The 135,020-nt window shown below is 41.3% G+C and overlaps 7 protein-coding genes across 8 annotated transcripts; 4 read left to right on the top strand and 3 right to left on the bottom strand.

Moving 5' to 3' along the window:
* Positions 1-2,714: 2,714 nt before the first annotated feature.
* On the top strand, positions 2,715-11,842 carry spsb3a (splA/ryanodine receptor domain and SOCS box containing 3a). 2 transcript variants are annotated; one of them, XM_080446353.1, is made up of 7 exons: positions 2,715-2,863; positions 4,924-5,068; positions 6,549-6,729; positions 8,727-8,914; positions 9,066-9,168; positions 9,272-9,415; positions 10,602-11,842. In XM_080446353.1, the coding sequence occupies exons 2-7, from the start codon at positions 4,943-4,945 to the stop codon at positions 10,982-10,984; spliced, it is 1,125 nt and encodes a 374-aa protein (XP_080302479.1). In that variant the 5' UTR covers positions 2,715-2,863; positions 4,924-4,942; the 3' UTR covers positions 10,985-11,842. The 2 variants fall into 2 exon arrangements, with proteins under 2 accessions (XP_080302479.1, XP_080302480.1); XM_080446354.1 differs by having other exon boundaries at positions 9,290-9,415; positions 10,602-11,839.
* Positions 11,843-24,482: 12,640 nt separating this feature from the next.
* Positions 24,483-26,099, top strand: LOC308099541 (globoside alpha-1,3-N-acetylgalactosaminyltransferase 1-like; the record flags this gene model as incomplete). Its single annotated transcript, XM_080448279.1, has 2 exons — positions 24,483-25,508; positions 25,599-26,099. 2 exons carry the CDS (start codon positions 24,483-24,485, stop codon positions 26,097-26,099), a joined length of 1,527 nt encoding a protein of 508 aa, XP_080304405.1.
* Positions 26,100-32,988: 6,889 nt separating this feature from the next.
* On the top strand, positions 32,989-40,149 carry mrps34 (mitochondrial ribosomal protein S34). Its single transcript, XM_080447780.1, has 5 exons — positions 32,989-33,089; positions 36,560-36,776; positions 37,413-37,525; positions 38,962-39,004; positions 39,248-40,149. Exons 2-5 carry the CDS (start codon positions 36,572-36,574, stop codon positions 39,547-39,549), a joined length of 663 nt encoding a protein of 220 aa, XP_080303906.1. The 5' UTR covers positions 32,989-33,089; positions 36,560-36,571; the 3' UTR covers positions 39,550-40,149.
* Positions 40,150-45,888: 5,739 nt separating this feature from the next.
* Positions 45,889-53,901, top strand: nme3 (NME/NM23 nucleoside diphosphate kinase 3). The gene is made up of 5 exons (XM_080447765.1): positions 45,889-45,993; positions 49,791-49,921; positions 50,498-50,599; positions 52,550-52,662; positions 53,379-53,901. Exons 1-5 carry the CDS (start codon positions 45,948-45,950, stop codon positions 53,494-53,496), a joined length of 510 nt encoding a protein of 169 aa, XP_080303891.1. The 5' UTR covers positions 45,889-45,947; the 3' UTR covers positions 53,497-53,901.
* A 6,030-nt stretch (positions 53,902-59,931) lies between these two features.
* LOC308099540 (tryptase-like) lies at positions 59,932-63,661 on the bottom strand (the record flags this gene model as incomplete). Its single annotated transcript, XM_080448278.1, has 7 exons — positions 59,932-60,336; positions 60,768-60,845; positions 61,119-61,359; positions 61,450-61,592; positions 61,820-62,076; positions 62,456-62,648; positions 63,592-63,661. The coding sequence occupies 6 exons, from the start codon at positions 63,659-63,661 to the stop codon at positions 60,796-60,798; spliced, it is 954 nt and encodes a 317-aa protein (XP_080304404.1). The 3' UTR covers positions 59,932-60,336; positions 60,768-60,795.
* A 3,477-nt stretch (positions 63,662-67,138) lies between these two features.
* Positions 67,139-71,546, bottom strand: LOC308099175 (serine protease 27-like). The gene is made up of 7 exons (XM_080447795.1): positions 71,418-71,546; positions 70,327-70,507; positions 69,693-69,949; positions 69,323-69,465; positions 68,420-68,660; positions 68,063-68,128; positions 67,139-67,567 (listed from the first exon to the last, which is right to left on the bottom strand). Exons 1-6 carry the CDS (start codon positions 71,488-71,490, stop codon positions 68,091-68,093), a joined length of 933 nt encoding a protein of 310 aa, XP_080303921.1. The 5' UTR covers positions 71,491-71,546; the 3' UTR covers positions 67,139-67,567; positions 68,063-68,090.
* Positions 71,547-75,696: 4,150 nt separating this feature from the next.
* Positions 75,697-134,043, bottom strand: mapk8ip3 (mitogen-activated protein kinase 8 interacting protein 3). The gene is made up of 33 exons (XM_080447323.1): positions 133,497-134,043; positions 119,613-119,733; positions 117,640-117,710; positions 115,772-115,863; positions 115,339-115,362; positions 111,650-111,704; positions 109,879-110,116; positions 107,779-107,881; positions 107,287-107,405; positions 104,945-104,956; positions 102,315-102,372; positions 101,002-101,154; positions 100,701-100,758; positions 97,035-97,186; positions 96,505-96,561; positions 95,677-95,847; positions 93,785-93,944; positions 91,496-91,546; positions 90,580-90,669; positions 90,208-90,360; positions 89,131-89,296; positions 86,705-86,902; positions 85,286-85,457; positions 84,852-84,971; positions 83,934-84,014; positions 83,431-83,498; positions 81,414-81,562; positions 80,693-80,864; positions 80,219-80,332; positions 79,426-79,464; positions 77,059-77,223; positions 76,517-76,663; positions 75,697-75,878 (listed from the first exon to the last, which is right to left on the bottom strand). Exons 1-33 carry the CDS (start codon positions 133,800-133,802, stop codon positions 75,751-75,753), a joined length of 3,963 nt encoding a protein of 1,320 aa, XP_080303449.1. The 5' UTR covers positions 133,803-134,043; the 3' UTR covers positions 75,697-75,750.
* Between the last annotated feature and the right edge of the window lie 977 nt (positions 134,044-135,020).

Raw genomic sequence — 135,020 nt, 5'->3', positions numbered from 1 at the left:
AGTAAACAAGTAGGATTTTAGCAGCAATAGAATATACAGAAATTAAATAATGGGAGAAGAATTTACAACCAGGATAATATACATAAATGCAGCAGTAAATGTATATACACGTGCAAAGTACAATATACATTATGCAGGAGATTTGACCAAAGCAAAAAGTAACCCACTCATCACTGGGTTGACGTGAATGCCTTGATTCCTGATATCTCTTGATAATTTTGAGTAGCTATTCTATTCTAAGAGATAACCGGTAAGTATTAACAAGGATGATTTTGCTGGGCCTGTCACACATTATACTCTTAATATTTTCTTAATAAAAGAAAAATGCAAACAAGACATTTACTTCTTCTTTTTATAATAATTCGTTTTTCTGTCTTTTTCTTCTTCTGTGCAGTTTTTGTGTTTTTATTTCTTTATTGCACTGCTGGTTCGCTTGTAAGCTTGTATTATTTTATATTGTCCTTATTGAACTTTTAATGTATGCTATTTAATGACCCAGGATTCCAAATAAGCCTATGTATTGTTTCTATTGTATATAATATTACAATAAAATTGTAAAAAATAATCAAATCAAATAGGGTGTTGGGGTTCAAGTGGTAAAATTACTCACTCACATAAGAGATCCATATGAAAGCACTGTCCCAAACACAACACAAGTGTAGGAATGTAATAGTTTATTTGACGAAAGAGGGCAGTGTAAAAAATAACAGGTCACAACATCATCAGAGTGCTTTGGATGTGGGGGGTTGAATTTGCTGTGTTCATTGAATAGTCATTAGTCTCTCTCCCTGGCTGTTTAAAAAGAAAGTCAAACACTTAATTAATAACTGATTTGTTCTATTCTATTTGTTTTATTTGTTGTTGTGTACCTCCAACTCTATTTAAACTATTTAAACTCAAACTGTAATAATAGATTGGGGATAGAAGATGACTGAAACGTTGAAATCCTAGACAGTGTGTGGGTGTCCTTAATTATTATTTTTTCCCCCAATTTTTTTATTTTAGGATAATTCTATTTTCACAGAATTAAAAAAGGTATTTTTAAATGGCAAATCTATTTCAGACATGCAATCTAATAATATTTTTAAAATGAAGATTCAAACAGGATCAACGTTTTATGTGTCATATACCTTATGGCAGGGGTCTTCAACAGGGGGTTATCAGAGTCACTACAGGAGGCCCGCCAAATCTTTGTGATAGGATATATTTGTTTTACCACCTTAGCATCCCTATTCTGAGCAGAACTTAAGGTGAAAATAGCCGATCTACAAGCTCACAACGCCTCGCAGTGCGAGGCGTTGTGAGCTTGTAGATCGGCTATTTTCGGCTAAAGTGGTTGGTGTGTAGAGGGGAAAAGGAGCAAACCAAGTATGGAGCCAAAGGTCAAGTTTACTAAGTATTGAGGGGTTAAGTGGTTAATTGTCTGAAATAAACAAAAAACATTTACACAACATTGATTATCAATGAAGCTATCTATGAAAAGTTTAATCTGCAACACAATTTTATACAATATGTAGTGGGGGTCCCTGCTTCGTCTCTTTCTCAGCTAAGGGGTCCTTGGGCTGAAAAACGTTGAAGCCCCCTGCCTTATGGTCAATGAATGTTCCTGTCTTTAGGTGCTTTTCCATTGCATAGTCCCGGCTCGCCATGCCACGCCACGCCACGGCTCTACCCTCCTTTTTTGCTTTTCCATTAGGTCTCTTTTTACAGTGTGTGCTGCCAAAGGGGCCATCCATCCAGATAACAGGGATCTTCTGTATCTCTATGTCTATGTATCGCTGTATGTATCTCTGTCCCCACAAACAATATATGGCTAGCGTACCAGGATGTGCAGCAATTAATTGGTAATACAACAATTAATTGGTTAGCTGTCACTCTGTCTTGTTTTTCTTCTGTTTTTGTTTTCCTTCAGTCCTTTTTTGTATTTTCTCCTCTTATAATAATTTCTATTGAATAATAATAATTATGATTCCCTTATTGTTGTTGCAGGTGTATTTTTTGTCCAGTATGTATACACATTGCACATACCTGAAATTCCTCCTCTACATTTGCCCATCATATTAGGATCAGTGGTCGACTATGTTTTACTGCACCTGGGGAGCAATATATAGCGGTTAAGCAAGAGTCTTGCTCAGGGCATATATTTTTTTATGTTGCATGTGATGTCGATGTCTAAATAAACTATTACAACAGTAAGGAAATATTGATTATAGAACATAGGAATTTCACGTAGCCTACAGTGACAAAAAAAAAACACCCCAAGGAGGAGTGGGAGTGCAATCATAGCACAAAATAATAAGATACAGGCTACTACTGTAACTATAAGGTCAAACGTTTGCTGTTCTTATTGTTAGTATTGCCTTTTTTTTAAACAAGTATTAAAATAACACGGATATTAATGTAACTTCTGTCATCATTGAGTTTGCCCCCGTCTGTTATTGTTTACAAAGATTTGACTGAAATGTGGGTCAGCCAGGAAGAAACAAAAATAATCTCGCGGGATCTGTCAACGCGAGATTTGTGAAAAGTTAAGCTTTTTTTTAAATTTATTTTTAATAATATGGATTCATTTCTGCTTCGTCGTAAGACGGTGCCACGCGCCGACAAAAATAGCCGACCTACAAGCTCACAGCGCGTCGCGCGCTACGCGCTGTGAGCTGGTGGGTCGGGTATATCTATTTTTTCAGGCGCGCGGTACCGTCGTACGACGAATTATCTGGCGTGTAGCTATAGCTTTTATTTGGCTAGCAGCAAGTCGACTTGTCGTGCGGTGGAGTTTATTGGCAGCACTTGTGACACCAAGTCCGGGGTTCAAAAGGAGCACACCTTCCTAACGCCGCATTATCGATTGGTTGAACAACAGGCACGTAAACCTAAAGCTAATGCTAACGGCGACACCGTCCGAGATAGCGAGCTACTAGTTAGCTTATCTAGCTAGCTAGCTTGTGCAGCTAACTAGACTTGAAGACGACGGTAGCGATAGCGAAGTGACTCCACTTCCGGTTAGCTATCGTCAGTGTTGCCATGTCGGCTTATTATAAGCGACATTGGGCTTCTTTTTCTGTAAAGTTGCTGGTAAATATTGGCAGTTGTGGGTTGCGGTTTTTTGGGGCTTGTTTCTAAAGTGTAGTTGCTTATTTGGGCCCAGTGGTTCTCAACTATGTTCATAAATGTTTTGTGCCCAGGGGAGCATTTGTGTTGTTAGAACGTGTTCAAAAAATATTCCAAATATTCCACATTTTATTTCAAGAGTTTTTGAAAATAGCAGATCTACAAGCTCGTAGATCGGCTATTTTCAACTAGCCGACGCATCTAGGTTTCAAGTACTCTTGTGGCCTAAAAGTTGCTTCTTTTGGTCTTGTTTTCCTAGACCTGGTTGCTTAAGTCTCTCACAAAATCTGGCAACCCTGGCTATCGTTCGTTGATCTTTATAGCTATCCTACGGCTAACGTATAGTAACGTTACTGGGGTTGATAGAATAGCCCGTTTGTCACTGAGGAGTGTGATGCTGCTCATTTTATCCAGGGCTAAAATAGCGTTTGAGGCTGTAAAACTGACGTGAAAGGTTGGGTTTCTGACCTTGCTTTAACGCTTTGGGAGTAGTTTGCTATAGCTAGCTCTGCACCAAGCTAAAATCCTGCTAGTTTAGCTCAAATCTAGCTAAACCCAGTTAACCCACCCTAAAGCGTGCTAAGAACAGAAAAACAGATGGTGAATAATGCATGGATCATACATCATACCACAAGTGTACCTTGTTAATAATATAATAAAAAAACAAAACATAAGTGTTGCTGTTTTTCCTTTCTTTCTTTTTTTTTTATGATCTAGGCATATCTTGAGGAGCCGCAGTATCCAAATAGTAATTTGAACATTATTGTCTTATTGCCAGGATAAATGTGTATATTGTTTGCAAGGCTACCTGGATTGTCTCAGCAAATTCCCAGTACCGTCCTTGCTACTTGCTTTTCTTAAACTTAAAACCTAAAAAAATCATCAGAGCAGAATGTGGGTAATGGGTCTTTTTCTTACTAAAACCACTGCAAATCGTTAGGGCAGACCCTGTAGTTCAGTGGTTCTCAGCTGGGGTTTGGGGACCCCCAGGGGTCCTTGATTGAGGGGGTTCCAGGGTGTCCCCAGCAAAATAAGTTAATATAGGATCAAAACATTATTACTACGTTAAACCCTATATATAAGCTAAGCTTGAATGCATTGCAATGTGTTGTAAGCTTGTAAATTATTTAAAACATCTTGAATGAAAAGTGAAATGTTTTTTAAACATTTCTACAAGTCAAATCTTTAATGGGGGTGTCGGCCACAAAATATTTTCAGATGAGGATCCGCGGCCAAATGCATACAAATTTGGGAGCCCTTGACATGAAAAGATTTGAGAACCACTGCTGTAGTTGACCCTCTTTCTTTGCCTCAACATATTCACCAATGTTAGGGCTGTCACGATTATGACATTTTACTTGACCATTAATTGTCATACAAATAATTGCGATTAACGATTTAATTGTGTGGCTTTTAGGCCAGATATGACAAAACACTGAATGACTGACCGATAATCAATATCAATAATGTGCGAAAATCAATAATATCTTGTATAATAGCCAAAATACGCCATATTTTACAAACTCACAGCAAATCTGTTACAAAAGAGTGAAAATAGCAGATCTACAAGCTCACAACGAGTCATAGTGCGACGTGTTGTGAAATTGTAAATCTGCTATTTCCACTATTTCTGAAAATGTTTCCTAACATTTTTCCACATAAACAATTATGACGATTATGCTAAATTTAATTGTGATTATCTCAAATAATTGTATTAGGCGATTATGTGATAATTGTGACAGGCCTAGTATTCACCATATGTGGCAGTTGAGACTGAGTATTCTCAGACTGACAATCAGGGTTCCTTCACAGGTGAAGTTCTGCTGATGCCATGTCCAGGCGGAGCAGGAACAGCCGAGCGTGGCGATATGTGTGGAGTGGAATAAGACGGGATGCTGATGCCCGGGCACTGGTCTTGGCCTCCCAAAGTGAAGAATGGGGTTATGAGCGCTTACAGGTAAGGACCCCGTGTTGCCAGATTTATAAGAGAAATAAGCAACCAGGTCTATTAAAATAAGCCCAAAAGAAGCGACTATTTAGGCCACATGAGCACTTTAAACCTATATGCATTGGCTATTTTAAAAAAAAGCTTGAAGAAAATGTGGAATATTTTCGAAACATTTTAACAACACAAATCTGGTAAGGGGAATAGGGATCCCTGACTCCCTGGCATAAAATATTGTCAGATGGGGGTTAGGAACAAATCGACAGTATCAATACACTAAATTATTTGCATTGCAATATGATACAAATTAAAACCATACGATATGTTGCTTTTTACGTATATATATAGTTGGATCGTTAAAATCGATGCATCGATAGTTACTGTATCGTTACACCCCTAGTTCGTATAGGCCACTGTTTCCCCAAACAGTGGGTTGGGACCCATGTTTGGGTTACGGACCAATTTTTATGGGTCACAAGTAAATATCCCCTTTTTTCCTTTCCTACATTTAAAAATATATAATTTATATATTTCAAAAGATTAAAAAAAGTTTAAACAACAAAATCTCAACTTTTCATCAATTAAGAACCATTAAAAAAATGTCAAAAGTATTTTGTGACTAAAATAAAAAAAATCAACTAATTTCCTTAAATAAAAACAATGTTAAAGAAATATTGAAAATAGAAGATCTACAACCCCACAACGCGGCGCAAAGCAACGCTTTATGAGCTTGTAGACACCAAACTATTTTCACTAGTTTGGGTCCTGGGCCAACGTCTTATTTCTCTTTTGGGTCTTGAGCTAAAAAGTTTGGGAACCACTCGTTATGTGCACGGCCCGCCGTGGGGGCTCAACTCGAACCGCACTGGCCCTGCCCCCCCCCCCCCCCAGCCGCGACCGGAAAAAAAAGTAAATTTCTCTGTCTGGGCCATTGTTCTAGGTGTTAACGGCGCGTTCACCCATTGAGGCCTGAGGTTCCGATTCTGCAAAATGTCTTCTAAATCCTAAACGGTTTTCTGAAAAACGTATGTTTCTATATCAGTGGTTTTCAAACTTTTTCATGTCAAGGACCCCCATCTCAAAATATTTTGTTCCAGGGACCCCCAGAAGCAAAGATTCGAGTTAAAAATGTTCGCTTTAAAACAATATATATTCAAAGATTTGCACACGTTTTCGCGATTTTTCAAAAATAGCAGATCTACAAGCTCGTAGCGCGGCACTCGGTGCCGCGCTACGAGCTTGTAGCCTGGTAAACCCTCCCTCCGGAAATCTCATTTCTATTTGATTCCTGGAATCAAATAGAAATGAGATTTCCGGAGGGAGGGTTTACCAGGCTAACGAGCTTGTATATCTGCTATTTTTGAATAGCCAAAGTGTAAAATAATGCTTTTTTTTTTTGCTCAAATAAAAAAAATGCGACACAGATGCGTTCCAGGTCTTAAAGGGTTTTAAATGTAAAACTTGTTTTGCTTATTCTCTTTTGTCATTCAAGTATAGTGACTCGGATTCGGAGGCAGAGTACCCGGCAGTAGTGGTCCCTCCAGTCCCCAGTGCGGTGCCCGTCACAGGGGAGTCCTACTGTAGCTGTGACTCCCAGGCGGAGAGCACCTACAACCCCCGGCTGCGGGGCTTTCACCGGGTGAAAGACTGCCACTGTGGAGAGGATGATCAAGGTACTGGACAACCACTGCGTTTCAGTGACATCTCACCTTTATTGTTTATTATTAACCACTTAAAGTCTCTAAACTTGGTAAACTGGACCCGAGTTGTCTCTGTACGTGGACCGCCTTTTTTCTGTCTACACCAAATCTCACACGTTCTGAGCTTGTAGATCTGTTTTTTTTTTGGGCTAATGTTCCCCCCCAGAATATGGATGCTGGGGTTCAAGTGGTTAAGTAAGTGATAATAATACATGATGTGAGAAGTACATTATTATTATTTTTATTTTTATTATCTGATGTAGTGATTTGTGTTGCATTTTGCCACCTGTGATTTATGAATTACTTTGAACGATTCACCTATGTGTTCAAGTAAAGTGGCAATCAATTCTAGTTTTAAACTTTTCAGTGTTTCGCCTAACATTGTCTTATTTTATATCATGTCAAATCACCACAGAAGTTATCTAAAGGCACTTTTCATATTGAGAAGGTCTATGGCGTTTTCTTTAATTAAGAAAACACAATATGTTTATGTTATTTACTTATAAGTGTCCCTGTTTAGTCTCTACTGCATTGCTTTCAGTCTCACGCTGTTCCCTCCTCATTTCATGAAGAGCAGGGCTCAGCTTTCAACACACACAAAACACAATTAACCTAAAGTTTAAAGAACTAAAACTAATAAAAACTAACTAAAACTATTAGCATTTTCAAAAATTAAAACTAATAAAAACGAGCTAATCTGCTCTAGAAATGAATTAAAACAAACTGAATTAGAAAAAAAAAGTCAAAACGAACTTAAACTAAAATGAAAAATCCAAAACTATTATAACCTTGACACACACACACACACACACACACACACACACACACACACACACACACACACACACACACACACACACACACACACACACACAGTGGGTATTCAGGGCCTTAGCTATGAATGGTTTTTGACTAGCAGATTTCTTTTGACAGAGGAAATGATCTATAATCATTCTTTCACAACCACCCTCAGTGCTTGCTGTGTGCTGCATGCCGCCGTGCATGGAGACGGCTTCAAACCACGGCGCCATTAGATTTCCTATGGAGGGAGTGTGCCCGACACTTGTATGCGAAGCGCATGCATGAGTGCAGTGTACTGCTCAACATTTTTTAGATTAAATGGTTTGGGCTAATTTATGGTGACCAATTTTGTTAAGCGTCCCCTCCACATTTTCCTGTGCTGTGCAACATGAAATCTTAAAACATAAAGCTTTGGGGAAGAAGAGTGTTGCTTGGAGGCAGATGTGTAGGGCATAGTTCGTCATTTTCACATGTATCCTGCTTTCAGACTGCTGAACTACCAGCCGTTGTTTTATTCAACGTATCTATTTTCTGTGAACTTGATAGGACTTTAATTATATGACGCATTCATTTGAGAACCCATTTTAATTACCATACTTACCATATTGTCTAAAACAAAGATGCACATTCCGTAACTATTGTCCTGAAATAACTATACACAGTACCATTTATAACTTTGCTTATAGTGTTATAGGAGCAATAGGATTTGTTAAATGAGTAGTGACAAATAGCCAGACCATTTGCTGAATGTCATTCCCTTGCTTTCTCTCCACATTTCCTATCTGTCTCTATGCTGTCAACTAAAGGCTTAAAAAATGCCCCAATATAAAGATGTCCCAATATAACTTAAAAGGTTATTACTATTTGTAACGAAAGGCTTTCACTCACCTTCATGTCATATGGGTATTTCACCCACTGAACATTGGTACTCCATATATGGAGCTATCTGACATCTTCAACTAACCTATCTAAGTCTGACATAACAAACTCCATATTTGGGCGTGGTTGATCTAGAGCTCCATATATGGAGCCGGCAGAGACATTTAGTGCTGACATCATTTAGTGCTCGGACAACCAGTCCCTTTGAGTAGTATTTTATACTATTATTACATTATCCTTTGTCTGATTTTTTTACTGTTTGTGCTCACAAATTCCCTCTGATGTTTTAGACTTTGACTGGGTCTGGGACGTCAACAGCCGATCCGCCGCAACACTTTTAACCTGCGAGAATCGCAAAGTCAACTTTCACACCGACTACAGCTGTGGTACAGCAGCCATCCGTGGCTCCAAGGAGCTGGCCGAGGGACAGCACTTCTGGGAAATCAAGATGACATCCCCGGTGTACGGGACAGACATGGTAAGGATATATATATATATATATATATATATATATAAATATATCCTTCTAGTCTTTTGCCATGCTATGTAAGATTCTCCAGAAAGCCGTGCATCAAACAGATGTTTAGTCCAGGTTTTGAAATGGCTGGTATTCTATTTTTATGTACTAGATGGTTGGCATTGGCACTTCTGACGTCAACCTAGACAAGTACAGACATACTTTCTGCAGCCTGCTGGGAAAGGATGAGGACAGTTGGGGTCTTTCTTACACTGGTAAGAACTATGACTGTTTGTTTTCGCAAAGCATTGATGGTTTAGTTCAGAGAATTTCACCAATGCTAATGATTTGACTGTTTACACTGCATATCCTTAGTAGTTGTTCCCTTCTCCCCAGGGTTGTTGCATCACAAAGGAGACAAGACAAACTTTTCTTCGCGATTTGGCCAGGGCTCTATCATTGGAGTACATCTAGACACCTGGCATGGCACACTTACTTTCTTCAAGAATCGCAAGTCTATAGGTTAGTACTGTAACGGGAGGAGGGCTGGTTTGATCACCATGGTCAATAAAGGCAATACATACTGATACTATACTGTCTGATTGTTGTAAAGGATTGTTTGCTCTGTTTGAGCTTCAAAGCTTTTAACCATTTAAACCCTATATCGTCGCTGTCAGGTGGAACCAAAACCGTTGTATTATTTAAAAAAAAAGTTAAATAGTGAAAATAGATGATCTACAAGCTCACAACACTTTTTGATTAATTATACAATTAAAACATTTTAAACATGGCGAAATGAGGTTTCTGCCCGACAGCAATGATATAATTCATTGTATGTCAAATAGTGAAAATAGGCAATCTACAAACATGCTCACAACCTGTCATTTTGTAAACTTGCATTTTGCCCGGATGTTTAGCTGTTTTCATGGAATGTTCGCGTAAATGTTTGCCTGTTATGAAATGCCCAGAATAGGAACGCTAGGATTCATGTGCTAGGATTCATGTGAGTCCAATCTTGCCCTTTTGAAGTCACACAGGATAAAAGTGTTGGCTAAAAGTTTTAATTGTAATGTCTATGGACAAATTATGCCTTTTTAATTTAGGCAAACTTGAACAACTGCGTCTCAAGATTTTCAAAAACAAGCAGTGAGTTTTTATTAGAGATGTACCGATACAATTTGTTCCTTCCCGATACCGATTCCGATTAATAACTGTTGAAGTGCAGCTACAAGTTATTAATATAATTATGAAAATAGTACAGTAAGAGTATAAAACAGTAGTGAACTGAAGTATTCAAAATATTGCTGTAAAATAAATATCATCATGTGATAAATTATTACATGGTATCAGAGTGGCATAGACTGGCATACTCGCCGATACCAATGCCAGCATTTTATGCAGTATCTGCAGCTTTTCCGATACTGGTATCGGTATGGGAACAATTCTATGTCTTTATACAAGTTTGCGGTCACACCAGTGCGAGAAAAGAAAATTCATCTGGCTGAACTTTGACCTGTGAAACTATGCCACTCACCGATGCGCAACCAGTTTGAGAGAAAATGTGGGCTCGACCTCTCGTTCTTACCAAACTGAGAATAATCATCTCCTCTGAGCAAAACTTCCAGTCAAGAGTCAATTTAGCCCCATCAGTCATGATGTTCTGTGTGTGCGATTGGAAGAAGGAATTAAAGGTGTTTTCTCTTGTCAGGTGTCGCCACCACTGAGCTGCAAAATAAGAAGTTCTACCCGATGGCATGCTCCACGGCAGCTAAAAGCAGCATGAAGGTGATCCGGTCCTGCTTTGCACCCACCTCCTTGCAGTACTTGTGCTGTGCCCGCCTGCGTCAACTTCTGCCTGACTGTACAGATACTCTTGGTGTGTTGCCCCTGCCACCGGGTCTTCGTCAATTGCTGCAAAACAAGCTGGGCTGGGTGCTCAGTCTCAATAACGGCACCACAGGGGAGGGGCCTGAGCGACCCCCACACTCCCTTATTCCTGCACTGGCTGGACCCTCCTCCTCTGAGAGCGACTCCGAGGGCTGCACCTCGGACCCCGAGGCCTGCCAGAGAAAGAGATGTCGTTGGACATGACTCTCTTGACACTCTGACCGACACCTTGTCTCACAGACTGCCACGTTTCACTCTGCCCAAAACGCACTCATTCTAGTGTTGACTCCCTGCTACTGTTGAAGGTGCAATATGTAATTTCTGTCCGCTAGAGAGGGTGCTTGTGCTGTTCAGTTAAAACAACTATAGTACATAACAGCAAGTGAATACAAGCGCCCTCTAGTGGCTAGAGGTTACACATCACCAGCCGTTTAAATGCACCGTAAAATCCTGAGTGTTAAGGTCATTACACACCAGGGGCGTCTTTATCGTTTGAATTAGCCTGAAAATGTATTTTTTTAAATTGTTGTCATGATTACACCCAACCAGAATGCTAATATTATATGGTGATAAAGCTACATAATTGTTAATTTGGAACAAGGTCAAATTTTCACAGCAAACAAAGGCATCATCAACTATATGAATAGTTGTGATGCAAAATACTTGACGCTGAGTTTCGTATTGTTTATTCGTCATGCCCCCCGGTGTGTAAAGACTTTTTGTTTAACCACTTAAGCCCTATTCAAAAATTATCAAACACATTGTTTGAAAATGTTTGAAAAACTTCGCTTAGAATGACATGCCCAAAATAGGGATGCTAGGGTGAAAGTGGTTAAAGGAGAATTCCGGACAAATTAAGTGTTATCTTTGATGTCTCGTTACTCACCTACCGATGTGAAAAGTAGCGTTATTTTTTTTCATATATTCCCCTGTCGTCATTTTTTAAACACCCTCCGTTGTTATAATGGGAGCGTGAGGGTTAGTGAAGTTCGTCTATTATAACCGACGCAATGTTATTTTTTTCTCTACTACGATTCATTGTAGAGTCTCATGATAGTCAAACATGCGCTGAAAATTCCTGCGAGCCTGCCGTTAATGGCGAACGATTTAACACTGGTTGCTTGTTTCCAGAATCTGGCAACACGAGTTGCCAGGTTCTGGAAGAAACAAGCAACCAGTGTTAAATCGTTCGCCATTGACGGCAGCCTCGCAGATAGTTTCAACGCATGTTTGACTATCATGAGACTCTACTATGAATACTAGTAGTGAAAAAAACAACTTTGCGTCGGTTATAATAGACGAATTTCACTAACCCTCACGCTCCCATTATAACAACGGAGGGTGTTTAAAAAATGACGACAGGGGAATATATGAAAAAAAAAAACGCTACTTTTCACATCGGTAGGTGAGTAACGAGACATCAAAGATAACACTTAATTTGTCCGGAATTCTCCTTTAAGTGTTCTCAGAGGGTAAACGTGGATTGTATAATCACAAGTATTCTACCTGCATATTTCAGATGTGTTGGGGCCGGCTCTTACCCCTTGAAATCACTTCACTTACCTTGCAGTTTGTCTCACCCAGTGACTGAGGCCGTACCATGAGTTTCTCAAGGGTACAAAGAAAAAAAACTCTGTGGTTCTCAAACTTTTTAATTTCAAAGTCTCTCTTAACCAAATGGAACGCTTACGTGTCCATTTTGTTCCATTTGTACACTCAGAGTTTCAGACCTGTTAGGGTCTATTTCGAACCCCCTCAAAGGTACCCTGACGGTCCCCGGGCCCCACTTTGAGAACCAATGCTCCAGACCACTTGCCGATGATGATGTGGTCAATTGGATTTTGCAGTGTGTCACCAATTAGATACATGTCCAAATTTCAGCGTACATAAAATATTTAAGCAAGAAAGGGTATAGAGCCGATGTTTCTCACATAACTATTGAGTGTGCTTGTCTTGTCTGGAAATTGTTTGTTTTGATGTCAACCACAATGCTAGTAGCTTAATCAAACCATGATCCACACAGCTTACGTACGGTATGTATGTGTACTTCTTATGGGTTGCTAAAGCATGGATATCAGTTGGGTTGCAACCGTTTAATCGAACTAATCGATTTAATCCATTCTAAAAAATTATTGTTAATCGATAGGTTAATACAAATAATCGATTGATAATGGATCCCTATTTTGACCTTGTCATTATAGGAGAAACGTTTCAAAAAGTATTATTTTTTTAAATTATAATAACGCATTGTAAGCTTGCAGATCTGCTATTGTCACTACTTTTGCGCTACTTTTGCTTAAGTGGTTAATAGATCGGTTAATGTGTAAAACAATTTTTAAAGATATATTTTTAAACACACTTCTTGATTATTCCATTAATCTAAAGAATTATTGGATAGAATTATTGTTTAGAACATAATGGATAGTTGCAGCCCTAGATATCATGAGAGGACATCCTCTCTGTTCCATGCAACTGAAACAAAATGCAAACAAACAAGATGCATCCTGTCAAATCACATTCTGTTGATTTGTCCCCAGTATCTTCTCTTGACACTTGTCTGGCACTCGGAATGGGTGAGTAGCTCTAGAAATATTACAAGGAGATTGATTTTCATTTCAGTACAATGCGTACAGTCTTGTTTCCCTCTTCAACTGACAGAGTGTTGTGTTGTGACTGGTCTGAAAATGCTATTATGTCATCTGCAGGCAGTGTTTACACCTATTTATCAGAGGTTTTTCTTTTTCCCACTTGACAGGTTAGAGCAGTGGTTCTCAAAGTGGGGTCCGGGGACCCCACTGGGGTCCTTGTGGAGTTGGGGTCTGTAACTCAGAGAGCGCACATGTGGAACATTTGTGCGCTCTGAGTTGTATAGTGTACACTGGGTTTGTATAGTGTACACTGGGGTTCCAGAGATGGAAAATGATATCAAACCTTGAAATTAAAAAGAACTATTGAGTTAGACTAAAAATAAAACTCATTCCACAAATCTGCTTTGTTACTATGCTGTAACCAGAGTTCAGTGGTTGTATGAATACACATTAAATCCACTGCTAGCCGGCCTGATACTAGCTATTTTTAAAACAAACAAAAGATGTCAGTACTGTCTTTATTCAGTGTTCTCCCATAACTCTTGTGTACAAATGGACTCGGGTCCATTTGGTTCCACTTTGCACACACTCAGTTACAGACCTGTCGGGGCCTAATTAGAACCCCCTTAAGGAACCCGAGGGCCCCTGGACCCCACTTTGAGAACCACTGTTGTTATTCAATTAAGCTTTGATAAGTCATATACAGGAAACAATCAAGTATTTATCTGTGAACTAAGATTGTAATCTACTTTTAAGAAAGCCATTCTGTTACGCCTTATCTGTTGTTTTTGTTTGTTGTTTTTGTCATTTCTTTTTTGTAACCAAGATGAGATTACACAGTTCTTAAAAAAAAAAAAACATAGTCCATGTTAAGAAGCATTTAACTGTATTTCTATTCCCATGAGGCTGTATTGTATTCCTTCCATCGCCTGTCTTACACAGTAAGACACAGAATGTTAATTTAACCCTGAGAGTGTAAATTGGACACTTAGAGGTGAATTTCTACACTGAGTTAAGCTAACAGTCCTGATTTTACTGTGGTAATCTTGGCTCGTGGGCTGCTGTTGTTCGGCTATCAGAAACCACTGGGTTCGGTTGAAGCCACACTGTATCTGGGTCAGATGGTATTTGCGAACCATTCGTTCTGTTTTTAGAAAGCGCTTGTATGCCAGATACTGTAGGTTTACTACTACGTCTGGCAGTGGGAACTACAGATAACATCAAGTAACTTGGTCACTCACAATTGTGTGTATGAGATGTAAACGAAATGACGTGATTAATTATTGTCCTCTTTGAGGAACTGAAGTGGCACTGATCCAAGGCAAAGGAGAAACAGTCAAGGGTTTAGCTAATCCAGTTTGATCCGAGATTTCATTTTCTATGCAATGTTATGCATCATGCATGCAAGCATTGTCTGTGAAACAGATTTCAGATGGGTGTAACAACTGAAGAAGCAGTATGATAGGTCACTATAAAGGCAGGACTCAATGAAGGGGGGCAAGTACCAACCATAACATTGCTCTCGGGAAGAAACCTTGTATTTGATATTTTTTCCTTTTTTCCCATAAATTAATGCCCTATTTTATACTTTGTCTCGCAAACGTAGCGCAAATAGCTGATAAACAAGTGCTTGTAGGTTGGCTATTTTTGCAATATCTTTTAAGATTGTGAAAATGTCCAAAATAGGGATGCCAGGTTGAAAGTGGTTAAGTCTGTCTCTTGGTTTTATAAATATTTAACAAATAAAGTATTAACAAGAGCTTGTGACAATTGGAACACAGGTTCTTATTTCCATTTCCTGAAAATAACTGTTTTGTACATGCAAGGTTTCCACCCGACAGTGATGATAAGCAATTTGTTATTTTTTATTCTGAGCGAGACGGTTACAATACATGCTATTAGTTCTGCCAACTTATGGTTATAATATTTGTTTGCACTGTGATTTGCTAAGTGGGAGCCCCTCCCCTACAAATCCAGTCATTTAACAGCCAAGTAACAGTGAGAGGTGGCTGTTACTTAGTTTTAACAGATGTTTTATATTTAATTATTTTACTGTATATTTTTGTGGTCACTTATGTTATGCATTCAAGCACTTTTTGCTTACTGATATACTGTAAATAGGAAAATCTACATGGTTCTTCTGTACTCTGTCATGTTAATACTGTATGTGTAGGCCTTTATTCTCTTTTTCTGTATACTTAAAGCATGGCCTTCTGAAAATAAAACGGTCAAATATGCACAACCATACGGCTATCTGCAGACATTCTTAGATAGATAGACTGATAGGGCACTGCGTCAGTCACCCGGAACTAGAGGCAAGCAAACTGACACTATGGGAGCCAACCCAGGACGAAGCCAGGAAAGGAAAGAAGCGCACCACCTACGTAGATGCACTACGGTGCCACAGCTTAGCTAACAACACTGCAAGACCCTCATGCTAGATAGTCCTGAGTTGGTGTTGGCTAGAGTCCACACTCTCACTCACATCGCATTGCAGACTGATAGATGGATGAGCCTACACAGTGTGTACTGTGTATATAGATAACTTACAGTCAGTCAACCGCACAATGTGCAAAGAGCAATATAGCATCTGAGCAATTCAACATTTACAGCAGTTAATATACTAAGTAGGCAACTGTCATGGTAGCCTACTAATGTGAAGATGTATTATATTACTTGGTAAATGGTGCATTTATATAGCACTTTTATCGAAAGCTCTTAACATAGATTGTGCATTACATTCACCCACACATTCATACACCGATGGCAGAGGAAACCATGCAAGGCACGAATCTGCTCATCGGGAGCTCAGGGGGGCTAGGAGTCTTTCTCAAGGGGCACTTCGACACTAACTCTGGGGGGCCCGGGATCAAACTGGGAACCTTGTGGTGCCCATCCGGCCACTCTACCCCTGAGCCACTGCCGCCCCATGCTTGAAATGACATTGGCTTAAAATCGTTTTTTAAAATGTTTTATTCTCCTTTAGGACTTTTTTTATGTCCATCTCTCTACCAATAGTGAATGGCATGTCCTATGGAAGATTTTATTGGACTTTATTATCTGCAAAGATTTTTTCGAACCTCGCAAATATTTTGCATTCGTCACTCGTATTTATATTGAACCTCGCAAATATTATGCATTCGTCAGTCGTATATTTTTTAACCTCGCAAATATTATGCATTCGTCTCTTGTATTCTGTACTGTGATCACACAAAAAAATCAGCATTGTAAATATAAAATCAAGCTCTGTAAAAAATCAAGCTCTGTAGTTATTATTTACACATTTGTCGCCTGCTTTTTACAAGTGAAGCACGAATTTCACATTATTGCAATAATGTCCAATTCCTCCCTCTCCAACTTTGTAATTTACACCTGGCAAATAATCTTTATGGCTAATAACTCGCAAATGAATTCACAAATGTTTTGACTGCTTCACTCGTGTTTTCTGGTATCTGCAAGTAAAAAAAATCGAGCTCTGTAACTACGAGTTGTTGTTGTTTACACATGTGTGCATCGCCTTTTACAAGTGACGCACAAATTACGCTTGTGGATCTGATTTCTACACTTGTGTGACTCCTCTTTTTCAGCTTGTGGCCGTGTGTCATTTGTGACTTATTTTTGTCCAGTCTGATGCTAGCGTCACTTGCAGAAACAGTGTGTGGCGTGTAAACAGTGCGTCGTGTGTATCAGCCCCCCACCCCTTCCCGTGGGCTGCAGTTATTACACAATCCAGCAGGTGGCGCCATTATGTATACAATAGGGTTTAAATGTTTAACGTATGGTTTTATAATATAATAATGTATATTTGCAAAGTAACTAGTAGGCCTAACTAAAGTTTTCAAATAATTGTAGTGGAGTGAAAGTACAATATTTGCCTCTGAGATGTAGTGGAGTAGAAGTAAAAGTACTGCAAACTGGAAATACTCCAGTAAAGTAAAAATACCTCAAAATTGTAATTGTAAATTAAGTACAGTACTTGAGTATATATATATATATATATATATATATATATATATATATATATACATAATAATATAACATTATGGCTACGTCAATGTTAGACAGATGGACAGATATATCTATCTATAAAACCGCTCTAAAAGAGCACTTATAGGTGGCTGCAATTCGAAACTGGCCCCTGTATAAAAAAATCTCATTCTTTGTGCTTGTGCTCTAATTTGTGCCGTTGAAATTGTGCTACTTAATTATTTTGAATATACATTTAAAATAAATAAAACTCCTCGGTCTCTGTGCAGTGCGCCGATTACCTCTAAGTATGTTCACCTGCTGTGCCCTAATTTCCCTGGTACAGTCAGTCAGTCAGTCAGTCAGTCAAATACAGTATAAGCGTATACAGGGTATCTTCACATTTCTAAAGTGATAGTTTAAGGACTTTTAAGACCTTTTTAATACCTCTAAATCGAAAAAAGTAAAAAAATATATATACTATAAAAAATATTATAATATTATAAAATAAAACTATACAAATTGTCAAATATGACCTAAGAAAGAGGCAAACATTGTGAAAATAGCCGATCTACAAGCTCACAAATGCGAGGTGTTTTGAGCTTGTAGATCTGCTATTTTTGCAATGTATTTATCTGTGGAGCCGAGTCAAACTAAATTTAACATCTCAACTCCTTTTTTTGGGGATTATTTTGGGGGGTCACGGCCTGAAAAGTTTGGGAACCCTTGTTATAGGCTATAGCTATCACAATATATCAACAATTAAAACTAGACTTGTGCTTACAGGAAATGTATAAATTGGTTAGTTTTTTTTTTTAGCACAGTAACAAAATCTCTCCTCACCTTAATGTTGGTGTATCACACAATAAATGCCCAGTTAGAAATTAGCATGATGTCATGTCACATATCAACATGGTGAAACAGCAACCTGTGTTTATTAGCTGTAAATAAGCACTGTGACACCATGATAGATATTCAGATTTGTTCAGATTTTTATTGTAGGGATAGCCCTTTGGGGTGCAGCATCTCATTTTCGAGGGGGTCCCATAAAAACATTAACAACAGACAGATACACACATACAATACAAGTATACAGATACATTCAAACACAGATAGCTTGCTCACCCTCTTCCACCCACCCCACCAACCACCACATCATCAGCTGTTAAACAACAGAAGAGAAGGAAGGGCACAGTGCAACTACTATCAGTGTATATATCCCTACAGGTACAGTCAATTTAGAAGCATAAACAAGTTGTATCAAGGGAAGTCCTGAGGGGTCAGAAGGAGGAAATGGAGCTATGTAGTAGAATGACCTTCGTCCAACCTCTTTAAAGATGTGTGGGACATCAAAGTAAGGATATTGCTAGTGCCTAAGTGAATATGATGATGTATATTGAGCTAATACTGTTTCAAAGAAGGAAGGGCAACTAAAGTAAATGCATTAACGTTTTTAAAAAGAGAAACCAATGTACAGTAATTGCCTTCTTGATTTAGGCTGCAACCAATTGAGTGAGGTGAACATGAGGCAGTGATGAGTTCCATATAGACCTCAAGACAAACCGGCACAAGGAGTCATATAAAACATTAAGAGGCTTAAGATGAGGTTCTGTGGTGTTCTGCATACACAACATCAGCATTATCTATAATAGGAAGTAACACTTGAGAGATTATTATTTTCCTAACTTCAAATGAAAAGCAATTAATTGAACGGTAGAGTGAACTCAGGCAACCTAGCTATAGCTACTGTATACACTACATTATTTTGTGAAAAGAATAGACAGACAGACATAGATTGTCTGCTGTATATCTATGTCTGTCTGTCTGTCTGTCTGTCTGTCTGTTTTTTTTTTTTTGCGGAATGTTGTGGAATATTGTGGAATACACCAACATTAAGGTGAGGAGAGATAAACAAGAAATGACAAAGTCATAATATACCCGCTTGCGGCAGGCTGTTTTTGCCCCAATCTGCAGCACAAAATGTAAAAGTTGTCATCAAAATAAAATCTCAGCCATTCGAATGCAACAAAAATAACTCCACAGAGGTTCATTGGTTGGCTACCAATATAAAGTGTGTGTGTGTGTGTGTGTGTGTGTGTGTGTGTGTGTGTGTGTGTGTGTGTGTGTGTGTGTGTGTGTGTGTGTGTGTGTGTGTGTGTGTGTGTGTGTGTGTGTGTGTGTGTGTGTGTGTGTGTGTGTGTGGTGTGTACAATATCAATGATAGTGAAAATAATTGATTTACAATCTGACAGATCTGCTATTTTCACCAGCTGATATAGTTACTTCATAATGTAGCCTACCCTTAGCCAAGTCAAAACTACAGTGTTTCACTTAGAAATGTATGAACAACAAAAATGACGAGACACACACACACACACACACCCAGGAGGACTGGTTGATAGTGTTGTATGCATTGTTCCTGGACAAAAGACCGGTGGTGACCAGTTAGTATTCATTTATGTATGAGAGAAATAAACTATTTTCAGAATAAACTAAGTGAGTCCATAGAATACAGGTAGCATAAGGGCAGTCATGTTAAAAACATCAACAGTGGTGGAAAAAGTACTGTAATGTTTTACTTAAAGGGTCTACACCATGAAAATCACTTTTTTCTTGGTTTTTTGTATTTTTTGGGGTCCCCAGTGTCTCTTGTACCCCAAAAAATGTTTTTTTTTAAAATTCAGTCATTCCTTCTCATTTCATGGATTTCCAGAATGGGCGTGTCTGAACAGGCGATCTCAGAATGGAAATGTTTATGAGGTCACAAACATTATTGATGGCAAACCCAATGTTAAATGAAAAGTGCCCGAATCGCTCCGAAACTTTTTCTACCCCCCCCTAAGTGGGGGTCTACGAACAAATACTTCGGGCTCGGATTTTGGCTCCGCCCCCCGGAAGTGGGTGAAACAGGCACCTCAAACACTTGGTGGAATTGTTCAAAAATATTCAAAGTGTTTTTTTTTCGATTTTGTATTTTTCTTAGATGCTTCTTTTTATGCAGAATTTTCCCATTTTTTTTCTTTTTTTAAATATTTTTTTAAAATATTTTTTTGTATTAACAGACAGAATTGCTCAGTAGCCCCCCCCTGCCCAAGAGGACGTTTTGGTATTGCAGCTGAAAGCGCTGTATAAGCCAGAGACAATTGACTTGGGATGAGTATATCTGAGTGATGATTTAGGCTCAAACCTTTTGAAAAAGGTTTGAGGGACATACACCATATGATATTAAATATCAAATTTTTTTTTTTAATTCATGGTGTAGCTCCTTTAAGTAAAAGTATCAATACTGCAATGTAACCCTAACCCTTTATAAAAGTGAAGCGCACAACGTGTCTTTTGATTTCACTGTTTGAAACAGCTAGGCTTGAGTTGTAATGCCTAACTGCAAGTTTGCCCTTTTCACTACTGGCTTACATGAATGAAAAACCCAAATGGGTCCATTTGGTTTCATTAATGTCTTTTGTAAATGAAGTATTCAATAAAACGTCATAATAAAAAATAGCAGATGTACAAGCTCACAAGGCGGCGATGCGTTGTGAGCTTGTAGATCTGCTTTTTTCTGATAAAATGCAGCTGATTTTAGCGTCATACCTTACATGAAAAATGTTGCTACAGTAACCTTGGTTGTAGTGTGTATTCATTCATGTGTAAACAGGGCAGTCATGTTAAAAACAGCAACAGTGGTGGGAAAAGTACTCGTACTAGTGTTGCCATGTATACTAATTACCGCCGTCCGAGTTATGTACCGATAGGCACAGAATAGTAAATGATGTTGTGGGGACTGCGTTTGCCCCAACTCGTTTCACTCAACTCGCCGGTCTCTCCCCGCACCCGCCCCGCCCCCCGCTACTGAGACCGGGGGTAAAAAGGCAGGTCGCGTGAAAGACAGTATTATGTTGAGAAAATATGAAGTCATTACAGCACCATAACATGGTGAATAAATTTTGTTTTGGGATGTACAATACATGAAAATTACGAGAGTAATAACGCGACTTGCGTCGATAACTAATGGGGAGCGGACAGTAGCGCGCTTGGCTAAAAACAGTTAGTTAGTAACATCATACAAGCTAACTATTAGCCAAATTCGGCTAGCGCTCGGAGGACTGCATAGTCCCATAGCTTGGGAGGACGAGGCCGCCCGTTCAGAGTATGGGAAAGTATCCCATTGGCTTAAACGACAGCCAATGACGCAAATCTGTCGAACAAATCTGTCGAATGCAAATTTATCTGTCGAATGATGAGTCGTAGGTCTGCCTCTGCATAGACCCGCCAGCTTTCAGCAAGCGGGTAAAAAGGGGGGAGAAAAAAACACCTAACCCTCCTGCAGTGTTCGCTGCTGCGAGCGGGGATGGGGCGTATGGGAGGGTAATTCTCCTGGACACTATTGGTTGAATGTCTAGGTTGGAGTCTTGTTGTGATGCCAATTACCAATTCCTCCATGACCACTGCTGATTGGTCTTGGGTATTAGATGAGTCATCTAGCTTGGTGTCTCCCCCAATGACCCCATGTGACCTAGGCAAACATTCAGCAGAATAGAAGATCTATAAGTTCATAGATGGAAAAAGAAATGGACCACGTATAGACTCTGTTTTTCAGACCAAGGACCCCTTAGCTGAGAGAGAGATGAAGCAGGGACCCCCACTACATATTGTAGTAAAAATTTAATTGAGTTGCAGATTAAACTCATTCATTTCATAGATAGCTTCATAGACTTGTTTTACAGCACTCATCAGTGTTGTGGAAATTAATATTCTTTATCTGTTTACATATCTTTTCTATTCATATGTTGGAGTCATGCTAATGTGTATTTTCAGACATTAACCCTCAGTACTTTGTCTGCTCTTTTTTCCCCTCTACACCAAACCTGTTAACCGAAAATAGCCGATCTACAAGCCCACGTGTCGCAGCGCTGTGTTGTTGGCTTGAAGATTGGCTATTTTCAACAGAGCAGATCTACATGCCCACAAGGGGTTGCAGCACGTGTTGTTGGCTTGTAGATCTGCTATTTTCTGCAAATGTTCCCCCCAGAATAGGGGGGGGGGGTTTCTTTTAATCATCTGGGGACCCCCCAAAATAATTTGGGGATCCCCCTGGGTGTCCCGACCCCCAGTTTGAGAACCACTGACCTAGAGGATGTTAGCCTTATTAATCTGGTACTGATAATTGATTTGATTTTCAACATTCTTAGTACAAAACAAAATATTTTTTGGTCTCTTTACTTACTGTATGTGCATTGTAGAAATAGCTTTTTCAATCTATGTTCCCATCATGTTAACCTTTCAGGTCAGAACACAGCTCATTAACTTGTATATTTGTAAAATGTATAGCAGTGAATTACAGATTTATATTTCAAGACACAATTATATGATAACATAAGGTGCACCTTTATTGACTCCCAGAGGGGAAAATTCAATATACAGTATTATAATACATTTCAGTATGAATAACCTACATGGTTATCAATTACTACATAATTGATAACCATGTTTTGCATTAGTTCTGTTATTAGTCGTCTTGTCTTTTCCCAAAAAATAGTGGTAAGGTGATCTGACTGCAAATACAAATACAAGCCTATTAATTTATTCAAATACACTGGCGTGATAGCTTGGCACATGTGCTCATTTGTGGTGTATCCCCCTGGAGACAAATGCACCAATACAAGGCTATGGTAACAGTCATGTATACTGTTCACTTAATATCAGAATACTGATTGATTTAAGCGGTTACAATTCCAAACATGCAAACATGACCCGCTTTAATTACTTCAGTCTATATTAGTGACTAGTATTACAATATTATTGTCTTTTTTGTGTCCAATGTAGCTTGTAGATTGGCTATTTTTGCTACTTTTGTGTGACATGGAATGGCGAAGTACAGCATCAATTTAAAAGAAAAAAGTTTAAATATGGAGATAAGAGGTGACTGCCCGACAGTATATGCAATGTGGCTCTCTGGAGTCAGTGTGGAAATATAATGGCCCTCTCCATCATCAAATTTGGATGGAGGTTCTGGCCAAGCCTGCCTTGGCAAAATTCATGTTTCACCAAAGTTGAACTCAAATGCAAGGCATGTGATGTGTATTATTTTCATCAGCTTCACACCTCCTGCATAGTAAAATCCTCAGTGTTAATTTAACCAAATTTAACACACTTATAGTTTAACACTGAGGATTTTACTATGTGATTGGTAGAATAATGTTTCTCGTGTTGTTCCTGCAATCACACACTGTTCCTACAGCCATAGAACCATGTCAGTCATAATTATGTGGGGTTGGGGGTGCATTTAGGCTTGAGAGACAGGGACAACGTCACACAACGTCCTGCTCCAGAACATCTACTAGGTGGCTGGGATGAGTGTAGGCGCCTGGTAGGTGCTCTATGGTGTGAGAGGAGAAACGAGATGTACATCTGTTCGTCAGAGGACAAGCAGCAGGCCCTGAATGCAAAAAGGATATGTACATATAAAATATTAGATTTTCATCAGTCTATTTTGAACATCACACATAAAATCTGAATTATTTATTCTTCTCTGTACACCGTCTTGCACACAGAAGTACATTTGACTTGGTGAGGTTGGTGTACTGCAATAAGCAGACAAACGTGACGTTTTGCTCATAAAATGTCAATGTCATGAGAATGGATTTTTATTGCATTCATGTGTGAAAAGCTTGACTTACAAATATATTGATCCTAAATGGAAATTTTGCTCTGGAACCAAATGGACCAGTAAGCGTTAGAAATGAAATACAAGATGTGATATAATACAACACAACACAATACAATACAATACAATAACACAAGACATACCTGCTACTGGTGTCTGCAGGCTGGTATCCACGCTGTCCGGTTGTCAGTAAGTAAAACATTTGAGTACTTTTTCCACCACTACCCATATATGGCCACACTGATAGCATCAGGGAACTCCATATATGGGCACAAAAGGAACACAGACAGACAGACAGACAGACAGACAGACACAGAGATATCCATATATGGGCAGGCACATTGACATCAGTGAGATGTCATCCAGCCAAGCACTATATAAATGGTGAACACAATATATTGAATTATTGAATTATTCAACTTATTCAATAATTTAGTAAGTAATTCACTCTTCGACTATCTTCGACTACTAAGGAGAATCCAGGATGGCTCGCCCTCGAACTAGCTGGTTCTGGCCACCAGACAAAAGAAGGGCCATTTGTGTAATATTCGTGGGAATTCTGGCCGCCGCCGTGGTTAACCTAATCCACAGGTCTTCGAATTGGAAGAATGAGGACCTACCTCCAGCTCTGACAGTCCCGTGTCCGAGAGGAGCGATTGCACCTGACCATCTGCGCTACGACAAACCCAGCGCCCTGACTGGACGCACCGACGTTGTCGCGGTGACGCCCTGGTTGGCTCCCATAGTATGGCAATCCACATTCGAACCTGCGCTGCTGGACGGCATTTACAAACCCTGCGACATAACCGTAGCAGTTACCGTTTTTGCAGTTGGTGAATACATCCAATTTCTCAAGGATTTCCTGGAAACCGCAGAGAAACACTTCTTTGTGGGATATAAAGTCCGTTATTACGTCTTCACGGATAGGCCAGAGCAAGTCCCCTCCGTTAAGATGGCTGCAGGACGGGAGTTGTTCGTCAGGCCGGCGCCAAACACAAAACGCTGGCAGGACATCGGAGCCGTCAGGTTCAAAATCATTGCCAATTTTATCGAAACAGAGCTGCGCGATGGCGCCGACTACATCTTCTGTTTCGACGTCGATTCGAAGTTCCATGACCGCTGGGGATCTGAAACTCTAGGTAAGCTGGTCGCCGTGTTGCACTTTAATCACTTCGCCCAAGAGCGCAGCCAGTTCATCTACGAACGCAGGCCGGAGTCTAAAGCATTCATGTCCGCCGACGAGGGCGACTTCTACTACTACCCGGGCGCGTTCGGAGGGGAGCCGGAGGCCGTCCGTCACATGCTGTCGACGTGCAGCGACAACTTTGAGCTGGACGCCCAGCAGGGCATCGAGGCAGCGTGGCAGCAAGAGTCTCATATGAACGTTTACCTTTGGCTCCACAAACCCACCAAGGTTCTGTCTCCAGAGTATCAGTGGCATGACGTCCACGCCAGAAAGCCAGAGATCAAAATAATCAGATTCTCTGCAATCATTAAGGACTACCGTAAGGTACGGCCAGGATGGACCAGTTGCGCGATTGGTACAGTATAGAGAGTCATCAGCAGGTCCTCAGCAAGTAAGATCTACAACATCACGAAGAAACTCAGCGGCAAGTACACCAGCCAGTCAACCCCTGTCAGAGACAAGGATGGCACCATCCTCAGGACAGAGCACGAACAGGCCGCAAGATGGGTACAACACTTCAGCGAAGTACTCAACTGTCCAGGGTCAGATGACCCTGCTAACCCTCCACCAGCAGAGGATGTCCCCAACATCGACACCAGTCTCCCAACTCATGAAGAGGTAAAGCGTGCTATCCAAGCCATGAAGGGTGGGAAAGCTGCCGGCCTAGATTCCATCCATGCCGAGATGCTGAAAGCTGACCTTACCACTTCAACAAAGGTGCTCACGGAACTCTTCAGAAACATCTGGGAAGAGGAAATAATACTAAATAAGACTGGGACAAGGGTTAAACTGCCCAAAAAAGGCAACCTCCAAAACTGTGACAACTGGCGGGGATCACACTGCTGTCAATACCATCTAAAGTCTTTTGTAGGATTCTACTCGGCAGAATTGAAGCCGCCGTCGACTAAAAGCTGAGACAGGAACAGGCAGGATTCAGGAGAGGGAGGGGCTGCACAGACCAGATCTTTGCTCTGAAGAACATCCTCGAGCAGTGTGTAGAATGGAACGCCCCACCGCACATCAATTTCATAGACTTTCGGAAAGCCTTTGACAGCCTGCATCGTGACACCCTATGGAAGATCGCAAGAGCATATGGAATTCCTCCAAAAATGGTCTCGCTGATAGGGTTGTTCTACCGTCACTTTGAATGTAGTGTCATTGTCAATGGAAAACCATCTGAGCGCTTCAATGTAGAGTCTAGTGTGCGGCAATCTGGGAACCCCGAGCCAAATGAGAAGGAAAAACAGCACCCTCTGCTGTTTGTACTATCTCTATCTGGCTCTGGGACAATGACGACGCAGCACCTATGCGCAAGGAAACCGGGGTTTTGGTCTGCCTTCACCGCTCCACTTCCGGGTGGTGCGACTATGTTTTCATTCCCACTAACAATATTTCTACACGGAACACTAAAACCACTTCTCCCAGAGAACATGGATCGTTTTGGTTATAAGCCCACTTGTTTCTATATGAAAGAGCAAGTTAAAATGTGAATATCTTTCCGTGGTTTTGTCTGCTCCGCGGACGCTATTGTTAAATTAGTTTCGGCTTGTTTCGAGTAGGGAAGGATCGGCGGACACGTAAATCCCGCCCACTACATTTGATTGGGTAAAGCGCGGCCTGCTTCCTGATCTGAAGGCACGCCCACGCCCACACAGTGCGTACACGTTATGACGAACCTTCACGACAGATTCCAACGCAGAGCAGAATCTGTTCTTGAGAGATTAGGTGTGCGGCAATGTCTCCCATTCTCTTCCTGATGGCCATTGACTGGGTGATGAGGATGACCACGGCCGATAAACCAAGGGGCATCCAGTGGACTTTGTTCTCCCAACTCGAAGACCTAGACTTTGCCGATGACCTTGCTGTTCTCTCCTCCAAATATATCCACCTGCAGGAGAAAACTGACAGACTAAACCAGTATGCAAAACCAACAGGGTTGAACATCAATGGTTCCAAAACACAAGTGATGTGCATTAACTCATTCAGTGCCAATGACGTCTGAGACGTCACGTTTTTCACATAAGCCCAGAGTGCCAATGACGTCTGAGACGTCATGAATACAAAATAGATAACTTTTTTTTTTATTTTTTTTTTAATTATTATTATTAGCCTATTATTTTTTTGAAAAAAAAAGTTCAGAACCCAATATATCATGGTTTGAAGATTTGCTGCTCCATTCTCGCTTCCTAAGCACTTTTTTTTAACAATGTATTTTTGGCTCTGGCACAGGGGTGATATAGCCAGAAATATTTTTGGCACTGAATGAGTTTTAATGCCACTCCAGATGCACCAATCATTGTGAATGGGCAACCCCCCCCCCCCCCCCCCAGATCTACAAGCTCATAACAAGCGCACAATTATATGTCTCATTTAATGCCCTAATGCAGGGGTCTTCAACGTTTTCCAGGCCAAGGACCCCTTAGCTGAGATGAAGCAGGGACCCCCACTACTTATTGTATAACATTGTGTGCAGATTAAACTTTTTCATAGATTTCATAGATAGCTTCATAGACTTGACAGCAATATCATCACTGTTGGATTCATGTTGATGTGTATTTTCAGACAGTTAACCACTTAAACCCTAAATAATTGTACGTAGCCTACTTGATCTGCTCCTCTTCCCTCTACATCAAACCTCTTTGCTAAAATAGCTTATCTACAAGCTCACAATGTGAGCTGCTATTTTTGGCTAATGTTCCCCTCAGAAAAAGGAATTCTAGGGTTCTGGACTGGTTAATGTAAAAAAAAAAAAGTTCCTATCACACAAACATCCCCCCTGTAGTAACTCTGAGGACGCCCTAGGGGTCTCGGACCCCCTAGGGGTCCCGGACCCCCTGTTGAAGACCCCTGCCCTAATGTAATGGGTTACATAAAGGGGAGCTAAGTTGCTAAAGATGGCTAACAACAACAGTAAAATCGTTTTTACATCCGCCGACGAGGGCGACTTCTACTACTACCCGGGCGCGTTCGGAGGGGAGCCGGAGGCCGTCCGTCACATGCTGTCGACGTGCAGCGACAACTTTGAGCTGGACGCCCAGCAGGGCATCGAGGCAGCGTGGCAGCAAGAGTCTCATATGAACGTTTACCTTTGGCTCCACAAACCCACCAAGGTTCTGTCTCCAGAGTATCAGTGGCATGACGTCCACGCCAGAAAGCCAGAGATCAAAATAATCAGATTCTCTGCAATCATTAAGGACTACCGTAAGGTACGGCCAGGATGGACCAGTTGCGCGATTGGTACAGTATAGAGAGTCATCAGCAGGTCCTCAGCAAGTAAGATCTACAACATCACGAAGAAACTCAGCGGCAAGTACACCAGCCAGTCAACCCCTGTCAGAGACAAGGATGGCACCATCCTCAGGACAGAGCACGAACAGGCCGCAAGATGGGTACAACACTTCAGCGAAGTACTCAACTGTCCAGGGTCAGATGACCCTGCTAACCCTCCACCAGCAGAGGATGTCCCCAACATCGACGCCAGTCTCCCAACTCATGAAGAGGTAAAGCGTGCTATCCAAGCCATGAAGGGTGGGAAAGCTGCCGGCCTAGATTCCATCCATGCCGAGATGCTGAAAGCTGACCTTACCACTTCAACAAAGGTGCTCACGGAACTCTTCAGAAACATCTGGGAAGAGGAAATAATACTAAATAAGACTGGGACAAGGGTTAAACTGCCCAAAAAAGGCAACCTCCAAAACTGTGACAACTGGCGGGGATCACACTGCTGTCAATACCATCTAAAGTCTTTTGTAGGATTCTACTCGGCAGAATTGAAGCCGCCGTCGACTAAAAGCTGAGACAGGAACAGGCAGGATTCAGGAGAGGGAGGGGCTGCACAGACCAGATCTTTGCTCTGAAGAACATCCTCGAGCAGTGTGTAGAATGGAACGCCCCACCGCACATCAATTTCATAGACTTTCGGAAAGCCTTTGACAGCCTGCATCGTGACACCCTATGGAAGATCGCAAGAGCATATGGAATTCCTCCAAAAATGGTCTCGCTGATAGGGTTGTTCTACCGTCACTTTGAATGTAGTGTCATTGTCAATGGAAAACCATCTGAGCGCTTCAATGTAGAGTCTAGTGTGCGGCAATCTGGGAACCCCGAGCCAAATGAGAAGGAAAAACAGCACCCTCTGCTGTTTGTACTATCTCTATCTGGCTCTGGGACAATGACGACGCAGCACCTATGCGCAAGGAAACCGGGGTTTTGGTCTGCCTTCACCGCTCCACTTCCGGGTGGTGCGACTATGTTTTCATTCCCACTAACAATATTTCTACACGGAACACTAAAACCACTTCTCCCAGAGAACATGGATCGTTTTGGTTATAAGCCCACTTGTTTCTATATGAAAGAGCAAGTTAAAATGTGAATATCTTTCCGTGGTTTTGTCTGCTCCGCGGACGCTATTGTTAAATTAGTTTCGGCTTGTTTCGAGTAGGGAAGGATCGGCGGACACGTAAATCCCGCCCACTACATTTGATTGGGTAAAGCGCGGCCTGCTTCCTGATCTGAAGGCACGCCCACGCCCACACAGTGCGTACACGTTATGACGAACCTTCACGACAGATTCCAACGCAGAGCAGAATCTGTTCTTGAGAGATTAGGTGTGCGGCAATGTCTCCCATTCTCTTCCTGATGGCCATTGACTGGGTGATGAGGATGACCACGGCCGATAAACCAAGGGGCATCCAGTGGACTTTGTTCTCCCAACTCGAAGACCTAGACTTTGCCGATGACCTTGCTGTTCTCTCCTCCAAATATATCCACCTGCAGGAGAAAACTGACAGACTAAACCAGTATGCAAAACCAACAGGGTTGAACATCAATGGTTCCAAAACACAAGTGATGTGCATTAACTCATTCAGTGCCAATGACGTCTGAGACGTCACGTTTTTCACATAAGCCCAGAGTGCCAATGACGTCTGAGACGTCATGAATACAAAATAGATAACTTTTTTTTTTATTATTTTTTTAATTATTATTATTAGCCTATTATTTTTTTGAAAAAAAAAGTTCAGAACCCAATATATCATGGTTTGAAGATTTGCTGCTCCATTCTCGCTTCCTAAGCACTTTTTTTTAACAATGTATTTTTGGCTCTGGCACAGGGGTGATATAGCCAGAAATATTTTTGGCACTGAATGAGTTTTAATGCCACTCCAGATGCACCAATCATTGTGAATGGGCAACCCCCCCCCCCCCCCAGATCTACAAGCTCATAACAAGCGCACAATTATATGTCTCATTTAATGCCCTAATGCAGGGGTCTTCAACGTTTTCCAGGCCAAGGACCCCTTAGCTGAGATGAAGCAGGGACCCCCACTACTTATTGTATAACATTGTGTGCAGATTAAACTTTTTCATAGATTTCATAGATAGCTTCATAGACTTGACAGCAATATCATCACTGTTGGATTCATGTTGATGTGTATTTTCAGACAGTTAACCACTTAAACCCTAAATAATTGTACGTAGCCTACTTGATCTGCTCCTCTTCCCTCTACATCAAACCTCTTTGCAAAAATAGCTTATCTACAAGCTCACAATGTGAGCTGCTATTTTTGGCTAATGTTCCCCTCAGAAAAAGGAATTCTAGGGTTCTGGACTGGTTAATGTAAAAAAAAAAAAGTTCCTATCACACAAACATCCCCCCTGTAGTAACTCTGAGGACGCCCTAGGGGTCTCGGACCCCCTAGGGGTCCCGGACCCCCTGTTGAAGACCCCTGCCCTAATGTAATGGGTTACATAAAGGGGAGCTAAGTTGCTAAAGATGGCTAACAACAACAGTAAAATCGTTTTTACATCAAATGTAACCATATAAATCTTAATGAAATATAAAATATAGTCTTTCTCAGGATCTAATGAGCATATATAGTGATCGGTGATAATGTTATTCATGCCCCACTCAGCCTATAAACCATGATGATGCTAACGCGCTAGCATCGTTAGCATGGTTCTTCCTTTAATTTCTACATAATAAATAAGCTAAATATTATTTAAAATATGAAATATAGAATCGGGTCTTATAGGGTCTAATTGGAGCATAATAGTGATCAGTGATTATGTTATTCATACCCCACTCAGCCTGTAAACCCCTGTTAATATGACGTTAGCATAGTCGTTATCATGGTGGTCCTGCTACATAATAAACTAAGCTAAATGTATTTCAAATAATATAAAAATTTAAGAATATATGATGAGTCTTTCTTAGGTCTAATACTGTTCAGTGTTTGTGATTATGCCCCAGTAATCATTATAGGCAATTGATTATAGGCACTTTACCTGTATGCTCTGCTGCAGTGATGTCCTCACGCACTGTTTCTGCAAGTGATGCTAGCCTAAGACTGGACAAAAATACGTCACAAATGACACGCGACCACAAGCTGAAAAAGAGGAGTCACACATGTGTAGACAGCCTGATCTCCAGAGAATACCGTAACATTGCACGGAACGAGTGCACTTCATTCCGTGGATAGTCGCCTCGGAACTCCCAAATTGCGTGCATATGTACGGCGAGTCCCACGGTGGGCGTAACCAGTCGCAACACGGAAAAACCCGGAAGCAGAGCAGTCCGCACAATAACATTTACGATTCTGTGCCTATCGGTACATAACTCAAACGGCGCTGAGTAGGCACAGGCGAATGTCACACCGTTCAGGACGGCAACTCGGTCGCCTTAGCTCCCTCGGTGGTCCTTCACGGGGTGACAATTCGCCTGTGACTGCGCGCCTCCGAAATGGTTTTGTCACAAAGGGAGCGCCGTACCATATGCACGCAATTCGGGAGTTCCGAGGCGGCTATCCACGGAATGAAGTGCACTCGTTCCGTGCAATGTTACGGTAATCTCTGGAGATCGGGTTGGTGTAGAAATCAGATCCACAAGCGTAATTTGTGCGTCACTTGTAAAAGGCGATGCACACATGTGTAAACAACAACAACTCGTAGTTACAGAGCTCGATTTTTTTTACTTGCAGATACCAGAAAACACGAGTGAAGCAGTCAAAACATTTGTGAATTCATTTGCGAGTTATTAGCCATAAAGATTATTTGCCAGGTGTAAATTACAAAGTTGGAGAGGGAGGAATTGGACATTATTGCAATAATGTGAAATTCGTGCTTCACTTGTAAAAAGCAGGCGACAAATGTGTAAATAATAACTACAGAGCTTGATTTTTTACAGAGCTTGATTTTATATTTACAATGCTGATTTTTTGTGTGTGATCACAGTACAGAATACAAGAGACGAATGCATAATATTTGCGAGGTTAAAAAATATACGACTGACGAATGCATAATATTTGCGAGGTTCAATATAAATACGAGTGACGAATGCAAAATATTTGCGAGGTTCGAAAAAATCTTTGCAGATAATAAAGTCCAATAAAATCTTCCATAGTCCTAGCCACCAATTGTCCTAGCTGGTGATGAGACTAGGCACCTCCTCTCCTCTTGCTGAAACTCTTTTAGAAAGGCCACACAACTGTGATGTGGAATTATTCTAAACAAGCCTTAATTTATTCAAATAATTGCAGTGGAGTAAAAGTACAATATTTGCCTCTGAGATGTAGTGGAGTAGAAGTAAAAGTACTGACAATTGGAAATACTCCAGTAAAGTAAAAGTACCTCAAAATTGTACAGTACTTGAGTAAATGTATTTAGTTACTTTACACCACTGATTTTGAGTAAAAGCCTCCTTGGAGGAACTATAACAGATTCTTTAAACGTTATTTCGAGGGAAATGTACAGTATGCCTCACACACCTATAAGCGGAACAAAAAACGAATCATGTCATCAGTTCCACTCGGAACACTTTGCTAGACGCACCAGTGAGCGGAAGTTGTGATACTTGTGCAATCCGGAGGTCAAGTGGAATAAGATTCTTGCACAGCAGCACAAGTCCAGGTATTGATTTAACCAATATTTTACTTTACTGTGTGTTATTGTGTACATGTCAGTCATACACCACCTAATGTAATTATGCCAGGGAAGCGTCAGTGTTATATAAAAGGCTCCGACTGTTTCACCGTGCCTGTGGAGGGAGCATAGACCTGGAGGGAGGAGCAAACCGTAGCAGCATATTGGGAGAATACTCACTTATCTTCATTCATTCAGTGGGATGGAAAAATTACTAATACATGTTTTACTTAAGGAAAAGTATCAATACTGCAATGTTGCAAGTAAAAGTCCGGAATTCAAAATGTACTTGAGTAAAAGTACACAAGTATCAAAATGTACGTAAAGTACCAAAAGGAGATAGTGCTCATTATGCAGAATGTTACATTTCACAAGTTTTCAAATGTATAAAAATCTTCTGAAAATAGCAGATGCGACGTATTGTGAGCTGATTGGCTATTTTCAAATGGCCGAAATGTATATAGGGCTGAAGAGGTTAATGTATATTTTGCAATAATAATCAAAATCTACAAAGTAACTAGTATCTAAAGTTTTCAAATAAATGTAGTGTAGTAAAAGTACCGTATTTGCCTCTGAGATGTAGTGGAGTAGAAGTAAAAGTACTGAAAATTGGAAATACTCCAGTAAAGTAAAAAATACCTCAAAATTGTACTTAAGTACAGTACTTGAGTAAATGTGCTTAGTTACTTTACACCACTGCTTATCTTCATTCCTTATTAATTCAAAATGTTGAAGTTAATCAATCGCACTTGTTCCATATGATCAACTGGGCAACCTTTTCCAGGCACATGATCAGACGTTTTCCATGGCTATAGCGTGATCACCTAGTGCCAGACCGTCAAAACCAGTAACCACCTTTGCTTTTATCGCTTATTAATTATTATTATTATGAGCTGCCAATTACAATATTCCAAGCATAGAATAAGTAAATAATATAGTAATAAAACCTTACAAAGAATGACTGAATATGTCAATATGAATAAAAAATCACACCCAGTGTGAAGTGGGCGGTGTCTTGCTAGATAATCACAATATTGAATGGAGTCAACCAATCATGTACAAAAAATAAATACATTTAAATCTTAAGTTTAGCTGAAATTCTTTTGTAACCTTGGCCAGATCTGTGCTTTGTCACAATTCTGTCTTTAACCTTTTCTGATATATCCTTTGATCTGAAAGGGCCAGTTCTAGGAAGACTTTCTATTTTCTTCTCAATATCGGTTTTCCCTTTTCTCATTTCAGCCATAGTGATCTTTGAGTTCTTTTTTACTCCTTTTTACTTTTTAGTCCTATTTATAGGGCTATGCACATGTGTCATGTTTCCCTAGCCAATCACAGTCCTGAATAGACTGTGATTGGCCAATCACGGTGCAGGGTTAGGGGGGTACACTGGTGGCCAATCACAGCGCAGGATTTGGTGTGCAAATATCCAAACCTCACTAGGGGCGGTTTCACCGCCCAAAAAAGGGATACATTCGGAATATCTGGGGACATTAGGGAGAAACTTATCAAACAATAATGGTTAATAATGGTTGTTTTTGATCAACTCAATTGATCACCTCCAGCCCAGTTTGATCACCTGGTAGATCAAAAAGAGGTGGTGCTCAGCTCATGTCCGAGATATACCTATTGGGATCACGGATCAGGGCAAAAAGGAATTATGAACTATTAAAACTAATAGTATATTTTAGCCCCATTACGAACCTCTCACTCCGCTAGACAGCTCCGAGATGAGGTCCTACTGCGAGGTCTCCCAGAATCGGTTGAACGGCCGCAAAGGGTCCGCTGTTTACCCTTTTCGCCACATCGTATCCAAAAACTAATGGTAGATTCCAAACTGCACAGATGTTTAAGGTATGGTCCGGCGTCATACATTTTAGGTTGGTGACGAAACAACCCGTTTAAATCGCTTATTTAGTCAGCCTGTGGCCATGTTTCCCATTGTAGCCGAACCGGGAGCAGTACTGGCACCGGACGTAGGGGGGTTTTCCGGGTTGAATGGGAAACATGGCCACAGGCTGACTAAATAAGCGACATACCATCTACCATTAGTTTTTGGATACGATGTGGTGAAAAGGGTAAACAGCGGACCCTTTGCGGCCGTTCAACCGATTCTGGGAGACCTCGCAGTAGGACCTCATCTCGGAGCTGTATAGCGGAGTGAGAGGTTCGTAATGGGGCTAGGCATACTTGCCACCATTAGCCATAGATGGATACCACCGCAGGGTGGACCATGGCAGGAGGCTCGGAAACCAATATAAGGGGATGAATGGCCTATGCAGTCCCGACCTTTAGTGACCTATTCGACCCCAACCTTCCCATATATGGAGATCCCCATAGATGGAGACAATCAACATCCCCAAGTCTGACATCATAGAATCTCTCCTAGACGGCTATACATGGAAATACCTAACATACCTAGCTCTGACATCAGAGAACCCCTCCTGGAACTTCATATCTGGAGATAACCGAAACGTCCAGGACAGACATCACAGTCCAAGATTTTGGCATAACTGACATAGCCCCTCCATATGTGGATATGCCTGACACTACCTGACATCACCGGAGGGACATCAGGGCCGCAGCCAGCAGTATAAAAGGCCTCGGGATGCCTTGGTTATGTTGAATTCCATCCGCGACTCCGAGAGACATTAACTCCTTCCAGAGAGATAAGCATCAATACAACTTATCAGTAGTTGGTTTCCACAGCCTAAAGCATTAAATATCGATTTTTACCTACTTCTCATAGCGGCTCTCGGATCTGGTTAAAGTTATCAGTTCAACACTGAATGTTGGTGGATCAGCCGTAAGTTATACCAACCTGACGAATGTCTTGCTCACCCCCCCTCCCCTTTCTTTTTATATCATCGACCTTGACACACAAATGTATTTAGGCTTTTTTAGTTTGAAAACCAACCCAGTCACTAGATTGATTCAATGATCTATGCGAAATAACCATCATTTGTGGCTTGATTCCTTCATATAAGCAACACAATCGTTAAAATAAGTGTTAAATAGCTCTATATTCAGATTCTCATTGCTAAAGAGTTTTTGTTCAGTAGCAGCAGTCTCCTTGTCTCTCCAGCTTTTTGGTTAACGGAAAACTCATTTTCAGGTCGGGATACCAATTTTATCCAATTAGGAGAGAGAACTGATACAGGATAAACAAGTGGATTTGGAAGTGATTACACAAAGAAATGAGCAGGAACTGTAACACTATCAAATTTTGTGGGAACCCTCTCCTGATTGGCTGAAAATTTACAACCCACCTGAAAATGTATTTTCTGTTTATTAAAGCACTGGAGAGACATGGAGACTCCTGTCTCAAACACTATATAGCAATGATTACTATCAGAATGTAGTGCTTTAACCTTTTAACAAAATAAGTAAAGAATCGGCCTCAGGTCTTAATGAGTTAAGTGGTTAACGCATTTTCCCCATCACAACATGACTTGCAGGATACAGCAACGATGGTGAAAAAGAAGCGCATCCGTGCGATAGCGGAGATGGCCGCCAAGATTCGGGCGTATCGTGAGCTGAAGAACAAGACTCGGGACTCCCAGAAGTTCGCCCTGGACTATGACACCATGAGACGTCCTCTCACAGGGAAGATGCTTCCTGTGATGGCCTGGGAGGATGTGCGCAGGGAGAACCGCCTCTTCTCACTTCTTGCAGGTAGGGCTGCGACCAGCACTTATTTTCTTAGTGGTTATTCTTTCCAATTAAAGGACGACTTCACCCATCTTCATATAATTGGTCCTCACTATAGTAGGCAGATGTATTTATTTATTTCAAACATTTTATTTTGATTTTCATTAATGCGAGAACTATGGCTTCCATGATTATAGCATACTAACTTTCCAGGAATAGAAAGCCTGACGTTTCTATTAGCTTGGATTCCCCAGCGGTGATGTCACTGGTTGGCGTGTTTCTGAACTGTCCACAGCCCTCCTCTGAGACACAGTAAACAAAAATGGTACCATATTATAAAGAGCATTAGTGAGGACCAATTATATGAAGATAGGTTGAAAATGGGTGAAGTCGTCCTTTAATTATGTTTTCGATTAATTGAATTATAATCGAGAAGCACATTTTTAAATATATATACTTCTTTTTTTTTTATATATCAACTATTCGATTAACCACTTACGTTTCCATGCTAAAATATGGAAAATCGTGTTGTAGATCTGATATTTTCAATATTTTTTGTTGTTGAAACTTTTTGTATATAATGACATGCCCAAAAAACAGCAATCGACCATTAATCGGTTATTAACTATTCATTATTAACTATTGCACCCCTACTTGCAGGTCTTAGGCTCTTTGGAGTGGGTCGCCTCTTCACACGCAAATCCTGGCTGGCAGACCACACAGAGCCCAGCTACTGGAACATCACCAGAGTCAAAGTGGACTACACTGCAGAGGTACAACCGGCTCCTTAACCCATTACGACCTGAGGCCCATTCTACAAATGCCTTCTAAATCCTAAAAGTTTTCTAAAAAACGTATGTTGCTATATCAATGTCATAGTAGCGGCCGCCAGCCTCGAGAGACCATGGCACAAGCGCACTTGGATTAGATCAGGTGGTGCTGAGGGAGCAGTGCTTAGTGTGGCTGTACAGTCCCACTCGCGAATGACAGTCTCTCTGGCAGCGATTGCACTTGAATGTGCTGCTGTCGCCTGCTGAGGCTGATTGAGGTGCTTTTCGCCGTGCTCTCTTTTCTGCTGCTGCTTGACTCGGCACCGTTTCACTCTTCTGGATTCCTTTCCGGACCTCCTGCCTCCAGCTGGAACGATCGTTTGCACTAGCCTCCCAGTTGTCCACTCTTTTGTCCATGGATTTCATGTCCCGCTTGCACACGTCTTTGAACCGCAGGTGGGGGGCGGCCCACTGGCCTGGTGCCAGTGGCAAGCTGTCCATACAGCAGGTCCTCTGGGATCCTCCCGTCTGCCATGCGGTATACATGGCCGAGCCATCTATCAATGTCAAGGACCCCCAAAATTATATGTATTTGGCCACCGACCCCCCCCCCCCATCTCAAAATATGTTGTTCCAGGAACCCCCAGAAGCAAAGATTTGATAAAAAAAATGTACATATTCAAATATTTGCTCAAATTACAGTACAGTGGCCTGGGCCGCAGCGTGGCGGTCCAGGCACCCTAGGCTGCAATGCCAGCCTGACAGCGTGTCCCAGATTCGAGTCCCGATCCCGACGACCTTTGCTGCGTGTCACTCCCCATCTCTCTCTCCCCATCTCCTGTCAGTCTACTGTCTCTATCAATAATAGCAGAAAAAGACGGGGGACAGAGGTCTATATAAACCCCTTCAGTCAACGCTTTCATTGCTGACAGAGTAGGCTGGTCTGAATGAATGAATCACACTGTCTTTAACGACCAACAAACGTCAGAAAGTTGGCACAAGCTAGTTGGGAGAGTAAAAACATCTACAGTAGGTGTGCTGAGGTGACCAGGGGACCGCTTATCACCGCTGCTCAGTGACGTTATTTCGTAGTTATTACCTAACCAGTTGGGTCAGTGGGTCACCGTGGATGGTAGCATGTAGCCCCCTTTAAGATGTGCATATTCCATTGATTGTGACTAGTTGGAAAACTAGGTGATAACTGAAATAAATTAAAATAACACTTTTGGAGCCTGATCCAGTGTATGGACACTTTGAAGGACACTCAGTTTGTTTTACAAACTGGCCACGGACCCCCATTTGATACAATTTTTCTGTTTTTAATCTCTAGGGCCGCAATCTACACTGTAATAACCCTGAGTGTTAATTCAACTCCTAGATAAGGATTTACTGTATGATAAGTAAATGTGTGCATGTGACTCTTTTGCTCTGTTGTTTAGAACATGGACCATGGCAGAGCATGGGGAATCCTTACCTATAAAGGTAAACGTTTGAGATTCTATTTAACTTTATTCATTTAAGGCATTTCAACTTCATTGAACTTCATTGGCTAAGGTTTTTCCAGATACATTTATTTTTCTTGTAAGAGTGGATCTCTAGATCTTATAGAAAATGTTACACGTTGTAGATTCATTCTAAAATCATGTCATTAAGGATTAAGGACTAAACATGTTCCCTGGCAACAAGTGCACGTGCTAACTCTCCCATAACTGGACACTTAAACAGGAAAACAGGAGACCGAGGCCAAAGAGGTGGACAAGGTCATGTACCACGACTGGCGACTGGTGCCTAAACACGAAGAGCAGCAACTCACAGACTTTGAGCCACTCCCTGAGCCCCCTGTGCGCTACGTCCCCTACCCTCCCCTGCTCCGCGCCATGATGCTAGCCATGACGCGGCCCAAAGATGCCAGCGTGCCACCCGAGGAGCCCGCCCTGCCGCTACGGAGGGAGGTCCTGCTCAGTAAAGACTATTTCCACAGGCAGGAACAAGAGAGGCAGAGGCAGCAGGAGGGAACTGCTGTGTGACGGTGAACACAGCAACGGAGCAGCAAACATCCGTGTTCGGTCATTACTAGCCAGGCTGCCATTCTTTGTTGATAGCAGAAATCATTGGTGTTTTATTATACTTACACAGTAAAATCGTCGGTGTTAAAAGGAAAACGTCAGAGATTTTCAACCTAAGATCCCATCCTTCTGATTTGAGGAGTTGGCGATGCATGCTCCTTTCTGCTTGAATGCTGGTGCTCAACGTCCACTCCGGGGACCACCAGGGGGTCCAAGTAGACCCTTAGGGTCTGTAACTCTGAGAGCGTACAAATAGAACCAAACGGACCCGTAAATTAACACACATTGCAGTGTAGATTTGGAAGTCGCTTATAATCCGGCATACTACTTTATGTCATTTGTAACTCTTGAGTGCATATAAAATGGATAAATGAACATGTGAGGATTTTACTGTGTACTTTTGTTCTCTGGAAAACCTCCTTCTGTCCGACTAAATATTGGCTGAACGTAAGCTATGCCATCTTGTCATGACGAGTGGATCTCTTTTTGTCATGTTTTTTTGTGTGTGTGATGATGTAAATGTTATATGTGCTACATTATATCACCAGTATGAGCAGCTTTGAGGGTGTTGCTCTCTTTTGAAGATTTGTTCTTTATGGCGTGGAACTCAAACCATTACTTGTTGAAATAGTTTACAATAGCCCTGTCCTGGTGTATACATTAATCAAATTGCATAAAGGCAGACGACAGCTACTTGATGACTAAATTATAAGGTCTCAATTTAAGCCTCTGTTGGTACAGATTTAATTAAATGTTTGTCACTTAATCGTAATCTCTATCTCTTAACAGGCATGCTCCAAATTCCCATAACCCATTAAGACCCGAGGCCCATTCTACAAATGTCTACTAAATCATAACGGTTTTCTGAAAAGCCTTGCTATATCGTTGCTGTCGGGCAGAAACCTCTTATCTATATATTTTTGTGTTTTTTCGTAAATGAACGCCCTACCTGATCATACTATGGCGTCACGCAAAAGCATCAAAAGTAGCAGATCCACAAGCTCAACAACGTGCGTTTTGAGCTTGTAGATCTGCTACTATTGAATTTGAATCCTAAAAGGTGAACAGTTTTGGATATATGAGGTTTCCACCTGACAGACCATTCATAGCTAAAATCTAAAATGACACGAATGCTTTCCTGGTTTTAATGGGTTAGAATTCTAGTCTTGGTAGTGTCAATTCATTTTATTCCATTTAAAAAAGATGTTATGACTTATGACTCAAACTTTGTGTGGCCCAAAAGCAAGTCAAAATCTCAGACTCAAGGCACACGCACACCTGTATTTATATCTGCAAAATAGCCTCTAGAACATGTGCTATCACTCTGTAAACGTTGTTTTTATTGTATTTACTAATGCCAAATAATCATTTTAACCTATTTCATACCTTCACACATTTTGTAAAATAGATTATCAACAAGCTCATCGCATCGCTATGAGCTTGTCCACTATTTCTGAAAATTTGTTAAACTATCTTTATACATATAAATGAAAATAATATTGAAATTAAAATGTTTCACCTCTGACGTGCCCAAAATAGGGAGGCAATGTTGAGGGTAGGTGATATAGGCCTATCTTTGTTAAAATAAGCGTTAAATAACTATACATTCGAATCATTGCTATAGAGTGTTTGTTCAACATGGGTCTCCCTGTTTCTCCAGCTCTTTCATCATCACTGGGACAGGTTTCAGACGTGCCTCCTCAGGAGACTTGGCTAGTTGGCTCGGATCTGAACCCATTTGATTTGGCGTTAGGAACCCGTTGTGACCGCATCCCTTTGCTCTTTAATAAACTAAAAATACATTTTCAGGTCGGGATACCAATTGTATCCAATCAGGAGAGAGTAGCCTACTCGTATACAGTAGGACACAGGATAAACAAGTGAAGTGTTTCTGAATTTTGGGAGTTTAATACTTTTATCAGGCTAAAAGTAGGCTTAGAAAAATTGTTTGATGACTGAAGAAAGTAAAGGCCCATCTTTAAAGGTTTAATGACATTCACTTTTACACCACATTCAAAGTCTTTGTCCTGGTCCTTCAAAAGTGTACAAAAAGTTTTAAGTGAAAATTCCATTCCAGTGATCAATGGCCGGTGTTTTTCTCTCACATTTCTAAAGCCTTTTCAACTGCAATGAAAAAAGAAATCTTTGCCTGCGGGTGTCGCTGGTGAGGGATTTAGCCTGTCAATCATCGCCTCTGCTCCGCCCCCCCCAAAGGAAAGGATAGGGGAGGGGAGGGGCGAGGAGGAGAGTGGGCGGGATTAATCGACAGTGACCTCACTGTCGAAGGGCCAAGCTCAGATTACTTTTCAGCCTAATTATTCAGAAAACCCCAGACCACAGAAAATCCACTGAATGTTCTAAGTTCAGTTTTTTTGGGTGTAATTGAGGTCATAAAACCCCAAATAAAACATTGAAAATAAAAAAAGTGAAAATGAATGTCATGACACCTTTAATAACCATTCATTACATAATATCTGAATGATTGCATGCACTGACCACATCCCCAATGGGGAGTCTGTGTCCTCCCCATAGAGTTAAAAATAAGGGTCCTCTCCCAGACACTTGTTTAATAGAGTAGATGTCATTTCCTGTGTTCTGGTGAATTTTGGGAGTTTGATACCAAATCAAGGAGAAATGACAATCAAGGAGTCCCCAAGGAGATGTAGTTGAAATCAAGGAGACTCCTGCAGAATCAAGGAGGGTTGGCACCAGCCCTCCTAAAAGAGGAGAAAACTTTTTTTTGTTACTTAAGAAAAGTATAGCTAGAAATACCTAGTAGTAAAAGTAAAAGTCCAGAATTCTAAATTTACTTGAGGAAAAGTACAAAAGTATTTGTATCAAAATGTATTTAAAGTAGGCCTACCCATTACGCAAGTTTTCAAATGTATAAAATGTCCCAAAAAAGAATAATCAAATGACCGAAATGTATATAGGGCTGAAGTGATTAAAGGGATATTTCACTTTCAAAAAAACTTTTGGTCATTTTATCGTCTACTCAGGCCTTTGTGAGCCCCCAGACAGTTTTTAAGTTGCTCGATTCAGTATTTAGATATTTGATATTCATTTGTGACTCATACCGCCCCCCTAATACGCGAGGGGGCCGCGTTTTTTCAATTACTTTTTTCATGTATTTTTAATATTTTTTTTAGAAAGTGAAAAAAATTAAATACAATAAAAAATAAAATAAAACTAGAAAATGTGCTCCTCGGAGCACAAGTCTCCGCCAGCAGACCCGTGCTATTTTAATAGCACGGGTCGTCTTGGTAGAACGGGTCGTCTTGGTAGAATGCGCGTGGTTTTTGGTGTTCTGCAGGGGCGACTGAATATGTAGTGTCTGCATCTAAAAGATGTTCTTCTTGAAGCAATGTGTCATATGGGAGTCGTCGTAATTGACTGGTTTGTTCAAATGCTTGTCTGTCTTCTTCATCTTCATTGTCTTGAACAGTTTCAGCAGTTGATTGGTGTGTTTGATCTATGTCAGTTTTCTCTAGTGCTACATAATGTATTTGATCAAGGCGGCCAATTGTTACAGTATTAAGACTTCGGCCTTGTTGTGGGATCAATTCAACTCTATAGTCCTCTTCTGTGTTACTGTTGTAGATGAGTATGCTTTCTTAGCTTTGGCCTTCTGCGCCTTTGCTTGACCAATGTTAGGTGTTCTCAGAGGGACACACACACGCACGGACGGACGGACGGACGGGTGATTTGGACTGGAAGGTACTGTTCCAATCAAGACTGATTGATCCTGTCTTACCTCACTGTCCTCTCTCCAATGCTGATCTCCATGTCTCTCTCTCCGTTATCTTCAGCGTTCCCAGATTTCCTTCGTAGATTCTTTCCTCAATGTCCAACAGCATATCTCTGAGTCGGCTCTCCACGAAACTCTCAGCTGTAGCAAGGGATTCTGGGGCCTTGGTTTTATAATTATATTTGACAGCAGCAGTGTTGTTCAGTATCTGTGTGATTCTGTCTTTCTCCTGGTGTAGCGTCTCCTTGAGGCTGCTCTCTCTGTGACCTCGCGGGTTCAATGCCTCCATCAGCTGCTCCACCTCCTCCACCGAGCTGTAGAAGGCCCATTGGTTGGGGCGTATGACTGGCAGGCAACTGGCAGGGATACAGGTGGGGCTATGTAGGTGTCCATCTGTGTGTCCTGCTGTCCTTCATCCTCCATCTGTTCATCCTGTAGAGATGCAAGGTGGGGTTCCAGCATGTCCTCCGTCAGCCCAAAGTAATCATCCTCCACAAACAGAGCACAGGTGGAAAGGAAAAGCCAGTATTGTTTGTAGATTCTGTCTCTGCCCAGAGGAACGAGCGACGTACGACGGGAAGCCTTCTGGATACGATTCTGCAGCTCTTGAACCTTCTGCTGTTCCTCCTCCAGCTCTTCAGCTGTGAGGCTGACAGGGGCAACTGTGGAGGAGACTGCCTGATGTCCCTGTTGTAGATGAGTATGCTTTATTAGCTTTGGCCTTCTGCGCCTTTGCTTGACCAATGTTAGGTGTTCTCAGAGGGACACACACACGCACGGACGGGTGATTTGGACTGGAAGGTACTGTTCCAATCAAGACTGATTGATCCTGTCTTACCTCACTTCAAAAATGTAAATGGCTTTTTGAAGTGACACACCTATTTATAGAATTTTATTTCGTCATGCGTCCCTCTAGCCAATCAAAGGCATTGGTGTCAACATATTGACACGCGTCACGTGGAGCTTGACCAATGTTAGCTTGGCTAACAATGTTTGCTCACACACGGCGGGACGAAGCGAAAACATACTCTCCACCTACGGCGGAGACAATAAATGAAAAAACGAATCAGAAAAACACGGCCCCCTCACGCATTAGGAGGGCACTCAGGGCAGGATGAGTCACCAGAACCGAGGACTGGTGTTTTTGATGAATCTAACATGGTTAAAATGGAGTTTGAAGTTACAATGGGTTTGTATATGAAGGGGGCGTGTCTGATAAAATGAATATCAAATATCTAAATACTGAATCGAGCAACTTAAAAACTGTCTGGGGGGCTCACAAAGGCCTGAGTAGATGATAAAATGACCAAAAGTTTTTTTGAAAGTGAAATATCCCTTTATAGTCAGGGGATATTAAAAAAATCTTGGAATAAATTCCTTACCAAAAAAGATCTTCACCAATGTGTTTGTAAAGGTGTCTAGTAACACATCTCACAAAGACTGAAATGCAGTCCCCCTAGGAGAATTTTTGACAGCTCCTTAAAGTTGGGGTACCCACCATAACCTTGGTTAAAAAAAAATCCCCAAAAAAATCTAAATTTAATTCTGTTTTAAGTAGCATGTGAGGTGTCAAACTAGGGTGTTTTTATGATTCTGAATCCATTGCAAGCATTTGTTTTGCACCAAAACCACTCCTTGTGCTAAAAACGGCCCAATCTCAATGGGCTTTTTACACAAAAAGTATACCTGGAAAAGGATGGCTATGGCCGTTTTTAGTCCAAGGAGTGGTTTTGGTGTAAAACAAATGCTTGCAATGGATTCAGAATCATAAAAACACCCTAGTTTGACCCCTCACATGCTACTTAAAACAGAATTAAAATTTGATTTTTCCAAGGTTATGGTGGGTACCCCAACTTTAAGGAGCTGTCAAAAATTCTCCTAGGGGGACTGCATTTCAGTCTTTGTGAGATGTGTTACTAGACACCTTTACAAACACATTGGTGAAGATTTTTTTTGGTAAGGAATTTATTCCAAGATTGGAAAATATTCTGCTAATATCCCCTGACTATTAATGTATGTTTTGTAATAATCAAAACTACTCTATGTAACTAGTAACTAAAGTTTTCAAATAATTGTTGTGGAGTAAATGTATAATATTTGCCTCTGAGATGTAGTGGAGTAGGAATAAAAGTATTGAAATTTAGAAATATTCCAGTAAATTAAAAATGCTTCAAAATTGTACTTAAGTACAGCACCTTGAGTAAATGTACTTTACACCACTGTCTGTAAAATAATGGCAGGTTGACAAAACTAATGATACAGTTGTTTTGTTTGTTTGTTTACATATAGTAGACATGCAAATGAAATATTCACACGTTCTGACTGGGACATATTTGGCTACTACGTGTGACGCGTTGTGAGCTTGTAGATTGTAGATTGGCTATTTTCAAAAAGCCAATGCAAATAGGTTTAAAGTGCCCATGTGGCCTAATTAAGTTGCTTCTTTTGGGCTTGTTTTCCTGGTTACTTATTTCTCTCAGAAAATCTGGCAACACTGCCAAACAACACTGTGTGTGTGCGTAACCTCGCATCACCAGTCTTTCCACCTCGGAGGAAAAGTGTGTGCGTGTGGAGAGAGAGACTGCAGACACCGGCAACTGCTCCTGCAACCATGATCTGTTTTGTTTTGACCATATTTGCGAACATTTTTCAGACAGGTTGGTGCCGGCGATCTATCTACTTTATAGGCCTACTGCTCATCACATTCCATGATTATGATCTATCCACTTTATACTGCTCATCACTCCATGATCGTGCATATTGGAGACTAGAGAGGCTCCTAGGCTGTATCAAATGTGACTCAGTCTCATGCTACGTCATTTAAGGAGGGGGCAGACAGACAGACAGACAGAGGGATAAGCAGCCTTTCAACTACGCCTCACGCCTGCAAAACACTGCAATGAGCGTTTATTTTTATTTTTAGATATAGCGCATGGGTGTGAGTGACTCGTCTAAATGTGCAAATGAGAGGAGTGCAGCTAATAGCGAACCTCTCTGTGTTGACAAAACTATAGAAACGGAGCTCCGCGCGTCATGTGAGCACCGCCCGCTTCATAGTTGAAGAACCAACACACAACTTGATCAACTCGAGCTGAACTCCTATTGCTTGTTTAACACATAAGAACTGGACATTTAAAATGGTGATCGGCATTGGCTTAGCCACATGTGCCAGCTAGATTGTTTTTTACGACCAACTGCAAGAGCTGTAGCTAATCCAACTTCGTGTGGTTTAGTTAATGACACATCATCATCATCCTATTAGCTTATTACAGCGTTGCCAGATTTTGTGAGAGAAGTAATCAACGAGGTCTATGAAAACAATCCCAAAAGAAGCGACTAAAGGCCACATGAGCACTTTAAACCTACATGCATTGGATGTTGAAAAAAATGATATTCTTATTTTTTGGGGGAAAAAAGTGACACATTTTGAATATATTTTTAAACACTGGTATGGGGGTCCCTGCCCTGGCTTTTTTTTTTTAGATGGGACAAATAAATACATATTAATGACATCTATTTGTGATTTGACATGAACATGTTTGAGAACCACATGGTTTAAACAACATTCAGGAATAAAGCCCAAAATAAGCAACTACTACACTTTAGAAACAAGCCCCCCCAAAAAAACTGGCAACACTGTTTATGCAGCTACTGCTGCGCTGCTACTAGAGATTCAGTTAGTCCGGCTGCTAGGAGAGGATAGGACAGGAGATTGATTGAGAGGAGAGGAGGAGAGGAGGAGAGGACAGGACCATGATGTCACACACACATGCAGTAGTAGACGAACTGGAGGATTTGGCTGTAAAACGCGCACGGACAGAGGAGAGTGATGGTGAGAGACACTAGAACCAGAACCTTCTAGATAGAACAGGACGTCTAGTGCAGTAGTTCTCAAACTTTTTCGTGCCAAGGAAGGACGCCCCAAATTATATGTGTATTTGACTGCGGACCCCCCCCCCCCCATTTGTGTTTTTTTAATCAAAACTATTCAACACTTTCAAGATTTTTCAAAACTGTTCAAAAAATAGCAGATGTACAAGCTCTCATATATATATGAGCTCGTATCTGCTATTTTTTAATAGCCAACGTATAAAATATGGACAAAGGGGTTAAAATGATTGTGATGCTATATTACCTAATTTAGCTGGGGACCCCTGGTACCCCCTCAAGGGCCCCTGGGGTTCCCTGGACCCCACTTTGAGAGCCACTGGTCTAATGGAACTGCTGCCAGCTCAGACCCTAGCTGTTGCAAGATATAGCTTTCAAAGTATTCTAAGGCCTAATGTCTGCTATATTTGGCACGTACAAATAATTGTGCAAGGACCAACCTAATCCGGCGTGGTTCTCAAAGTGGGGTCCTTGAAAGGGTTCCAGGGGTTCCCCCTTTAAATGATTTATAGTAAGTGATGGACCCTAAAGGTCTGTAACTAAGAGTGTACCTATGGAACCAAATGGACCCTTTTGCAGGGTCCTTTTGGTTCCATTTGTACACTCTGAGTAATGGGGGTCCGTGGTCTAATAATGCGTACATTGAAATTACAACGTTTGAGAAACACGGAACTCACCTAACCCACCACTCTGTAGCCAAAGTCCCAACGTTTCCACTGGTTTGAAAGTATGACCATGCACACTAGCAGATCACTAACATACCAAATCAAGGAGAAATGACAATCAAGGAGTCCCCAAGGAGATGTAGTTCAAATCAAGGAGACTCCTGCAGAATCAAGGAGGGTTGGCATCGTGGCACTTTGCACAGTGCCACGATGCTTCCCTTATTGTAGCACATTGTAACACAAAGCCATAATCAGCCATTGCTACTAATTCCTTTATAATACCATCTGCTTGTGTTTGGATTAGTCAGTCCCTGTCTCTGATTACACCATTAGTGCGTGGGGGGTTTACAGATCTACTGGAGGTGCAATTAATAAGCATTTAATAATAAGCATTATTCTCAACAGTAGCAGACTTAAAGGTAGGGTAAAATAATATTTTTGGTTAAAATAAAAGTTTTTTATTTGTGAAAAGGTTAAAGCTCTATAAGTAATCATTGATGTAGAGTGTTTGAGTGTTTTTTTGTTCAATAGCAGGAGTCTCCCCATCTCTCCAGCTCTTTAATAAACAGAAAATACATGTTCAGGTGGGCTGCCAATTTCAACCAATCAGGAAAGAGAGCGCATTTATCTGCTTCAATTTGATAGTGTTAAAGTTCCAGGTTTGTCTACTGATTTCTTTGTCATCACTTCCAATTTCACTTGTTTATCCTAAATCCTGTATGAGTTCTCTCTCCTGATTGGATACAAATGGTATCCTGAGATTCCCAACCTGAAAATGCATTTCCTGTTCACTAAAGAGGAGACCCCTGTTACTGATTGAACACTATAGCAATTATAACTATCAGAATTGAGAACCGAAGTCTTACATCATTGCCGCTAGAGGGCGCTATCCCCCTGGGTCACAATGTATTTTTTCTATTGAAAATCCCATAGGGAAATCTTAGATCACGTCATATAAGAACATACTTAATATTAAGTAAGTTAGTAAGTAAGTTAATATGACGTAAGAATATTACTCATAATATGAAGCATCAACTGACAGTGAAAAGGTGCAGATTTATCCAAAGATTAAGAACATTCTTTTTCTCTAAACACAGACGTTATTACCCCTGGGCGAAGACGACTAGGGGGTCCCCACCAAAATGTGTTAATATTGCGTCACAATGACTTTAACCATATTTTATACTTTGGCTATTAAAAAATAGCAGATATACAAGCTCATGGCGTGTCAGTTCATGCCGCACTATGAGCTTGTAGATGTGCCATTTATGAAAACACTTGAAACTTTGTACAATTCTTTTTAATATTCTTCAATTATGCCGGGAAAATATATTCTAAAAGATCAAAGTGTTGACTATTAAACCTTTTTTTTTTTTGATGTCAGCTTCATAAAATGGCATATCTGACGGAGTTGACACAATGTTATGTCATAGTGAGTAGGCAATTTAGCTTTCCCGCCTTTTTTAAACCAGGAAGTGAGACACGGGACCTTAGGATTTAGCCTGTTAATGCCTGATTAAATAATGTTTTTTGTAGAAATCTGACGATCTTGGTCACAACTTTAAAGGGCAAAAACTTTACAAAATAACATTTTTTTAAACGAAGATAATATAAATAGTACCTTCTTACACCTATGTTATCAATACACATGGTTGGTTTTTTAAATGCTTTTAACAAATCAAATCCTTTAAGAATATATTTTCACCCAACATTATTTTTAAATTAGTGAGTTAATAAGTAATACATTGAAATGTTTTGGTAGGACATGATTTGTCCCAATTCTCAAGAATGTGATGTATTATTATTTTAAGTGAACATTTTTAACTCAAATCTTCTGGAGGTCCCTGGCACAAGTTTGAGAACTACTGTCCCAATGTACATGGTTATTGTTTTGCTTGTAGGCTGGACCGGGCCCAATGAGCGCACCTTTATCGCTGTGAAACCAGATGGCGTGCAGCGGAAACTAGTGGGCGAAATCGTAAGACGCTTCGAGAAGAAGGGCTTCAAACTGGTGGCACTCAAACTGCTGCAGGTACAGTGGATCAGTATGTTGCAGTGAAGGAAGAAGTATGTTTTACTTAAGTAAAAGTATCAATACTGCAATGCAGATATACTCTGTTAACAAGTGGAAGTCCCGTATTCAAAATGTACTTGAGTAAAGGTACAAAGGTATCGGCATGTGTTTTGGATAGATTTTGTCCAAAACACATTATCTCTGGGGTCATATGATCAAGATAAGTTCGATTTTTCAGATCCCATCCCAAGTGGCTATGACCAAAGTTTTCGGGCCCTGGGTAGGCAACCCGACCTGGTGGAGACCTATTCCACAGTGCAAACCTGTGTAAATGTGTAGAATAAAATGACATAAAAACAAATGTATTTCATGTATTTAAAATACAGAAAACACTAGATCTGAAAGTATCGAGTATTGATACAAATTCAAATAATGTCTGTGTGTGTGTGTGTGTGTGTGTGTGTGTGTGTGTGTGTGTGTGTGTGTGTGTGTGTGTGTGTGTGTGTGTGTGTGTGTGTGTGTGTGTGTGTGTGTGTGTGTGTGTGTGTGTGTGTGTGTGTGTGTGTGTGTGTGTGTGTGTGTGTGTGTGTTCAGGCTTCTGAGGATCTACTGTGTGAACACTACTGGGAGCTGAGAGGAAAACCCTTCTTTAGTGGACTGATTCGCTACATGAGCTCTGGACCTGTTGTTGCCATGGTGAGATTGAACACACACACACTCACCCGTGTATTGTTTCCAAGTGTACAAAGTTTAACCCATTAAGACCTGAGGCCGATTGTACAGTACATGTCTTCTAATCCTAACAGTTTTCTGAAAAACCCATGTTTCTATGTCAGTGGTTCTCAAACATTTTCATGTCAAGGACCCCCAAAATTATATGTATTTGGCTGCGGACCCCCCCCCCCCCCACCACATCTAAAAAAAATGTTGTTCCAGGGACCCCAAGAAGCAAAGATTTGAGTTAAAAAGAAAATTATTGATTGATTGAATGCTTTATTAACAGTTTGCAAAAACAACGCAGAGGTACAGTTCCATACAAAAGGATGCTAAAAGGATAAACTCAAGAAAGCAATATGACTTGTTTCCATTGGGGTCCTGTGTATTCAATTCATCGAAACATTTAAAGACAAACAATAATATGCAAAAATATCATATATACGAGTATTAATCAAAAAGAAAAATGTGTACAGTAAGCAGTTGGGGGGGGGTGTGGTGCGAGGGCATTTCTGGTGATAAGCTTAGACTTTTTACAGGGGCCAGTTCCGAATTGCAGCCACCTGTAAGTGCTCTCTTAGAGCGGTTTTGAAGGAGAGTATTAAGGAGTTGCTTTTTTATGACTGTTGGTAGGGCATTCCACATTTTGGTGGCATAGCAATAGAACGAATTTAACCCCTACTTTGAGCCGAATCTGGTTTGAACCGGATTTGTGGAGCTCCCTCTGGTGTTGTGCTTGTGAACGTCTTTGACGTTTTTGAAGTAGTTGGTGGTCTTTGTGGCGTAGTGTATCTTGTAGACCAGGCCCATTGCAAGTTGCTGTACTCTGTCCTCTACCCTGAGCCATCCGACCCTAGCAAAATGAGCAGGGGTTAAATGAGTTGTAGGTGTGAGGCCAAGCAGTAGCCTCTGACCAGTTTGTTTTGGGAAGTCTGAAGCCTTGTTTTTAAGGCATTTGTGGTGCTATGGTACCAAGAGGAGCATGCATAGTCATTAGTCAAAGTGACATTGATGAGTGCTCCTGCTCGAGTCCTCAGCAGGAGGATATATATTTAAAAAAATAGCAGATCTACAAGCTCATAGCGCGGCACGAAGTGACACGCTATGAGCTTGTATATCTGATGTTTTTGAATAGTCAAAGTATAAAATAATGCTTTTGAGCTAAAAATCTAAAATGACACGGATGCTTTCCCAGTCTTAATGGGTTAAGAGGACACCTTGTTCAATTTCACAGTTTAAGCTCATTGAACCAACAGCGGGCCTTGTTTTGATGGGCCTTTTCTATGTCCAAGTTCTTACATGATTTAAAAACCCACCAGTCACTTTATAATTCAATAACCAACATGAGAGTCATCACATCATAGAAAACGTACCTGTGTTGTACAGTATGTCCAGCATTTTATGATCATTTGCACACGCTCCATTTAGGACTTTTACAATTCTTACGGAATCGCAGATTGCAATTATTTGACATAATGGAGATTATTGTGCATAAATAGTTTCCATTCATATATCGTTGGTGTCGGGCAGAAACCTCTTTCTATTCGAACTTTTCGTAAATTGACGCCCTACTTGATCATACTACAGCGTCATACAAAAAGCATCAAAAGTAGCAGATCTACAAGCTCGAAACGCGGCATGAAGCGACGCGCTTTGAGCTTGGCGATCTGCTACTTTTGCCATTTTTGCATTTGAATCCCGAAAAATAACAGTTTTGGACATAATGTGGTTTCCACCCGACAGAGACGATATAAATTAATCTGTTGAAATAGCAAAAATACCCACTCAACATTGTGAAAATAGCAGATCAGATGACACTCTACAGCAATTATTTCTATAATTTATTTAAAGAAAAACATTTAAGAAATACATTTCAAGGTCAGCATATTGTGAAAAAAAACAGTCAATTTGTGATGTGCTTGCGTCGTGCAGGTGTGGCAGGGTTTGGATGTGGTCAAGACATCCCGCAAGATGTTAGGAGAGACCAACCCCAGAGACTCACCGCCTGGAACCATACGAGGAGACTACGGTGTGGAAGTAGGCAGGTATGACACCCACCACCAGTAACCACTTAAAGCCTCTGTTTTGTGCCAGGGACCTCCAGAAGCAAAGATTTAAGTTAAGAATGTTTGCTTAAAAAAAATTATATAAGATTTGCACAAAGTTTCACGTTTGTTAAAAAAAAATAATATATATATATATATATATATATATATATATATATATATATATATATATATATATATATATATATATATATATATACACACACATGACTATAGAGATAATGTGTACCAATTTGCGTGATGTTTGGACAAAATCTGTAGGAGTAATATGAAAAAAATGTTTTGCAAAAAATTGCCTCCTGGTGGCGCTATAACAGGACAATGTGAAAAGGGTAGCATTTCTTCATCAGCTTAGTGGGAATGTGCTTGCAAAATTTCACGGCAAGCGCAATACATGATTTGAGGTATTTTGTTCAAAACGAGCGACTCCTGCAAACTTAGAAAAAATTAAAAAAAAATTGCCAATCAGGGTGGAATATGAAAAATCGGACAGATTGATGTGTTGATCACATGACTATAGAGATAATGTGTACCGATTTGTGTGATGTCTGGACAAAATCTGTAGGAGTGATATACAGGTTTTTTTTTTTACCGTTGGACAGGGTGCAAAACATAAATACAATATCAATTAGGGGGGTCCTTGACAGGAAAGGGTTTGAGAAGCAGTGGACTGAGCACTCTGTCCTCTGTTGCAGGAACGTGGTCCATGGCAGTGACTCGGTGGAGAACGCTCAGAGGGAGATCTCACTGTGGTTCCTCCACAACCAACTGCACTGCTGGGAGGACAGCAGCAGCCACTGGCTGTACGAGTGACACACACACACACACACACACACACACACACACACACACACACACACACACACACACACACACACACACACACACACACACACACACACACACACACACACACACACACACACACACACACACACACACACACACACACACACACACACACACACACACACACACACACACACACACACACACACACACACACACTAGGGCTGTAGGCGATTACAACATTTAAGTTGATGCAAATAATTGCGACTACAACGATTTAATTGTGTTTTTTTCGGCCTTGAACATATCGGAGCATATGAATAATACTTACTATTTCCATTTGGCCTTTTAGGCTTCGTAATAAAGATTTGCACAGGGCAGATATGACAAATAACTTACATATACAAATGACTGACATATTTGATACTTTTTTCTACATTCTAAAAATGTAGAAAATAGTGGAAATAGCTGATCTACAAGCTTACATTTTTCAACATGGAAACGATTATGACGATTATGCGAAATAATTGCCATTATCTCAAATAATTGCGATTAGGTGATTATGTAATAATTTGACAGGTCTAACACATAATCCCCGGTCTTAACCTAATGCCTAATTTATACACTAATTCATTACAAAATGACAACAATACAGTACAAAACGTTATCTTGAAGGTATCGTCTCTGTCGGGGGGAACCCTCATATATCCAAAACTGTTACTTTTCAGGATTCAAATTCAAAAGTAGCAAAAGCAGCATATTGACGAACTCGAAACGCGGCGAGAACGCTGTAGTATGATCAAGTTCAAATATGGAGATAAGAGGTACAACACGTTTCGTTGTAAGCTTGTGGAATGCGAATGCAAATGAGGCGACGTGACGTGAAGAATGTCTTCACCTGCTGTGAGAATTAGGGATTGTGTAAACATTATTTTAACTCTCGCACAAAGGATTATGCTGTGTGGCCGTAGATAAATGCATTTTTTTTATTTTTGCCTTCTGTTGCAAACAGCTGTACTGGCCAGCAGGCGACATTGCTGCTCTGCTGAACGTCTATAGTCTTAGGTTTGGGAAGGTTACAGTTTTAAAGCATCTGTTACAGATTACTGCATAATCGGAACAATATGATAATTCCGACTTCATCCAAGTAATACAACATGATTACATTTGATTACTTTCCAACTAAAGGTTTTGAACCGGGACCGTGCAAATGCACATACTGTTATCTTAAAGGGATATTTCACTTTCAAATAAAATAAACATTTAAAAAATATATTAAAAATAAATGAAAAAAGTAATGGAAAAATCACGGCCCCCTCACGCATTAGAGTGTCCTACTAATGTGTGAGGGGGCCGTGATTTTGCCATAACGTTTTTCATTTTTTTTAAATATTTATTTTTAATGTTTATTTTATTTGAAAGTGAAATATCCCTTTAAGTTACTTTGGTGCCCGCCTTAAATTATGAAATGCCCTTCCCTGACCTTTGCCCATAAGATGCAAACATGTGATAAGCTCACAACATGGAAATATCACTTACAATTATGGTGCTTTTTACTGTTGAAATACTTTCAAGCGTAACACTTTTGTAATCTCAAACATTTTGATTAATAGCCTAACTATAATTTAGTTAAATTTCCAGGGGGTCCCCAGCAAAAGTATGTAACATAGCATCAAAAACAATTTTAACCACTTTATCCATATGTTGGCTATTCAACACAACAAATGTATCATTTTGGGGGTCCTCGACAAGAAAAAGTTTGAGAGCTACTGCTTTACAGAATAAACATGTTCTCATTAGTAAAGCCTGATTTATACCTAGTTGCTGACCAAGGTCGAGCAACGGAAATCACAGATCGTAAAGCTCACAACGCGTTGCAGCATGATGTGTTGTGAGCTTAAAGATTAGCTATTTTCGGTGGGTATATATGTAAGTATAAATCAGGTATAGGCTACTGCAGTGATTCTCAACCTTGTTCAGGCCGTGACCTCCCAAAATAATCATATTTGAACTGGGAACCCCCCAAAATAATCATAATTTGAACTGGGAACCCCCCAAAATAATCATATTTGAACTGGCAACCCCCCAAAATAATCATATTTTAAAATAATCACATTTGAACTGGGGACCCCCCACCCTGACAAGCACTTGGAATTGTAGGAGTTGAGGGATTACATTTTTGTTTGGCTCAGCCCCACATATAAATATTGTGAAAATAGCTGATCTACAAGCTCGAGCTTATAGATCAGCCATTCTAAAAAAAAAAATACAATTTGGCCAACGTTTGACCAGTTTTTATAGTATACTATTAGTTTGTTGACTTTTGATGCAGTGATGTTCTTTTTTTTTATTTCTTTTTTTAGGTATTAAAAAGGTCTTAAAACTTAAAAGTACGATGCAATACGATACAATATTACTTTATTATCAGCTCACACTGAAATTTGTCTTGCGACAGCAGCCATGTATGCAACACATAATACACACATTTGACATAACACAGAAACAACTACTGTATAAATTGCTGTCCCCATTCCTGGCACAATCTTCTGAATAACATTAGATTCTGTAAATGTTTAAATTATAATTTGTTTATGTTTGATGTACCAATAAACCAACTAAAGATGTTCAAGCTTGGCTATAAGGCTATACACCACCAAAGACCAATGTTTTTATTTATTTAGTATCATGAGATAACGCATCAGGGACGGTTAAGCTACTGTAAATAATGTAGTGGCACTTACATTTCAGCTAAGAATCAGTTTGTTTTCTTCCAGTGCTGAATTCCCATACTTGATCAGAACAGAGAAGAATGTCTTTAAGTGTCATACTTAGCACAAAATCCTAACCGGTGTAGGTTTGAAACGTCTAATTGTCTTAATAATTTAGGGCTGGGCAATATATCAATATTTATTGTTAATCATTTATAAATTTGTTTCCATCAGATTTATTTTAATGTTGTAAATTGTGATGCAATGTTCCATATCTGGAATAGACAAAGCAGCACATTTTTGGTGTTGAAGGAGCTCTTTGAAAATGCTTAATGTAATGTTGCCTACTGCTGAAAAAAGGCACTCTAAAATCTTTATTTAAAAATGATTTGATTTCTGAAATACCATGCCAGTGCCAGCTGAAAATGGCACTTATGGTTTGACTTCATTTGACATCAACTATATAATTTGACATGTGATTTTCAGTACCTAAATAGATATTGTGATTTTCGATATTGGAAGATGGTGTTATGGTCATTGCAATGCTTTTTTTTTGTGTGTGTGTGTGTGTGTGTGTGTGGGGGGGGGGTGTTAGTGGTTAGAGAGCCAGCCTAGGAACTGGAAGTTCTCAGGTTCACACCTCGCACGGCAAGGTGTCGAGTTGTACCTGTAGCTTGGAGGGAATATGACAAAAATCATAAGAATGTGCACTTGTAATGATTGGTGATTTTTGGCATGGTGTTAGCCTTAGGTATGGGCATAAGGTTTTTTAAAACCATGCAAACAAGTTGGGCTGGCCCGCTAGTGGTCGATATGCAATGAATCCAATATTAGACGGGTGCTTGTAGATCTGCTATTTTCACAATATTTATCTGTGTAACCGAGTCAAACAAAATGTAATGCCTCAACTCCTACAATTCCAAGTGCTTGTCGGGGTGGGGGTGGGGGTGGGGGTTCCCCAGTTAAAATATGATTCTTTTGGGGGGTCACGGACTGAAAAGGTTGAGAACCACTGCACTAGGGGGCCAGCACAACTTGTTCGCGATGGTTTTTGAAAACCTTATGACCATACCTAACACCATGCCAACAATTAAAAACTTGTCACTAAGTGCAGTCTTTATGAATTCCCTCCAAGCTACTGAGCAACACACCCCTAACTTCTCCCCCCTGTACTCCTCTGTGAGCAGCAATCAGCTGGGTGAAGCTGAAAACTGAAATTCCCCTGCGGGAGCAAATAGGTACCAATTACTTATTGTTTTCCATATTGTCCAGCTGTAATGAACTGAAACTGATCAATATGCCTGGTGCATACAACAACGGTCCTCATGTTGATATGTCGGATTGAATGTTTTTGTCAATTCACACCTTTATGGAATACCATTGGCTACATAATTGTACTGGAATTGTTAAAAATAAAACATTTCCTAAAGCTTGCTTTGCCATTTGGATTGACTGTTTTCTGTGCTTTTGACAAAACATACAATAGAAAGCTTCAGATGACACCATTTGTTGTTTTCAGCGCACAAATATGTTTGAAATATCGTTTCCAGTTTTTTAATTACAATCTGCAGACTGTCAACACGCTACCAGTGTTGTGTGAGGATCCACAGATTGGCCACCTGCTACCTGCCTGTTCAGAAAGGCCTTAAATACCTGTGTCACGTATGACATCACTCTATCTCTGCCTCCCTTCAGGGGCTACATGTGTTACAAGTAAAAGTCTATCTATTCTCATGTTGCTTGAGTAAAATAATAATAATAATAAACAGGTGTGGACACAGCAATGATAGGCTATTTGATTCTTCTTATAGCAATCTGATAATCAAATGTACCAAACCTTTCTCAGTTCATACTCTAGTGCAGGGGTCTTCAGCAGGGGGTCTGGGACTCCTAGGGGTCCTCAGAGTTACTACAGGGGGGCCACCAAATCTTTGTGTGATAGGATATTTTTATTTACAATAAGCACATGAACCCTAGCATCCCTATACTGGGGGGAGGGGGTGGGGGCATTCACCTGCTCACAACGCAGCGTCACAGGTAGATCTGCTATTTTTGGCAAAGAGGTTCGGTGTAGAGTGAAAAAAGTACAAATAAAGTTTACTAAGTATTGAGGGTGGTTAAATGTCTGAATATGTCTGAATATGCACATGAAAAAATACATTAACATGAATCCAAGATATTAAAGGTAGAGTAAGTGATTTTCTCTGGTTAAAATAAGTGTTGAATAGCTCTATATTCTGATGGTACTCATTGCTATAGAGTGTTTGTTCAGTGACAGGAGTCTCCATGTCTCTCCAGCTCTTTATTAAACAGAACATGCATTTTCAGGTTGGGATACCAATTGTATCCAATCAGGATAGAGAACTCAGTCAGGATACAGATTAAACAAGTGAAACTGGAAGCGAGGACACAAAGAAATGATCATACGAAATTGTAACTGAAACACTATACTGATACTCTCTCCTGATTGGCTGAACATGTGTTCTTCTGTTTATTAAAGAGCTAGAGAGATAGGGAGACCCCTGTGACTGAACACTCTATATCGATGAATACTATCAGAATATAGTGCTTTAACCCTTCCAAACAAAAAACTTTTGCCATGATGACCATACATACTGTATCTCTTGAACAATAGCACCACTGTGTGTTCGTTTTAAGAACGTGTGAGACAGGAGACATATCAAGGCTTACTGTAATAACTGTTGTATCTGTGTCATTGTGTAATGTCAAATGAACATGAATTGAATGTGTAGAAATGTTAAGTGGATCCTGATGTGAACACAAAACAAACTCTAAATGCATACAAGGCAGGCCCTGTCTTCACCACAAAGGTATAATAAGTGATGCGATGTGAGAGTGTGGTCTAGCCAACACCAGCTCGGGACTCCTGAATCGCTGCCCTCCACACTCTCCTATCTAGCATCAGGGTCTTGAGCTCTACAGTGTTGTTAGCTAAACGGTCGTGCCGCAGTGCGTGTACGTAGATGGTGCGCTTCTAGCCTTTCCTAGATTCCTAGATAATAGAGTACGGCTGTACTAAGTGCAGTAGGCCTACTAAGGACAGTGCAAGTGTAGAAATCGTAACCTGTGCAAAAATAAGTAGGCTACTATCTATATACAGACAATTTGGAATTTCATACTGTATGGGTTAGGTTACTCAGATAGATTAGGATAAGGATATATAACTATGTTGCATCCAACGGATGCAACATAGTTATATATCATATCATTGAACATAGAATGGGAGAATACATTATCCCAGTTTTCCCCAAATCCTCAAAAGTAAAACACAATTTAAAATAGGGGGCAATTATTTTGTCAACATCAACCCTGGATTCACCTTTCCAAGATTTTTGGCATCAAAACCATACTGGTCTCTGTTTTGAAAAATGCTGGAGCAATATTTAAGCTTGATTAGCTGAAAGGTAGAAGATCACCATATCCCATTCTAAAAGATTGCAATCTATTGAACTGTAGTTATTGATCATTAACCACTTAAGCCCTATTTTATACTTCAAACATTCGAAAATAGACAGATGAATGAACAATGAGGATTTGACTGTTTACTTGATATCTGTGATGCATTGCAAAAACATTAATGAAGGAATGGCATGTTGCAAATGACATTGAATACATTATGAAAATAAAGAGTACAGTACTTGCAGCAGGAATTGAAAGAATGAAAGTATTACAACTTCTGATGTCGGGCACGCAGAACGCGTGTCCATTTATTTCACACTTTACACTCACACTGACAACACAACACACATACCTCTTCCCCCCAAAGCCCCGCCTAAAGAACCTTGGTGAATTAAGAGAGTCACTACATACTTTTACTTTTGGTACTTTAAGTATATTTTGAAAGGACTTTTACTTGTAACAGAGTAAGTCTAAATTTACTTAAAGTAAAAATGTACTTCTTGCACCATTGCTTCATGCTGGTGGAGAAGGACGGGTAGTCGGGCGCGGGGGGGGGGGGGGTGGGGGCTCTTGGAAGTTTCTTGAGCGGAAGCCAGGGAAGGTTGGAGGACTGCTGTGTTGTGGTCTTTGCAGTGGGTGCAGGTGTAATGCGAGCAGATGAGTGCTGAACATGTTGGAGTTGCAGTAGTCAAGCCAGGCTTTTGTGATCTGACTCTTCTCCTCCTTAGTCCATGACCTGGAAACAGACAAAAAGGACAAAGAGCATGTATTTATTCATCTAATTTAATCTAGACCATTAGTCCAAAAATATTTTTTACAAAAATGGTGAGACCATGAAAGCTGCGATTTAAGGGTTATACGGAGTGAACTGATTTAATATTTGTGTCTACAAACACAAACAGTCATGAATGTTTGAATACGAATGAACATTGTCAGGAGTATCACAGAATTATGACTGTCTCTGCGTCTATGCCTTTCACCATGCCTGCACTTCCCACAATTCTGGTGTGTGTGTGTGTGCGTGTGCGTGTGCGTGTGTGTGTGTGTGCGTGTGTGTGTGTAGTATGCGTGGGGAGGTTGGAATGGAATGTATACAGAATAAAATCATCAGTGTAATCTTACTCTGAGAGTGTACTCATTGAATGAAATTGCAAAGCGTTACCTTACCTCCCACCATCCGCTCGCCTCCCAACATTCACTCCTCCTTACTGTCCTCCAGATACCGGGGATCATTGTCAGCCGGCTCTGAGGACGAGACATAAGGGAGACATACACAAATTACAGCCTTCACTGACTGTGTACCTGATCATTAAACCATAAACAGACAAACAGCACTATATTGGTGGAAGTCAGATTAATACAGACAGAGTACATTAAAGACTGAAATCGCATCCAAATGGACCCTTATCGGGTCTTTAACTCTGAGAGCGTGAAATGGACCCTCCCAGAGTAATGGGGGTCCTTGAAATTAAAAGGTTTGAGAACCACTGGTCCAGGACTGTATTACTCCAAACCCACCTTCAACAGCAGCTGGCAGACCCAGGCGGATAGAGCTGCTCTCAGCGTCTGGCACTCTGGACTCAAACCGGACGAAGCACAGGTTAGTTTTGGCGATGGACGCGATCCACATCTCGCACCGGTCCACTCTGGCGTAGACGCCGGGCAGCCTGGGACGAGCACAGCCATAACCCCAGCTCACAACTCCAGACTGGACCCAGGCAGAGCGGTATTTGCTGACCATTGGACCTCCAGCATCGCCCTGATAAAGACAGAAATTAACATTGTTTTACTCTTCAGTTCTACTCAGTTACGGCTAAGATTTCAATGGGATCTGAATGGCATTTTATACCTGACATGAGTCTTTGCCTCCTTCCAGCAAACCAGCACAGATCATGTCCTCTGTGATAAGTCCTGGATAGCGATCGTTGCAGACTTCGTTGTCGACAACTGGAACCTGGACTTGCTGCAGAACCTTAGGGGGCGGCAGAGAGACTGTAGATAGAGACAATAGACAGTAGAACAATCTTGTCAGTCTGCAGCCTCTCACTGTAGTGGCTGCCATAGACAGTTAGGTATAGTATTAATCACATGCAACCATGTGCCCTTTTTTTGGGCATGTTGTATTAAAACTCGGCAGTCTGTCAACACATGATTCAATGGAATTCTACAGTACTTAGCAGCCAAATTTGATGTACTTTGACATGTGATGTCATGCTCACCTCCCTCGTCGATGTTCCCCCAGCCAAGGACCCAGCTGGGAGTGCCGTTGCTGAACACACTGTCAGTGGCTGCCAGACACACAGGTCTGATCGTGTCATTGAACGGGACAGGTGAAGCCAGCCGGAGCAGAGCCGTGTCGTTGGCAGCAGTGTAATAGTCATATCCTGGATGAAGCACAATTTCAGCAACATCTCTGGACACTCCATTTGGACCAGTCAGGTCTCGCTTCCCCAAGACAACGCGCAGTTCTTCTGGCCTGGAAAAGAGAAATATAAACGTCCCAGTGAAATGTTATATTGCTTGTCTTTCTGTGTCAATGTTTTTAGTTTCTTTGTTTGTTTCAAAAACGTTCAAAAACTGTGAAACTAGCAGAACTACAAGCTCACAACGTGTCACATTGCAACACGCTGTGGGCTTGTAGATAGGCTATTTTCGCTGTGTTTGAAATGGGGTTACTGATGATAATTCATAACGATTGTTTTTTTTTTTCTTTCTTTTTTTAAGTTTGGGTCTAAACTGAAAAGAATGAGCTGAACATTTTGTGGAACCGCTGCTCTTAGAAGTTGTTTGTCCTATCACAGTCAAGCCCCCGCTGCTATAGGCTATAAATAACTTGATGAGTGCGTCTCATTTACCGTGGCAAATGAGTGGCATTTCGGCCGTAGCAGTGAGCAGCAGAGAGAACCCATTCACTGTTGATCAGGGAACCACCGCAACGATAACGACCATCCATCTCAACACTGACCGTGAAGGGCCAACTTCCTTCCTCTGCATCCTCGCCTCCAACTATAAACTCGGAGGTGTTGAAGGATGGACCAGGACCAGAACCTGGAGAAGAGATCAGTCATCAGTGATATAGATACATATATAATGTATAGAGTATATATTGGACCCCATTATGAAGTTACATTTACAGTCACAAAGCATTAGGCCTGCTATACACCAATCAAGGGTTAAAAAGTGAAATATAGCAAGCTATATCCTAAATTCACCTGGCCTTGTAAACAGGGGCGTTTCTGGCGAAGACATTCACACCAAAGGAAGGAAGCAGGGAGGTAATGTATGCCATTCCCCATGCCTGCAATGTGCAGGCATGCACTGTGCGATCACTTATAACCAGGGGCCTGTTCCTCAAAAGGTGAATTAAAAAAGCCTGGCCAGATTGTAGCTACTGAATCTCCTAAAATGCATCCTATCCTGTCCATACATCGAAATGTCCGTGTGAAGTCCTTTTAAAATGCCAATTAATAATAAGCGTAACTTTCTGTGGATTTAACAAGTTCTCACATGTTGCATAGAGGCTTAGAAAGTGTAAATTGCAAACACTATTTGCATGGCAGCACGTCATGCAATTTTCATTTTGCGGAGTGGGCTACAGTATTATCAACTGGCTATGCTACGTCTTAACATAATTGCGTAAAGACACACATACTTATTCAACAAACTAAATTCTCTAAATAACATTTTGACTTTCCAGCTGTTTAGGCTTAATTTTAATCTTAATTAAATTCTGTAAAGTAAAGTCTGTACAAACAAGTGGCTCGACTTAATTGTGGCATATGATTGAAAATAATATAATGCAATATAATATAATGAATATGTGGGTTAAACTTGTATTAAAATGTGGGAACGAATTATATCTTGTGGTGACAAATTAATTAATATTAGGGAACAATGAATATTAAGTTGCCACGACAGGGAAGATCATATCAAAATAATATAGGCCCCATGTGCATAAATACAGCATAAAAAGTAGATTAGGCCCACTTACTGATTTTCTGTGTCTGGATTGCAGGCAGGAGGAACAGCATAATTCCCAGAAACATGTGAACGGTTGTCATCATTTTTCTGTTGTAACTTGTGGGTGCTCTCTGGTAAGTCTGCTCTTCTCTGGTAGTCTGCTTTCCCAACTTATCTCTGCACTAGTAAGTTCTCACTTATGAATAAATGGTAGTGGGGGGCGTGGATGACGCGCATCCAGCCCACGCCCAGCCCACGCCCATCCAGCCCACATCCAGCCCACACACAGCACGCACGCACGCACACACACAGATAAAGAGACAGACAGACAGACAGACAGACAGACAGAGAGAGAGAGACAAAGAGAGAGACAGACAGACAGAGAAAGAGGGAGAGAGAGAGAGAGAGAGAGAGAGAGAGAGAGAGAGAGAGAGAGGGAGACAGACAGACAGACAGACAGAGAGAGACAAAGAGAGAGACAGACAGACAGAGAAAGAGGGAGAGACAGACAGACAGACAGACAGACAGAGAGAGAGAGAGAGAGAGAGAGAGAGAGGGAGACAGACAGACAGACAGACAGACAGACAGACAGACAGACAGAGAGACAGACAGAGAGACAGACAGAGACAGACAGAGAGACAGACAAAGAGCAAGACAGACAGACAGACAGACAGACAGAGAGACAGACAGAGAGACAGACAGAGACAGACAGAGAGACAGACAGATAGACAGACAGACAGACAGACAGACAGACAGACAGACAGACAGACAGACAGACAGACAGACAATTCAAAGGATCTTGGCATAACTGTTTACATTCATGCCAATAAAGCTATTTGAAATTAAATTAATTGAGAGAGAGAGAGGGCTGCAGAGACCATCGGTTTGGTCAGATTTTAGATTTCTATTCCCCAGTTCAAATATGATTCTTTTGGGGGGTCACGGACTGAAAAGGTTGAGAACCACTGCACTAGGGGGCCAGCACAACTTGTTCGCGATGGTTTTTGAAAACCTTATGACCATACCTAACACCATGCCAACAATTAAAAACTTGTCACTAAGTGCAGTCTTTATGAATTCCCTCCAAGCTACTGAGCAACACACCCCTAACTTCTCCCCCCTGTACAGCAATCAGCTGGGTGAAGCTGAAAACTGAAATTCCCCTGCGGGAGCAAATAGGTACCAATGACTTATTGTTTTCCATATTGTCCAGCTGTAATGAACTGAAACTGATCAATATGCCTGGTGCATACAGCAAAGGTCCTCATGTTGATATGTCGGATTGAATGTTTTTGTCAATTCACACCTTTATGGAATACCATTGACTACCTAATTGTACTGGAATTGTTAAAAAAAAAACATTTCCTAAAGCTTGCTTTGCCATTTGCATTGAATGTTTTCTGTGCTTTTGACAAAACATACAATAGAAAGCTTCAGATGACACCACTTGTTGTTTTCACCGCACAAATATGTTTGAAATGTAATCCACACAGATAAAGAGAACAACGTATACGTTTACATTATTTTTTCATTACAATCTGCAGACTGTCAACACACTACCAGTGTTGTGTGAGGATCCACAGATTGGCCACCTGCTACCTGCCTGTTCAGAAAGGCCTTAAATACCTGTGTCACGTATGACATCACTCTATCCCTGCCTCCCTTCAGGGGCTACATGTGTTACAAGTAAAAGTCTATCTATTCTCATGTTGCTTGAGTAAAATAATAATAATAAACGGGTGTGGACACAGCAATGATAGGCTATTTGATTCTTCTTATAGCAATCTGATAATCAAATGTACCAAACCTTTCTCAGTTCATACTCTAGTGCAGGGGGTCTGGGACTCCTAGGGGTCCTCAGAGTTACTACAGGGGGGCCACCAAATCTTTGTGTGATAGGATATTTTTATTTACAATAAGCACATGAACCCTAGCATCCCTATACTGGGGGGAGGGGGTGGGGGCATTCACCTGCTCACAACGCAGCGTCACAGGTAGATCTGCTATTTTTGGCAAAGAGGTTTGGTGTAGAGTGAAAAAAGAGCGCAGCAAGTACAAATAAAGTTTACTAAGTATTGAGGGTGGTTAAATGTCTGAATATGTCTGAATATGCACATGAAAAAATACATTAACATGAATGCAAGATATTAAAGGTAGAGTAAGTGATTTTCTCTGGTTAAAATAAGTGTTGAATAGCTCTATATTCTGATGGTACTCATTGCTATAGAGTGTTTGTTCAGTAACAGGAGTCTCCATGTCTCTCCAGCTCTTTATTAAACAGAACATGCATTTTCAGGTTGGGATACCAATTGTATCCAATCAGGATAGAGAACTCAGTCAGGATACAGATTAAACAAGTGAAACTGGAAGCGAGGACACAAAGAAATGATCATACGAAATTGTAACTGAAACACTATACTGATACTCTCTCCTGATTGGCTGAACATGTGTTCTTCTGTTTATTAAAGAGCTAGAGAGATAGGGAGACCCCTGTGACTGAACACTCTATATCGATGAATACTATCAGAATATAGTGCTTTAACCTTTCAAAACAAAAAAATTTTGCCATGATGACCATACATACTGTATCTCTTGAACAATAGCACCACCGTGTGTTCGTTTTAAGAACGTGTGAGACAGGAAACATATCAAGGCTTACTGTAATAACTGTTGTATCTGTGTCATTGTGTAATGTCAAATTAACATGAATTGAATGTGTAGAAATGTTAAGTGGATCCTGATGTGAACACAAAACAAACTCTAAATGCATACAAGGCAGGCCCTGTCTTCACCACAAAGGTATAATAAGTGATGCGATGTGAGAGTGTGGTCTAGCCAACACCAGCTCGGGACTCCTGAATCGCTGCCCTCCACACTCTCCTATCTAGCATCAGGGTATTGAGCTCTACAGTGTTGTTAGCTAAACGGTCGTGCCGCAGTGCGTGTACGTAGATGGTGCGCTTCTAGCCTTTCCTAGATTCCTAGATAATAGTGCAGTAGGCCTACTAAGGACAGTGCAAGTGTAGAAATCGAAATAAGTAGGCTACTATCTATATACAGACAATTTGGAATTTGGAATTACATACTGTATGGGTTAGGTTACTCAGATAGATTAGGATAAGGATATATAACTATGTTGCATCCAACGGATGCAACATAGTTATATATCATATCATTGAACATAGAATGGGAGAATACATTATCCCAGTTTTCCCCAAATCATACTGGTCTCTGTTTTGAAAAATGCTGGAGCAATATTTAAGCTTGATTAGCTGAAAGGTAGAAGATCACCATATCCCATTCTAAAAGATTGCAATCTATTGAACTGTAGTTATTGATCATTAACCACTTAAGCCCTATTTTATACTTCAAACATTCGAAAATAGACAGATGAATGAACAATGAGGATTTGACTGTTTACTTGATATCTGTGATGCATTGCAAAAACATTAATGAAGGAATGGCATGTTGCAAATGACATTGAATAAATTATGAAAATAAAGAGTACAGTACTTGCAGCAGGAATTGAAAGAATGAAAGTATTACAACTTCTGATGTCAGGCACGCAGAACGCGTGTCCATTTATTTCACACTTTACACTCACACTGACAACACAACACACATACCTCTTCCCCCCAAAGCCCCGCCTAAAGAACCTTGGTGAATTAAGAGAGTCACTACATACTTTTACTTTTGGTACTTTAAGTATATTTTGAAAGGACTTTTACTTGTAACAGAGTAAGTCTAAATTTACTTAAAGTAAAAATGTACTTCTTGCACCATTGCTTCATGCTGGTGGAGAAGGACGGGTAGTCGGGCGCGGGGGGGGGGTTGAGGGCTCTTGGAAGTTTCTTGAGCGGAAGCCAGGGAAGGTTGGAGGACTGCTGTGTTGTGGTCTTTGCAGTGGGTGCAGGTGTAATGCGAGCAGATGAGTGCTGAACATGTTGGAGTTGAAGTAGTCAAGCCAGGCTTTTGTGATCAGACTCTTCTCCTCCTTAGTCCATGACCTGGAAACAGACAAAAAGGACAAAGAGCATGTATTTATTCATCTAATTTAATCTAGACCATTAGTCCAAAAATATTTTTTACAAAAATGGTGAGACCATGAAAGCTGCGATTTAAGGGTTATACGGAGTGAACTGATTTAATATTTGCGTCTACAAACACAAACAGTCATGAATGTTTCAATACGAATGAACATTGTCAGGGGTATCACAGAATTATGACTGTCTCTGCGTCTATGCCTTTCACCATGCCTGCACTTCCCACAATTCTGGTGGGGGCGGTGTGTGTGTGTGTGTGTGTGTGTGTGTGTGTGTGTGTGTGTGTGTGTGTGTGTGTGTGTGTGTGTGTGTGTGTGTGTGTGTGTGTGTGTGTGTGTGTGTGTGTGTGTGTGTACAGTATGCGTGGGGAGGTTGGAATGGAATGTATACACAATAAAATCAGTGTAATCTTAATCTTACTCTGAGAGTGTACACATTGAATGAAATTGCAAACCTTACCTCCCAACATCCGCTCGCCTCCCAACATTCACTCCTTCTCACTGTACTGATCAAGGTCAGCCGGGTCTGAGGACGAGACATAAGGGAGACATACACAAATTACAGCCTTCACTGACTGTGTACCTGATCATTAAACCATAAACAGACAAACAGCACTATATTGGTGGAAGTCAGATTAATACAGACAGAGTACATTAAAGACAGAAATCGCATCCAAATGGAACCTTATCGGGTCTTTAACTCTGAGAGCGTGAAATGGACCCTCCCATTTGTACGCTCCCAGAGTAATGGGGGTCCTTGAAATTAAAAGGTTCGAGAACCACTGGTCCAGGACTGTATTACTCCAAACAAACCCACCTTCAACAGCAGCTGGCAGACCGGGGCGGGTAGAGCTGCTCTCAGCGTCTGGCACTCTGGACTCAAACCGGACGAAGCACAGGCCAGTTTTGGCGATGGACGCGATCCACATCTCGCACCGGTCCACTCTGGCGTAGACGCCGGGCAGCCTGGGACGAGCACAGCCATAACCCCAGCTCACAACTCCAGACTGGACCCAGTCAGAGCCGTATTTGCTGACCATTGGACCTCCAGAATCGCCCTGATAAAGACAGAAATTAACATTGTTTTACTCTTCAGTTCTACTCAGTTACGGCTAAGGTATAAAATGAATGGCATTTTATGTTTCAAATCTTTTTTATTGTGAAGCACAGGGTTATATTATACATTTGTTCATATGGATTGCTTCCTTTTTTTTTTTTTAAACAAAAACCAACAGACATACACACAAAACGAATACACTCAAACTTAAGCAAAAAACAAAGGGACCCTCCCGCCTCCCTTCCCCCTCCCCAGAAGTGCTGCCCCAGATTACGTGCGACACAGGTCATCCACAAGGATTAGCCTATCAACCTTTAAGAAAGGAGACTAAAGGCTTCCAAATCTTTTCAAAATCTTTCAGTTTGTCTTTGAGTATAAATCTAATTCTTTCTAAATGTAAGGATTCTGTCATCTCGGTGAGCCAGAGTTTGATTGTGGGGGCCTCTTTCTTCTTCCAAAATAATAGTATCAATTTTTTTGCAGCGATAAGGCCGTATGAGAGAAGGCGCTGTTGAGATAATTGTAGTTTCTTCATCCCTTCTGATACTCCCAAGATGACTAACACTGGGTCTGGATCTATCTCTACCTCTAGTATATTGGAAAATAGTCTGAATATCTCTATCCAGAAATTCTGTAGGTTGGGACATGAATGGCATTTTATACCTGACATGAGTCTTTGCCTCCTTCCAGCAAACCAGCACAGATCATGTCCTCTGTGATACGTCCTGGATAGCGATCGTTGCAGACTTCGTTGTCGACAACTGGAACCTGGACTTGCTGCAGAACCTTAGGGGGCGGCAGAGGGACTGTAGATAGAGACAATAGACAGTAGAACAATCTTGTCAGTCTGCAGCCTCTCACTGTAGTGGCTGCCATAGACAGTTAGGTATAGTATTAATCACATGCAACCATGTGCCCTTTTTTTGGGCATGTTGTATTAAAACTCGGCAGTCTGTCAACACATGATTCAATGGAATTCTACAGTACTTAGCAGCCAAATTTGATGTACTTTGACATGTGATGTCATGCTCACCTCCCTCGTCGATGTTCCCCCAGCCAAGGACCCAGCTGGGAGTGCCGTTGCTGAACACACTGTCAGTGGCTGCCAGACACACAGGTCTGATCTTGTCATTGAACGGGACAGGTGAAGCCAGCCGGAGCAGAGCCGTGTCGTTGGCAGCAGTGTAAGGGTCATATCCTGGATGACGCACAATTTCAGCAACATCTCTGGACACTCCATTTGGACCAGTCAGGTCTCGCTTCCCCAAGACAACGCGCAGATGTTCTGGCCTGGAAAAGAGAAATATAAACGTCCCAGTGAAATGTTATATTGCTTGTCTTTCTGTGTCAATGTTTTTAGTTTCTTTGTTTGTTTCAAAAATGTTAAAAAACTGTGAAACTAGCAGATCTACAAGCTCACAACGTGTCACATTGCAACACGCTGTGGGCTTGTAGATAGGCTATTTTCGCTGTGTTTGAAATGGGGTTACTGATGATAATTCATAACGATTGTTTTTTTTTCTTTCTTTTTTTAAGTTTGGGTCTAAACTGAAAAGAATGAGCTCAACATTTTGTGGAACCGCTGCTCTTAGAAGTTGTTTGTCCTATCACAGTCAAGCCCCCGCTGCTATAGGCTATAAATAACTTGATGAGTGCGTCTCATTTACCGTGTGTATCGGCCGTAGCAGTGAGCAGCAGAGAGAACCCATTCACTGTTGATCAGGGAACCACCGCAACCATGACTACCATACTTCTCAACACTGACCGTGAAGGGCCAACTTCCTTCCTCGGCATCCTCGCCTCCAACTATAAAGTCGGAGGTGTTGAAGGATGGACCAGGACCAGAACCTGGAGAAGAGATCAGTCATCAGTGATATAGATACATATATAATGTATAGAGTATATATTGGACCCCATTATGAAGTTACATTTACAGTCACAAAGCAATAGGCCTGCTATACACCAATCAAGGGTTAAAAAGTGAAATATAGCAAGCTTATTCTGTCCTAAATTCACCTGGCCTTGTAAACAGGGGCGTTTCTGGCGAAGACATTCACACCAAAGGAAGGAAGCAGGGAGGGAGGGAGTGTATACCATTCCCCATGCCTGCAATGTGCAGGCATGCACTGTGCGATCACTTATAACCAGGTTGTAGCTACTGAATCTCCTAAAATGCATCCTATCCTGTCCATACATCGAAATGTCCGTGTGAAGTCCTTTTAAAATGCCAATTAATAATCAGTGTAACTTTCTGTGGATTTAACAAGTTCTCACATGTTGCATAGAGGCTTAGAAAGTGTAAATTGCAAACACTATTTGCATGGCAGCACGTCATGCAATTTTCATTTTGCAGAGTGGGCTACAGTATTATTAGGCTATGCTACGTCTTAACATAATTGCGTAAAGACACACATACTTATTCAACAAACTAAATTCTCTAAATAACATTTTGACTTTCCAGCTGTTTAGGCTTAATTTTAATCTTAATTAAATTCTGTAAAGTAAAGTCTGTACAAACAAGTGGCTCGACTTACTTAATTGTGGCATATGATTGAAAATAATATAATGCAATTAATATAATGAATATGTGGGTTAAACTTGTATTAAAATGTGGGAATGAATTATATCTTGTGGTGACAAATTAATTAATATTAGGGAACAATGAATATTAAGTTGCCACGACAGGGAAGATCATATCAAAATAATATAGGCCCCATGTGCATAAATACAGCATAAAAAGTAGATTAGGCCCACTTACTGATTTTCTGTGTCTGGATTGCAGGCAGGAGGAACGGCATCATTCCCAGAAAAATGTGAACGGTTGTCATCATTTTTCTGTTGTGGGTGCTCTCTGGTAAGTCTGCTCTTCTCTGGTAGTCTGCTTTCCCAACTTATCTCTGCACTAGTAAGTTAGTCTCACTTATGAATAAATGGTAGTGGGGGGCGTGGATGACGCGCATCCAGCCCACGCCCAGCCCACGCCCATCCAGCCCACATCCAGCGCACGCACAGTCGCACGCACGCACGCACGCACGCACGCACGCACGCACGCACGCACGCACGCACGCACGCACGCACGCACGCACGCACGCACGCACGCACGCACGCACACACACACACACAGACACACAGATAAAGAGACAGACAAAGAGACAGACAGACAGACAGACAGACAGACAGACAGACAGACAGACAGACAGAGAGAGGGAGACAGACAGACAGACAAAGAGCAAGACAGAGACAGACAGACAGACAGACAGACAGACAGACAGACAGACAGACAGACAGACAGACAGACAGACAGACAGACAGACAGACAGACAATTCAAAGGATCTTGGCATAACTGTTTACATTCATGCCAATAAAGCTATTTGAAATTAAATTAATTGAGAGAGAGAGAGGGCTGCAGAGACCATCGGTTTGGTCAGATTTTAGATTTCTAGGTGGTGAAAGAGGGTGAAATTATGTTTTTTCCCATATTCAGTGACACAGGTGTGTAAGGCTTCGAAGGTGTCTCAGGGTCAAGATTCCACAACTACTACCCACAACATTGACACTGACACTATGTTACTCTGATAGGTCAAGACCTTTCAAATGATGTCTCTACTGTAGTCTTTTGTGCTTTCCTTTACTGTGCCTTTTGTGTTGTATGGACCGGACCCTCTGGAGAAGTGTGTGTGTGTGTGTGTGTGTGTGTGTGTGTGTGTGTGTGTGGGGGGGGGGGGGGGGGGGTTTAAATGAAATGGCCATCAGGGGTGTTGGTGCATACAACGAAGGTCCTACTGTTGGGGCGGCCATAGCTGAGTGGTTAGTGAGCCCGCCTAGGGAACCAGCTGGCCCTGGTTGCCCCAGGTTCGATTCCAGGCTATCCCAGCATATGTGCCGATGATATGAAATTTGTCCCTGAGCAAGACTCTTAACCCCAATTGCTCACAGGTTCTCATTGGAAACAAGACCGCAAGGACTTTCATGAACGACCTGTTAAAAGCAATTATCCTTATCCTTACTGTATGTTGATAAATTACATCAGATTGAAGGTTTTTGTCAATTCACACATGAAATACCATTGGCTATGTAACTGTAATTGTCCAAAACAAAACATGTCCTAAACCTTGCTATGCCATTTGGATTGACAGTTTTCTGTGCTTTAGACAAAAACACACAATAGACTAGAATAGAATTCACAAAAAGCTTCAGACAACACAATTTTTCTTTTTTGGCTTTTTTTTTTTAGTTTTCAGCGCACAAATATGTTTAATATTTAATCCACACAGATAAAGAGATCAACATATGAGTATAGTGACAACACGCCGTCACCGCTTGACAACAGCCAGTCACATGAAGACATAGTGTTGGGGGAAATAACATAATGAGCCCCCCATTTCATACAATTCTCATCTCTGGATCTCCCCCCCCAATCTACACACTGTAATGTGGTAAACCGGTTCCATTCATACACTCTCTTTGAGTTTACAAACCTTTTTTGTACACTTTCAGAATTACAAACCTGCACGAGGCGGTGGTTCTCAACCTTTTCAGGCTGCGACCCCCCCAAATAATCATATTTGAACTGGGGACCCCCCCCCAAATAATCATATTTGAACAGGGACCCCCCCCCCCCCCCAAAATAATCATATTTGAACTGGGGACCCCCACCCTGACAAGCACTTGGAATTGTAGAGGTTGAGCCATTACATTTAGTTTGACTCAGTTCCGCGGATAAATATTGTGAAAATAGCAGATCTACAAGCTCACAACGCCTTGCCACACGAGGCGTTGTGAGCTTGTAGATCGGCTATTTTCAAAAATCACAATCTTTGCCTCTTTCTTATATTATTTGACAATTTGGCGAACGTTTTTTTTTTTTTGTAATATAGTTTGTTGATTACTTTCGTTGCAGTAATGGTCCCTCCCCACAAATCCCGTCGGGGGGCTCCCTGGGGGCCCCCGACCCACAGGTTGAGGACCACTGCTGTAAAGGGACCCATTTTGGTTCCAATCAGCTTCAGTGCAGCTCGTCGTCCAGACATCTCTACTTTAACACTTTGGTTTCAGCTCCACCCTTGTGGCCTGTTCTGCGCGTTTCAACAACCTAATGTATTGTTCACGTTTCACCTCCCACAGTCACATCTCACCCTAAATGGCCACGTTCACAAGTGCTGTTGCACTTCCTATATTAACCGTCACATTTTTACAAATCTTCCACCATACAGTACGTGTTTTCTTTTGGGTGGGGGGATATGGCATGCCGATTTGTCATTCAATAATTACAATAATTAAGACATGCCCATGAGGCTTTCAGTCGCTTTCTCAGTCACACAAATTTGAGTCCGATTTAACTTCCTCCACTAACCCTCGGCCGTATAACCCCCTTTTTGAATCCCCTAAAATCCTTAGACCAAAACAGAGATCAATGACTTTTCACCAGATTGCTTACAGACACACAGTTTTTGTTTTTTCTTTTCTCTCTCCCTCTGTTTAATCTAAATCTGATCTGGCTTTCTGATTTAGCCACAGACCCCACAAGCCCCCCCCCCCATAACTCTGAAAGTGTACAAATCAACCATATAGACCACTCACTGGTAGGCAAAAGGTCAGAACTGGGACCCGCCAACAACAGTCTGCCTCACATTTAGGCTATGTGTCCAAATCGAGGGTCAACCTGTACTGGAAGAATGCTTATTATAATGCTTTTATGCATGTGAAAATTATATCTATAAAAAAAAAAAGTTTCACATGCCTTAAACAGTGTAGCGTATCTCTCCGGAGAGACCTTGAACAATCTATGAGCTCCCTATGAAAGAACTCTTGTTTGTTATCTCTGTTCGAAAAAGGAGTATGACTGTCTCCAGATAAAATGCTCTTTTAATGAACTAAAATGTCCTCACATTCAAGGAGTTGGCCTGCACAATATGATCACAATAGTATTTCTGTCTGCACAGTAACATGCAGTATGAATACACATGCAGCTGTATCAGTATACAGTTATACCACACAAATCTTTATTCATTAACTTTTATAGGCTTTCTGTCACATGTTCCAGTTCTTAAACTCAACCCATTAATTATGTTCTGGCCTGGAAAAAGATCGGGCCGAGTCCAATCGTACTTTGCCGACCCCTGAAATAAACCCTTACGGGTCCATTTGGTTCCATTTGTACGCTCTCAGAGATACAGATCAGTAAAGGTCCATTTGGTACCCAACTATCAGCAATAGCTGGGGACCCCCTGGACCCCCTCAAGGACCCCTGGGGAGGGGGGGGCATTCCCCTGACCTCACTTTGAGAACCACTGCCTTTAAAGGGCAACTTTGCTGATTTGTAACCTGAATCCTACAGTTCTGTTGCTTAAAGGCCTGATTATACTGCGTCCATGCAGCTGCAAGGGTCCGTGTCTGCTTCCAGGCAAATGAAAGACTTTCTCCATTCTCAAACGATTTAATGTCAAGATTGGTAATAAGCCACAAACCCCCATAACTCTTGAGAGTTACAGACATGTAAGGGTCCCTTGGGGTTCCTTACTGTCAATCATTTAGCCATGATCTGGTGATGAAACCTACACTGTGCAGACCCCAGCAGACACCGGACATGGACGGTATCATTTGGCCTTTACTGACAGACCTTCACATGTCCGCCTCGCTACAAGAATGACAGAAGATCTGCAACGTTGCCCTTTAAGATAACGGTGGCGAGGGCAAACCGTTAAATGGAATAACCTTGGGGGGCTGATGCAGGACATTTGAGGTAAATATAGGAGATACAGTTGTACTTACAAGGTGGATACGAGGGCAATGACAGAAGAGGGAGGTAGTTATGAGGCTGGGTTACTCATGAAGAAAGGACAGAAATAGGATGGTGGTGATAAGGTTACTGAATCAGATGAGGTACTTACAAGGCAATAAAGATAGTTACAAGTGGTGGTGGGGGGGGGGGGGGCAGAATAGTTACAGGGATAGATAGATACAGGTCTTGGAGGGTCATTTCAGAGCCAAGAGGGAACTTTTACATGACCGGGGATAAAGTACAAGGTTTGGGGGGGCTACGGGTGGTGGGTTGTCTCTGAGGAAACGCGTGGGTGCGGAGGGATACACGTCACTCTGGGACGTAGGACACCTGCCACACGATGATGTGACTCCGTTCAGCTTTGCACAAGGCAGGTTTCATCTGTTGTGGAGCTCCTGTGTTCTCCCCTTCCTCCGTCTCGTCATCCTCACCATCACCTGAGGAAAGCGCGCACGCGTTACGAATTGTAACCACATCATCCATGTTTTATGCTATTCAAAAAGCAGACAGATGTACAAGCTCACAGCGAGCTTGTACATCTGCTATTTTTTACCTTTTTTAAAGTGTATTTTGATGCCAATACATTTGCACTTTCACTCAAGTCAAATTTCGAATACACAAGGGTTGATACTAACTAAAGACAAGGTTTGCTTTCAGGCAGGTGCGGTTGAGTGGAGAAGCAACCATCTTTAGTTTGCTATAAACACAACACGAGATATCTGTCTATAAACATTGAACGTGGCTAGAGTGCTCTCTCTCTCTCCCTCTCCCCCACGCGCGCACACACACACACACACACACACACACACAGTGTTTCATGTACTTTAGCCACTCATTCCCTATAATAGTTCCCTATTATAGATTAACAAGATTAATCAAACTAATCGAGTTAATCGATTGGAAAAAAGTCAAGGATAATTGATCATTTAATAAAGTAATCGAGGAATAATCAATCCCTATTTTGGGCATGCCATTACAGTCGAGATCTTTCAAAAACGTTCAAAAACTTGACTTGCAGGACACCATTGTGTGATGAAGTGAAGAACACGTGTGTTTATTTAAGTATTCCTCTCACCAATACGGAAGTCGATGTAACCTTCTCCTCCACTCAGTACCAACACATTGTGAACAGTCTGTGCTTCCGCCTCTGGGGGCGCCGTGGAGCCCTGCCCTTCTGATGGACTATCCAACACGCTTCCATTCAGCGTCGCCAAAACATTTCCTGCAAAGAAAAGCATTGCGTTACTTCATGCAGGGCACGGGAGTCGTATACGCCTCAGCCACGCTTTCCTACACACCAATCACACCTCATTCCCTCAACAAGGCAGTCCGTTTTAATACGGCTCCCTCCTACATTGGATCTCTGCTTTTCAATTGCTTCCACAATCTGCTGCTGCTGGCAAAGCTTGCCTCCACCACCCCAGCCTCCACCTTAAAGTTCATAGTTCTTGCAATACTCAAACGGGGGGTCTCTCTCTCCCTATCTAGCCCCCCACCCCCCTCTCTCTCTCTCGCACGCACGCACGCACGCACTCACTCACTCACACTCACAACACAAACATAAGAAGCTGAAATATGGAGATACAAGGTTTCTGCCAGACAGCGACGAACACCAACCTGGCACAGAGACAAAGAACTTCACAGCATCGCGGTGTCCATGGAAACAGAGCTGTGCCTGCGCCATTGAACAGTACGGGATGAAACTACCGGTGCTCTTCTCGGAGCTGTCGTCCCCATACACGTGGATCACGCCTCCAGAGGACGTAGGCGACACCTTATTGGCTGAAGGAGTGAGAGAGAGGGAGTGACAGTAAACAACTGTGTCACAAAAAAATAAAAACAAAACAAAACAAAACAAAAGAACTTGGACAAATGCGAGAAAATCAGCTACAGGCCATCATCCAAACAACATAAGAAAAACATTCAAAGTAGGGCTGGGCAATTAATGGAAAATATATAGAAACCGACATTTAGATCCTCTAGCCCACTTAATCTTGCTCACGTGGGTTAACCCATTAAAACCAGGGAAGCATCTGTGTCAAATTTTAGATTGTAGCATTGGCTATCCAAAAATAGCAGATCTACAAGCTTGTACATCTGCTATTTTTGAAAATTTTTGGAAAAAATCTTGAAAGTGTTTGAAACATTCTGAAAGTGTTCAGATACGAAAATGTTTGAGAACTGATTGATTTAGAAGGCATTTGTAGAATCGGCCTCAGGTCTTAATGGGTTAATGGAATAATGGAGAAGCAGCACTGTTTTCTTATACAGTATATCAATGAATCAACACAAAAACATTTTTATAGTTTCTATAATCACTTAAATCGACCAATCATTCCTGCGGAAATGGCAGATGTGCAAGCTTACAACACCAATGACAACTCTACAATGTCAAAATGAAAATGAGAAAATATTTTTCATAAATCATATTTCTGGCATGCAGTCGCATCATGCAGGAACCTCTTAAACCCCCATAGTAGGAAATTAATTCACGATTACGCCAACATCATGAGTCACAAGTTACGATAAACAATGACAAACAGGTTTTGTACTTGTGTGCAATATGGGCTATGAGGCAACCATCAATAGCATGCAGACAAACAAAATGGCTTCTCTGACGCAAAATAAAGAAACTCAATTATTGCACGGCCAAACTGCTTCAGGGAATCTTTTCAAAGGGACAGAAAGGGATGACTGTGTGCCTGATAGATCCATAACAGATCCATCTTTACCAAAACAAAGTGACCCATTTTCTCTTCCTGACAGTCCAATCTTATGTGTCAGATTTTGTTTTATTGTTACACCATTGATACATAACATCTGTATGATACACGTTTCGGTCTGAGCGACCGAAACGTTGGATCTTAAATAAATGTCTTTGTAAGTGAAGATAGTGTGCGGGACTCCCTCTCGACCCAGGTAGGATGCGTAAATTACGTCAGATTTCGGTGCTATATAGGCTCTCTGCACAGCAGCCAAATTGGAAAGAAATTGGGGTTCCTTACTACCATCATCTGTTTTTACATTTGGATCCCCCTGGAACCCCACTGTGAATGGCCACTCCCCTCTCTGGTGTGTTAATAAGGTTGGCAAAACAAAAGGGTGTCGACAGCTAGTGTTTTTCAAAGTGGGGTCCGGGGACCCCATAGGAGGGGTCCTTGAGGGGCTTCCAGGGGTTCCCCAGCAAAATGGGTTAATATAACATAAAAATCCGTTTGACTCTTTTTAACCAAATTTTATACATTGAATACAGCCGATCTACAACGCGCCATGACGCAACGCATTGTGAGCTTGTACACTACTATCTATTTTCAAAGATATCTTGGAATAGTTTTTAAATAGTTTAACCCATTAAAACCGGGAAAGCCTCTTTGTCATTTTAGATTTTAGCTATATCATTTTAACCACTTTAACCATTGTTTTATACTTTGGCTATTCAAAAATAGCAGATATACAAGCTCATAGCGCGTCACTTCGTGCAGCGCTATGAGCTTGTATATTTTGCTATTTTAGAAAAATCGAGATTTTTTTTGCAAATCTTTGAATATATATAGATTTTTTAAGCGAACATTTCTAACTCAAATCTTTGCTTCTGGGGGGGGGGGTCCCTGGAACAAATTATTTTTTAGATGGGGGGATCCGCAGCCAAATACATATAATTTTGGGGGTCCTTGACATGAAAAGGTTTTGAGCACCACTGATATAGCAACATACGTTTTTCAGAAAACAGTTAGGATTTAGAAGACATTTTTAGAGTCGGTCGCCCGTCTTAATGGGCTAAAGACGCACACGGGTCCCCCTGGCACAGCATCCTTATCAGATGGGGGTCTGAGAAGGCAAACACATGTCAACCTTGACATGAAACGGCTTTTTTTCGACGGCCGCCGGTTCTTTAACAGATATGGCTCTTGGAATCGAATGCGGGGGCGTGAAGGCAAGCAGGATGCTGGGAGCTTGTTACGTCGAGGGCGCGCTCCCACTTACCCCTCAAACCCAGGAGCTGTCCCCGGTGAAGGACTACCGCTAGAGGAGGAGAGGAGGAGGAGGAGGAGGAGGAAGGTAAGCAGAGGAGAAAAGAGCACAGTGCAAATAGTCAGGACAGAGGAGGTTTGTATAGGGCTGGGATCCTGTAGGATTTTAACGATTTCCCGTTCCCTAACGATTCCCTCTTAACGGTCTGATTCCTTAGCGGTTCCCACTAACGATTCCTAATAGGAGGTTCCAAATGGACCCTTACAGATCTGTAACTCTGAGAGTGTACAAATGGAACCAAATGGACCCTTACGGGTCCATTTGGTTCCATTTGTAAACTCTCAGAGTTATACTGGTCCTTGAAATCAAAAAGTTTGAGAACCACCGGTATTAATTGTATAGCAGGACGTGAAGTCCACATACAGTACCAGCTCTGACAGTGTGATTTAAAAAAAACGGTTCCGGGAAACGGTTCCAAATGCGATGGAACCGATTCCTGGTTCCTCAATGTTGGATCCGGTTCCTCCGGTTCCGGATCCCAACCCTAGGTAAAAGGAGGTGCGGTGAGCGACCAAGGGAAGGAAGGAAGAGGATCATAGAGAAAGAAAGAAGGAAGGGAAAATAATTGCAAATCTACAAGCTCAAAACACGTTTTGAGCTTGTAGATCTGCTATTTTTGATACTTTTGTGTGACACTGTAGTAAGCGTAGTATGATCAAGTCATACTACAGTGTACGAAAAAACAGAGATAAGAGGTTTCTGATTTGTCATTATTTTGGTGTACGTGTATGAACGTCAGACTCACTCTCTGTCAGGGGGATGGAGATGACCACGCCGTTTCCTGTGCCCACCCATAGGCGGTTTCCACCAATCAGGAGGGCCGTGATTCGCACAAAAGAGAAGCCCAGCTTGCCGGTACCTGTGAATTATAACCAGAGTCTTAAAAAAAACTGAAAAAAGGCCTCAAAAACGAAACAAGCTAGAAAGGTGCGCTCCTCTGGGTGCGCGTCTCTGCCATGGGCCAGGTTGCCTACTCAGGGCCCGCAAATTGTGGAGGGCAGTCATCATAGCCAACTGGACTGCTGAAATCTGAAAAATCTGACTGATACATACTTGATTCTAGAGTAGGGGTCTTTAACAGGGGGGACCTAGGGTGCCCTCAGTTTTACTACATTAACCACTCTAATGGGTCAAATCGTTAATCGCAATTATTTGTGTGACAATTAACCGCCAACTTAAATGTTTGCAATGGTGACAGCCCCACACACTGGCCTCTCACCCAGCATCTTGCTGACGTAGGGCTCGATGTCCACGTCCTGCAGGTGCTGGTGGGTGACGGCGTGGTAGAGGCGCAGCGTGGAGTCCAGCCTGATGGACACCCACACGCCGTCGCCTAGCGTAGCGAGCTGACGAACCTGGCTCTCTCTCCTCGGATGTGCGTCGAACGACTTCTACGATAAGGGAAGAAAAAGGAGAACGATAAAAAACATAATAAAATAAAACATGAGAAAACTGTACTGTGACAAAACAAAGAAATTACATAAAAAATCCTTTGGGCACAAGCCTCGGGTGTTTTTTGTGTGGTGAGGTGGTGGGGCGTGAAAAAGATAGCTGCTTCTTGCTCGCTCATTTCCGGTGTTTCTAGGTCTACTTATTATAAATATTCCACATTTAACACTTTCCCCTCCCCCAATATTATTTTGAAAATAGCAGATCTACAAGCTCACAACGCGTCGCAATTGTACATCATATCATCATATCAGACATATACAGTATAGGTGTGAAGTGCTCATGTGGCCAAGTCTCCTACCGGAGACTACGCCGGTCATCAAATTAGTGCATAATGAGTACTTTCTACTTTTGGTACTTTAAGTACATTTTGATACCAATACTTTTGTACTTTTACTCAAGTAAATTTGGAATTCCGGACTTTTGCTTGTAACAGAGTATTCCTACATTGCAGTACTTTAATTTAGTACTTTGTCCACTACTGCACGCACCTCTATTTGCATGGATTTTGGCTGAATCACGTGAATTTGGTTTTTGAAACCCGCCCAAACGCGGTCGTGGACCACCGCCATGCAGCGGATGGAGTGGTGCGGCCTGCCCAGATCCATCAGGTGGTAGTTCGACAGGTCCCACTGTCCGTCTGCTGAACAGAAGCACAAACATTGAATTGAAAAATTGAATAATTTGTGACATTTTTAACACAAATCCTCTCTTCTGGTTGGGGGGCGGAGGGGCCCCTGGCACAAAACATTTTCAGATGGTGGGGTCCGTTACCAAATACATATTACAATTTAGGGGTCCTTGACATGAAAAGGTTTGAGGACCACAACTCTATACTTAGTAAAACAGACCTGAGTTGGCCCTGTACACATTGCGCTCTTTTCCCCCTCAAATCTCTTTGCCAAAAATAGCCGCTCTACAAGCTCACAGGGGTTGTGAGCTTTTGGGTCTGCTATTTCCAGCTAATGTCCCCCCCCCCACCCAGAATATTGATGCTAACATTTAACAAAAAAGCTATATCCTGTCTCCACAGAATTCTGCGGTCAGAGACTACTAAGAAACACATAGAGTAACCACTTCAGCCCTATACATTTCTGCCATTTGAAAATTGACTGGTATATTGGCTATTTTCAAAAGATCTTTATACGTTTTATACACTTGAAAACTTGTGAAATGGGACATTCTGCATAATGACTACATACATTTGTACTTTTACTCAAGTACATTTTGAATTCCGGACTTTTACTTAAAGTAACAGAGTATTTCTACATTGCAGTATTGATACTTTTACTTAAAAGTAAAGTAAAACATGTACATCGCTTCTGAAAACACGCCTGTATGTTAAGTGTTTTTCCTAAGTAACCTGTACCAGGCCTGGAATCTCGTCATTTTAGGGTCAAGGCCACATGAATGAAAAGTTATTTCCATTCAAGATTAATTGCGATTGGACTTGCAGTGATTACCTTAGTTGATTTTACACAATTAAAATATGTATGTATACTTAATTAATAATAATATAAGATCAAGATTAACTTTATTGATCATTAATTTGGCTAGCCTATTACACATTGATGTTATCAACTGTCATCCAACAACTTTTTATTCATTTTTCAAAATCTCTCTCTCTCTACTCTCTCTCACACACATACGATAGTTTTGTTGCAGAGTTTAACTTGTGTATAAGCTCCATGAATACCGCAAAGACCTTGGAAGTCAATGGGACGTGTTGATCCCTTGCTGCACCTTTTTTCCGGACATGTTAGACAGACATTTTTTGGTGGATACAAATCACATAACTATTTGGCAAATCAGAGCTACGTAGCTTGCCTCCCCTTTGAACATGATATCACCCTCATGGACTCGTGACACCCACATACAGGTAGGCTACATTCTAAATTCCTGTCGGTTAAGATTGTTTCATTTAGCTAAGGTTCAAGGTTCTTGTTACATCTAGCGTACAGGCACATATGACTATGAGTCAAACTTATTTTTGTTCGGCTTCCTTCCAGTGATGGAAGAAGTACTCACATGTTTTATTTATGTGAAAGTATCAATACTGCAATGTAGATATACTCTGGTACAAGGTGGGGGTGGGCGCGGCATCTTACTTAGCGATAACCTGGCGGCCCACCGGTGGTCCCCGGTAACCTGGCGGCCCAATCGCTGTTCTAAGCACTCAAATTTGGTCGGACGACCTTTTCATGCCTTCAAGTCTACAGAGGAGGCCTGGGACGCAAGGTGAATCAGGGCACTGGTTCTCAAACCTTTTCATGTCAAGGACCACCCAAATTGATATGTATTTTGACCGCGGACCCCGCCATCAGAGGTTAAAATGATTGCGATGCTGTATTAACACATTCTGCTGGGGACCCCCTGGAACCCCCCCCCCCTCCTCCAACCACTGAATCAGGGTACCTGCAGGTATCAGAACTTTCAATCTAAGACTCATGGATGTCTTGTGCATGTTAACTCTACTAAAAGCTAAACAAAACAAATGCTTAAAAGTACCCTCGGCTCTGTGGAATATGGCGAGAGTACCATCGGCCAGGGCAACCAGCACACGCCCCTTCACATGCCTGCAGAGCGAGAGAAGAGGAAAGACCTTGAGGATAACAACATGCACATTCATTCAAACGCTTCCCAAATTCACAAGGCCAAAAATGACCTTAAGATTCAAGACCCTCAAGATAATCAAAGAATAGCAAAAATATTAGGATTTATTTTTTTGCAAATGATGTACATTAGTCATATCACAGTTTGAGGTGCATGCATGTGCTGTGTGCACGATTCCTACTTATAAATATTATCCATATGTGTATGTGTGCACAGCGCAGTACTGTATATACATAATATCTATTATTTATATGTGTATATGTGTATTCACAATTTATTGACATTAAGTTCTGCTTGCACGCACGCACGCACGCACGCACGCACGCACGCACGCACGCACGCACGCACGCACGCACGCACGCACGCACGGTCGCACACACTCAAAAAGGTTTACTTACACGAGACTGAGGACAGAATCTTTCAGTTTGATGGAGTGAAGACACTTCTTCCAGTTGCCGACTGCTGAGTGCACGTACAGCCTTTGAGAGAGGATGTTCACGTCAGTGGTGTAAAGGAACTAAGTGCAAGTACGGTACTTAAGTACAATTTTGAGGGATTTTTACTTTCTTCAGTATTTACAATTTTCAATACTTTTACTTCTACCTCACTACTGTACATCTCAGAGGAAAATATTGCACCCTTACTCCACTACAATTACATGAAAACTAAAAGTACTAGTTACTTTGTAGATTTGCATTATTATTACAAAACATACATTGACCACTTCAGCCCTGGTAGATCAGCTTAGTGGTTAAATGTCTGAAAATACACATTAACATGAATCCAACATACAGTCCAACATACAGCATCAATAGAAAAGATAGTGTATGAAATAATCAAAACCATTAATTTTACAATTGCTGTCAAACAAGTCTATGAAGCTACCTACGAAATCTATGAAAAAGTTTAATCTGCAACACAATTCTATACCATTGGTTCTCAAAGTGGGGTCTGGGGAGCCCCAGGCTTGGGGGGGTACCAGGGGGTCCACAGCAAAATTAGTTAATATAGCGTCACAATAATTTTAACCACTTTAACCATATTTTATACTTTGGCTATTCAAAAATAGCAGATATACAAGCTCATAGCACTATGAGCTTGTATTGTATATCTGCTATTTTTGAAAAATCCCTGGCACAAAATATTTTTGAGATGGGGGTCCGCAGCCAAATACATACAATCCTTGACATGAAAAAGTTTGAGAACCACTGTTCAATACAATACATAGATACTGCTTCATCTCTTTCTCTTAGCTAAGGGGTCCTTGGCCTGAAAAACGTTGAAGACAGCGAGTCTAGCAGGAGAGATCTACTCACCATCCGTTCTGAGCTCCCAGCCACATCGTGGGGGCTACGCTGGTGACATTTTTGGCCTCTTCGCCTCCCTCCTCAGACTCCGGGGCGGCCGTCGTCTCCTCTTTGGACTGACCTGTGCTTCTGTCAGGACATATGAATGAAACCAAAACCGCCATGAAACCTCCATATTCTAACTTTTTGTGTGTGGGGGGGGGGGGGGGGGGTTTCCCCAGTAAAAAAAAAACACTATACTTGATCACAGCGTTTGCTGTTTTTGAATTTGAATCCTGAAAAGTAACAGTTTTGGACACCCGACAGAGACGATATGAGAAATGCACAAAATGAAAGTGTACACAAAGTGAAACCATACCTTCCAGGTTTTGGAAGGTATGGCAGCATTCTGTTATGGATTAAGATAACATTTCTGTGAGTGCTGGCAGTTCTTGCCCTCCTACCTATCAGTGGCGTCTGCAGGGCGAGGCTGGGGGTCGGTGAAGACGTGTTCGGTGAAGTGTCCCGGCGGTCCGGCCGTGTGGCTGGCTACTGGCGCTTCAGGCACCGTGACCTCTGTGGCCTCCGTTGCTTCCTCTGCCGACTGGGCAGGGGGAAGCTTACCATTCATTGCTCCTACAGGAAAACATAGAAATATGCAAGATAAGATTCTACCAAAAATAAACAAACTCACTCAACGGTTAAAAGATGTGTTTGAGTTTTTAGACTCTCTCGTGGCAAAAATCTGATTTAGCCCAGGGTGTGTATATCTGCATACTTTATTATTTACTGATGGCGTCAGTCTACAGGAGGGGACACACTTCTCGCTGTGTTCAATAACAAAACATGTCTGACTGCGACAGTGGTGGAAAGTAAGTCAGTACATGTACTCAAGTACTATAATTTTGAGGTATTTTTACGTTCTTCAGTATTTACAATTTTCAATACTTTTACTTCTACTCCACTACATCTTAGAGGAAAATGTTGCACTTTTTACTCCACTACAATATGAAAACTGTTACTTTGCAGATTTTGATTATTATTACAAAACATATACAGTACATTACCCACTTCAGCCCTATATATATATTACGGCCATTTGAAAATAGCCCATCTACAAGCTCACAATGCGTCGCGATGCGACGCATTGTGAGCTTGTAGATCTGCTATTTGTTCTACCAGTCTGTGGTAGCCGGCATTCTGTTTCATGCAGTGGCATGCTGGGGAGGTGGCGTCAAGGCCTGGGAGTTGAACAAAGCTCAATACGATCACAAAGAAGGCCAGCCCTCCGAATGGAAGGGCTGCAGTCAGTCGCAGAGAGGAGGATGAGGGACAACTCCATCTTGGTTTAACCACTCAACCATCCACTCTGTGGCGAGCTGCAGAAGAGGGCGAACACCTTCAGACAGAGGCTCACTCTCCCGCTGATGAAAACGGAGCGGTGCAGACTTTCTTTTTGTGCCGAATGCCATCAGACCGCATAATGCAGTGGTTCTCAAACTATTTCATGTCAAGGACCTCCAAAATTAAATGTATTTGGCCGCAGACCACCATCTCAAAATATTTTGTTCCAGGGACCCCCAGAAGCAAAGATTTGAGTTAAAAAATATGTATATATTCCATATAATTTGACAATTTGACCAAAGTTTGATCAGTTTTTATAGTATAGCTTGTTGATTACTTTTGATGCAGTAATGGTTTTTTCTTCTCTTTTCTGAATTTTTGGGGTATTAAAAAGGTATTTTTAAGGACTTTTAAAGTCCTTAAATTGTCACTTCACTGCCATCTGGGGACCCCCCCCCTCCAAATCACGTGGGGACCTGACCCACAGGTTGAGAACCACTGGTCAAGTAATGGGGGTGTCGGTGTGGTGGAAGGCTCACCTTGTCCTTTGTCTAGGATGGGGGTGTCGGTACGCGAGGAGCAGTTACTTCGTGCCACGCTGCAGTTTGTAGCGCAGCCCACCAGAGTAATGCCCGCCAGCATGCCCTCCACGCCGCCCGTCTCCTCTCCGCCGGCCGTCCCGCCGTCGCCCGGGTCCAGAACGATCTCCCCGGCCGGGTAGTCACTCTCACTGGCAGCTGGCAGATAACAGGGATTAACCCATTAACACATTGAATGCCAATCGCGTAGATCTACGCGAACCGCCGGTTCGCGTAGATCGGAGACCGGAAACAGAATTATTTGGGATCCGGTTTTGCCGATCGCGTCGGCCCTCGTTCTAATGATGAAACTGAAACTGATTTTTCTCCTTGTAGTTTTTTCTCCTCGCATATCACTGTTTAACGTAAACCGCTCTAACTACAACCATGGAGCTCCGTTTGACACGTGGTTTTCACTGGTAGATTCAGTGAGAAGTCGCCGATGTATACAGACAGTGCACAGCTCAATCTTAAGGATTTTAACAAGGTCTATGGCGACGTGAAAAAAACAAAAAAACAACAATAACACGTTGGCACTGGTGAGTACATTATGAGATTAATGTCTGGCATGGAATGTGTTAAGAACGGAAACGCAGGAGGTGTCATTTTAGATTTTTTTTATAGCTATGATATTTTATACTTTGGGCTATTCAAAAATAGCAGATCTACAAGCTTGTAGATCTTGTAGATCTGCAATTCTTTTGGGGGAAAATCGTGAACATTTGTGCAAATCTTTGAATATATATATATCTTTAAAGCGAAAAATTTTAACTCAAATCTTTGCTTCTGGAGATTCAATAAATGTCTTATAAATCCTAACAGCTTTTTTTGTTTTTGTTCTGTCAAGGACCACCCAAAATGGCAAAATAGCAGATCTACAAACTCAAAGAAATCCAAAATGACACAGATGCGTTCCCGGACAAAAAAATAATCTATTACTCACCCCATGAAGCCTTGAATTTCATGGAGATTTATTTTTGTTTCTGTTGCATTCCTGAGCCAATAGTCCAATATAGGGCGGTGGTATAGGTGGTAGGAGACTGATGCAAAACCACGTAAAATAATAATATAAACTTCAAAACAACTCTCACAGTGTAATCACTGAGAGGCCTACTGATGATCCAGGTTCGGGGAGAATGTTTCGAATATAGTATTATCCTATTAAGTTCAATTATTCAAATATTGGATTATTGGCTCAGGAATGCAACAAAAAAAATCCATGTATTCAAGTGATTAATTGATAGAAAATAAGATTTTTTTGGGGGGTTAAGTATTCCTTTTAAGCAGCGGTTCTCAAACGTTTACATTTCAAGGACCCTCCTTAACTCCTACAGTATACAAATGGAACCAAATGGACCCATTTGGTTGGAAACCTGACCTCTAAGGCCTCGTACACACAGTTAAAACACGCGACGCATGCTTTACGCATGCCTCATGGGGGGGGTGAAGCCGTTTCAATTCATTCCCTATGGAAGTCACGTGGTTTTGATGCGCTGACTTGACGCAGGGGAGGAGGGGTGAAGCCATGAAGCCATGCGATAAGTCAGCGCTTCAAAACCACGTGACTTCCATAGGGAATGAATTGAAACGGCTTCACCCCCCCATGAAGCATGCGTAAAGCATGCGTCGCTTGTTTCAACTGTGTGTACGAGGCCTAAATGTCCAATCCTAAAGCAGTGGTTCTCAAACGTTCTCAAAACCCCAAATTGATATATATTTGGCCATGGACCCCCCATCTGAAGATGTTTTGTGCCTGGGACACCCCAGAAGTGAAGATTTATGTTAAAACATTATAAAAAATTATTAAAAGTTTTCCAAAACAAATCTATATTTCAAAGGTTTTCAAAAATAGCCATTTTTAATAGCCAACGTATAAATAGATAAAGTGGTTAATGCTACGTTAAAGGACGACTTCACCCATTTTCAACCTATCTTCATATATTGGTACTCACTAATGCTCATGATAAAATGGCACCATTCTTTTCTACTCGGTCTGTGTCTCATAGGAGGGCTGTGGACACTTCAGAAACCCGCCTACCAGTGACATTATCATTATCATTATCTTTGCTTACATTTTTATTTATGCGAGAACAATGGCTTTGATTATTATAGCATGCAAACTGTCCAGGAATAGAAAGCCAGCAGTTTCTATTAGCTTGGATTCCATATCGATGATGTCACTGGTAGGCGGGTTTCTGAACTGTCCACAGCCCTCCTCTGAGACACAGACGAGTAGACAAAAATGGTACCATATTATAATAAGCATTAGAGAGGACCAACTACTGTATATGAAGATAGGTTGAAAATGGGTGAAGGTGTTAACTGCTTTTGCTGGGGTCCTTCTGTTCTAAAGCGACGGAGATGGCACGTTGGGTAATGGGTCTCACCGGGCACGCTAGAGATGCAGAGCACGTGGGCGTTGCACACGTTGAACTGGTCGACCAGGGAGCCGGGCTGGTTGGCGTCGATGATGACCACCTTGCTGGCAGAGTGGGTGCTGGTCAGGATCCACACTCTGCTGCTCATGGCGTCCGTCTCCTGGAGCTCCTTAGACTGGGGAGGGAAGAAGAAGAAGAAGAACCGGTGGTTGGAAGAAGTTACTTTTGATTTATTTTTGTACCATTAAAACTGGGAAAGCATCAGTGTCATTTTAGATGTTCTTTTTTGCCATATAAGCCTGCAAGGCGACATAAGCCTGCAAGGTCGTCAAGGCTAGGGCAAGTGCTACGGGCTAAGATGGAGTCTGAAGAGGCGGGTCTTCAGCTTACGGTGGAAGATTGGGAGTGAGTCTGCAGTTCTAACTGCAATGAGGAGTTTGTTCCACCGTTTGGGAGTCAGAGGGGAGCAGAGTCTGGGACGTGTGGAGCTTCGTCCCGGATATTTTAGGAAAGGTTCTGACAGCTTCCCTGTGTTAGCTGATCTGAGGGAGTGGGAGGGGTTATAGGGTTGGATCAGGCTTTGAAGATATGGGGGTGCCATACCTTTGGTTGCTTTGTAGGCCAACATCAGTGTTTTGTACTCTGTGCGGGCAGTAACTGGGAGCCAATGGAGGGAGTGGAGAAGGGGGGAGATATGTGAAAAATTTTGCCTGGTTGAAGACCAAGTGTGTGGATCATTTGGAGGGGCTTAAGTGCACATGCTGGGAGGCCAGTAAGGAGTGAGTTACAGTAGTCAAGTTTTGATATGACTGAGTGAGGTCTGGATAAGGAGCTGGGCTGACTCCTGGGTGAGGAAGGGCCTGATCCTTCAAATGTTATAGAGTGTAAACCTACAGTACAGGATCAAGTGACCTCTGCAATGTGTGCCCTGAATGAGAGCTGAATGAGAGCTGACAGAAGGTACGCCCATCTACGTCACTTTCGTTATCCAGCAATTCCAGCCAGCAGATTCGTTGCACTGGGAGGCAAACTGCATATCAATTTTGGGGTCCTTGACATGTAAAAGTTTGAGAACCACTGGCCTACCTTCCTCTTCTCTGGGGAGCTGTTGGTGCTGCTCCTGGTGTCACCTCCTTCGTCACTATGCAGGAGGGGGTCACAGGTCACCGCCTTCAGTGCCGTCGGCTCCGGGCTACAGGCCCTCCACCCTGTTAGATCCACGCCCGCTGCACACCACAACTACACACACATGCGCGCACGCGCACACACACGCGTTTGTATTACAAATCTACTAAATCTAATCCTAAACCTATAAAAACTATAAAACTATAAAACTATATCTCTAAAATGTTGACACTTAAGTCAACACACACACACACACACACACACACACTAGCCCGCCAAGGCGAGCGCCTTAAGAGACCGTTAACTTCTTGCAGAGTTCCTTGGTGTACCTACCTTCCTGTTGGGATCCTTCTCCACCAGGGGGCGACAGTAGACAGGAACAGGTACATTCTTCATGCGGTTGTCCTCTTTTTCATTGGTTGTCTAAAAGTGGGGAGGCGGGGCACATTATTTAATAGGTCAGTTCCCAAAGGAATCAATCTCTGACCAGGAATCTCTCTTTTCCGGTGTTTCACCCATGTGGGCGTGGTTTTGAGGTGTGGTTTGGGCCAAGGGGCCAGCTTGAGAGTTGTGCATTGAGTCTAATAAGGAAGTGAGTTCAAGTGACAGTTCATATGAATGGCCTGTAGTTTCGCTGTTTTACCCCTGCTGGTGTCAGAAAGATTCCACACCCAGAATCCCTTTTCTGGGGGTGGAATATTCTCCAAAAATAGCCGATGTACAAGTTGCGACGCATTGTGAGCTTGCCTTGTAGATCGGGCTATGTTCGGCGAAGAGATTAGAGTATACAGGGTTTAACCCATTAAAACCGGGAAAGCATCTGTGTCATTTTAGATTTTAGCATTGGCTATTAAAAAAATTATAGCAGATATACAAGCTCGCAGCGTGGCACGAAGTGAAGCGCCGTGAGATTGTATATCTGCTATATATATTTTTTTTTTTAAAGAATCATCTTGAAAGTGTTTGAAAATAAAAATCATTTTGAATTTCTTGAACGCAAATCTTCTCTTCGGGGGGGGGGGGGGGGGGGGGGGGGGGGGCCTGGCACAAAACATTTTCATATGGGGGGATCAGCGGCCAAATATATATACATTTGGGGGTCCTTGGCACGAAAAAGTCTGAGAACTACTGATTTAGGCATTTGTAGTCTTAATGGGTTAACTAAGTATAGAGGGTTACAGTAGTTGGAGGCGGGGGCCGGTCAGTGAGGTGAGGTGCATGCTGGGACTCTGTCAGGTGTCTCACTTGCCTGTTGTCTCTTCAGCTGTCCGTCCTGTCCATTGTCCGTCTGACCAGCAGTCTGTGGGAGAGCAGAGTTTAGAGACGAGCATAGAACCCTCCAAGCCCTCTCTGGACCAAGGCCATTTGAACATCAGTGGTTCTCAACCTGTGGGTCGGGTCCCCACGTTTTTTGTTATATTTTTGGGGAGGGGAGGTCCCCTGATGACAGTAAAGTGACAATTTAAGGACTTTTAAGATTTTTTTTTATATCTAATTAAAAAAAAATTACTGCATCAAAAGTAATCAACAAACTATAATATAAAAAACTGGCCGAGCATTGGCCAAATTGTCAAATAATATAAGAAAGAGGCAAAAAGTTTGAAAATAGCTGATCTACAAGCTCGCAACACGAGGCATTGTGAGCTTGTAGATCGGCTATTTTCACAATAGTTGTCTGTGGAACCGAGTCATACTAAATGTAATGGCTCAACTCCTACAATTCCAAGTGCTTGTCAGGGTGGGGGGTCCCCAGTTCAAATATGATTATTTTGGGGGGTCGAGGCCTGAAAAGGTTGAGAACCACTGATCTAGAAAGCATTGGCGGGCCAACCCCTCTGACCACTTAGCTGTTACTCTCAAAGTTACAAATCTGTAAGTGTTAGATAGGAAAAGTGTGGGTACTAGTTCTTTCAGGTGTATGCAATAACCAAGATGGTGCATTGGTCACGATGCAAAGAATGGACAAGGAGACGTGACTTCCTTATTTAACTGTATTAGTAATAACCAAGATGGTGCATTGGTCACGATGCAAAGAATGGACAAGGAGACGTGACTTCCTTATTTAACTGTATTAGTCCAGTACTTCACAGTAATATTTACAGCAGTTTCTTCGTCATGAACTCATAATACTCATAAAAGTATACTGGAACATCAGGTGGTAATAAAACCGAGGCAAAGGTCAAATACACAGTTTCAATCTTAAACTTCACTCGTAGAACAAAGGCTGGAGAACGACACACCCACTTTCTTCACGGGCTGAATCACCTGTTACTATGGTAACCTGAGCATTAAAGGGACATGCACCTATACATATCCTGGCCTTTTAAACAGTAAGGGTCCATTTTATTACTAAATAATATCAATCATTTAGCTGTGGACCCCAGCTGGAACCTCCTCAAGGACCACTGGGGGGTCCCCAGACTCGAGGTCTTCATGGGTCCAATATGACAGACCCATACCCAAATGGACCTGTGAAATTTTTACCCGGAGCCAAATGGACCCCAGCTTTTATTAGAAATCTGAGTTCCGGACCCGTTTATTTACAGTTGGTAAATAAAGATAAAGCCACGTTTTCTTTAGATGTATGTGTCATCATTTTCTGTCGCAAACCGTTTCCTGTTTATCATTATAATCGGAGTCACTTCTTGTGAGTGGACCCGTGACCGAGCCGGGTCTGGGTCGGATCCCGGGTATTTCGGGGGTCGGGCTTACCCGAAGACCTCTACCCCAGAGACCCCACTTTGAGAGCAACTGGTTTAGGAGGGGGCTGTGCCTGATTTATACTTGTATTTATACTAAGTATAAATCTACAAGCTCACCATGCGCTGCATCGCGACATGTGGTGAGCTTGTAGATCGGCAATTTTTGATGGATCTTGGAAAATTGTGAAAGACTTTGAATTATTTTTAAACGTAAATCTTGTATGGGGGTCCCTGGCACTAAATATTTTCAGATGGGGGTCCACGACTAAATACATTTTGTCTCTGTCGGGTGGAAACCTCATATATCCAAAACCGTTTGCAGGATTCAAATTTGTATCAAAAGTAGCAGATCAAAAGCTCAAAGCGCGTCGCTTCGTGCCACGTTTTGAGCATGCGGATCTGCTACTTTTGATGCTTTTGTGTGACGCTGTAGTGAGATCAAGTAAGGACAAAAACAACACAAAAAGTGAGAATATGGAGATAAAAGGTTTCTGCCCCGACAGCAACGATATCTATTTGGGATGGAAAAAAAGTTTGAGAACCCCCCACCCACCACTCTACAAGTTGTGATCTTGCAGATCTTGCTATTTACGGCACGTTGCACGACAAAAGTTGCACAACAAAGTATAACGTCTCTGTTGGGTGCAAACGTCATTATGTCCAAAACTGTTGGACAATTCAAATTCAAAAATAGCAAAAGTAGCAGATCGACAAGCTCAAAACGCTACTTTTGATGCTTTTATGTGACGCTGTAGTGTGATCACTTAGGGCGTTAATTTACCACAAAACACAAAAAGTTAAAATATGTTAAATTGGGTCTTAGCGTTGTGGTGTACCTGTTTAAAGCGGGACGGCACACTCCAGCCGCAGGCCTGCATGATGCCGTCGTCACGGCGCATGTGCTCGCGAACCTGCCGATACTGCGCACGGCGCTGCTCTCGGCGGGCGGACAGCGCCGAGTCACTGAGGAGAGACGCAACACCGTTACTGGCCAGTCTGCAAAGCAACGGAGGGAGGGAGGGAGGAAGAGAGGGAGGGAGGGAGGGAGAGAGGGAGAGGGAGAGACAACGGCGAAGCGGTTAGCAGCATGGCCAGCCAGCAGCGAGTGAGACAGAGAGAGAGACAGAGCCAGAGAGAGAGAGACACAGAGAAAGAGAGAGAGAGAGAGTAGGGCTGCCACCATTATGCAAATGTTACATGCCGATTAATTGTCACACAAATGATAACAATTTTATTGCTGTTTTTTTGTCGTGGGAACATTATGAATAAAACATTTTATTTCTGTTTGGCTTTCAGGCTTTGAAGTTGCACAGGGCAGAACCTAAATATACAAAGAAATGACTGACATATTTAATGACTTATTGATGCCTTTGATATAAAAAAAAAATCCCAAACTGTCAGTATTCCAATAAAAAAATAGCAAAAGCAGATCGACAAGCTCAAAACGCATCCCGTTGCGACGCGTTTTGAGCTTGTAGATCTGCTATTTCCAAAAATAAAATATTTCTTTTGAAAATATGTTTTCAACAGGGAAACGAATATGACGATTATACAAAATAATTGTGATTATCTCAAATAATTGCGATTAGGCGATTATGAAATAATTGTGACAGGCCTAAAAGATAGAGAGAGATAGAGAGAGAGAGAGAGGGAGAGAGAGAGAGGGAAAATAAATACAGAAGCTAAGCTTTACTTTCGTTCCAAGCCAACAAAAAGCAATGCACTTCATTATTATTAACAATAACAGGAGCATTAAGTGTACATGCGTATAGAACGTGTTATGGTGATTTAGTAGTTCAGTGTTTAACCAGAACAAAATGTCTATAGACACAATGCAACATTCCAACAAGAGTCCAAATTTGACGCAAATTTGTTCTGTATGCTGTTTCCTAAACAATGAACAAAATATGTAAAATGATGATGTTTTAGTAATATTGTTCCTGCTATTCTACATACAGCCAACCAGGTGAATAAAGTCACTGGCTTTAACCTTCGCTTTTATGAAATATCCGAGACTATTAAGATTTTATGGAAGATGCTTCTGAACATATTACTAGTTTGACCACTTCAAATGCTCTAATCTTAAAATAATGACAGAAAATAGCTTGTAGATTAGGCTATTTTCGCTGCGTAACATGCTTCCATAGAAGACATGCTGGCTTCTATGGAATCCAAATGACTGAAATCATCGTGGCGACTGTGAACTTTAATCCATGTATTTGTGATCCTGTGAGCATTCCAGTGCAGTCTGTGCATGTCTGACACCCTAAGAAACGCCTGCCTCTTAAGCTGCTACAAGCAAGCAACCATGCATTAAGACAAAGCGCGTGCGTGCGTGCGTGCGTGCGTGCGTGCGTGCGTGCGTGCGTGCGTGCGTGCGTGCGTGCGTGCGTGCGTGTGTGTGATGGAAGGGTCAGGACCAGGAGGTATAGCAGAGGTACAGCAGCGGTTCACAAACTTTTCAGCAGTCTTCCCAGGATCCAAATATATTATTTCAAGCTTACAGAGCTTTCCCCCCAGCTTCCCTGGGGGGGGAAAGGGAGGAGTCTTGCCTGCTGCACTGAACAATCATGGATTTTGAACACTATTCTGCCTGGCTGTCCTGCATTTGGGTTCTCACCACACCAGCATGTGACAGTATTGTAGAGTAGAGGTAGAGTGACAGTAGTTGCATAGAGAGAGAGCGAGGGAGTGTGTGTTGTGGTGTGGTACGATGTTAGCTGCTCACTCTTCGGGGAAGAACTCCAGCGTGCGGTTGGAGGTGGAGATCTGACACATGGTGTGGCTGCGTCTCTGGGGGAAGCCGGCCGGAGACGGTGACTTGTAGTGGATGTTGACGCTGTAGTAAGGCCGCTTGACCGGCGGAGGGCTGGACGACGAACTGAAGAGACGAGCGAAGCTGCAGGGAGCACACAGATAGGTAGATAGATAGATAGATAGATAGATAGATAGATAGATAGATAGATAGATAGGTAGATAGGTAGGTAGGTAGGTAGGTAGGTAGGTAGGTAGGTAGGTAGGTAGGTAGGTAGATAGATAGATAGATAGATAGATAGATAGATAGATAGTTAGTTGCAGTTAAATTAGAAAATAGACGATCTACAAGCTCACAGCGACGCGTTGTGAGCTTGTAGATTTGCTATTTAAATCTTTTTCTTTTTTTAATCATCTTAAGAAAAATAAATGTTATTTTTTTAACATTTAAACAACACAAAACTTGTATGGGGGGGGGGGTCTTAAAGATTTAAAAATACTGACTTTGACTTTGTCACTGGCATTCTATCTCCAATGGGGGGGGGGTATGTTCCAGGGGGTCCCCAGCTAAATTGGCAGATCTACAAGCTCACAGCAAGGTTGTACATCAGCTATTTTTGAAGATTTTTTTTAAAAGTTTTGGAAACTTTTTTTTACACAAATCTTCTCTTCTGGGGGTCCCTGGCACAAAAGAAAATCTGATGGGGGTCAGATATCGAATATATAACAATGGGGGTCCTTGACATGAAACCACTTTAGAACCACTGCTCTAAATCATCTGTACAGAAAAACAGAATCTCACAACTGCCAGATGGTGGACTTCTTCTTCTCCGAGAGCTGTGGACTCTCCCGAGATGCCCTGAGAGGAAAGAGAGATGGCTGTCAGTCGAGGGGTGCAGGAGACTAACATGGGTTAGGTTACGGTGATCCATCCATCCATCCATCCATCCATCCATCCATCCATCCATCCATCCATCCATCCATCCATCCATCCATCCATCCAAATAAACAAACACAAACATTCATCATTCACCCATCCAATTATCACTGTTTCCCAAACAGTGGGTCGGGACCCATGTTGGGGTCACCTACCAATTGCTTATGGGTCACGAGTAAAATAGCCCCTCTTTTTGGTTTACTACATTGCTTGTAGATCTGCTATTTCCACAATTTTTCAAAAATGTTGACATTTCTCAACATGGAAAACGATTACGACAATTATGCAAAAAAAAAATAACAATCGTGATTATCTCAAAACATTTATGATTTAGGCGATTATGTTCATAATAATTGTGACACAGGCCTAACTCATCATCACCATCATCATCTTACCTGATCATCTCTGTCCATCGCACGGCCTCCTGCAGCTCCATCAGCCTCTCCTTGTACTGGTTCCTCTCCATGAGGACGCGGGCCATCTCCACCCTGGTGAAGCGCCTCCTCTGGGTCATGGTCATGTCCCCATCCTGCATCGGGGACGAATACTGAGGAGAGGAGGGGAGGGACAGAGGAGACAGAGATGTGACCTGGGTTGGTTATACCACCACAGCGATTCCCAAACATTTTAGCCCAAGACCCAAAAGATTAATGTAATTAATACGATTCTAAAATTAATTTAGACGTTTGCCCGCGGGACCCAAACTAGTGAAGATTTCAGATCTACACACCCCATGAATATGAACCAATGTATCGTCAACCAATGTCTCGTGATGCGTTTCGTATCGTTACACCCCTAGTTGTGAGCTTGTAGATCTGCTATTTTCACTATTTCTTAACTATCTTTTTAATGTATGGATTTCTTTCCAAATATTTTTTTTGTAAAATGTTTTACGTTTTAAATTAGAAAAGAAAATCCTTTGAAATAATAATACAAATATATATATAGGGAATGGGTCCTGACCAATTGTTTGGGAAACACTGATTTATCACAGAGGCGCACCAGCCTTTGTCTGTCATTTTAAGCGCACCTTGTGTGTCCTCACAAAGTGCACTTCTCTCCTTTATGCAGATGCATGTGGAAGAGGAGAGTGCACGTAAAGCCTGATTTATACTTAGTTGCACACTGGTGTTGCCGGCGGTACATAGCAGATATACAAGCTCACAGATCTGTGAGCTTGTAGATCTGCTATTTACTGAGCACAACACCGGCACGCAACTAAGTAAGTACAACTCAGGCTTTACGTGAGGAAACAAGTGTGGTTGATTAAGCATTCTAGCTGGATTCACTAACGCTCACGCAATTTTTAGAGGGTCAGTTTTGCGTGGAGTTTCACTGCCTCTAAAAAGCAGGTGCAAATTAGAGCAGGCAGGCTATATATTAAAAGGAAGGAAGGAAGCTCGCGATGGAGATGAGATATCATGTGAATTGTTTAGTGAAATCTGTGAAACATTTTTGTAAAAACTTTAAAGTTTGTTATGTTAAATTTGTGTGTGCTTACAGTTTTTTACCTTTGCATCAAGGAGTCACAGATAGCCCGATAGTTCTCAAAGACACAGGAAGTGAACCAAGAAATAAGCAAAACGCAAATCACACAATAATTCCTCTAAGAAATCAAAATATGACTTTGAATCTCCCACACAAACGTTGCCAAGTCATCCCTGCAACAGTCAAGCTCCTTGCAGCTCTGGCCGACACCATGTGGCAAAGAGCCTGCACCACACCTGGAATATCACAGCCTGCATTCTGTTGTGCTTTGCTATCCCAGGTGAATGCACTGTCATGGGACACAAGCTGTCGGGGCAGAAACCTTGTATCTCCATATTCTAACTTTTTGTGTTTTTCATTTTAAATTAACAACCTACTTGATCACACTACAGCGTTGCACGAAAGCCTAAAAAAATCACAATCACAAGCTCGAAACACGGCGCGAAGCGATGCGTTTCAAAGCTTGTGGATCTGCTACTTTTGCAGTTTTTGAATTTGAATCCTGAAAAGACTTGTTTTGGACATGTGAGGTTTCCACCCGACAGAGACGATGCGTTTCCCCACATCCAATGATGACATTCACCGCCAATAAACAGGGGTTTTTATCAACACATTTCCACCCACAATGGAAAGCTCATTTGTGCTGCAAAACACGGAATCTTTGTCCTGTCATTGTCCATCTCTTTTTGTTTTGTGACTCCTAGTTTTATGTCCTATAGTCGGCCCAAATAGAATTTCTCTCAGCTGGAATTGCACTGCGTCCCTCCCAAAATTAGGTTGCTGTTCTGCTACTGATTCCATTTCATCATCATTGAATTTAGCTTTACTCTTTTTTATTCTTGAGCTGGTTGAGGGCTCCAAATTCCACTGTAGCTTTTAAGCTCTGCTTCAAATGCATAATGTGGCCAGCCGGTGTTCCCATGATTTCCCTGATTGTGGAATTAGCTGTTGCCTTATAAGCCCCGATTTATACTTAGTTGTATGCCGGTGTCACGCGTCAAAAATAGCCAACCAAATCATCATGAGATCACCACAACCAAAAGAAATATTTCGGCGTAGTTAACGCAAGACAGTCTGATCTGGTGTCTTTTTGGCGCGTGCCACCGTTGTGCAATGGAGCATGAATTAGGCTTCATTCAGTATTACATGCTAACAGTGGTGGAAAAAGTATTAAAAAAAATTTACTGAAGTAAAACTATCAATACTGCAATGTAGAAATACTCTGTTACAAGTAAAAGTCCGGAATAAAAAATGTACTTGGGTAAAAGTACAAGAGTATTGGTATCAAAATGTACTTAAAAGTACCAAAAGTAGAAAGTACTTATTATGCAGAATGTCCCGTTTCGCAAGTTTTCAAATGTACAAATTGAAAAAAAATCTTTTGAAAATAGCAGATCTACAAGCTCGCAATGCGTCGCGACGCATTGCGAGCTTGTAGATCTGCTATTTTCAAATGGCTGAAATGATAGGGTTGACGTGGTTTTTTTGTATGTTTTGCAATAATAATCCAAATCTACAGAGTAACTAGTAACTGAATTTTTCAAATCATTGTAGTCGAGTAAAGTACAATATTTGGAGCATACATTAGGCTTCAGTATCTAGTAGCTAATTCCATGCAACCTTTCAAACATAAATCACTCTTACACTTTTGATGTGCGTAAATTTGCATATTCACACGCATCCTAATGCGACGTCTGATTTCCAAAACCAGGGTAAAGCTCTTAAACAGGGTAAAAAAAAGTACATACAACAAGTCCCCAGGACTTTTATGTGTTGTCCTTTTAGCCTTAATGTCGGACTGTACCATGTGCTGTTTACATTTCTGACTAATAAAGTATTCAATCAATCAATCAATCAATCAATCAAAACCCGTTTTAGATGGTTGGCGTTTTTGCCCAATGTTTCGATGCATTTGTGTATGTAAACGCTTTGTTGGATTTCTTTCCGGTTTCTTAATATGAACAGAACTAAATACAAACAGACCCAACTTTTGAGTAAAACATACAAACAGGTTATGGCCATTATTACACTAATGTGCATGCATTCTGTAAATTGAATCAAATAATTGCCATAACCTGATTATTCCCAGTAATTGGATTGTGCAAGTAAATGCCCTCTCTGCGTAGATGTACTGTACATAAATGCAGAATAGACAAATACCCTTTGAATGTTTTGTTAAAAATTAAAGTTCAATTTGTGACTATATTGAGTATATTAAAGCCTGCTTTGTCTGAGTTTCAAACTGACAATAAAAAAAACTAAACAAAACATGCTTAGTGACTGGTGAGATACCAGAACAAGAACAGTCTAATGTGGCTAGATGGGGGGGATACAATGTAGAGCAGTGGTTCTCAAAGTGGAGTCAGGGGACCCCCAGGGGTCCTTGGGAGGTTCCAGGGGGCTGTTCCAAAATAGCAGATATACAAGCTCACCAGCGCGTCACTTCGTGCCACGCTGCGAGCTTGTACATCTGCTACTTTTGAAGAAAAAATAAGTATTGGACATTTTTGCATACATTGGGGGGGGGGGGGGGGTCTTATGATGAAATAAAACGGGGGGCAGTTTCTACTCACATCATCACCTCCTTCATCCTTGGAGTCCTGAGAAGCTCCCAGAGCCTCTGCTCTTAACCTGCACAAACCCAAAGCAAAGAGACATTCAAGAGAGACCACTCACACACACACACACACACACACACACACACACACACACACACACACACACACATATGGGGGTCCGCGGCCACATCATTTTGGGGGATCCTTGGCACGTTTGAGAACCACTGATTTAGAGAGCATTCGCAGAATCGGCCTCAGGTCTTATGGGTTAAGTGTCGCTGAAACACAGATATGGAGGTACAGTTTGTGGACTCGCCTCTTAATCTCCTCCTCCAGCTCCTTGACCCTGGTGTCCACTTTGTTCTTGGACTGTCTCACAGCCTCCAGCTCCTCCCTCAACACCTCGTGCTCCCCGGACAGCTCGTCCACTTTGGCAATCAGGTCGTTCTTCACGATGTTCAGAGCATTTCTGCCAGAGGGGGAGGAAGAGGCGGTGGTCATAAGGGTGTTGGGAAAAAAATCCATTCATGTAAAAATCGAGATTCTTATTATCAACGATTCAGAATCAATTCACAATTTCCAAAAATCTTCTTTTTTTTTTTTTCCTGGTGAAAGTTACAGGAGTTCTTACTGGTGTGTGTGATATGAAATGCAAGCTTTACCATAATCACAGTAAGCGTTATCACGTCTTCAGTCATATTCAAGGGCGAAAACGGTCACTTTCAGTTCAGCACAGCAGAGGGGAGGTGTGTCTGTTGCTGACCCTCGCTGACACTCGTTATCAAGGCAATTATGATGTGTTTCTGCATCAAATAGAACTACACCTAATCTAAGATGCCACCAAAGCCACACTTTTTTACAAGCGACCCTCTCTGGATTTCTTTTGTTTTGTTTGTTTGAGCTGTTGGAAATAACTATGGCTTCACTTGGATGTTAAAAGTCCAGATGACAACAATATGACTGATTGGGAATCATTCTTAAATGAGAATCGAGAATCGTTACCCAAATAATCGGAATCGAATCGCATAGTGAGATAGCATAGCCGCGGTGGATCACAAACCAATTCTGAGGTCTCACGGGAGTAGCCATTTTGTACTTTGAATAGGAAGTTCAGTAGTACTTAAACTTGTAGACCTACAGTTAGATGGTTTCATTCTGTAAACATTAACACCGCTGGCCCAAACATTGCAACCTTTTGTGAACTACTTCCTTTGTTTGTATCCGTTACCCTGGGAAACAACATGAACCACGAATATATATTTTTAATTAATTATCAATAGTATTTTTATTACTTTAAATTAGCTAGTGGTGCAAACAGCTGGCAGGTTCAGGTTGTTGAGTGACACAGCTCCTAATGTAGCAACAACACAATCTTGAAACGTGATGTGTTGTGAGCTTGTCGATCGGCTATTTTCAGGACGCTGGGGTTTAAGTGGTTAAAGCCTAATTTATACTGTGTACAGTGTTGCTTGCAGGGGAAAAAAAGTTTGAGAAAAAACAAAAAAACTGTTGTTATTTTTAGCGGCAAACACCATCCAATCCATCATACACCATCACACTGCAGAGTATAAACTGCATCATTTTTTACAAATATAAATCTCATTTTCTCTGTCTGTCTGTCTCTCTTACTTGGTTTCCAGGAGTTGTTTGTTCTCTGTCAAAAGGTTTTCCACCTCTTTCCCCATTCCTGCAACATTCCAAAAAAAACTCATTAGTTCTCATCTTCACAAACATCGAGGTAGGTGAGAAAATGTGGTGAAATTGATTTCTACAGTATGTGTTCAATCCTCTATTATACCAAAATGAAAGTATGTGTGAGGAGTCTTCACAGCGCAACATGTTATTTCTTGTATTATTGTTCTTTCTCTATTCTACTATTCTGTTATTCTGTTTTCTTTTATACTTTAATAAAAAACAAAAAACAAGAAGCAACAAGCATTGGAGTATGGTAAGCTAGACACTCACATAAAAGCTTAAAACGAAACAAATAAATATTGAGTGACATGCATGCTTAATTTATACTCCCATGCCGAAATGTTAGTCAAGAAGCTCCTGTAAGGCAGATATGCCATATAAATATATTATTTAGATGACATGGTGTTTAGACAGATGCCAGGATTGATTTGTAGAAATTTATTTTACTATACCCACCTGGCTATGGCCGCCCAGCTACAGCCGCCCCAAAATAAATGAGAATATTATAGAATATATATGAACCTTTACCTCCTCGCAGTAGCTTGCCAGTGTTGCAAATATTGTTTTGCAAATATTTATTGCACCATATTTGAATGAAGTCTTCATGTGCAGTTGACATAACAGGTCAGATAAGACCACGGATATAGCTAAATGATGGATTGCCAAAGCTCTAAATGCCTGTATTTTATCCTATCTCCCATTTGAAGGAATTTTATTGCAGCAGTGACATTGAAACATCATTGATGCAGTAACAGTCCTTCAAATAGGAGTTAGTACTTGGTGTAAGGATCTTTTTGTTCGACCTTGTATGCTATTTTTTTTAATCTAGCACCTGTTTTGAAACGCAAAGGAATAAATAACCCATTAAAACCGGGAAAGCATTTGTGTCATTTTGTTAGCGTTGGCTATTAAAAAATAGCAGACATACAAGCTCACTTCGTGAGCGAGATGAGAGCTTGTACATCTGCTATTTTTGAGCATTTTTTAAAAAATGTGAGAACTACTACGATTTGTAAGGCATTCGTAGAATCGGCTTATGGGTTAAAGAGGGGCTCTTTTATGGAGTGAACCAGTGCATGGGGAGATGGAACACACGGTTGATATAAAGATGAAATAATAAATAAATAAAGCTGTTCAAGGGCAGTAGGGAGGTTTGTGACATCAAAGCGAGGAGCACATTCCAGGAAGTGACATCATCATGTATAAACCACCAATAGGATCAAGACTGTTAATAAGGCAAGGGACACCTTACCGAAAAAATCATCACGGACTGGTGGCGAAAAGAGAAGGGAAGGAGGAGAGAGGAAGGATAGAAGGTTTGCAGAGAAAGGCAGGAATGGGAGAAAAGAGAGGAACGCCAATAAGCACTTGTTAACAGACGGTGAAAGCAAACTCCAAGAATATACCAGTGGTGTAAAGTAACCAAGTACATTTACTCAAGTACTGTACTTAAATACAATTTTGAGGATTTTTTTTACTTTACTGGAGTATTTCCAATTTTCTGTACTTTTACTTCTCAGTGGCAAATATTGTAATTTTTACTCCACTACAATTATTTTAAAACTTTAGTTACTAGTTACTTTGTCGATTTAGATTATTATTACAAAACATGCAGTAACCACTTCACTATATATATTTGGCCATTTGTAGATCTGCTATTTTCAAAAGCTTTTGTATACATTTTATACATTTGAAAACTTGTGAAATGGGACATTCTGCATAATGAGTACTTTCTACTTTTGGTACTTTAAGTACATTTTGATGCCAATACTTTTGTACTTTTACTCTTTACTCTTTACTTTAATTTTGAATTCCGGACTTTTACTTGTAACAGAGTACTTTTCCCACCACTGGTAACTACTGTATAGAGCTGTCCAATCAAATCTAATCGCCGAGCCATTTGGTGATCATTTGGATAATTAGAGACTCGTTGAAATCAAGCAGTGGATATTCATGAGCAAATTGATTCTAAAATGTGTTTATTTTTTCAAAAGGTAACCATCTGAAAAAAGATAATCACTACAGTAAGGTGTTTTGGGAGGTATCCAATTCACAGAAGAGCTATAATGAGAGAAGTGAATGGTGTCCTCTTATGTCTAATAATAATTAAAGGCAAAACCACATGAACCCCAGCGTCTCTATTCTGAGCATGTCATAATAGGCGAACATTCTGCAAAAATAGGCGAACATTCGTCGAAAATAGCCGATCTGCAAGCTCAGCTATTTCCGTTTTATGACGTACAACAAAGCATAGGGTTTAAGTAGTTGATAGCAATCAGTTATTGATAAATATCTACACCAGAGGTTCTCAAACTGGGGTCCAGTGACCCTCGGGGTTCCTGGAGGGGGTTCCAAATGGAACCCTTGCAGGTCCGTAACTCTGAGAGGTTCCATTAGTACACTCTCAGAGTTACAGGGGGTCCTTGAAATGAAACAAGTTTGAGAACCACTGGTCTAAACACTCAGACATGGCGTTTTAAAACGAGAAAGGAGACGTAATCAATCAATAGTGCGAATGGGTGCGACAGAGAGGGATACCAACCAATCCAGGTTCACATACACACCTGAGAATTCCCCTATTGGTGTTTGCAGCAGACGTGTACAAAAAACAGGACAAAAAGAACAAAACGAGTGAGAGGTTAACAGATGAACGAGAGGGCGTGTCAAATTGTATTTCCTTATTTCAATGTGCCCCACAAACTGAACCCAAACCATTCAGAGGCAGCAAAATAAAGAAACAACACCCACTTCCCCCTTCACAATTGGCTGAAATGAACTTGACCTATTACAAGTCATAGATGATATTATTATCCCATTATGACCGGGAAAGCATCTGTGTCATTTTAGATTTAACCACTTTAACCATTATTTTATACTTTGGCTATTCAAAAATAGCAGATGTACAAGCTTGTAGATCTGCTATTTTTGGAAAATCGTGATTTTTTTTAACTCAAATCTTTGCTTCTGGGGGTCCCTGGAAGAAAATATTTTGAGATGGGGGTCTGCTGTTAAAGACATATACTTTTGTGGGTCCTTGACATGAAAACGTTAGAACATATAGCATAACATAAGTTTTTCAGAATAACTGTGGATTTAGAAGACATTTGTAGAATCGGCCTCAGGTCTTAAAAGAATCCTCTAGAATAAGTGATGAGAAAATCCAGTTTAACATTGAATTAAAAACCCATAACACTGAAAACTGAATGAAAAAATATATATTAACCAAGGGTTCAAACGTAAGATGAATCCTACAGAATCTCAAAATCTTTTAAATGAATTCTGTGTCAGCCGCCCCCATAACAACATGGATAGGAAGCTGGGTGTGGGGGAGGTTGGGGAGGTGCAGCCACCATGGCAGAAGCAAGCTTTTCTGGGCTGTGCGATGGAAGGATGACATGTGCTGCTGGGATATCATGGGATATATATCTGTCCAGCCTGGGCCATGCAGGGTCAAAGGTCGGATCCAGTGTACACAGCCTCGCCATCATGTGACGCTCGGCCGCCACTTAATGCAACATAAAACAAACACAGGCCTCAGCTGGTTCCATGCATTTGGCAAGCTGCCTTCCCTACCTCCCTTCCTCCACTTGAACACTTTTCTACCATGACTATAATATAATTATGCAACATTGTTTTCTCACTCAACAGTAAACAAACCAACATACAGTATAAGTGTGCACAGGGCATCTGAACATTTCTAAAGTGACAATTTAAGGAACTTTACATTACCTCTAAAATGAAATAAATAAATAAAAATAAGACATTTACTGTGTCAAAAGAAATCAACAAACTATACTGTAATGGTCAAACATTGGCCAAATTGTCAAATAATATAAGAAAGAGGCAATTGTTTTGAAAATAGCTGATCTACAAATAGCTGAGGCGTTGTGAGATTGTAGATCAGCTATTTTCGCAATATTTATCTGTGGAACCGAGTCAAACTAAATGCAATGGCTCAACTTCTACAATTCCAAGTGCTTGTCAGGGTAGGGGGTCCCCAGTTCAGATATGATTATGCCTGAAAAGGTTGAGAACCCTTGGACTAGATAATGTGACAGATAGATACAGTATACGTTTCAAGTGAGGTCTCGCTTTCATCTGGCCAGCAAGAAGGGCTTTCAGCTCAGAAGAGGATAAAGGAGGCGAAACTTCCCCTTGCAAGTTTTCAAACTTAGAATCTTTCCTTTTGTGGTAAAAGCTAGAGCTAGGCCTTGGGGTATTTCCAGGTTAAAATGTGCATTGTGAGATGTACTGTAGGCTTCTCAGAGACAGCATGTTTTATTTTGGAACTAGGTCTAACCACTTTCAACCTGAGATTCTTATTTTGGGCAAGCATTTTATTTCTTTTATTTATTCATTTAATTATTTCAAAAATGTTAAAACAATAAAATCAAATGCCAAAAAATCTAGCCTTGCATCGTGACGCATAGTGAGCGTGTTGATCGGCTATTGTTGCACAACACCGTCATACAACCAAGGATAAGACAGGGTCTAAGTGGCTATAGCTGAATTCCAATACTCCAAATTTCTGCCTCCTCGCTTCCTCCGCCATCTGTCCTCCAGCATGGCGGTGTTACGGTGAAATTGGTGATCTGCCGAAATATGTGACATTTGGGTAGACATCACATAACGTCAGTGTCGGAACGTAATCATCATTGCGGTTTGTTTATTAGCAGAGTTCAACCTAGCGGTATTTAGGCCACGTATTTAAAGACCTCCATGTAAGTTATGTGAAGTCCACAAGATGGTCACATATTTCGGCAGGTCACCAATTTCACCGTAACACCGCCATGCTGGAGGATAGATGACGGAGGAGGCAGAAATTGGAGTATTAAGCCTCTCCGATACGCATCACATCACAACACAACCGACCAAACTGATTGTCGGTCCAGGTTCAGTTTTGTACCTAGAAGCTCGGCTCCCGCGTCCACGTCTCCGATGATGTCCGACTTGGCGTCCTTGATCTCGTGGTAAAGAGAGTCGGTGTTGATGCCAAAGGCCTCGTTCACTATGCCCTGGGAGGGACTGAAACACATCGACAGCTGAGAAGGAGCTCAGCCGTATCCTCTGACCAAGATGATACTGCTGTAGCTTCTGTTTCCTCTCTTTCGGGGGTGGAAACCATCATACGTCCCAAAACTGTTACTTTTCAGGATTCAAAATTAGCTAAAGTAGCAGATCGATAAGCTTTTGATGCTTTTTGTGTGACGCTGTAGTGTGATCAATTAAGGCGTTTACCCATTCAATCCGGGAACGCATCTGCGTCATTTTAGATTTGAGCTATAACCATTATTTTATACTTTGGCTATTCAAAAATAGCAGATCTACAAGCTCGAGCTTGTAGAGGTTTCTGCCCCGACAGCGACGTGCTTTGTGGTTTGGTTCGAGCTCTTCCTACCTGTTGCCTCCTCCGTAGACCCGGGGGTCCACACACATGTCCAGCTCTGGGGTGGAATCGATGATCTCCTGAAACTCAGACCATTCGTCACTGCTCCCCATTCCTGCATAACAAAGCATGACAGAAAACATGCATCAATACCGTATCTCCGTGGCTTCTTAGCCACTTAAAACCCAGCATCCGTATTGAGGTGTTGCGTCGCATTGTGAGCTTGTCGATCGGCTATTTGCTGGAACATACGGCCCGAGGGCCGGGTCTTTGACCATCTCAATCCGGCCCTCAAAGTCCTCAAAGAAAAAAACAAGAATGAATATGACTTGACAGTCATATTATTAGCAGATGCATGCTGTATTGTGTGTGTGTGTGTGTGTGTGTGTGTGTGTGTGTGTGTGTGTGTGTGTGTGTGTGTGAGTGTGTGTGTGTGTGTGTGTGTGTGTGTGTGTGTGTGCGCGCCGTGTGTGTGCGCGCCGTGTGTGTGCGGCTTGTCAGCGTGTGTGTGTGATTGTTATCATAGACCTGCTTGTTTCTCGCCTAATCGCCCTGAAGGGCTTTAAATTTCAATAATGGCTACCTCCCCATGCATTATCCCGCTTATTACACGGCTACTTAATAAATACATAAATACATTTACCCAAAAGTAACAACAAAACGAAGTATTTCCTTGCTTACGGCAATGAAAGTATTCCATAAGTATTGGGCTCGTATTCGCCTCGGAAAACAAATGAGAAAATTAAAAAAAACTCGCCCCAAAACACACTCGCCCCCCATTCTATATACTGCCGATTTGCCTGTAATACCGCCGGATTTGCCCAGGGGCAACTGTGTTTTGGGGCGAGCGTTTTGGTATTTCCCCCGTTGTTGAGCCACATTGAATGTGCGCCGCTAAACGCAAATTATGTTTTTTATGTAAGTGTTGGCAACCTTCTTAGACAACACACGGGTCTTCCCAACAATAGCGAAGATTAAAGTCAGGGTGAACATGGCCAAATAATAACTTAATAGTCCAACTAGGTCTGAGGAAGCACGCTAGCGTTTTGGGGCGAGCGTTTTGGTATTTCCCCCGTTGTTGAGCCACATTGAATGTGCGCCGCTAAACACTAATTATGTTTTTTATATAAGTGTTGGCAACCTTCTTAGACAACACACAGGTCTTCCCAACAATAGCGAAGATTAAAGTCAGGGTGAACATGGCCAAATAATAACTTAATAGTCCAACTAGGTCTGAGGAAGCACGCTAGCATTTAGTCTATAGTCCGCAATCAGGACTGAGAAGCCTTGATTTCCTCAGGGAGGGGAGGGGGCGGAAGGGGTGGTACTGCAGACGACGGGCCGTCTCCCCATTGGCTTAAACGGGGAAGTGTCCCCAATGCTCCCCATTGGCTTAAAGTAGTGAAGGACAGCCAGGACAGCCAATGACAAATAGGTGTCGCGGATGAAATAGATGTCGCAGATGACGATGTCTCTGTCTCTTTGTAGAGCAGATTGCATCTGCTAAACCCCCTCAAAAATCAACATCTTAAAAGGCAGCGTTTTATGTTAATTGTTTTGAGGGAAATGAACTTAACTCAAGTCCAATCAATTATTAGTAATTAAAGGTAGGGTAAGTGATTTGCTTTGGTTAAAATAAGTGTTAAATAGCGTAGAATATAGCATAGAGTGTTTGTTCAGTAAAAGGAGTCTCCCATGTCTCTCCAGCTCTGAAAATGCATGTTCAGTACTCTCTCCTCCTGATTGGCTTACATTTTGTCACCTACCAGAAAATGTACTTATATTCTGTTTACTAAAGAGCTGGAGAGACCCCTGTGACCCAACAAACGCTCTGTAGCAGTGATTACTATCAGAATATACAGTAGTACTTTAACCTTTTTAACAAAAAAACAAAAAAAAACAAAGAAAATCACTTATCCTACCTTTAATGTGTACCATTTGAGTGCATACTTGCATTCCATTCCAGATCTAGAAGCTCAAAGCTTGTATATCTGCTGATATAACCCCTCCCCCCCCCCCCCCACACACACACACACTAGCCCTGTTTCCTAAACAATTCGCTCCACGAAAAAAAGAAGAAAAAATTATTCTGGGAACCACTGCTCTCCTTACCAATGCTAACATTTCTGGTTTCCTGCGACACCTGCACCTCCATGTTCCGGCTGAGGCGTTTGGCACTTTTCCTGCGGTTGCCGCCGCCGGTCCGCATGGCGTCGAACTCCGCCGGCGGGAGGAAGCCCTCGTTGAGCGGGGTGACGGAGGCGGACGGGACGGACGAGGTGGGCGTGTTGGACTTGCTCCCCGCGCTGCTGGGCGTGGCCGCCACAGAGTCCGACTCGGAGCCGTCCTCCTTTCATGTGCGGGAGGGAGAGGAGGACAAGATAACATCTCACCACTGAAACATGTTGTATGGCCAACAGTGTGAAAGGAGCCCCTGTTTCCTAAACAATTAACAAAATATGTAATATCATGATGTTTTGGTTTAGTTCCTGCTGCTTCATACTGCCAAACAGGTGAAGGAATCACAAATTGAGGCTTTAACTTTTGCTTTTATGAAATATCCCAGACCATTAGGGTTTTATGGAAGATGCGTCTGAACATATGGCTAGTTTGAACACTTCAAATGCTCGAATCTTAAAATAATAACCAAAAACAGCCTATCTACAAGCTCTCAATGTGTCTGCGACCCATTGAGAGCTTGTAGATGGGCTGTTTTAGCTGCGAAAACTGCTTCCAGAGAAGACATGCTGGCTTTCTATGGAAATCAGTCGTGGCGACTGAGAACGTTAATGCATGGGAGCAGGATTCATGCAAGTGTTAATTTCGTAAACCGACAATTAAAACTAAGCTGCGGTGACTACAACTATGACTAAATGCATTGACAATTTCGTCAATAAATAGAAACTAGATGAAAATGTTAGGGAGGGACTACTGGACTACTGGACTACTTAGTAGAACTAAGACAAGTCATTTTATGCTTGGTTACTCGCCGATGTCGCACTCCGCAAAATAGCCGATCTACAAGCTCAGCTTGTGAGCTTGTAGATCGGCTGTTTTCGGCATGCAGCTAAGCGTATTACGACGCCATCACGGCCTCTTTGTGGCCCGAACATCTGGCATTTTAACAGTCCCTAAAAACTAGAACTACATCCACCTAAACTGTTGAAATTGCACAATGTGAAGGAGGGTACACTTACAAACACAAGGCTTTACACTTAAGGACACGAGGTACACGGTGCAACACCATGGAAGCTGATGTTCCACAACCACACGGGAAAATAATCACACAAAACACGAGAAAGCAAACAAGGACCCCCTCTGCTTGCTTGAGTCAAAATGTTTTCTAGCAAACTCCATGGATTCTAGCCTATGATAAAAGCCACACACGTGACTTGATTCAAAATGACGCATCTTCAAAAGTGACACAAGCAGGCGTGGGGGGGAGGGGTGTCCTTGTGGATGTGGCTATAGCAGGATGAACGGTGGTCAGAGCCTTGTATTAGAGAGTTGCGTCACGTGGTCACGTGGTTCATGTTAACTCGAAATAGTGACAAACGCTCATAGACTCCAGTGCATTCCGTAAACGTCCGGTTCAGGGCTTTGTCACTATTCGCCAATAGAAGGCTCTGTAGAAGACTGGCCCGATGAAGTGAACGGAGGTGACGCAACTCTCCTTATATGGCTCTGGCGGTGGTGAAGGCCAGCCTTCTCTCTCCCCTGCACTCCTCCAACAACAAGGCCGGAGACACAGGGAGAGATTCAGCCGGGGCCGTGTCTGGCACACCTGATAGCCGGAGGAGCCGTGGTTGGGCTGGCCAAGCTCGCTGCCCTGCCAGGTGTCTTTTCCAGGCATCATCCTAGCCCCCCCGTGACCCCCACGTACCATGCCTTCGGCGTTGGGGTACAGACTCAATGACGGCGGGCGCTCCGCTTTGCTGCTGGGAGAGACAGGGAGACACAGGGAGACACAGAGACGGACGAGCGTGAGACTCACACAGAGTGTGGAAGGACATAATAATAGCAGTGGTGGACGAAGCACTAAGAAACCTCTTATCTCCATATTCTAACTTTTTGAGTTTTTTTCGTAAATGAACGCCCTACTTGATCATACTACAGCGTCATACAAAAGCATCAAAAGTAACAGATCTGTAAGCTCGAAATGCGGCACGAAGCGACGCGTTTCGAGCTTGTAGATCTGCTACTTTTGCTGTTTTTGAATAAAAACAAATCTTGAAAATGAACACTTTTGGACATAATGAGGTTTCCACCCGACAGAGACGATTTGTTTTTACTACCACAATATGAAAATACTGTTACAAGTAAAACGCCTTCAAAAATGTACTTGAATTAAAGTACAAATGTATATTGGCATCTAGCCTTGGATCAAGACTATCATAGATGTATTTTATCGAGTCTGACTTTTACTTTCGTATCTATGATAGTCTTGGGCTTTACCCCCCAATTGTCACTGGACATCCGTGCGGAAAGCCCGTACCTCTCCGTACATGTACAAAGAAAACATATAAAGTGCTGACCCTGTAGCCCCGGATGTTAACTCGACATTAGGATCCCGTCTGCATTGTATTAGTCCGTATTTTTCAATAGATACGTGTTTTAATCCTGTCTGTGTCGGATTCTGTCGGAGGTTTCCTGTATTCCTGGGCGGTAGTGGCGGCGGCGCATCCGGTGAAAGCCGCTAATACACTCAACAGGACAAACGGATTCACCATTCAGCAGTGATACTGCTGAATGGGAACTTAACCCATTGATACCTGGAACGCATCTGTGTCACTTTAGATGTCTTTGGCTATTCAAAAATAGCAGATATACAAGCTCATAGCGCGGCACCGAGTGCCGCGCTACGAGCTTGTAGATCTGCTATTTTTGAAAAATCTTTTTTTTTTTTTTTTAAGATTTCTTTTCAAAAAACTGTTAGGATTTAGATTTTTTTAAAGAATCGCCTCAGGTCTTACTACACTAGTTCTATTGATCCATGCCAGAACACAATCAATTGATTGATCATAACATGCTATGAAAATGCATGCGGCCCACCCATCCGACCGCTACGTGTTAAGTAGTCTGATGGGTGGGCCCGCGGACGCTTTGGAGATTGGAGCGAGTGGGCCCGCTGACCCAGAACGAGGTTGAAGAGAACCGCTGCAGTAAACCAAATGAGAAGTGCGTGGGCACGTGGGTCCATGTTATACAACCAGAGTATTACATTATTAATCCATTAAGACGGGGGAACGCATCTGTGTCATTTTAAGATTTCTTTGGCTATTTCTTTTTTTTAAATCATGGAAAATGTGTGCAAATCTTTGAATATATATATGTGTGTAAAAATGTATGTTTTAAAGCGAACATTTTTAACTCTGATCTGTGCTTCTGGAACAACATGTTTTGAGCTGGGGGTCCGTGGCCAAATACATATAGTTTTGGGGGGGGGGGGGGGGGTCCTTGACATGGAAAAGTTGGAGCACCACTGATATAGCAACATACCGTTAGGATTTAGATTTTTTAGAAATGTATTTGGCCGCGGACCCCCATCTCAAAATGTTTTGTTCCAGGGACCCCCCAGAAGCAAAGATTTGAGTTAAAAATGTATCTATATTCAAAGATTTTCACAAATGTTCAAGATTTGAATTTTTGAATAGCCAAAGAAATCTTATCTCTGGAAAATGTTTTATTGTGTAAATACGGTAAAGATGGGCAGGCAGACAGACGGTATATGAGACAGACAGATAGGCAGACAGACAGACAGACAGGCATAGTCAGGCACACAGAACCAAACGATGGTGACAGAGGAGAAGGTAGGCAGGCCACGGCAGCAGCATATCGTCACTGTCGGAGCAGAAAACCTCGTATCTCCATATTCTAACTTTTTTGTGTTTTGTCGTAAATGAACGCCCTACTTGATCATATTACAGCCAATGGGCAAGTCACAATTTCAAGCCACGGCTGTATTTATAGCGAAAATAGCTGATCAACAAGCTCACAGACAGTGCATCGCGTTGTGACACGTCGTGAGCTTGGCATCGCGACACGTGTGATCTTGCTGATCGGTGAATTTTCGCCAACAGTTCAACTACCGGTACATAGGGGATGTTAGGGTTCTGTAATGACATGCGGAACACCGGGATGCCAGCCAGGTTGAAAGTGGTTAGAATATATATTTGTTTAAGGTGTAGCATGTGCCTCTTTAGTGGGAAATGAGTGTGCACTGTAAATAAATAAAACAATTTGTATAGTTATACTGTGCATCGCACTAACACGCGATATGACTTCAAATCAATATCACCATTATTTCAAACTTTTGCCTCGATTACAATTAACGAACGATTATGTTATACAAAAAGTGAAACATATCAATTTAGTGATTATGAAAAATATGTTAGAATTGTTTTGTGTTGAGCTATATATATATAAATATATATATACAGTATATATGTATATATAGCTTCTCGATTATTTGGTTATAAGTCGGTTATTGGCTCTAAATATCGGTTTAGATATATTTGCAGTTAATTGCCCAGCCCTACAACAGTATTGTTGATTTATTACAATATCATCTACAAGCGCGAAACGCGGCGCGAACTATTGATGCTTTTGTGTGACGCTGTAGTATCAAGTACGGCATTCATTTACAAAAAAACAGAAAAGGTTAGAATACGGAGGTGTCCGCACCGACAGCAACGATAAGAAGAATACGGAGGGATATTCTTTTGACTGAGGGGCAGGATGGTTGGTTGCTTGACCCATTAAGACCGGGAACGCATCTGTGTCACTTTAGATTTATTTGGCTATTCAAAAATAGCAGATATACAAGCTCTTGAAGATCTGCTATTTTCTTTTTTAAGAAATCGTGAAAATGTATGCAAATCTTTGAATATATATATATGCATTTTTAAATCAAATATTTGCTTCTGGGGGTCCCTAGAACAAAATATTCTGAGATGGGGGGGGTCCGCAGACAAATGCATATCATTTTGGGTGGTCCTTGACATGAAAAATGTTTGAGAACCATTGATATTATAGCAACATAAGTTTTTTTTTTCTCCAAAAAAACTGTTTAGAAGACATTTGTAGACTCCACAGAAGCAAAGATTTGAGTTTAAAATGTTCACTTTAAAAAACATATTACATTCAAAGATTTGCAAAAAATTGCAGATCTACAAGCTCGTAGCACGGCACTGATGAGCTTGTAGATCTGCTATTTTTGAATAGCCCAAGTATAAGATAATGGTTAAAGTGGTTAGAATCTAAAATGACAGATGCTTTCCCGGTCTTAATGGGTTAACAGCACTAAGGGGACAAGTTTGAAGGTAGATTTAGTTGCTATCGGGCAGAAACCTTGTATCTCCGCATTTCAACTTTTAGTAACAGCAAACTTTTTTTTTACATCATCATACAAGTTTTGAGTTTTGAAAATAACAGATCTACAAACTCAGCTGTTTTCACAATTTTTAATTTTTTTTCAAATACTAATAAAAAAAGGACGTTATTTTTTTGTTCATACAAGGTTTCCACCCGACAGCAATGATTTGCAGGTGGGGGAGACTTTGTTGAAATTACCTTTTCCTCCATGTGTGGCGTTGACTGTGTGCACATGGGAGCACATAGACAGACAGACAGACAGACAGACAGACAGACAGACAGACAGACAGACAGACAGACAGACAGACAGACAGACAGATAGGCAGACAGACACTGATTAGAGAAAGACGACAGAAGACAAGGACATGCCACAACACACCAGTCTATGCTAAATGATAAATATTGAAGGAATACGTAGATTAACCATAAAACATGCAAATGATGATCGCGCACGCACGCACGCACGCACGCACGCACGCACGCACGCACGCACGCACGCACGCACGCACGCACGCACGCACGCACGCACGCACGCACGCACGCACGCACGCACGCACGCACGCACGCACGCACGCACGCACGCACACACACACACACACACACACACACACACACACAGTCGATTACTCACGTTCGTCCACAGCCTGGGACTTCTGATTGGCTGTTACTTCCCACCTGTTGCATTTTAGAGCGTTCTATATATTCCACGTAAGTCTGAATCATCTGGGATGAGAAGAGACAGCAGATCATTAACCACCTAAGCCCTATATATTTTGTCACACAACGAATAACTGAAAATTGCCAATCTACTTAGCTATCTTTGAACAATTCAAAAAACGTTTTGAACGTTTTCACATATAATAAGTAAGCCCTGCCCATTTCCATTGCCATTTCTCTAGTCTTTGGTATGACCCGGTCAGGGGAATCGAACCAAGTCTCAGGGCAGACACTCTGGTGGTTTAGGTGGTTACAAGGCCACTGAGCTGGGCTTCTCCTTGAATTACTTGTTCATTTTATTTTTTATTATTATTTTATTTAATAATTGGTAGGTTGAAGAAACAGAGGGAAAGAAAGAATAAAAGTAAATAAGTAAATAAATAAATGAAATGTATGATTTGTTGCAAAAACTGTAAGAGGTATGGGTAACCCTTTTCTCCTTTTGATCATGAAATGTACAATATTGTAAAATTGCGAGACGAATAGAGAACACAGCACAAGACGACAAAAGAGATGTTACACAAGGTACAGTGCAGGGGTGGTAGTGTATCGTTGCTGTCAGGCAGAAACCCTGTATCTCAATATTTCAACTTTTTTCAATATAATTAATGCCCTGGTTCATGCACAAAAGTAGTAAGAATAGCAGATCTACAAGCTCTCTGTGAGCTTGTAGGTTAAGGACCCCCAAATTGATTTGTATTTGGCCACGGACCCCCATATGAAAATATTGTGCCAGGGACCCCCAGAAGAGAACATTTGTGTAAACAAAAATCTAAATTATTCCAAAAAGATTTGATTTAATTTTTTTTACAGGATAGCAGACCTACGCATTGTAGCCTAAGCCAGTTCAAGTAGTTGAACTGATTGTGATGCTATATTAACAAATGTTGGTGGGGACCCCCTGGACGCCACTTTGAGAACCACTGGTGTATGGAAAAGCATTATGTCAAGGTTACTGTTAAAAACAGATTGAAGATTGAAGAAATTGTTGATGACTCGATTCATTATTGCCAGCAGTTTGAATGGAAATGGTCATCCATACATTATGAGATTAGATATAGACTGACACAACATGACATAATAGCTGAGAATTCATGTAGATGATGATACGATGCCGCAATTCTGACTGTCATTACTTTGGTGTTCATTATTCAGTTCACTTGATATTCTGTACATTTTGGGGGCAAAGTCTTGTGAAACGTAAGCGACGGTAATCAGATTATGCTGCTATTTGACATAATGCAGTGGATTATGGCAGTGTTTACAACTGCCCGAGGGCAATCAGCAGTTCATAGAGGCTTGTAGTGTTTAAAGTATTATTTCCACGCTTTCAGTGTTGTATGTCTTGATGAATTGAGTCAAAGGACCACAATGGAAACAAACCCCCCGGGGCTTGTTGTGTTATCCTTTTAGCATATCGTGGAAATGTCCAAAACTGTTACTTTTCAGGATTCAAATAAAAAAATAGCAAAAGTAGCAGATCTACAAGCTGCTACTTTTGATGCTTTTGTGTGACGCTGTAGTATGATCAAATAGGGTGTTAACTTACAAAAAAACATAAGAAGTTAAAATATGGTGATAAGAGGTTTCTGCCCAACAGCAACGACCTTTGTATACTGCCGTACTGTCTCCCAAAATTGCGAATAAAGTATCCAATCTAATGACTAAATTGGGGACAAAAGAGGGTAAATGCTAAATTAATTAATTAATTAAGTTTCAGACACAAACGAACAAAGAGAAACATCACCATGACACACATTTCCAGAGATGTGTCCTCCTTACCTCAGTGTGGCGCTGGTGCAGGGCGTTGTATTCCTTCTTCATGTCAGACTCGCGTTCCTCCAGACGAGTGACTGTGGGCCACAGAAAATATTCAAGAACAAAGAACATTATTATCAGTGACTCTTGTCTTGTATTTTTTAAATGAAAGTAATGAGTTCAAATATACCCATTATTCTAACTGACTGGTTCTCAAACTTTTCCATGTCAAGGACCCCCAAAATGATGTGTATTTTGCCACGGACCCACAGCTGAAAATATGTTGTGCCAGGGACCCCGAGAAGAGAAGATTTTGTGTTACTATTTTCATACTATTTTTGACTAGCCCATGTATAAAATATGGATTAAGTGTTTAAAATGATTGTGATGCCCTGGAAAACATCAGCCCCCAAGGAACCATGAAACACCAAAGAAAGAGGGAGTCCCTTCTCAGTACCAAGAAGAACGCAAAGTCTTTTGTTAAAAGGTTAAAGCACTAAAGAGGGCCCTATCTTCCGTGCCGCCTTACCCCTTTGGCACTACCCGCTACCTGTGAATTACGCACAAGGCAGCTGGCGCTGTCCCTAAAGGTTTAGGTTAGTTCACTTTGGTCCTTTTTAGACAAACAAGTATAGTACATACCAGTAAAGCACCTTAAAATGGTCCGAAAAGGTGTAGGCTGAGGCTAAAGCTTATTTTGCCAATCCCATTTAAATACAAAATTAAATATCAAAACAGATCAATGAACATAGTTTCGTAATTTGATTTAACAAAACTGAAAAACAATTGATAAATACATTTACTAATCCAAGTAAGAAAAAAACAAACAAAAAGACAAACAAAAGAAAACATCAAAAAGGAATTTAGAATTTTATACATTTTCATTTATAATACAGTATCAACTAGTTCGGCGTAGTATCACGTAGCTATATAAAAGTATTGCCACAAAAAAAAAAACACCAAACTACACTACCCTTCATTACTAGGTAGATACTGATACATACTTATTAATAGAAAATGCATTAATCTATATTTAGAGCTATTTATGTATTTCATTATTCGACTGTATTCACTAGTTCTTATTTATGATTAGGATCCTCTATTGTAATGTTTTATATTTATTTATTACCTTGGTTATGATTTTTTTTTTTTGTGACTGATGCACACATTTTCAGTTCTTTATCCAAGCTGTTCCATAAACTTACCCCTTTTACAGATATGCATCTACCTTTTGTGTTGGTCCTTGCGTTTGACCTCTTAAATACACGTGTCCCCCTGAGTTCGTACTGAGTCTGTCGCATTTTGAACAGCTCCTGCATGCAGGGTGGAAGTTTATTATGGTGGGCCTTATACATTATTATGGCAGTGTTTAGGTCAACTAAATCTTCTAATTTTAGAGTTTGTTTATTAATAAAGAGTGGATTGATTGGTGCTAGGTAGTCTGTACATACAATATACATTACATTATGCCGACTCCGTTATTTGCGCCTGGAGGTGTGCCCGTGGGCGTGTTGTTGCGTTAACCCTAAAATAGCTATCTTCCTAACCTTAACTACAATTAATTAAATTACACCCTGAACTTAGCTATAACAGCAAACCTGAGGCAGCTGTAAGCTGTAACCCTGGGTTTTTCCTGCAGCCAATCAAATGGGGGTAGAGTGCAGCAACGGAATACCTACAAACCTTCAGAATAGAAATGTTCTCTATTGTTATAGTTGTCATGTTGAAAGTGTCTATAGCAGAGGTTCTCGAAGTGGGGTGCAGCATAAGTAGTTAATACCGCATCACAATAATTTAAACCCCTTTATCCATATTTTATACGTTGGTGATCTACAAGCTCACAGCGCGTTGTGCTTGTACATCTGCTATTTTTGAAATTCTATGACAAATGTCGAAAATGTTTGAATAAACATAAATCTTCTCTTCAATCAATTTGGGGGTCCTTGAGTCTGTAGAGGTAAATGGATGCGTGTAGTTGTGCATAGTTGTCCACTCACTCTGGTCAGAGTAGTTTTTGGTCTTGAGCTCCAGCTGTTTCCCCTGCAGCTCCAGAAACTCCACCTGCATCTGCAGCTCCTTCTTCTCCGACTCCAACGTGTCCTCAAACTCGATGAATTTCTGACGGAAAAAAAACATTTACCAGCAATGTATCACTTTGCAGCACTATAGAAAGCTAGCCTGGTAAACCATCCTGATCGGTATGTGCAGACCGGTCTGGCCCTAAGTGCTGGGTGGGCATTTTGCAGAATACGTGAAAATGTGTGCAAGTCCTTGAATATATATATGTTCTTTTTGAAAGCGAACATTTTAAACTCAAATCTTTGCTTCTGGGTGGTCCCTGGAACAAGATATTGGGTCTGCGGCCAAATACATCATCATTTTGGGGGTCCTTGACATGAAACAAGTTTGAGAACCACTGATATTATAGCAACATAAGTTTTTTCAAAAAACTGTTTTACTGATTTAAAAGACATTAGTAGAATCCCCAGAAAAGAAATTCGCTTTAAAAATATATATTGAAAGATTTGCACACATTTTCACGATTTTTTCAAAAATCTAAAAAGTGGAGGAGCCAATCAGTGTCTGTCAATGACAGGGCCCTGAGTGCAGATGCTGATTGGCTCTCCCACTTTTTGGTCAGCTCTTAGGGCCAGACCGGTCTGCAGAAGACACATGATAATGTGAATTCACGCGACCGGGATGGTTTACCAGGCTACCAGAGAGCAACTCCAGTTGAATTAAATGTTACAAGGTAAAATGTCACATATACCCAGCCATTATTTTCCCTTGGTCAGGGTGAGTGCAGCTAGTAGTAAAAAATGGACAAAGAGGTGATGCTAACTTTTTTCAGCCCTGGGACTGATACAGCAACAGTTGACTCATCAACCCAAGCTAAAGCATTAAACATGAGGAGCCTTACTGTGGAACGAACTCAGCATGTCAAACATGGCCACCTCATATGCTGCTGATGCTATTTCCTCATCTTTGTGACTAAGTCTGCTGCAATATAATTTGTGATGACAATTGCAGCCATAGCTGAATGGGTAGAGGGGCTGTCTGGGAATCAGAAATGTCACTGGCTCACCCCGGTCTGCCCAGTGTTGGCGGACCGGGGCTCCGAAAGTGTCAAAGTGTCCCTGAGCAAGACACTTAACCCCTAACTGCACCCTGGGTGCTGTATTAATATCGGCCACTGTTCATAATACTTAGGATGGATAAATGCAGGGGACAAAATTTCACATATGTGCCAAGTATACAGTGACAAAAAATACCCCAAAAGGAGTGGGGACAAATGTATTTAATTTTTAAACTTTGTTGTAACATGAATAGTGAAAATAGTTGATATACAAGCTCACAATGTGTCACATCGCAACCTGTTGTATGCTTGTAGATCTGCTGTTTTAGATTTTTTTTAATGTTTTAACGATTTAGAAAATATTTGCCTATAATATGCCCAAAATAGGGACCCCAGGGTTCATTTGGTTAAATCTAAATGGCCTCTAGGTGGGAAGAAAGTAATATTTGGGTACCTAGTATAGACAGTAGGATGGGCCTATGTCCTACTCCTCTCTGAACTACAACAGTGCCTTAAAATAGCTCAATTTGCCTCATATGTAAATTTAGCTAGTAAGCTGTCAGGAAAAGGCAAAACATAAAAAGAACAGCCTCTCTGTTCTTTTTTTCATGAAGCTGCTCACAAAGACGTTCTTTTTTCCAGTGCCTCAAGGACACTGAGCCTTAACTAGTTTAAACCGGGAACGCATTTGTGTAACCAACATTATTTAATACTTTGTCTATTCAAAATTAGAAGATATACAAGCTCTATGAGCTTGTAGATTGGCTATTTTTGAAAAAACTTGAACATTTGTGCAAATCTTTGAATACGGTATATATATTTTTAAAGCAAAGATTTAACTCAAATCTTTGTTTCTGGGGGGGTCCCTGGAACAACATATTTTGAGATGGGGGTCGGCGGCCAAATACATATCATTTTGGTGGTCCTTGACATAGTAACCACTGATATGGTAAAATACGTTTTTCAGGAAACTGTTAGGATTTAGAAGACATTTTGTAGAAACGGAACCTCAGGCCTTAATGGGTTAATGCTGTAATCCTCCAACTGCAAAGACAGGGATATGCAGCTGATATGAGCACACAGACCACAGACACAGGACCAGAGTAATAACGCTTGAAACTAATTAGGGCACTTCTATCCCACTGATACTCCCTCATCTGACATAATGGCCTTAACTGTCCGGAGAACAGTCCACAACATGGACAACTGATTTTTCCATTTGACCAACCACATCCCATCCCAAGAAATCATTTTAATATTTACATTCTGTGTATATTCTTCTAAAACTAGGTCTGTTTCCCTTCTCTTTACACAGCACCAAAGTAAACTAGCCCTGTAAACCTTCAAAATACATATGAAACTCAAGATTAGCTTTTGCATATTATCAGCTCTTAAAAGCACATTCTGTACGTATGTGTGTGTAAACGATATACATATTTCAAATCACTAAGCTAACAAAACCATATCGGGCAACGCAATATGCCTGGATATGGATTTTTAAACATGATAACAATTCGGTAGCACTTGCTATGCATCCTATGTGTATAACGCATCATGAACATACTTATAAGGCATTATAATCTGCTCATAACCCTGTATAATCAGATTTATAAGAGCTCATAAATACTCATAATGCTTTATAACCATAACCATAACACATTATAAAGCTTGCTAATGACTTAGTATAAATGCATTGTATTATGCTTATAACACGTGATGATTACAGTTATACATATTCATAACAACGTATAATGCAATCATAAAACATTATACAGCATGTTATAATGACTTATAATGTCAAGTATTATAATACTTCATAATTGCTACCCACTTGGTAACACTTGCTATACAACCCAAAATGTATTCTCATTGTTATAATCCATTATAATCAATCATTTATTATCACAGTTATAATGCATTATAAGTGATAATAAAGCATTATAACAGTGATTAAAATGTGTTACAACAGTGAGTATAAGGCATTTTAGACGTTATAATACAGCATGATTAAATGATCATAAAGTAACAAATGGCCACTTATAATAACTTATGATCATAGTGTAATGCATTATAACAGTAATTATAATGCATTATAACAGTGATTTAAAGGCGATAAAAATGTAATAATACCAGCTTATAAAATGATCATAATGTCACAAATGTTCACTTTATAATAACTTAGAATCACAGTATAATGCCTTATAAGTGATAATAAGGCATTATAAACGTGATAATAAAGCCTTATAAAATGTTCATAAAGTAACAAATGACCACTTATAATAACTTATAATTGTAGTTTAATGCATTATAATAATGCATTATAGTGGTTATTACAATTTATAACAGTGATAATAAAGCATTATCAATTGATTATAATGGATTATAACTATGAGAATTAATTTGGGATGCATAGCAACTGTTACCAATTTGGCAGCAATTAAGAAGTATTATAACACTTGATACTTATAAGTCATTATAAAAGGCCTTATAATGTGTTATGGTTATAAAGCATTATGAGTATTTATGAGCACTTATAAATCTGAATATACAGGGTTATGAGCAGATTATAATGCCTCATAAGTATGTTAATGATGCGTCATACACATAGGATGCATAGCAAGTTCTACCAAGAAGTCTTATGCATGCTCCACAATAAACTATGTAAAGTTTGCACTGTTAATCCACTGGTCATGATTCTGTCTGATGAAAATAATGAATACTTCAGTTCTCTAAATAGACAAGAATGATACGTAGCTTGCGAGGTTAGTTCAGGCAGTATATAGTCGAGAGGTTACACTGCTCATTACTATGTGGGTGGATACAGTGTTATGCAAGACCCACATGTCATACACTGACGTGGCGATCAGCTGACCAATTGGGCGGGTTATTTAAGCTCACCTAAATCTGCGTTCCTTCCGCTGTATGTGTCCCGGGTTTGTAGTTATGCAGCTGTTTGCTCCCACCGCCACACCAGCACCAACAGTGGGCTCTGCTATTAGTTCTGTTCCCCATGGAGGGTTGTTATTGTATATCTATCTCCCTTCTCTTAATGGTTAATGATGGTTGTCTAATTGTGCTGAGCAGGGAGAAAATGTAGCAGAGCCTGAACGCCAAGATAAATGATTATATCCCACACTTGTATTCTCATTCTATTATAATACTGGTTCGATCTGTTCGTGAGTTATCTGACTGAACTATTTTGAAGAGCTCTTCTGCGTATGTCAAGCTATGTCATAGTTGTCTAGAAGCAGTGGTTTCTAAATCAGGGTCCACTTGATTTGTTTTTTCCATGTCATATTATCATTCAAATCGTAGTGTTTTGCCAATTATTTGGGGGCCCACTGGTCTAGAGCGGAATGGCAGTGGAACGTCACAAAAGGCATCAGTGAAGAATATTGTACTGTTTAGTTCTTCCTTCAGAGCAACAGAAGTATAAAAGATTTGATTGGTTTTCAAGATAGTCAAAGGGGCTCTGCCCTTAATGCCCTCAATGCCCTCATACCTGCCTAACTACCTCACCAAAATGAGTGACACCCACAGCCACACCACTAGAGGGACGGTCTGGTACCGCTCACCTATAGAACAAACATTGGTAAATTCTCTTTCTACAGCTCTGCCACCAAAGTGTGGAAACATGCCCTGACACCACGATCTCTTAAAAATGTGGATCACTGGCTTCCTTCAAAACAGGCTACTTTTCCCATTGAACGGTGATGGCATTCACTGCCGGCAGTTTTTTTTTATCCTTTTAGCGCTGACTGTACCTCGTGCTTTTTACATTTCTGTCTAATAAAGTATTGCATCAATCAATCAATCCTGTCATGCACCTGCCTCCAGGGTAAATGTCCTACAGTGGTGCCCTTCAAATGCAGCCCGCATCCAACTACTGTTTCCGACTGCATTAAAAAAAAGTATATAGTAATTGGTATTTGCTATTAGAATGGAGTGGAAAGAACGTCTGGTTTGGGGCTGTGTGTCTAAGAGCTCACAGAAGAAAACTTAAATACACATTTGATTTGTGTTAAAGCTGCATTATGTAACTTGACATTTTTACCATTGAGCCAATAGAGCCTACCTGCTTGCTCAGGGGATAAATTGAATCTTGACCATCAGCTAGTTGAACTATTTTAAAATATTTTTCAAAATAGTCAAACATGGCTAATAAGTTTAGGCATAAGGGGTGAAGCCTGACGATGTTTTTAAAGGGCCAGCTTTACCCATTTTAACCTGAATCCTATTGTTCTGTTTTGAGGAGCCAACCCAGGGCTGTGTGATGTTGTTTTCTCACTGCATAATATCTACACTATAGATTCTATAGTATCGCTCTTCCCTAACTTTTTTGCTTTTCCAAGTGCCTGGTAGGGAATGGCAGGGATCGTGTGGCATTGCTACTGTCTGTACCTAGTAGGGCAGCAATGCATTGCCAGTCATGGTGTTGGAGCAGGCAGTGATGTCATAAGCCAACTCAGCAAAGCCAGAAACACCTTACAGAGACTAACCCATTCAATAATCATTACTGTTAACCATTATTTTATACTTTGGGCTATTCAAAAATAGCTGATCTACAAGCTCATAGCGTGGCACCGAGTGCTGCACTATGAGCTTGTAGATCTGCTTTTTTGTTGTTGAAAATTTGTGCAGTTTTTTACAACACTTTTTTTTTTACTCAAATCTTTGCTTCTGGGGATTCTACAAATGTCTTATGAATCCTAACAGTTTTTTTTTTGTTACTTATGTTGATATTGCTATAATATCAGTACCCCCCCCCCCCCCCCCCGCCCCATTTGTTCCAGTGACCCCCACAAGCAAAGATTTGAGTTAAAAAATATAAGGGCGCCTGATGGAGGGGAAGGGAACTGGTTGGAATAACGTGTTCCTTCCACGCGCTACGTCCTACCGGGGAAACTCTCCCCTGTCAGGTGACAAGAAGGTCAGTTGGCTCTCATGCATTGAAGGAAGCATGAGCTCGGCCCTGGCCTCCCTAGGCTGTGGGGGACTGGTGTAGCGCTGGTGTAGGGCTGGTGTAGTGCCCAGGATCACTTAGGAAATTGGCACCGGGTGAAAATAAATGGGTTACAAAAATCGCGGGATACATTTTTTTATATATATATATATAAATGTATATTCAAAGTTTTGCACTATATCTTTTTCAAAAATAGCAGATCTACAAGTTCATAGCTATGAGCTTGTATATCTGCTATTTTTGAATAGCCAAAGAAATCTAAAAAAAATGACACAGATGCGTTCCCGGATCGAATGGGCTAAAGAACATCTGGAAGTCGGCCCAGTACACCACCAAAACCAAGCTGAGACTGTACCAGAGATGTCCTGTATACATCCTAGTATACGACCGAATGTTGGAGAACGCAACTAAACATTTGAATTTGGCCTGAAAATTGGCCTGAAAACATCTATCAGGACTGTAAATTCAGAGAAATCCCTTTTCTCCTTTGTACCTACAGTGTTTGCATTTGTTGATGACAAGTATTATTGTGTAAATTGTTTATGCTATGATGATGATGAATTGAAAACATAGGACCACAATGGAAACAAGTCCCCAGGACTTTTTTGTGTTATCATTTTAGCCTTAATGTCTGACTGTACCTCGTGCTGTTTACATTTCTGACTAATAAAGTATTCAATCAATCAATCAATCAATCAATCAGTGCACAAAGCACTAATTCTGGCCAACAGTGTCACAGTACAATTTAAGTATTAACCACGTAAAAAAACCCTATACTTCATTGACTGGTGTCCCCCAGGGCTCACTCTGTACATTTTATTTTTCAATCAAAACCGGTCATGGAGGCCTTTGTCATATTCAAACAACACAAGTGAAGTTGAGGAGAGGAGAAGATAGCAACAGAGTACTTTGAGTGAGTGGGCGCTGTTGGACAGCGCTTTGTGTTTGTGTGAGTTTGCATTTCTGAATGTGGATAATAAACTTGTCAACTGATACCAAGGCTTCTGCACAGCATTTTATGATGACAACGCGCCCCACCACTTTAACGCCCGACTTCATCATACTACAGCGTCACACAAAAGCATGAAAAGTAGCAGATCGACAAGCTCGAAACGCAGCGCGAAGCGATGCGTTTTGAGCTTGTCGATCTGCTACTTTTCATGCTTTTTTATTTGAATCCTGAAAAGTAACAGTTTTGGACGTATGAGGTTTCCACCCGACAGAGACGATATATTCGGGGGAGTTTAGCTGAGAGCCTTTCGTTCTGGCTGCAGTGGCATTAATGCCCCTGCTATTTCTGCGTACAGAAACACATCATGGTTAATAGTAAAACAAGTGAATAGCTATATCCTCTAATAAACGCATGCATGTGTGTGTCATAGTTGCCCGTGATCTCTGTGTCTCTGTGTGTGTTGGTCCCTATGTGTGTGTCTGATGAATTATAAAACTGGTGTCGTCGAATGACACACGCTCAGCCCATAGCCAGACGGACAGCTTGCGCCCGATTGGCTAGCTCCACTCCATTGCCAAGACATGTAGCCTGGAGGGATGATGGGTCGAAAACATAATCTCCATCCCCGGAGATTCTGCCCTGGCGGAGATAACAAACTACTGAGCACCTTCAACTTAAACTCTCAATTGCCACTAGTTCAAAAGTCTGATCTCAAGAACTTTTGAAAAGGATTGTTTTTAGCCTCTGACTGTAATGGTTATGAAATTTTTTATATTTTTACCATGCTGTTCTTATATTTTATTTTATTAATTTATAGTATTCCTATTATTTTACATAATGGCATCCTATGCATTTTATTTATTACTAAAATCTTTGTTTGTTTTAAAATGATGTTTATTATACCATGCAAACAAACACCTCGCTGTCAGACTAGGTGCCCGGACTGCTACACCAGCCGTCCGTGCCATAAATGAGGGTCACTTCTTAATGGCTTCTCGAGGTGAAACAAAGGGTGATGACGACGATGAAATCTCCGACAACCTACGTGAAACGTGCCAAAGTAAGCGCGCCATCTTACATAGGCTGGCGGAAAGCGAGTCTCGACATACAGGTCCACCACGCCATCTAAGCTAAATCAGCGGTCATATAAGTGGACGTGTTGGGAGAAAGAGCAGAGTCAGTGAAGAAGGGATCATACCAGAGGACAACCTCAGAATGAGAAGACAACAACAAGGACTAGCTAACAAGCCTGTCACAATTATTAACATGATCGTCTAATCGCAATTATTTGAGATAATCGCAATTCTTTTTTGCATAATCGTTTCAATGTTGAGAAATGTTCAAATATTTTGAAACCTTTCCCAAAAATAGTGGAAATAGCAGATCTACAAGCTCACAACGTGTCGCGACGCATTGGATCGGCTATTTCCACTATTAATATTTTTCTTTTAAAGTATAAAGTTATTAAATATGTCAGTCATTTTCTTTGTATATTTAGGTTATTTGCCATATCTGCCCTGTGCAACCTCAAAGCCTAAAAAAGCCAAACAGAAATGTAATTCTTCATTCATAATGTTCCCAGTGTTCAACGACAAAAAACGACAAGGAAATCGTTAATCACAATTATTTGTGGTACAATTAATCGGCACGTAAAAATGTCATAATCGTGACAGCCCTACTATAGCTAACAGATACTGTAAATTACTGTAATCCTGGTCACACAATGTTACACAAGGACAATCGTGGGTCGGAGGAGAAGAGGCGTTTGCTTTTGTTTACCGTCAGGCTGAGTCAAAGAGGCCCTGTAATCCGAGACCCCCAGTGTTGTTCACCACTCCCTGCATCTCATGAGAGGAGGATGCACATTGGTGGGTTATTGCTGTTGTCTGGCCTTGAGATTCTCTCTCTCTCTCCCTCCCTTGGCTGGGTACTTATTCCTCCATGTCTATGTGTTCATTGTCTCTCTATATCTCACGGTTCACTCTCACGACTGATAATGTCTGTATGACCAAATTTTAATGTGCGATTTGTGAATCAGTGTTTTTTTTATGACCTGAACTAATTTATTTTTCTCAGAAACATCTGTGGCTCTCTGCCTCTCTGTGGCTCTGTCCGACTCTCCTCATAAGCACAAATCAGGTTACAAAAGCAGGCGTCCTCAATGTGCTCCTCTGTGTACTATTGATTTACCATGATTCCCCCAGCCCTTCACGACTCATCCCAACCCCCACCATGCTTCTCTGTCAGGCACAAACACACAGCTATATCTCTGCATATTTGTCACATAAAAATTTAGCACCATCACTTGAGCAAAGATGTGGTGGCTTCCTTCCTTTCACTGGCTTGACTGAGTACTAGTTGTCGAACCTGGATACTCCCCTACTGCACATACACACAGTGGTGGAAAAAGTACTTGCATTTCTTACTTAAGTGAAAGTATCAATCACTGCAATGTAGAAATACTCTGTTACAAGTAAAAGTACCAAATAAAACATTTACTTGAGTAAAAGTACAAATGTATTGCTATCAAAATGTACTTAAAGTACCAAAAGTTGAAAGTACTCATTATGCAGAATGTCACGTTTCACATATTTTCAATTGTATAAGAATCTTTTGAAAATAGCCGATCTACAAGCTGTGTTGCATCGCGACGCATTGTGAGCTTGTAGATCGGCTATTTTCAAATGGCTGAAATGTGTATAGGGCTGAAGTGGTTAATGTATGTTAAAATGTAATGTAATTATGTTGTAATAATAATCTAAATCTACAAAGTAACTAGTAGTGACTAAAGTTTTCAAATAATTGTAGTGGAGTGAAAGTATAATATTTTCCTCTGAGATGTAATGGAGTAGATGTAAAAGCACTGAAAATTGGAAATACTCCAGTAAAGTAAAAAAAAAAACTCAAAATTGTACTTAATTACAGTACTTGAGTAAATGTACTTAGTAACTTTACATCACTGCATACACAGTATATCAAAGAATATCAAACCCAGTACCTGGCAGAAAACCAAGAACCAGAAAAAGCATGCCTGAATTAGAATATAACAATAGGTACATGTAACAGATATGAAAATGCCAAAGATTCAAACCAATTATTCTAAAGTTTAACCACATAAATCCTTTTTACTTAGTTGTCCGTATACTTTTGGGCCCTATTCTTAGTTGACCGTATTACTGTGGCAACAAAATATCTTCCCCAAACACAGCCGATCTAAAAGCTCACCTGTGTAGCCAAACTGCATGAGATGGTGTCAAATGAATTGACACATGTCATGTATGCCAAGACAAAACAAAACAAAACAAAACAAAACACAGAACTATATCCATTGATATAAAAGTATAGATACTGTGTAGGTTAAGGATTCCCAAACTTTTCAGGCCGTGATCCCCAAAATAATCATATTTGAACTGGGGACCACCCACCCTGACAAGCACTTGGAGTTGTAGGAATTGAGACATAGATTACATTTCATTTGACTCGGTTTCACAGATAAATAGCCGAACTACAAGCTCACAACGCCTCGCAATGTGAGGCATTGAGAGCTTGTAGATCAGCTATTTTCACTCTTTCTTAGGTAATATTTGACAATTTGGCAAATGTTTAACAATTTGTTATAGTATAGTTTGTTGATTACTATTGACGCAGTAATGGCCTTATTCTTCCACTTTAGAGGTATTAAAAAGGTCTAGGTCATTAAATTGTCATATCAGAAATGTGCAGATACCCTGTATACACGTATACTGTATGTTGGTCTGTTTAGCAGACTATGGTGGCTCGTGTGAGACAACCAAGGCATGGATGCGTGTGTAACTGTGTAATGATAACTAATAACAGATTCATGAAAAAATTAAATCACTTTTGACCGCAACAAATAGCATAAGTAGCGATATGCTTAAGGGCTCCACTCTATGCTATGGGGGCTGCTGGGGAAACTGGACGACAGAGGCAATTCCGCAAATAGATCCCATGGCCAGTCATTTGGGATCAATATAAGTAGGAAAAAAGGCTCTATGTTATTTTAGTCCGGACTTGTCCTTTAAGCATATCCTCTGGGGACCCCCCAAAATAATTTGGGACCCCCCTGGGGGTCCCGGTCCCCAGTTTGGGAACCACTGCTGTAGGTCATAATACACACCTAAAGTCTGTATTCACAGCCACAGACTTTGCTGGGGAACCTAATTGCTATGGATACCATGACCAACACATCTTCATATGGAACATGTCATGTCCATGTTTGTTAGGGAGGCAAAGCATTGTCCATTCTGCACATTTATTTCTATGGCCGATATGTTACAGCATTTTTGATACTTGACTTTGTAAAAGTGGCACGTACAATTTGTCAATTGAGCAACATCCACAGAAAGATGCAGTGTTATTTAGGCGTTAATTATCCCTTCCCCCAGCCGGATTTCTGTGAAACCAAACAAATCTATAGAACCACTGCCTGTACTTTTCCTCTTAAAAACACACTCTTAACATAGATGTCTTCACACAGTCGCTTGTCACATCATGAGAACCATGAAAATGTTTGAGAAGACAAAAAATATAAATAACCCCCTAAGCAATATATTTACATGTCATCTCCTTCATTTAAAATAATGGATACGCATCGTGGCGCAGTAGCTACAGCTGGTACATTAGACTGAAGTACCTGTATGTTTCAATTAGAAAATCAGCTCAACGTTCAAAAAAAAAGTTCAACGCCAAATGTTGGACCCTTTCCCCATGATTTTACTCATTTGACATCAGTATGTTACTCACACATACTTTGTGATTACATTTGGATCAAAGAAAGAATTTCATACCTAAAGTGAAGACGCAACAAAATAACAGAATGCAAAGAGCACGGAACAGATGATAGAGCTCACTTAAAGCTGATACTAGCTGGTTTGATTGTGATATATTAACCACCCTGTATACTAGTAGTACGTCATCAAATAGCAAAAATAGCTTATCTACAAGATCACAAGCTTTTTATTCCTTATATAATCAACAAATCGACACAAAAGGTTCTAACTTCTCACCCCCTGCAGTTGTGTTTACTTATCTCATCAGCTTGTGTGCGGGGCCCAAATATATATACACCATGGATCTGTATTATTAATCCCCTGCTTTCATGATTTGTAGCACTCAATGTATGATAGAGGTGTGCAAAAACTTCAGTAACACTATTGTTATTATTATAGTAGTACTAGCAGGGTAGTACTAGCAGTTGCCATATACTAGTTAAAAGATTACTGAAGTCCTAGCCAATGTTGCAGAAACGGTGCGGTCAATTAGACCTCCGTGCCAGTGTGCTCCCTACATGCTTAACACTATTTCACAACTCTCAACTGAAAATTCATAATTTTTCTCTTGCCAAATGGTAAAAGCAGATGAATATGTCAAAAAGCAAATCTGGACTTTTATACAAGACATTTCTCTGGGAAACTAGCCTATCATGGCATGATTATGTTTGGACTGTAAGTCTTGCTAAAACCTTTTTGGGAAAGGATGGCAACTGGATATATTGGATGTGAGGATGTTGCCTTCCGTCAAATTTTACACAGTAAAATCCTCAGTGCTAATTTATCCATGTATAACTCTGAGAGTGAACAAATGTAACCAAATGGATCCATATGGGTCCATTTGGTTACATTTGTACACTCTCAGAGTTTATATGACTTACATTGACTCTCCAGGGCTTTAGTCCAGGGGTCTTCAACAAGGGGTCCGGGACCCCAAGGGGGTCCACAGAGCTACTACAGGGGGGCCACTAAATGTTTGTGTGATAGGAACTTTTTTTAATTTATTTTTACATTAACCACTTGAACCATAGCATTCCTAATCTGGGTGGAACTTGCCAAAAATAGCTTATAGATCTGCTATTTTCGGAGAAGAGATTTGGTGTAGTGGGGAAAAAAGAGTTTACTAAGTATTGAGAGTTTAAGTGGTTAAATTAACAAACAAAAAAATTACACAACACTGATGACAGTGCTGTCAAACAAGTCTATGAAGAAATCTATGAAATCTATGAAAAAGTTTCATCTGCAACACAATTCTATACAACATGTAGTGGGTCCCTGCTTCATCTCTCTCTCTCTCAACTTTAGTCAGTGGTTCTCAACCTTTTCAGAACATATTATTATATTGAAATAGGGACCCCCACCCTGGAATGCAGGAGTTGAGGCATTCAATTTTGTTTGACTCGGTTCCAAAGATAAATATATTTAAAAGAAAATGTGCTTCTTTCTTATAAAATTTGACAATTTGGCCAATGTTTGACCAGTTTTTATAGTATAGTCTGTTGATTACTTTTAATGCAGTGATGGACTTTTTCTTTCTTCATTTCTTTCTTTTGAAGGTATTAAAAGGTCTTAAAAGTCCTTAAATTGTGATTTTCACTTCACTGTCATCTGCAGACCCCCCCCCCCCCCAGAAATCATGTGCGACCCACAGGTTGTGAACTAATAAGGGGTCCTCGGGCTGAAAAACGTGGGGAAAAGACCCCTGCTTTAGTTGGTCTGTATATCAGTGGTTCTCAAAGTGGATTCCAGGGACTCTCTCTGCATGGGTTCCTTTAGGCCTTTGGGGGTCTAAATTGACCCTCACAAGTCTGACAGTATACAAATGGAACCAAATGGACCACAGTTGAGGGGAGACATTGACATTTTTAAGTTTGAGAACCATTGCCTGTTGCGTATCAGTGGTTCTCAAACTTTATCATGTCAAGGACCCCCAAAATGATAATGTATTTGGCTGCGGACCCCCATCTCAAAAGATATTTTGTGCCAGGGATTTTTCAAAAAATATGTTTGAATAGCCAAAGTATATGAAATATGGTTAAAGTGGTTCAAATGATTGTGACCCCCCCCCCCCCCCAGCCCCCAAGGACCACTTGAACCCACCTCCTCCGCCTGCTTCCGCAGCGCCTTCTCCCTCTCGTACTGGGTGATGAGCTGCTCGTTGTCCTCCTTCAGCAGCTCCAGCTCCACCTCGTGCTCCTGGTTCTCCGTCAGCACGGCGTCCAGGTTCTCCAGCACGTTGACCACCAGGGGCATCAGCTCCTTCACCACCTCCTCGTCGTAGCTGCGGATGAGCCGCTCGAACTCCCGGTAGATGCTGTTGGCCAGGCCCGACACGCGCTCCGACATCACGGACACGGAGCCGTAGTCGTCCTGGTACACCACCTCGTCCAGCTGTAGCTCCATCATCTTGTCTGGGTGGATGGTGGTGGTGATGATGATGGTGGTGGTTTCAGGTTCCTGTGGAACAGCTGCCGGGCCTATGATACTGTACTGTATTATGCTAGGCTATGAGGGTTATACGATCCAATCAACGTCAAAGAAAAGGGGGGCACGTAATCACAGTCTTTTCCCCTTCTAAATCAAGACAATGGTATTTATGACATGTTTCAGCCAGGACCGGGTCCGTTACAATATAAACACCTATTGCCACAGAGCGTGACGACGGCTGTGTTTACAGCGCATAACCTTGAAGCAGGCTGGTGAAATATTTAGGATCCTATATTTTGATGTAAAGAGGGAGGCCCCCTCCTCCTCCTCCTCCTCCTCCTCCTCCTCCTCTGCTGCTCCTCGGGAACCAGCAGCTTCGATGAGAAGAACGGTCCTCAGCTACCGTTTCCCCCTCGACGTCAACGTCCAATCCCGGGAGCGATGCTGCGCGTCGCGCTGTCCAGCCTGTGGATGTTGTGGGTCGGCCCTCGCCGAGTCCATACCGAATAATAATGCACCTGCTGCCTCTCTCTCTCTCTCTCTCTCTCTCTCCCTCTCTGTCTGTCTCTCTCTCTCTCTCTCTCTCTCTCTCTCTCTCCCTCCCTCTCGCTCAGCAGCAGCCGCAACGGTGGATCCTAGCCATTACTGGCAGACTCAAATAAATAAATAAATATGTAAATAAATAGATGTAGAGGCGCTCCCTATCCTATCCCCCCCCCGGTAGGCGACGCCCAGTTCGCCACTTCACAACATCATTTCTTCCTTTTTTAAATGAATGCCGACGATGTGTTGTCACACTCACAGCACGGCAGCAGCAGCAGCAGGGCCAGCGATGTCTCCCGGCAGCGCTACGGGGGAACGGAGCGGAACGGAACGGAACGGACGGGACTCTCCCTGGATTCTGACTATGGACGTTGCCAGCTGAGAGCTGGCCGTGTCTGTGCTGACGTCACACAGCCTGCATTGAGCACGCTCCGCTCCCCGGGCTGCCTTGTCACCCACTGTTGTGGCTGTGCTTTAACGCTATGGGCCGTGCATCTCAGACGTTTCCATTTCAAGGACCCCCCAAATTGGGATATCATACAGGTCGAGTGGGCACCTAAACATGGTGGGCACCTCAATGTTAAATTGGCTTTTTTTTTTCTTTCCAATATATATATATTTTAAAGGCTATGCTTTGGGAAATGGTCGGAAACA

Source organism: Gymnoscopelus braueri, assembly GCF_963280865.1.
Source record: "Gymnoscopelus braueri genome assembly, chromosome: 13".
NCBI classification, from domain to species: Eukaryota; Metazoa; Chordata; class Actinopteri; order Myctophiformes; family Myctophidae; genus Gymnoscopelus; species Gymnoscopelus braueri.
Note: the sequence above shows the minus strand (reverse complement) of the source record. Positions and strands in the feature narration are given on the sequence as shown.

Excerpts from the sequence above, each read along its gene's own strand:
- spsb3a (XM_080446353.1), top strand. The coding sequence starts at position 4,943 with ATGTCCAGGCGGAGCAGGAACAGCCGAGCGTGGCGATATGTGTGGAGT. Across the intron at positions 6,730-8,726 it reads CTGTGGAGAGGATGATCAAG|ACTTTGACTGGGTCTGGGAC; the intron begins GTACTGGACAAC and ends CTGATGTTTTAG. Across the intron at positions 9,169-9,271 it reads TTGGGGTCTTTCTTACACTG|TTGTTCCCTTCTCCCCAGGG; the intron begins GTAAGAACTATG and ends TATCCTTAGTAG.
- mrps34 (XM_080447780.1), top strand. The coding sequence starts at position 36,572 with ATGGTGAAAAAGAAGCGCATCCGTGCGATAGCGGAGATGGCCGCCAAG. Across the intron at positions 36,777-37,412 it reads CCTCTTCTCACTTCTTGCAG|GTCTTAGGCTCTTTGGAGTG; the intron begins GTAGGGCTGCGA and ends CCCTACTTGCAG. Across the intron at positions 37,526-38,961 it reads AAGTGGACTACACTGCAGAG|AACATGGACCATGGCAGAGC; the intron begins GTACAACCGGCT and ends TCTGTTGTTTAG.
- nme3 (XM_080447765.1), top strand. The coding sequence starts at position 45,948 with ATGATCTGTTTTGTTTTGACCATATTTGCGAACATTTTTCAGACAG. Across the intron at positions 45,994-49,790 it reads TGCGAACATTTTTCAGACAG|GCTGGACCGGGCCCAATGAG; the intron begins GTTGGTGCCGGC and ends TTTTGCTTGTAG. Across the intron at positions 50,600-52,549 it reads CTGGACCTGTTGTTGCCATG|GTGTGGCAGGGTTTGGATGT; the intron begins GTGAGATTGAAC and ends TGCGTCGTGCAG.
- LOC308099175 (XM_080447795.1), bottom strand. The coding sequence starts at position 71,490 with ATGATGACAACCGTTCACATTTTTCTGGGAATGATGCCGTTCCTCCTG. Across the intron at positions 69,950-70,326 it reads TGCTACGGCCGATACACACG|GCCAGAACATCTGCGCGTTG; the intron begins GTAAATGAGACG and ends TCTCTTTTCCAG. Across the intron at positions 68,129-68,419 it reads TCTGCCAGCTGCTGTTGAAG|ACCCGGCTGACCTTGATCAG; the intron begins GTGGGTTTGTTT and ends TCTCGTCCTCAG.
- mapk8ip3 (XM_080447323.1), bottom strand. The coding sequence starts at position 133,802 with ATGATGGAGCTACAGCTGGACGAGGTGGTGTACCAGGACGACTACGGC. Across the intron at positions 95,848-96,504 it reads AAGTCCACCATCTGGCAGTT|CTTCGCTCGTCTCTTCAGTT; the intron begins GTGAGATTCTGT and ends TGCTCCCTGCAG. Across the intron at positions 89,297-90,207 it reads GCTCCCCAGAGAAGAGGAAG|TCTAAGGAGCTCCAGGAGAC; the intron begins GTAGGCCAGTGG and ends TTCCCTCCCCAG.